Genomic DNA, 121,896 nt, shown 5'->3' with positions numbered 1-121,896 from the left:
CCTCATAGATATGAACATGCAATAAGTCTTTGTTCGTGTGGACGGATGGGGGTGCCTTGAGTTCTCCCCACGACTAAAAAAAAAGAAAAAAAAAAATAGAAAAAAAAAATGACAAAAAAATAATAAAGTTTTGGAAAAAAAAAATCGTGTTCGCAGGCCTATGCGCTCGGCGCTGGTGGATATGGGGGGGGCTGGGGTTTACGACCCAGAAGAGGCGCCGATTGGCTGCCTTCTGGGGACGTAACCTGGGCGCAGGAAAAAGCGCTGAGCCACCCCCACCTTCGTGATATCCTGGCTGTGATTGGTCCAGTCTCCAGCCTGGACCAATCATCATCCAGGACATCGCTGACTCGCAATGGGGGCGGTGCCGGTGCGTGCGTCAGTCACGCACCGTCACCGCCTGATCTCCTTCCCGCCGCCCGGACCGGAAGACAGAAGACTGAAGAGGAGGACGTCCACGGCGCTGCTCGTCTCGGTTCCCGGAATCCCGCCATCCCGCCGCCGTCAGAAGGTAAGTGATTGAAGCCGACCTGTGCCCTCACCTGTGCCATGCCTGTACCATCACCTGTGCCATGCCTATGCCATCACCTGTGCCATGTCTATGCCATCACCTGTGTCATCACCTGTGCCATGCCTATGCCATCACCTGTGCCATGCCTATGCCATCACCTGTGCCATCACCTGTGCCATGCCTATGCCATCACCTGTGCCATGTCTATGCCATCACCTGTGCCATGCCTATGCCATCACCTGTGCCATCACCTGTGCCATGCCTATGCCATCACCTGCGCCATGCCTTTGCCATCACCTGTGCCATCACCTGTGCCATGCCTATGCCATCACCTGTGCCATGCCTATGCCATCACCTGTGTCATCACCTGTGCCATGCCTATGCCATCACCTGTGCCATGCTTATGCCATCACCTGTGCCATGCCTATGCCATCACCTGTGCCATCACCTGTGCCATGTCTATGCCATCACCTGTGCCATGCCTATGCCATCACCTGTGCCATCACCTGTGCCATGTCTATGCAATCACCTGTGCCATGCCTATGCCATCACCTGTGCCATGTCTATGCCATCACCTGTGCCATGCCTATGCCATCACCTGTGCCATGCCTGTGCCATGCCTATGCCATCACCTATGCCATAACCTGTGCCATGCCTATGCCATCACCTGTGCCATGCCTATGCCATCACCTATGCCATCACCTGTGCCATGCCTATGCCATCACCTGTGCCATGCCTATACCATCACCTGTGCCATCACCTGTGCCATGCCTATGCCATCACCTGTGCCATCACCTGTGCCATGCCTATGCCATCACCTGTGCCATGCCTATACCATCACATGTGCCATGCCTATGCCATCACCTGTGCCATGCCTGTACCATGACCTCAAAGTCATGCGATTTTTTTACCGCGTTTTTGCCGCGAAGCAATACCTATTACATTTTTCTTTTTGCGCCCCCCCAAAAATTTTGAGCACCAGCCGCCACTGGTCTTACCCCCCCCCCTCCTTCCCCTTCTCACTTGTGCCTATCATCAACATGGATACTTCTGCATCTACATCAGCTTCCAAGCGCCTTAAAATTGTATCACTTAACACTAAAGGTCTGAACATCCCAGAAAAAAGATCCAAGTTAATCCTCTACCTTCACTCTCTTAAAGCAGATATAGTGTTTCTACAAGAGACACATTTCAAGACTGACCGTATTCCTGGATGGCAAGTCAGAGAATTCCCTTCAATGTTCCATGCAACAAACAGCCTGGCCAAAACCAAGGGCGCATCAATCCTGATAGCGAAACACATCCCTTTTGAGGTCACAAATACCCTGATTGACAAAGATGGAAGGAACGTGTGCGTTAAAGGCTCTTTGTGGAATATCCCTCTGACTCTGGCCAATATTTATGCACCCAACGCAGCACAAGTAACCTTCTTCAGGGAGATGTCCGCAATTCTCACATCCTTCCAAGAGGGATGTCTCCTCCTCGGAGGAGATTTAAATCTTACGCTTAATCCCGTGGAAGACCCCTCCACTGGGACCCCATCATTGCCTTATAAAGCACTAAAACAGGTCAAGATTCAGCTACAAGATCTGTCCCTACACGATACTTGGCGCCTATTAAACCCATCCGTCAGGGACTATTCATTCTTTTCCCCTCCACATAACAGGTACTCGAGGTTGGATTACCTCCTCATCACGCAAAAAGATATCCATCTAATTAAAAAAGCGACCATTGAACCGATGTGTATATCGGATCATTGAGCCATCTCTGTCACACTTGTGATCCCCCAAATCAATAGACACGAAAAAATCTGGCGACTAGATCAGTCAATTATTATGCAACCCAAAAATGCGGAAATGATCAGAACTCAATTATCAGAATATTTCCAGATAAACGATACCCATGAAGTGGAGACTTCCACTGTTTGGGAGGCTCATAAGTGTGTTATCAGGGGTACACTACTTAAAATGGCGGCACACAGGAAAAAGGCAGCCCAAAAAAACATCTCTGAGCTCTTCTCGCAAGCTAAGAAACTTAAACTCACGCATAAACGTTCACATGCCCTACAACACTTGGAGGAATTAGAACAGGTCAGGAACAAGATCAGAGAGCTATTCAATACTAAAGTCAAGAAGGGCTTCATTCTTTCACAAAAGCTATTCTACGAATTCAGCAATAAAAGCAGCAAATGCCTTGCTAGGGCCCTGGCGGCGAAAAGAGCTCAGAATACCATCCACTTTATAACAGATTCCACAGGTAAAAAGAGGCACTCTAATTCAGACATAGCTCAAGCCTTTACACAATACTATACGTCTCTTTACAACTTACCCCCTGAACACAAACCTCAGGCAACTCCCGGCTCAAGAATTGAAATTATTAGGGAATACCTGCAACAAAATGGTTTCACACCACTCACTAAACAGCAGTCCTCTAACATTGATGACCCACTTATGGGAGATGAATTCAGTCTTGTTCTAAAGCAAATGAAACCAGGGAAAAGCCCAGGACCTGACGGCTTCTCTCTAGCTTACTATAGGTCATTCGCAGATATCCGCATATGGCCGCACCTTTTTTAAAAACATTTAATAGTCTCTCCAACCCAAACTCCAGCCACTCCAGACTTCTGTAAGTGCATACAGTATATCTGTTATACCAAAAGCAGGGAAGGACCCAACACAAGTCCAAAACTACCGTCCAATCTCATTACTCAACGTAGATTTAAAAAATATTTGCCAAGATACTGGCTAACCGCCTCCTCTCTTTTCTTTCATTCCATCCCTGATTGACTCAGAGCAAGTAGGTTTCGTACCCGGTAGGGAAGCAAGGGACAACACACTTAATGCCCTTAATATACACCACATCCTCTCCTCCACTTCACAGACCGGTCTCCTGCTGTCTCTTGATGCCGAGAAGGCATTCAATAGGCTGGCACGGGACTACTTGGGGGCGGTCCTCCATTCAATTGGTCTGGGCCCCAGACTAATGGCCTTTATTCTTGCACTATACCACAGCCCATCAGCCAAGGTACGTGTCAACGGTTCGCTATTGAATGCCTTCTCCATCAGTCTTGCTATTCCTCTCCAACCCCCTAATTTCATTACCCAACTTACAAAAAGAGTTGAAATTATTTCAATACATTGCAAATTTTAAAATAAACAGATCCAAATCTGAGGCACTTAATATATCCCTACCTGGCCCGATTCTTGATCAATATAAACAATCCTTCCCTTACGAATGGAAAACTGACACCATCACATATTTGGGTATTGAAATTCCCACTGACCTAGGTGACATTTTCAAAAAAAATTATCTTCCCATCTCCCAGGCAATCTTCCAGGATCTTAAGAAGTGGAATAAGGCTCACTTCTCCTGGTTCGGCCGAGCTGCAATTGTTAAAATGAACGTTCTTCCACGTATCCTTTACTTATTACAAACAGTTCCCATTCAACTGCCACTGCACTTCTTCTCCTCCTTAAAAAAGGCCATCAGGTCCTTTATCTGGCATCACAAAGCCCCGCGCATTAAATTCTCGATACTCTCGAGACCCAAATCCAAAGGCGGTATGGGAATCCCGGATATATACTTATACTATCAAGCCTCCCACCTACTACGTATAGCAGACTGGCACTCCCAGAAACACAAAAAGGATTGGGTCGAATTAGAGGATTCCTTCTCACCAATCCCCATACAAAGCATCCCTTGGCTAACTTATTCTTCCTTACAGAACTCCCTTAAAAGACATCCTCTAATCGGTCCCACTATTCGCTGTTTTCATACAGCCAACGCCAAACACCAACTAATCCGAAAACATAGCCTCCTCACCCCATTGCTTAACAACCCACAATTCCCACCAGGTCAATCCCCTCACTCTTTGCGCTCTGTCCCAATGAGATACGTATGATACGTATTCTTTACCTCCTACAGAATGGGAAATTCCCTAACTTTGAAGACCTGAAAACAGCAACACTAAATCCTTCAATGACCGTTTGGGAATACACACAACTTCATTATTTTATCTCCGCACACCTGAAAAAAAATTCCAAGGATACACCACTTTCCAAATTAGAACAAATTTGTGCGCTTCAACAACCGCAACGACACCTGCTTTCCACAATGCACTCCTTATTGTGGGAATCATGCCCTATTCAGATGGACAAATTGTGCGACAATTGATGCTCTGATTCTGACATGTCCTTAACGGAAACCACATTGGGAAAAAATATATTGCAACATCTTAAAAGGATCAGTGAATGTTTCCATCCAGGAAAATAACTATAAGATACTTACTAAATAGTACCGCACTCCCTTTTTGCTTAATAAATTCAACAAACAGGCACCTGATGAATGTTGGAGGTGCAAACAACCTCACGCTGACATGCTGCATATATTGGTGGTCCTGCCCCCTGACACAACCATTCTGGAATACGGTCAAATCCTATATACACAAAATAACCTCCCAAGACTTACAATTACACCCAGCCCAATTTCTTCTACATTTTCACCCCAATTCCCCACCGAGGTACTTCAAATCCCTCCCTATGATTATGATCAACGCAGCTAAACTCTGCCTTCCTAGACTGTGGGGCACTACGAAAGCCCCATCCCTCCTTAATTGGCTCACCCAGATTAACAAAATCTCCGAGATGGAAGAGCTCATATCCACAGCTCATGACTCTCCAAATAGATATATTAAAATTTGGAAAGACTGGATAATTTTCCGCTATTCACAAGAATATGACCAGCTCACTAACAAGCCTGCCAACTAGTTGATCTACTATCTCTGCAATATCAATTGATATTACAATGCACTTTAGCAAGACCTCGACACACAAGATGCTTCACTCCGCCCCCCTCCTACCCTCCTCCCATTCTCCTAATCTTCCCTTTCCCCTTATCCCTCTCTTCCCCTTTCCCCCTCTTTACCTCTCTTCCCTTCCCCCCCATCCAAGCGTGCCCTGTGCTGGTCATAGGGTCCGCTTACCCGCTCTCTTTTTCTCTTCTGATATTCCCCTTCTATATTGCTAATTTAGCTTTATCAAGCTTAAACAGATGATAGCCCTTACTTGTTCTATAACATATGTTGTTCTGTTTGGTACATAACTATATACCCCAAAAGGACAAAACACTTTTGTCTTTTCCTTCCTTTTTAGCCCGTGATACATTGTCTGTTTATCTTGATGTTGGATCATTTATTTTGCCTAGTTTCAGCTGTTATTATTTTTTTTGTAATTCGAATGAATCAAATATGCCTTTTACTTTCCACACAATTGTTACTTTACATATAATGTGAACCATGTAATTTCACGTTTGTTACTTTCATTATTCTTCAATAAACTTTTTGTAAAAAAAAAAAATCCTAATTTTAAAGGCTTATATGCAAGCTATTGCCATAAAAAGTGTATGGGGACCCGGGTACTGCCCTGAGGACATGTATCGATGCAAAAAAAAATGTTTTAAAGTGATTGTTTTTACAGAAGTGATTTTAAAATGCTTAAAGTTAAACAATAAAAATATAAAAAGGCCTTTAAATATCCTGCCTGGGGGGCCCTTAACCACTTACCCACTGGGCAATTAAACCCCCTTCGTAACCAGACCAATTGTCAGCTTTCAGTGCTCTCACATTTTGAATGACAATTACTGTACTCTGTCATGCAACACTGTACCCATATGAAATTTTCATCCTTTTTTTTTCACACAAACAGAGCTTTCTTTTAGTGGTATTTAATCATAATTGGGTTTTTAATTTTTTGCGCTATAAATGAAAAAATATTGAACATTTTTTTTAAAAAAATGCATTTTTCTTCATTTTTGGTTTTAAAATTTTGCAAATTTAGTCATTTTTCTTCATAAATGGTGGCCAAAATTTATACTGCTACACATCTTTAGTAAAAATAACCCAAATAAGTATACATTTTTTGGTCTTTGTGAAGGTTATAAAGTCTACAAGCTATGGTGCCAATCATTGAAAATTGATCACACCTGATGTACTAACAGCCTAAAATCTAAATTCTTGAGAACCTAACAAGCCAGTAAAGTACAAATACCCCCCAAATGACCCCTTTTTGGAAAGTAGACATTCCAAGGTATTTAGTAAGACGCATGGTGAGTTTTTTGAAGTTGTAATTTTTTTTCCACAATTCTTTGCAAAATAAAGATTTTTTTTTTCACAAAATTATCATATTATCAAGTTATTTCTCACATACTGTATAGGCATACTTGCAACTACACCCCAAAATACATTCTGCCACTCCTGAGTATGGCGATATCACATGTGTGGGACTTTTCCACAGTCTGACCACATACGGGGGCCCAACATCCATGTAGCACCTCCAGGTGTTCTAGGAGCAAAAATTACACATAGGTTGTCAGGAAATTACAGTATATCATACTTTTGAAGGGCCTGAAGCACCAGGACAATGGAAACGCCCACATAATGACCCTATTTTGGAAAGAAAACACCCCAATGTATATTCTACGAGGCATAATGAGTCTTTTGAAAATGTTTTTCCACAAGTTTTTGGAAAATGTGGAAAGAAAATGAATACACATTTATTTTTACACAAAGTTGTCCATTTATAAGATATTTCTAACACATAGCATGTACATAGCAAAAATGACACCCCAAAATACATTCTACTACTCCTCCTGAGTATGGCGATACCACATGTGTGAGACTTTTCCCCAGCCTGGCCACATACAGAGGCCCAACATGCAGGGAGCACCGTCCCTTCCTGACTTCCCATTGCAATTTTGTGAGGCACTGTAGGGCACTGATCAGCACTGTAGTGCCACTGATGTGGCATGGATGTGGCACGGATGAGCACTGACGTGGCATGGATGAGCACTGACGTGGCATGGATGTAGCATGGATGAGCACTGACGTAGCTCTAAAATGCCAGAACAGTAGAAATACCCCCAAACGACCCCTTTTTTGGAAAGTAGACATTCCAAGGTATTTAGTACGAGGCATGGTGTTTTTTTTTTAAGTTGTAATATTTTGTCATAATATTTGGAAAATTAATAAATAAATAAAAAAATGTTCACAATTTCTTTTTTTTTTTTTCATACTTTCACCAGTGCACTACGGTATCATCATATACAGCAGCCGTCACTAAATGGCAGCCCGCGGTCCATTGGCGGACCGCACGATGCTTTCGCCCGGACCGCGAGGCCGCCTCCTGTATTCAGTCATTGGTTTGCTGGGACCGCAGGTGTCCCAGCACCCAGTGACGTGCTGTGTGTGCGCCACGCCCCCATCTCCTTACTGCGGCTCCCAGCCGGTGTCTTGTCGGGCCGCGAGCAGGGGCGTGAAGTCACGCACGCGACCCACCCCCTGCTTCTGACTGCGGCTCCCATTCAGCCAGGCAGCGATTTGGGGCGTGACATTATGTGTGCGCCCCGCCCCCCTGCTCGCGGCTTCTGGCTCGGCTCCTGGCTCCAGGTATGTGGAGCACATTTTTAAGGGGGGAAAGCAATGTGGTCCCCAATGTAATAGCTGCTCCTAAAAAAAAACGCTCATAAGCTTTAACAAGTGTGCAGACAGATGGGCATATTTTGTTGTGCTCATTAGAGTGCCCCATAACCCATAAAAGAAAAAGAATGTGCTCATTAGAGTGCCCCTTAACATAAAATGCGCCCATCAGTGTGCCCCTTATTTTATGCTAAGGGACACGCTGATGGGCATATTTTACGTTAAGGGGCACTCTAATGGGCATATTTTATGTTAAGCGCAACGCTGATTTACACGTTTTGTTTTGCCCACCAGAGTGCCCCCTAACATAAAATGTGCCTATCAGCGTGCCCCCTAACATAAAATGTGCCCATCAGAGTGCCCCCTAACATAAAATGTGCCCATCAGCGTGACCCTTATTTTAATTTTAAGGGTCACGTTGATGGGCAAATGTTATGCTAAGGGGCACGCTGATGGGCATATTTTATGTTAAGGGTCTCGCTGATGGGCATATTTTATGTTAAGGGGCACTCTAATTGGCATATTTTATGTTAAGGGTCATGCTGATGGGCACATTTTTTGTTAAGGGGCAATCTAATGGGCATATTTTATGTTAAGAGCAACGCTGATGGACACGTTTGGTTTTGTCCATCATTAGCGTGCCCCCTAAGATAAAATGTGCCCATCAGAGTGCCCCCTAACATAAAATATGCCCATCAGAGTGCCCACTAACATAAAATATGCCCATCAGAGTGCCCCCTAACATAAAATGTGCCCACCAGCATGCCCCCTTATTTTATGTTAAGGGTCACGCTGATGGGCAAATTTTATGCTAAGGGTCACGCTGATGGGCACATTTTATGTTAAGGGGCACTCTAATGGGCATATTTTATGTTAAGGGGCACTCTGATGGGCATATTTTATGTTAGGGGGCACTCTGATGGGCATATTTTATGTTAAGAGCAACGCTGATGGACAGGTTTAGTTTTGCCCATCTTTCTGAGTCATAGCACAGACTTCAGTTTGGACCTCGGCCCAAAGAAAATTTTAGCTACCGGACCTCCTTTAATTTTAATTAATTACCCCTGATATACAGTAACTGGTGTGGTGGTGATCAGGGACACTGACTGATGACATTTTTTTTTCTTTTTTACCATACTGTGAGCACAGCAATATAATGTTACCATAGTAACATTGTACTGCTCGGGGAAAGTTATCAGTATTTTTTTTTATTTTTTACACATTATGTTTCCTTATAGCAGTGCATGACATTGCTATAAGCAAGCATTTTACTGAATTAAACTGATTTATTCAGTCTGTTTTGTTGTAATTAGATGTGATTGGTAAAAGCTGATCGCATGGTACAGATAAGCTGTGATTGGCCCTGTTTTTGTACCAAGTGATCAAATTGACCAATCACAGCTACAACACAATTGTACACATTGGATGGCATTAGAGAAAGTCATCCATTGTGTAAAACTGTCATGTGACCTGCTGTGATTCGTTACAGCAGTTGCATGGTACCGGCAGCGAGCTGGTACTCTGATCAGTCGTCAGCCAGTGACAGATCGCACCGATGAGTGGCCTCGCGGTCGCACGATCTGCGCTTCCTGAGAGGATGTCATATGACGTCCACTCAGGATAACAAAACCACCAAATGGCCATCATTTGTCTATAGGCCAGACGTTAAGTGGTTAAAGCGGAGTTCCAGCCATTTACTCACCTGTCCAACGGTCCAGCGATGCGGCCGCCGGAAGCCTCGATCCTCTCCCTCGGCGCCGGCATCACTGCTGTGGGCACCCGGCTGTTACAGTTTGCGGCTTCACAGCCGGGTACCCACTGCGCATGCGCGAGTCGCGCTGCGCGTCGTGATTGGCCGGCAATCTTCTGGGACCTCTGACGTGTCCCAGAAGATTGCAGGGAGGGAGGGGGAGAGGAGAACTTCCGCTCAGGGCGCCGCGGCGCTCCGAGCGGAAGTGGGAGCGGGTACCTGTCAAAACTAGGTACCCGCTCCCCCCCCCCCAAAAAATGACATGCCAAATGTGGCATGTCGGGGGGTCAGGACTCCCTAAAGCGGAAGTTCCACTTTTGGGTGGAACTCCGCTTTAAGTTGACATTGTCACCCTGCCCATGTAAGAAAAAGTGACAAAAGGCTTTTTAAAGCGGAGTTCCGGCCACGAAAATGTTTTTTCAATAAAAGACAGTCAGAGCTAGTACATTCCACAATGGATAGCCTCTGTATTGTCCCGGGTCGCACTTACCTTTTAGAAGAAATACTTACCTTGAAAATTTCTTCTCCAGCGCTGCCATCTCGGATGTGGGCAGCTGAAGCCAGCGCGTCCTCTTCTGCGTCCTCTTCCTCTTCTCCCAGAATGCGTCTGCACTGGCCCCGATCGTCACTTCCGGTGCGGGCGCGTCATCCCTCCATAGCTTCTGGGCATGCCCAGAAGCTGTTTAGCAGGGAATGACGCGCCCGCACCGGAACTGACGTCGGGGCCGGTGCAGGCGCATTGTTTCCTGGGAGCGATGACGTTCACCTCCCAGGAATCATTGCAAAGAGGAAGTGACGACGCAGGCCGCGGCCGCAGAGGGAGGAAGTGGAAGAAAGGTGAGTATGTTTTTCTTCAATAACAAGGTAAGTAAACAAGAAAAAAATCATAACTATCCATTTATTTTTCAGGTGACCAAAAGCAAGCGGATGGCCTGCTTTAATTATTCTATTGTAGCATGTGATCATAAAGAAAAATGTATAATTAGGAAAACTCTTTTTGAAGGAGGATCTGCTGACTACCATGAAACACTTTCACACCCCAAGCTCGTCCTCAGACCCTTTGATGTATTCTGTTACCTGTCTTTGGTAAAAAAAAAATCCCAATAAAAATTGGTTTGCGAAAGTTAGTGTCTACAAACTATAGTATATGTAGCACTACCCCGCAGGGCCTGCTGGTGACTGGTTCCCCTACTCCTGCACAGCCAGGCAACACACATTCTCTGCCTACATCCTAACACAAGAACTCAGTCCCTTGGCTTTGTTTTGATGTTTTATTAGGGGTAACAAATTGGATGGGATGAAGGGATTTATGGAATGCCCAACTTGAAGCAAAGAACACCAAGAAAAAGGGGGCATCCTCCTTCATCTGTACTAAAAGATCTTAAACTGCCTTTGTTCCTTTCTTCACACAGTCCTTAGTAGATTAGTAGCAAAAGTCCATTACAGACTTGGAGATAGCACAAACATTGAGGCTGAGGCGTAACTAGAACCTTCAGGGCCCCGGTGAAAGAAACCATGAAGGGCCCCCTGGACCCCTGGCCAGGACCCTTCCTTTCAAGCCTGGGGCTCTTCCCACTGATCCTGGGGCCCTTTACTCTCGTTGCAGGGCTCTTTATTATGGTTCTGCAGTGGGACCCTTTCACAAATTCTGCAGTGGGCCCCCTTCCTGCCTTCTTGGGGCCTCCCCACAGTGGTGGAATGCCAGGGCCTGGTCACAAGTGTGACCTTTGCGATCCTGGAAGTTCACCCACTGGTGTCAGTAGTTTTTATTTTTTGGTATTTTAATTGTATTATTTTTTATCATTTTATTTTATTTTTTACAATGTCACTGACTATGACTCTGTCCATTCAGAAAAGGAAGGAGCTGGTAAATTACATATTCACCGACCCCTTCCTGGTTCTCTATTGTGACACATCCCCTGCAGCAGCCAGCAGGAGAGGGAAGGGAGCCTGGGGGGAACCAGAGGAGCACACAAGGGCCCAGAGACAGCAGAACACAAGGTAACAGGATAGGAGGAGTGGCGGGGGCAGCATAAAGAGGAACCAATCTCCTCCATTTTCCTCCTGCAGCTACAGGAAGAAAAAGGAGGACAGCGATTTCTCTACATGCTGCCCCCACCACCCCTCCTATCCAGGTGTACAGGGGATCGGCACAGGCCCCCTGGAGCATGGGGCCCGGTTGCAATTGCAACCCCTGTAGTTACGCCCCTGCATTGAGGCAAACTGCATGCAGGAGTCTCTCCTCTCCTTGTGTAGAGTTTCTCCAACCTATACTTGCAGGCACTACCAGCCCTCCTGGCTGCTCTGTAGATCTCCTAGGGCAAGGATAAAGAGGTTAAGCACAGCGCTGTCATTTAGAAAGCCTTCTGAAGATGGTGGATGAAGCGGACGAGGTGGTCGTGACATCACTGATGATGCAGTGTAGGCGGCGCCTACAACACGTTATTAGTGATATCACATCTGCCCTCCTCTGCTGTCCCCGGAAAGGCTTTAATTCCCAGCAGGGGCCGCTACATAGGAACCTCAGATGTTTGTTTCACAGTATTGCTCTGCTGCTGCCTCTATAGACAAGAAGACTGAAGAATGTGTGTCGCCTCCATGATGTTTATAAATCATTGACAGACTCTGGACTCTATGGGCATTCAGAAATCTGTGGACTAGGTTACTTCTGTCATGCGCTATACATTTTATTCCTCTTTGCTCTTCTTACTGTCACTTGACTGGCCTATCAAGCTCCTCTCTTCCTCCCAAGTACCCGCCTACAGTACCAACACTCAAGGGAGGAGGCTTCGACCACGCCTCCTCTTCTCTCACTGATTGACAGCCAGGAGCGACCAAAAGCAAGCGCATTTTTTTACGCAAGGGCGGGACGGCAAGCGCGGCCGACCGGTGGCGTACAATGAGATGGGCCAGAGGTGGTGCCAGCATGAGGTGTTCACTGGCAACGGTTCCTGTACAGAGCAGAGAATGGAGAGGCAGTGAATGGATTCTTCCCGGTGTGTGCTGGCCTGTGCATGCCTGTGCATGGGGGGTTGCAAGTAGCTGGACTTGCCTAGGCACAAAATATTCCAGTACCGACCCTGGCTGTTGATCAATCACTGCATCACTATTGGAAACAGCTGTTATGAATTAAATTAATTGATAACAGCTTTTTTGACATTGTGATCATGTGATCGCATAGCACACAGTGGTCGTGGGAGTGGCATATAGTGTGGCTAAACCAAAAAAGGAATGATGAAGTATATGTACATGATCCTGCTGCCCTGCCGCTGTAAATGCACTGTAGTCGGGCAGCAATCGGTTAAACGAAATATTTAGAATTTTTATGCCTGAGCTCTAATGCTCCAAACAAGAACTACAGGAATCACTGATATATTTTACCTTGAGTCAAATTCCTTTCTGGCATATATGACACGTTTCTTTAAGGTCAGAATTGCTATAGCCGATGCTGTGAAAGCATTGTGGCAGCAGCCATCCCTTTTTGGGGCTTCTAAAACAAGATTTCTTGGCTGATGGGGGTATTATATAATCAAATGACTAGTGACCCATCCATTAACATACATCTCTGGTTTCCCATTCAGCTGCTGTAATGGATATGGAGGCTCCATCGCTGGCAATGTTTTTAAATCCTTTACTTGGCTGATAAGTACTATACTGTATGTCACCCACTCTAATCTATCTCCAGCCGCTGATAAAGAACTTGCTTTCGAAACGCGTTGGGTTGATTGGTTGATTGCTGTTATTATGTCTTTGTGGATAAGGCAATATGGGGGAACAGAGATAAGTAGTGACATGAAGAAATAATGTAACAGTCAGAGACTTTTATGTAAAATCGTTTAATCACAAAATACAACCAATAAAATTGGAGTTGATTTTTTAAACAAAACATGGTTTATAGGAGTTGGAATGCCTATAAAGTCCCAGTTTTTGTTTGTTGATATGGTGTATGCAGTATAACCGCTTGCTGACCACATAATTTACATAGATGGTGGCAAAGCGGCTCCTCTGCGCTGGATCACATACCTACCACGTGATCAGAGCTTCTGGATAGGGGTCACACGCCTGCTCACCCATCTGTGCTGTAATTCGTTACCACACAAGCCAATCAGCAGGTCCTGCCCAATGACTGACTGCTGGGACCCGGTGATTGACTCATTATTTGACGGACAGAGCTCTGTGATCATAAACATCATAGAGCTTTGTATAGTGACTGGTGATCTTGTTTTTTCGTTCCTTTCTAAGCAGGGAAAAAACAAGATCCCTTAGTAAAATTGGTACACAGTACCCAGTGTCATTAGTACAGTGTCAGTGCATATTATTAGCACTGATCACTGTATTAGTGTCATTGGTGGTGTGAGTGGCAGTTAGTCAGTTCCCACTCAGTGGCAGTTAGTGTCAGATTGCCCTATCACAGTCCTGCTAAAAGTTGCTGATCGCCGCCATTGCTAGTAAATAAAAAGAAAAATACAGTATATATACCGTCAATTGTACAGCCGTAGCCAAAAGTTTTGAGAATGATACAAATATTCATTTTCACAAAGTCTGCTGCTTCAGTGATTTTAGATCTTTTGGTCAGATTTTAATATGGAATACTGAAGTATAATTACAAGCATTTCAGAAGTGTCAAAGGATTTTATTGACAATTACATTAAGTTTATGAAAAGAGTCAATATTTGAAGTGTTGACCCTTCGTTTTCAAGACTTCTGCAATTCGCCCTGGCATGCTGTCTATCAACTTCTTGACCACAGTCAGTGATGATTTGAGGAGCCATGTCATCTGCTGGTGTTGGTCTACTGTGCTTTATCAATTCCAAAGTCAGTGCAGCCCTCTACCAGGAAATTCTAGAGTACTTCATGCTTCCCTCTACTTTTTTTTTCTTTCAAGTAGGACTTTGCACCTGCCCACACTGCCAAAAGTACCAATACCTGGTTTATTGATCATGGTATCTGTCAGGGTTTGGACTGGTAGCAGGAGCGGTGCAGGGAGTGGATCCGCTGTGTCAGTGAGGGATTGGCGTGGACCGTACCAGAGGATCGGTTCTAAGTAGATACTGGTTTTCACCAGAGCCCGCCGCAAGGCGGGATGGGCTTGCTGCGGCGGTAACTACCAGGTCGTGTCCTCTGGTAGCGGCTCAACCTCACCGACTGCTGATATAGGCGTAGTACAAGAGGGACAGGCAGAGGCGTAGTCAGACATAGCAAAGGTCAGGGCAGGCAGCACAGGTTCAGAGGCGGTAGTCGTTAGCAAAGGGTTCGGCAACAGGCAAAGGATAACACAGGTAACGCTTTCACTAAGGCAACAAAGATCCGGCAAGGGCAAGAAGGGGCAGGTCACTTATATATGAAACAGGAAACAGAGAACAGGAAACAGAGAACAGGAAACAGAGAACAGGAAACAGGAAGGGAGGTTTGGACTAGGCACCAATTACTGGTGCACTGGCCCTTTATATTTCAAACAGCCGGTGCAGGGACGTGCACGCCGGGAACCACGTGAGCGGGGAGCGGAGGAGAGAGCCGAAGCGGGCACAGGTGAGTGGATCTGGGACGAACGCCGCGAGCGCTCCGGTCCAGGAGCAGGGATCGGATCGCTCAGCGTTACAGTATCACTGTGTTTGATTGGCCAGCAAACTCGTCTGACCTAAATTCCATAGAGAATCTGTGGGGTATTTTTAGGAGGAAGATGAGAGACACCAGACCCAACAATACAGATGGGCAGAAAGCCACTAGCAAAGAAACCTGGTCTTCCATAACACCTCAGCAGTGCCACAGGCTGATCACCTCCATGACACGCCGCATTGATGCAGTAATTCATGCAAAAGGAGCCCCGACCAAGTATTGAATGCATCCTATACTGTACATGGACATACTTTTCAGTAAGCCAACATTTCTGTATTAAATATCCTTTTTTATTATTGGTCTCATGTAATACTCTAGTTTTCTGAGATTCTGAATTTTGGGTTTTCACGAGCTGTAAGTCTAATCATCAAAATTAAAAGAAAGAAATGCTTGAAATATATCACTCTGTGTGTAACTCATCTATAAAAAAATATATGAGTTTCACTTTTTGAATTGAATTACTGAAATAAGTTAAAGCGGAGTTCCGGGCACAAAAACATTTTTTCAATGAACATACCCCCGGGACAGTCAGGGCTAGTACATTCCACAATGGCTAGCCTCTGATCTGTCCCGGTTCGCACTTACCTGCAAGAAGAAATACTCACTTATAAAATTTCTTCCACAGCGTTGCCATCTCTGTTGTGGGCAGCTGAAGCCAGCGCGATCCTCTTCTGCGTCCTCTTCCGCGTCATCTTCTCCCAGAATGCGCCTGCACCGGCCCCTCTCGTCACTTCCGGCGCGGCGCCGCATTCCTACACAGCTTCTGGGCATGCCCAGAAGCTGTTCAGCAGGGAATGCCTCGTTGCACCAGAAGTGACGAGCCGGGCCGGTGCAGGCGCATTCTGGGAGAAGATGACGCGGAAGAGGACGCAGAAGAGGATCGCGCTGGCTTCAGCTGCCCACAACAGAGATGGCAACGCTGTGGAAGAAATTTTATAAGTGAGTATAGTGGATCGTCGGAGGTGAATGGATCGTCGTAGGTGAGTGGATAGTCGGAGGTGAATGGATAGTCGGAGGTGAATGGATAGTCGGAGGTGAATGGATAGTTGTAGGTGAGTGGAGTATTGTCGCTGTGACTGTGATGTTGGCGGTAACTTCCTCTTACAGACATGTGATTACATTGGTGGTGTGCAGGGGAGGGGGGATCGGTTTTCATCTTTTTTGCTATTTTTATTGTTTTGTATTTTATTTTTTTCTTTATTGTTATTATGAAGGGACTAACAAGCTCCCTGTGTGATGGTATTGGGCAGTGACAGGTCCTCATTATTGAGATATCACATATCAGGGTGTCTATGAGCCCCCCGATGTCTCTCCTGCACATAACCGGACACAGCCCGTTACACCGGGGACTATCTCTGCTCCCATATTTATAACATCCGGGGAATTACAGATGAGGAGCCGGAAACACTCCGGGATCTCCGGATTCATACACAGTGACAGGCGGCTGTCTGATCAGCATGAAGGACTCTGCAGTAACACCTCCTATATGGGCGGGGTTAGGTGAGTGGCTCACCCTTACATCCAATAGCACGTTCAACAGGAGCGGCCAATCAGAGCTGGGTATTGGGGCCAATCCTCAAACCTTTCCCGGAAGAACACCGGACAGGTGCGGAGAATCATCTGTGTGAGAGGAGCTCCGTGTGTTCTGTCCATAGGGGGCCCTTCCTCTCCGGGGCCACAGTCTGAGCTGTATGGAGGGCTGGAGGTAAGGAGCCGCTCTCAGCGTGACACAGGGAGACTCATAGCCGGGAGAGCGGGCTGTGCTATTCCATGTACAGGGGGCCCCGGGGACCCCCCCCCCCCTCACCACACCCCCCCCCCCCTACATTACCCGGATCAGGGCTGTCACTCTTCTCTCATCATTCTGTCCTATGGAGGAGGGGGAGACTCACACCGACCGTGCAGGGATCATCACCCCCATCAACATCCTCTCCAATAATAACTATAATAATATTAATATTGCTAATAGTATTCTTTATATTTTTATTATTTTGAGTATACTATTATTCCTGTTATTATTGCTAATATTATTATTACTTGTTTTTATTCCTACTCCATTTTTTTCTATTATTATTCCTAATTTTATTATCTATTATTCCTAATATAATTGCTAGAATTCTTACTAATATATTTATTAATCCTAATATTATATATATATATATATGATACAATCATTTTTAAATGTAATGCACAATTCTGGTTAACTTTTACTTTAAATGGAATTGTAATGCCTTATATTACCTCCAGTTTATCAAAAACACCTGAAAATGATACGCTCAGGTGTGAATGCAGCCTTAAAATTTACTTCCTTCTCTTGCCCAGGGCTACATGTCCCATGATGCATTGCACCTCTCACATTCCATTCACAAGTCCTCAGGCACTTACTGACATGTATTAGCGTTGTGCTGCACTGTATACTGACATGTATGGGCCGTGTACTGAGCTGTACTTGTGCTGCACTGTGTATACTGACATGTATGGAGGGTGTACTGAGCTGTATGTATGCTGCACTGTGTATACTGACATGTATGGAGAGGGTGTACTGATCTGTATGTATGCTGCACTGTGTATACTGACATGTATGGAGAGGGTGTACTGATCTGTATGTGTGCTGCACTGTGTATACTGACAGGTATGGAGAGGGTGTACTGATCTGTATGTGTGCTGCACTGTGTATACTGACAGGTATGGAGAGGGTGTACTGATCTGTATGTGTGCTGCACTGTGTATACTGACAGGTATGGAGAGGGTGTACTGATCTGTATGTGTGCTGCACTGTGTATACTGACAGGTATGGAGAGGGTGTACTGATCTGTATGTGTGCTGCACTGTGTATACTGACAGGTATGGAGAGGGTGTACTGATCTGTATGTGTGCTGCACTGTGTATACTGACAGGTATGGAGAGGGTGTACTGATCTGTATGTGTGCTGCACTGTGTATACTGACAGGTATGGAGAGGGTGTACTGATCTGTATGTGTGCTGCACTGTGTATACTGACAGGTATGGAGAGGGTGTACTGATCTGTATGTGTGCTGCACTGTGTATACTGACAGGTATGGACGGTGTACTGAGCTGTATGTGTGCTGCACTGTGTATACTGACAGGTATGGACGGTGTACTGAGCTGTATGTGTGCTGCACTGTGTATACTGACATGTATGGAGAGGGTGTACTGAGCTGTATGTGTGCTGCACTGTGTATACTGACATGTATGGATGGTGTACTGAGCTGTGTGTGTGCGGCACTGTGTATACTGACATGTATGGATGGTGTACTAAGCTGTATGTGTGCGGCACTGTGTATACTGACATCTATGACATCTATGGAGAGGGTGTACATGTATGGAGAGGGTGTACTGAGCTGTATGTGTGCTGCACTGTGTATACTGACATGTATGGAGAGGGTGTACTGAGCTGTATGTGTGCTGCACTATGTATACTGATATGTATGGTCAGTGTACTGAGCTGTATGTGTGCTGCACTGTGTATACTGACATGTATGGACAGTGTACTGAGCTGTATGTGTGCTGCACTGTGTATACTGACATGTATGAAGGGTGTACTGAGCTGTATGTGTGCTGCACTGTGTATACTGACATGTATGGACGGTGTACTGAGCTGTATGTGTGCTGCACTGTGTATACTGACATGTATGGACGGTGTACTGAGCTGTATTTGTGCTGCACTGTGTATGCTGACATGTATGAAGGGTGTACTGGGCTGTATGTGTGCTGCACTGTGTATACTGACATGTATGTAGAGGGTGTACTGAGCTGTATGTGTGCTGCACTGTGTATACTGACATGTATGGAGGGTGTACTGGGCTGTATGTGTGCTGCACTGTGTATACTGACATGTATGGAGGGTGTACTGGGCTGTATGTGTGCTGCACTGTGTATACTGACATGTATGAAGGGTGTACTGAGCTGTATGTGTGCTGCACTGTGTATACTGACATGTATGGAGGGTGTACTGGGCTGTATGTGTGCTGCACTGTGTATACTGACATGTATGGAGGGTGTACTGGGCTGTATGTGTGCTGCACTGTGTATACTGACATGTATGTAGAGGGTGTACTGAGCTGTATGTGTGCTGCACTGTGCATACTGACATGGATGGTGTACTGAGCTGTATTTGTGCTGCACTATGTATACTGATATGTATGGTCAGTGTACTGAGCTGTATGTGTGCTGCACTGTGTATACTGACATGTATGGACGGTGTACTGAGCTGTATTTGTGCTGCACTGTGTATACTGACATGTATGGAGAGGGTGTACTGAGCTGTGTGTGTGCGGCACTGTGTATACTGACATGTATGGAGAGGGTGTACTGAGCTGTATTTGTGCTGCACTATGTATACTGATATGTATGGTCAGTGTACTGAGCTGTATGTGTGCTGCACTGTGTATACTGACATGTATGGACGGTGTACTGAGCTGTATGTGTGCTGCACTGTGTATACTGACATGTATGGACGTTGTACTGAGCTGTATGTGTGCTGCACTGTGTATACTGACATGTATGGAGGGTGTACTGAGCTGTGTGTGTGCTGCACTGTGTATACAGACATGTATGGAGAGGGTGTACTGATCTGTAAACAAATAATGCATTCTGTATGCAGGCCAACTAATCAGCTGAGCAACTACCGATTAATCTATTATGAACGTAGTTGACAACTATATTCATAATTGATTGTGTTGATTTGGCTCGGTTCATGCATGTCCGGGTGCGGTTTTGTTCAGGTGCGAGATTCAGGTGCTAATTTTTACTTGAATTTACACCTAAACTGGATCCAGAATCGCACAGGACCCTTTTCAGAAACGGACTGTGGCCGCCCCGGACATGTGTGAGCCGGCTCCATTGACAGCCGGTCCGATTTACATGTTATGTGAATCAGTTGTGGAGATCACTGCTGTTCAGATACTTTCCATGCTTTACTCTTTATACCCACAGGTGCGATCACTACTTCCCTCATTCAACCCCACCACTATAGACGAGGTTGCTAAACTACTTGATAACTTCCACTAAACTACCTGCCCTCTGGATCCTGTTCCCTCGCAAATGCTACCTTCACCCTCTGGCCCTATTCTACGCTCTCTAACCCACATCTTCAATCTCCCCCTCTCTTCTGGCATCTCCCCCAACTCTCTAAAACAGGGGTGGGGAACCTTTTTTCTGCCAAGGGCCATTTGGGTATTTATAAAATCCTTCGGGGGGCCGTACAAAATTATCAACTTAAAAATGTGCCTGTTATATTTGGTCAAACATTTAATTAACTCACCCCTAATGTAATAGGCTGCAACTGCTTCTGTTTGGTGAGGTGTGTGATGTTAGCTGGTATTGATGATGTTGCTACTTGCAACTGGTTTTCCAGGTTTGTGTTGGTCACTCTGGAGCGCAGTTGACTCTTTGTGGTGGTAAGTTTTGAAAAGAACTGCTGGTTGGTACTGCTGGTGGGTAAAGCTGGCTGGTAGTGCTGGTGAGTACAGCTGGCTGGTACTGCTGTGGGTACTGCTGGCTCTGGCTGGTACTGCTGTGTGTGTGCTGCTGGCGGGAAATGCTGGCTAGGAGAAGCGTAGCGTGCAGTGGCGCTGCACTGGAGGAAGAGGCGATGTTTCCTGTATTGGTCACAGGCGGAGTGCATTTGATATCACTCCGCCTGTGACTCACTCAGACTGTCAGAACGGAGCCGGAACTATACAGGAAGCATCGGCTCCGTTCTGACAGATCAGCTGAGACACAGACTCAGCTGCACGGGGGGCCGGACCAGATGTCTTTGCGGGCCGCATACGGCCCTCGGGCCTTAGGTTCCCCACCCCTGCTCTAAAACATGCACTAGTCAGCCCCATACTTAAAAAGCCCTCACTGGACCCAACCGATCTGAACAACCTACGCCCTATTTCCTTGCTCCCCTTTTCATCCAAACTCCTTGAACGTCTGCTCTACAACCGACTCTGCGACCACCTTGCCGAGAATAGCCTCCTTGATCCCCTTCAGTCTGGATTTCGGCCTCAACACTCCACTGAAACTGCTCTCCTAAAACTGACAAACGATCTGCTAACTGTCAAAACCAATGGACACTATTCTATACTCCTACTCCTGGACTTTTCTGCGGCCTTTGATACGGTTGACCACCCCCTCCTCCTCAAAAAAACTCCTCCACGCCTTTGGTCTCCGTGACTGTACTCTTCACTGGTTCTCTTCCTTCTTATCCAATCGCACCTTCAGCATTACTTACAATTCTACCTCCTCCTCCTCTTCCTTTCTCTGTTGAGGTCCCCCAAGGCTCTGTTCTTGGACCCCTCCTATTTTCAATCTACACCTCCTCTCTGGGTCAGCTGATAGCCTCCCATGACTTCCAATACCGTCTCTATGCTGAAGATACCCAAATCTATCTATCCACCCCTCAGCTCTCTCCCTCAGTCTCCTCACTTATCACTAATTTACTATCCGCTATATCAGTCTGGATGTCGCACCACTTCCTCTATCTCAATCCATCCAAAACTCAACTTAGTTTTTCCTCCACCACGTGCCTCTTCCCCAAATCTCTCTGTCAATATCGATGGCACAACAATCGGCCCTTCCCCCGCATGCCCAGGTCCTAGGTGTTGTCCTGGACTCTGAACTCTCCTTCAAGTCCCACATCCAATCACTGTCCAAATCTTGCCGCCTCAACCTCTGCAACATCTCCAAAATACGCCCCTTTCTAACCAAAGACACAACAAAGCTCTTAGTTCACTCCCTGGTCATCTCGCTCCTCGACTACTGCAATTCCCTTCTCATTGGCTTACCTTTACACAGGCTATCCCCCCTTCAATCCATCATGAATGCTGCCAGACTCATCCACCTCACCAATCGCTCAGTGTCCGCTGATCCTCTCTGTCAATCCCTCCACTGGCTTCCGCTCACCCAACGAATTAAATTCAAAATACTAACAACACCCCTCTCTCTCTCCGCTGGTTCTCGGCACACCGGATCCCTTCAGCTCAACTCGGCACTCTCTGGATTTCTCAGGCGATACATCCTCTTCCTCAGACAGGAGGAGAGACAGCCGCACTCTCCCTCCTGGGACTCTGCTTCCCACCAAAGACCACAAGTCTCGTGCCCCCTTCAGACTTATACCCCTCCCCAGAATCCTCTGCGTCAAAATCTGCCTTCCGGGGTAGATGCAAGTCCGAATGTATCTCTGGTTGGGTTTCTTCCACTGCCCTATCAGAAGCATCTAATAGAGCCAGTGGGGAGACTCCCCTCTCAGGAGACACACTTGGAAACCATGACAACCTACCTAGCAAAAGAAACCTGGCCCTGCTGTTAGGCAGAGAAGGCACCTACCTGTAGGGTGTTTACCTAGCACCTACCTGTAGGGTGCTACAGTTACATAGTTAGACTTACTTGCTGGTCTCGGGAGGCAAATCTGGTCCTGTATTCCGGCTGGATCAGAAAGTGGTAGCAGCCTGTGTACTGAATGTGGTCAAACTTGTTTTTCACGAGCGTCTTTGGAGGTTTTTATTTTCCTGTGTGTGTTCCTTTTTTTTGCAGTGCAATGCTATTTGCATTTAAAGTGACCACATAACTTGAACCCCTGTGCCATTCCAGCTAAGCAACCCTGTTTAGAGAAATGGAATCTTCCTTTAGTTAATCACTTGCCCACTGGAACACTCCCTCCCCCCCCCCCCCCCCCAATGACAGGCTATTTATTGCTTTTTGGCGCTGTCACCTTAACTGACAATTGCGCAGTCATGCAACGCTGTACCCAAATTAAATTTGTATCCCTATTTCACACACACAGAGCTTTCTTTGGGTGGTATTTGATCACCACTGGGCTTTCATTTTTTGTCTTATCACAGCACAGCCGACACGTGCGGTCTCCCAACCCAGAAGAGCTGGATCACGTATTAAAAAAGTGAGCCAGCGCAGGAGAGCCGTTCTGCCACCATACTGAGCCAGCGCAGGAGAGCCGTTCTGCCACCATACTGAGCCAGCGCAGGAGAGCCGTTCTGCCACCATACTGAGCCAGCGCAGGAGAGCCGTTCTGCCACCATACTGAGCCAGCGCAGGAGAGCCGTTCTCCCGCCATACTGAGCCAGCGCAGGAGAGCCGTTCTCCCGCCATACTGAGCCAGCGCAGGAGAGCCGTTCTCCCGCCATACTGAGCCAGCGCAGGAGAGCCGTTCTCCCGCCATACTGAGCCAGCGCAGGAGAGCCGTTCTCCCGCCATACTGAGCCAGCGCAGGAGAGCCGTTCTCCCGCCATACTGAGCCAGCGCAGGAGAGCCGTTCTCCCGCCATACTGAGCCAGCGCAGGAGAGCCGTTCTGCCACCATACTGAGCCAGCGCAGGAGAGCCGTTCTGCCACCATACTGAGCCAGCGCAGGAGAGCCGTTCTGCCACCATACTGAGCCAGCGCAGGAGAGCCGTTCTCCTGCCATATTCCTAATGCATGCGGTGGTTGGCAAGTGGTTAATAAGTTCTAAAACTGTTAACATGCAGTAACTAACAGAAAGCTACTGTAGTAAGGATGGAAAATATGAAAACTAGATGCTTGGCATGTGATATTGGCTTTAGTAGTAATATTATAAAGGATTTATTTAGCACAAACAGTTTACACAGCATTTTACAACGTTAGGGCAAATTCTAAATGGGAGTCTCAAGTGATACAAGAGGTAATAACTGTGGAGGATGAGCTGATAAAGAAAATGAAAGAACAGTTTTTAGGTGGAGCCAGGATAGTCTTCTCTGAAGAAGTTTTTTCAGGGATTGCGTAAAAGTGGATAGAGTAGGAGATAGTCGGACAGATTTGAGTAGGGAGTTCCAAAGGATAGGGGAGGCTCGGGAGAAGTCCTGGAGGAGAGAATGGGAGGAGGTAACGAGGGAACTAGAGAGCAGGAGGTCTTTGGAGGAACAAAGAACAGTTTGGTTGGAATTTTGAGACAAAATTAGTGATGTAGTTGGGGGCAGAGTTGTGGATGGCTTTGTAAGGTATTGTTAGTATCTTGAATTTAATTTGTTGGGTGAGTGGCAGCCAATGGAGGGATTGGCAGAGAGGTAGCAGATGCTGAGCGGTTTGTAAGGTGGATGAGTCTGGCAGCAGCATTCATGATAGACTGAATGTGGGATAGCTTATTTTAAAGGTAAGCCAATGAGGAGTTACAGTAGTCGAGAGGTAACCAGGGAGTGGTTTAGGAGCTTTGTGGTGTCATTGGTTAGGAAGAGATGTACCGGTCTTGGTTTCAGCTCCAGATTGACGTATCTGCCAGCCTCGCCGTGACCGAGAGTAATCCCTCAGGTGTGATCCTCTTTACTGAGGAACCCTGAGCAGTAACGGGTGTGGGCATTCCCCAGAATAATGTCCATGTATAATACTGCACACAATCCGAACAAAGAAAATAAACCACTACTGGGCTTTAACCACTTCAGGCCCGGAGGGTTCGCCCCCCCCCCTCTTCGTGACCAGGCCTTTTTTTGCGATATGGCACTGCTTTACTTTGGCTGACAGTTGCGCTGTCGTGCAGCGCTGTACCCAAGCAAAATTTATGTTCTTTTTTTTTCCCCACAAATGGAGCTTTCTTTTGGTGGTAGTTGATCACTTCTGTGGTTTTATTTTTTGTGCTGTAAACAAAAAAAAAAAAAAGGCCAACAATTTTGTGGGGGGGGGGGGGGGGAGAATATAACATTTTTACATTGCGTATAAAACTTACCCAATAAATGTAAAAAAAGCTAATTTGTTCATCGATTTAGGCCAGTATGCATTCTGCTACATGTTTTTTGGTTAAAAAAAAAAAATCCTAATAAGTGTATAATGATACACTTGGGCAAAAATGATTTATGGAATTTCTATTTATTTTTTAGTGTTTTTACTAGTAATGGTGGCGATCAGTGATATTTTTAGCGGGACTGCGACATTGCAGTGGACAAATCTGACACGAAGTGACACTTTTTGGGAAGAAAAAAAAAAAGGAAGGGATGTATTTTGGAAATGTTGCGGTGGTGACAAGCTTTGAACACTGATTGGATGTGGCGCTGAAAGGGAGAGTTCAGAATCCAGGATAACGCCTAACTCCCTGGCATGCGGGGATGGGTTATTGGTTGTGCCATGCCATTGATCTTGACAGAGAAGTCTGTAGCCATGTTGGGCGTAGGGTCGCCTCCTCATCCCTTTAACCTCCCTGGCGGTATTTCCGAGTGTGGCTCGGGGTGGGATTTCACTGCCATAAGCGGTAACCCTGAGCCACACCGCCTGGGAGCATCGCTGGATCCTTGTAGAGCAGGGGCGGGGAACCTTTTTTCTGCCAAGGGCCATTTGGGTATTTATAAAATCATTCGGGGGCCGTACAAAATTATCAACTTAAAAATGTGCCTGTTATATTTGGTCAACATTTAATTAACTCGCCCCTAATGTGATGGCCGCAACTGCTTCTCTTTGGTGAGGTGTGTGATGTTAGCTAGTATTGATGATGTTGCTACTCGCAACTGGTTTTCCAGGTTTGCATCGGTCAGTCTGGAGCGCAGTCGAATTTGTGGTGGTAAGTTTTGAAAAGAACTGCTGGCTGGTACTGCTGGTGGGTACAGCTGGCTGGTACTGCTGGTGGGTACAGCTGGCTGGTACTGCTGGCTCAGGCTGGTACTGCTGGCTTGTGCTGTGGGTACTGCTGGCTGGTACTGCTGGCTCAGGCTGGTACTGCTGTGGGTATTGCTGATTCAGGCTGGTACTGCTGTCTGGTACTGCCTTGGGTACTGCTGGCTGATACTGCTGGTACTGCTATGGGTACTGCTGGCTGGAACTGCTGACTCTGGCCGGTACTGCTGTGAGTACTACTGGCTCTGGCTGGTACTGCTGTGGTTACTGCTGGCTCTGGCTGGTACTGCTGGCTCTGGCTGGTACTGCTGGCTCTGGCTGGTACTGCTGGCTCTGGCTGGTACTGCTGTGAGTACTGCTGGCTCTGGCTGGTACTGCTGTGAGTACTGCTGGCTCTGGCTGGTACTGCTGTGAGTACTGCTGGCTCTGGCTGGTACTGCTGTGTGTGCTGCTGGTGGGAAATGCTGGATAGCAGCGGTGCCGCGCTGGAGGCAGAGGCGATGTTTCCTGTATTGGTCACAGGCGGAGTGCATTTGATATCACTCCGCCTTTGACTCACTCAGACTGTCATAACGGAGCCGGAACTATACAGGAAGCATTGGCTTAATTCTGACAGATCAGCTGAGAATCAGACTCAGCTGCATGGGGGAGTCGGACCAAATGACTTCGAGGGCCGCATACGGCCCCCGGGACATAGGTTCCCCACCCCTGTTGTAGAGGGTTACTTACCTTGTCGCCGGGATCCCTCGATGTGTCCCTTCGGCATACGGCAGCCGGATCTTCCGCCTGATGCTTGTGAGCCCCGACTCCTGTCTCCTGTGACGCGACGCTCGCAGGGGGGTGGAACCAGCGGCAAATTTGAAAAATAAAAAAAAACAAACACACTAATTTCATTACAAAATAAATTGATATTAGTTTGCCCCCCCATTGCCCTTTCCTGCAGTTTTACTTGTGTGTGTGTGTGTGTGTGTGTGTGTGTGTGTGTGTGTGTGTGTGTGTGTATTTTACACACCCATCATTCCTCAGTTGGTTTTCCTGCACGTATCACTTTATTTTAAATTGATTTGTTTGGATCTTTTTCACTTATGGACATTGTTGTTCACGTATTAGCGCACTTTTGTAACCTATTTCATATGTTACCTATTTTTTATATATATATATATATATATATATATATATATATATATATATATATATATACTTTAACTTGTTTATTATATTATAATTTTTGTGTTTCAAACTGTATCATACCCGAGATGTTATAAAGAAGAACGCACAGTAAAAAAAAAAATAATTGGTTTGGGCTGCTCGTCCTTAAAGCGGAGTTCCACCCATTTTTAATAGTTTGGAATACATAGATCTATGTAATCCCCTTTTAAAACGGCTTTTACCAATGGAAACTTTTTTTTTTTATTTTTTGCTAGTAAATATCTTAATTTCTGCTTTATTCCTCCTCTCCTCACTTCCGGGTCCGGTCGGCGATGACGTCATTCGGCGATTCGCAGTGATTGCTGGGATGTATTCCATTCCAGAAGTCTCGCAGGAGCTGAGCTGTACTGAGCTGTACCTGCCCCGCCTCCGCCCCGCCTCCTCTCATTGAGTTGTATTGCATGCAATGTATTCAGGCCGTTCTCTGCCCAGCCTCCGCCCCGCCCCCTCTCAGTGAGCTCAGTAAGGATATAATGATTTCAGTCCTCATTCACTGAGAGGAGGCGGGGCGGAGGCGGGGCAGAGAACGGCCTGAATACATTGCATATAATACAACTCAATAAGAGGGGGCGGAGGCGGGGCAGAGAACGGCCTGAATACATTGCATACAATACAACTCAATGAGAGGAGGCGGGGTGGAGGCGGGGCAGAGAATGGCCTGAATACATTGCATACAATACAACTCAATGAGAGGAGGCGGGGCGGAGGCGGGGCAGGCACGGCTCACTACAGCTCAGCTCCTGCGAGATTTCTGGAATGTAATACATCCCAGCACACACTGCGAATCGCCGAATGACGTCATCGCCGATCGGACCCGGAAGTGAGGAGAGGAGGAATAAAGCAGAAATTAAGGTATTTACTAGCAAAAAAAAAAAAGTTTCCATTGGTAAAAGCCATTTTAAAGGGGATTACATAGATCTAAAGTTCCAAAAATGGGTGGAACTCCACTTTAAGAATTACATGCAAAATAATGGTACCGCTTTCAGCGCCTAAAATTGGAAAGAATCATACCGCCAGGGAGGTTAAACCAGGACACGCATTAATTACACAGGTTTTGTGGCTGATTAAGGTGGTAATTAAACTCGGTGCCTGATGTGCATTATATCTGCTTCAGAACCTGTGTGATTAGGATGTGTCCTGGATTAAAGGGATGAGGTGGCAACCCTAGTTGGGCGCCACTTTTTCTTTAGTACATACCTGTTTGACCTTGATATGTCCCCGTACTTCCCTATTGAGGCGCAATGCTGTTGCATTTTCTGTCTAGCTCAAGTATCTGTGACTTCTCTAGTTCTTTCCCTGTTGAAAGATGTTCACTTCCTTTATTCTCTGGAAGCTGCCCCAAGTTTTTTTATTTTTTTTTTCTAAATGCATTTTTATATGAATTGGTATTATTTCACCTGACTTTCACCCTGTCTCCTAGATTGCAGCCCCCCCGCAAGTGAGGATTTTTGTTTCCCCCAAAGTTTAGCTTTAAAGTCTTAGTTCACCTTCTTCTTGTGAAAAAAAAAAAAAATAATAATAATAAATGCACATCTATTTGCAGGTTAAAAAAAATAAAAATGTGCATTTATTATCTTTTTTTACTCTGCAGCCTGTAAAGCTGATCACAGGTGCAATGCCATGATCCTGGAGATTCTCAGTTGGCAGTCTTATAACTCCTGTACCTCCATGCCCCCTATACGGGCAGACAGTTGCTAAAGTCTAGGAAGAATTGGTGAACTACAAGAGCGTGCTCACCAGCCTCCTCACAATTCATTGAGAACTACAGGCCATCTGCCACAATGGTAGTTGTAGTTCATTCATTCACAGGAAACTGAATGATGTGGCCGTATGGGCAGAGCCCAGTATGGCCATGCTGTTTTTGTACTGTGACAGCGGGTGCAGGGAGAGATTCCCCCCTTTAGGTGTCACAATGAAGGAATCAGAGGAGTGCATGCAGGTGCTGATTGGTAACATGTTACATGTTAAACCCTAAATACAGGTGTAACTTGTTACCGGAAGTGAACGTATCCTTTGATAACATCTGATGAAATTCCTAACTAGACTATGTTTCCTACATTTGCCTGAAGTTCCACTTTAATACAAAAAGGTTATATAACAGATAGCATGCAAGAGGTTTCCTAAAGCAGAGAGAGGATTTACATTAGCCGTAATATTAATGGACAGGCAGAGGACTGTAGCATTAATTACATTCTATACCAGGATGATGAGGGAAATGGATGGGAGCAGAGAGCAATAAAATAGAAGAAAACAAGGCCGTGTCTTCTGTCTGTAATTCAAGGTCATTAATAGGAGAAGAATGTAGGATAGATCAGTGGGCACCTGAGTCACTGTGCGGCTAATTAAATGGAGTGCCGGAAATCGTGTATTACAGCTGCACTGCCCTCATTTACCAGCTTGATATATCCCCGCAGTGATTAATGGGTTTATACAGCCACCCTCCATATCCTGGGCAATGAATATTCATTTCTAGAACTCCACTCATCTCATATGTTAAATGATCCATTTTGTAATTTAATGTTATTAAACAGAGCCTCTTCATTCTCCATCAAGCTGTGTGTTTTCTAAAAGAGAGCCTGCGTACATTTCACTACTTACAGTAGCTCACCTTTCTGCTAAGCACAGTGATGCACTGTATATGTTCTTAATTGCACGCTATTGCAAATCACAATGCACGGCTGCTCTGCTCTGTGTTGTAGAAAATACATTTCCATGTTTCGTGCATTGCACACATGAACGCATGCACTGCATCCCTGGTGATAGATTTTATGGTTATCTGTGTATTATATACACAGTTTGAGGAGACAGCCTGGCCATTGAGAATACTAGCTCAGTCCCTCCTCCTATAACGTGCTATTTTTCTCTGAGGTCCTATGTATTTCATTGTGAATGGCAGTCCAGTGTCATGTAAAGTAGAGCCCAACACATGCTATATGCATTGTGGTGTGCTACATTGCTAAAAAAAACAAAAAAAAAGTCACGTACTTCTTCTTCTTCTTCCTTTTTTTTTTTTTTTTTTTTTTTTTTAATATCCCATTTGGGGGTGTTTTGGCAGCCTGCTCATAATAAATAGGCTGCCTTGATGGGCGTTATGGCACATGTTAATAAGAACTGTGTTAACTTTTGCATTTATACAATGGAATGTTTAAAGTAGAATTCCTGCCTAACATTAACTATACTTAAAAACCGAGAACGCATTAAGGTAAAAAAAATAAAAAAGTAGACTTTAGAACAACTTTCAAAAAGTCAGACTTCTGATTTTGGATGGTATATAAACTGCATATAGGTTGCTTTATTCTATCTGCCCCTATTTAAAAATAAATAATTGATAACAGGCATATCAAACTGGTGCTTTTTAGTCTCCATCCCTTTCACCTTCCCTTCCTGGGTGGATAAGCTCACTGACCACTAGGAATCCTCTCCCCTTCCTGGGTGGATAAGCTCACTGACCACTAGGAAGCCCCTCCCCTTCCTGGGTGGATAAGCTCACTGACCACTAGGAATTCCCTCCCCTTCCTGGGTGGATAAGCTCACTGACCACTAGGAAGCCCCTCCCCTTCCTGGGTGGATAAGCTCACTGACCACTAGGAATTCCCTCCCCTTCCTGGGTGGATAATCTCACTGACCACTAGGAAGCTCCTCCCCTTCCTGGGTGGATAAGCTCACTGACCACTAGGAAGCCCCTCCCCTTCCTGGGTGGATAAGCTCACTGACCACTAGGAGGCCTTGGGATGGACAGGGGGCAAGCTTGGCTTTTTCAGAGAAGGTTGCGATTTGCTCCTAACCTCAGCTACCTGTATCTGACTGTTGGGATGTGCTGTGTATGCAACCCCCTACCTTTTTTTTAATCCTATGTTCTACCCAGACAAATGTTCAATTTAAACTGAATAGAACTATGGGCTGTTCTAGATTTTGTAATCGTGCAGCTGGATACTGGAAAACATTTTCTGGCTTCATTCTCGGGGGATTTTATGTAAGTGGCAGTTATTAAATTAATTACGGAAGCACAGTAGTACTGTTGGGTGGATGATTCCCTCTGCACATCTAATGAGCTGCTTTTGTTCTATTCAACAATTTGCTTTTTTTTTTTTTTTTTGCGCTATAAACAAAAAAAGAGCAACAATTCTGGAAAAAATTTTTTTTTTCTTTCTGCTATAAAACATTCCCAATAAAATATGAAATCAATTTTTTTCATCATTTTAGGCCAATTTGTATTCTGCTACATATTTTTGGTAAAAAAAAAAAAAAAATCCCAATACAGTAAGCATATTTTGATTGGTTTGTGTGCAAAAGTTATCACGTCTACAAACTAGGGGGAAGTTTGTTTGTCATTTTTATTTTATACTAGTAATGGCGGCGATCAGCGATTTGTAGTGGGACTGTGACATTGCGGTGGACAGATCGGACCCCTAACTGACATTTTTGGGGGGACCAGTAACATTACTACAGTAATTAACACTAAAAATATGCACTTACTGTAATGAAACTGGCATGGAAGGGGTTAACTCGGGGGCGATCAAAAGGTTAAGTGTATGCCTAGGGGATGTTTTCTAACTGTGAGGGGGATGGGCTTATGGAATCAACATGGAGACCTGTGATCCTAAATAGGAGGATCACAGGTGCTCTGTGCTGATTCTCCTTTAAGGGGGTGTGTCCTATGCCTACATACTTTTTTCTAATAGGTGTCCCTCGTTCCCATCTCAAAGTTGGGAGGTATGCATACACAATTCATTTTCCTTTGTTCAAATTGCATGTTGATCAAAAGAAAATTAATATTTCCCCCATCCATCCACACATTTTAGGTGGATTTGGGAATCCCTCCCCTGGAGCTATTGTATTCTGACAGCTAGGAGGCTTCCCCGCCCTCAGAATACTCATTAGCACTGCTGGCTATAGCCCGCAGCACTGATTAACCGCTTGCCGACCGCCGCACGACTATTTACTGCGGCGGTCAGCCCATCACAGGCAGAGCGACGTAGTACTACCCCACCCCCCCCCCGCGTGACCAGCGGACCCGATGTCCGCTGGTCACTCGGTGATCGTCGGTGCAGAGGGAGAAAGGCAAGCGACTAGTGTAAACAAGCCGCCTGTCATTCTCCCCTGTGTATGAATGGTGATCATACGGTTCTGCTATGTAGGACCATTGATCATTGTTCATACACCTCAAGCCACAGCCAATCGCAGTTAGAATCACGCCCCTAGGGACACACAACCCCTCCCTCTCAAAGTTAACCCCTTCACTGCCAGTGTCATTTTGCAGTAACAGTGCATATATATATAGCACTGATTACTGTAGAAATGTCACTGGTAATCCCAAAAGTGTCAATGTCAGTCAAGGGTCCGATCTGTCCGCCCCAATGTCGCAGTCCCGCCAAAAAAATTGCAGATCGCCGCCATTACGCGTTAAAAAAAAAAAACAACAAAAATGACAAATCTTTCCCTTTTGTTAGTAAACACGATAACTTTTGCGCAAACCAATCAAAATACGCTTTATGCGTTTTTTTTTCCCCCCCCAAACATATGTAGCATAAAACAAATTGGCCGAAAATGTTAAATTTTGATTTTTACTTTTTTTTTTTTTCGGGGAATTTCATATAAAAAAATGTGAAAAATATTGTTATTTTTGCAAAATTGACGCTCTTTCTTTGTTTATAGCGCATGATCAAAAAATCGCACAGGTGATCAAATACCACCAAAAGAAAGCTCTGTTTGTGGGGAAAAAAAGGACATCAAATTAGTTTAGGTGCAGCATCGCACGACCGCGCAATTGTCAGTTAAAGTCACGCAGTGCCGAATCGCAAAATAGGCCCTGGTCAGGAAGGGGGTAAAATCTTCCGGGGCTTAAGTGGTTAAATGAAAAGTTTCCAACAGGCTGGTTATACAGAAGTCGACCAAAAGCTGTACAATCAGCCGGCCCATTGATGGATCGAAATTCGTCCAGTCCCTGCTGAACCGGCCAAATTTCAATCCTCCTATGGCTGGCTCCAATGTGTCAGTTATGAGCGGCGGGAGCAAACTGGTGACATAGCGGCTGCAGGTGAGCTGCGCATATTTAATGCACCGGAAAGATACTACTAGCTATTGAAGAGTGAAGATCATCTGAATGGGAGATGGTACTGCTATGTATTGTTTCTTCTCCCATTTTATATTTTCATTTTTTTTTTTTAATTAACCTGTACTCCTGGAGATGTTTTTTCTTTTCAAAGGTTTCAAATTGGCTCATGGTTTCCTGTGTTTTTCAGAATGAATCACTGTTGAGATGGGCTGGTGGCGACCCGGAGATTTAGTGCCTTCATCGTTGCAATGGCTTCAGAGGTGGAGAAGGCAGACGCCCTCCTCCAGACGTTCAGCGCTGCCTCTGTGGTCTCCAGCTTAGGCCTGGGAATTTTCTGCTTTCTGGCAGACAAAGTGCAGCAAACCTCTTTAATCCAACAAAATGACTGGCTGAGAGCCATGTCTGACAATGCCACCCATGGGGTGATAGGCCTGTGGTCATGGGCCATTGTGATTGGCCTCCGAAAGAGAAGTGACTTCTGTGAAGTTATTCTTGCCGGATTCTTTGCTTGCATCATTGACCTGGATCACTTCTTCCTGGCTGGGTCTCTGTCATTACAGGTAGGTGACTATTTTTTGATTTTTTTTTTTTTTTTTTTTTTTTTTTTTTGTCAAATCTGAACAAAGAATTTTTCAGTCATTATTGTAAAAATTATGTCATCAGCTACAAAAACTGTAGCTGCTGACTTTAAATAAACAGACACTTGCCTGTCCCAGGATCCAGTGCTGTGCTTACCCGTGCCACTTTCTCAACCCGTCTTCGGTCCCCGGCATCCGAACTGTGGACACCCAGCTGTGACAGTTTGCAGCTTCACAGCCAGGTGCCCACTGTGCATGTGTGAGCCACACTGCTCATTGTGAATGTTCTGCAAGTCTACTGGGACCTGTGACAGGTAGGTAGGGGAAGAGGCAATCCAAGCGGGAGTGAGTACCTGTGGGGGAGAAAAAAAAATGCCATTTTCTGAGAGGGGGGGGGGGGCTTAAAGGAGAATTTACCCTTTTAGGTGAAGCTCAACCTTAAAGTGATTGTAAAGGCAGAAGGAGGCATAAGATAACAAAAACCTTCTGTGTGCAGCAGCCCTTCTAATGCCTACCTTAGCCCATCTTTATGCAGCAATGTTGCAAGAGTGTCTATGCTGCTCGAGGCTTCCCTCGCCATTGGCTGAGACAGCAGTGCAGTGCAATAGGCTCCCGCTGCTGTCTCAGTCAGTCAGCCAATCAGGAGAGAGAAGGGGCCAGGCCACAGCTCCATGGCTGAATGGACCCAGGGAGCTGTGACTCGGCTCTGGTGCCCCTATAGCAAGCTGCTTGCTGTGGGCACTCACAGGAGGGAGGGGCCAGAAGCACAGAAGAGAGATCCGAGAAGAGGAGGATCGGGGCTACTCTGTACAAAACTGCACAGAGCAGGTAAGTAAAACACGTGATGTGTGTGTATGTGTATATATATATATATATATATATATATATATATATATATATATATATATATATATATATATATATATATATATATATATATATATATATATATATATATATATATATATATATATATATATATAAATATAAACTTTACAATCACTTTAAAGAAACTCACTCGATTAAAAGAAAAAGGGTGGGGAAAAAAGCTGAATTGGTTTTGGTGTTTTTTTTGCTCCTCTTCAAAACTGGTCATGCATGGAGCGAAATTTGCCAGTTTTTAGCCGGGATCGGACAAATTTAAATCCATGTATGGGCAGGCTGATCTACTGATCCACTTACCCGGAAAGATTCCCCCATCCATATCAAGTGTGTGGATGAAGAAATTGGGTTCTATAGTCCTTCTTCTTTTTTTTTTTTTGTTTGTTTGTTTGTTCAGTTAGTCTGTTTTTGAAATGTGGTGGCAGGGCTTGCATTGCCTCCAGAGTAGAAAATGGTCATTGCTGAATTGGTGGGTTGAGTGTCTAGCCCCACCTCTTTACATCTCCTAACCTTTACCAATGGCCCGTTACTCTGATGGTACCCAATGCATTTACACATATAGAAAGGACCTTTTTATGTTTGGGCAGAATACAAAAAACATTCAGCACTTCTTTGGAATGCATTCACATTTCATTTTTAACCCTTTTGCTGCCAGGTCAGTATGGCATATGGACCCACAGCATTGCTCCCAGCTGACCAGATACGGCCCTGCTATCCCTTCTCCTGCTATAAGTAGTAATGTGCTATTATCTCTGCCACCAAAAATTATTGGCCTAAAAATAGGGTTATGGACATTTTGGCATAGAAAAAAAGGTGGCGATACTGGTCACAGAAAAACGCATGCGATTTTGCCTTGTTTTTGGTGAGTTTTTTTTTTATAGATCATGTGACTCGAAAACAACGCTGGTGCAACAACAGAAGCGCAATGGAGCAGTGTGAAGACATACATAGAATTTAAAGGGATGCATTTTTTTTTTTATTTTTTTTTAGCTTTTCTTGTACTTTTGCATCAGAAAAAAAAAAAAATTCTTCAAAACTGCTTAGTGTGAAAGCAGCCTGTCTGCTGAAAAGGTGCAGGTTATTTGCTGAAAATTTAATTCCTATTCATTTAAATTCATTATATTAAAAATAATATATAATATTATTTTAAACTGCTGATTTTGGTTTTCTGGCAAGTGCATCCTGAATTTCCAGTTTCAGTCTAGAATTTTCATTTCGGTGCACCACCAGCCCCCTTCCTTACCCGAATGAACACCACCATTGGAACCAATTTGCTCCTGTGGTCATTTATGACTGCAGCATAGTAAACATGCGTAGACGGCGCGTACGAATCACGCTCCAAAGGCTACTGACAGGCGGTAATGCCTCTTTACCGCCTGTTTTTTTTAACCTCATTTTTGCCAACAAACACATCGCAACCACGTGCTTTGCACACAGTTGTGAGGTGTTTTCAGCACATTCCTATTGACTTACATGGTGTAACATTGTAACAATTATTTTTGCCGGGCTTGCCGGTGCTGATTGCTACAAGTTGGGTCAACTTTGCCCTGGGCACAAAGCATTCATTATTGGGACGCTCTTAGGTCCAACTCCAAATGCATACACTGATATGCATACTTGCATCTTGTTTCAAGCCAGACCAATGTAAGTATGCAGTAAAGATCATACCTAGAGTTCCACTTTAATGCAGAATGCAAGAGGCATTCTGAGATGAGGGTTACAGTATATGCTTTGGATACTAATCATGGCAGCTGTGTGACATGCGTACAAACGTGTTGGTAATGATGAGGATTAATTATTATTGTATGTATGCTGATTATCCTGAGCAGTATATTGAATGTATACCCTTCTATTCTCATTGTAAAAAGGCTGGGAGAGTTTAGAATGAGATTTTCAAGCTGGAAGTGATTATAATTTCTTAGATTAGTTTTCCTGTATGTGATTGCTGTAGCTTAGCCTGCCAAGGTGTAACATCTGCATGCAGTATAGTGAAGTCTGCTGGGAGAAAGCGTCAGGACTCGGTGATTGGGATCTGCAGGATTCACATAAATTCACATCCAGATAAACAATTCGCTCTGCTTGTGACATTCAAAGAATCCGACATACTAAGATTAGGAGCAACATTGGGGAAGCAGTGTGTAGGAAGGAATGAAAATAGATATCTGATGAGAGGAAAACAGATTGACAGAATGATTGTTGGTTGATATCCATTTACACATCTGTGTAGGTATGTTTTAAAGTGAAGATCCTAGCATACATAGTCCTCCCACACATTTTCCCATTAACAAAAAAAACCCTCCTGACATCTTTTTGTTTTTTTACAACATTCTGATTCCTCCACCTGTATACCTCACTTGCTACCACATTAACCACCTCCATGCCTGAGGGTAAAACAAATGTTCATGCTGAAGCACAATTTTGCTACTAATGCAATTAGTAAAAAAATAGAAATAAAACTAGAGCTATGAGTATGTGTATATATTACACACATGCATATTGTGTGTGAAAAAAAAAGTGTGTGTGTATGTGTATATATATATATATATATATATATATATATATATATATATATATACACACAATCACGGTATATATTATAAATTTTTTTTTTTTTTTTTTTAAATTGTGTGTATGTATGTTCAGGCAGGAAATCTAGGGGACAGTAGAAATTGGGAGGATCATTATGAACTGAGATGCCGAGACATCCAGCAAACCTTTTATTTTGGGCAAAGTACGATTTCACTTTAAAGCGGATGTTGTCTTTCAAAATAAAATTCCATACATGTATTGTGTTAAACACATACTGAGGAATTGACTAATGCCTCGTACACACGCTTCGATAATTGGATGTGAATTTTCGGCCAACGTCCGATCGGCCGATTGTCGGCTTGTTAGTATGATGCTTTCGACAACCGACTCCGACTTTTCGGCCGAATAAAATCTGGTGTGCAGGCTATAAAATTTTTGTTGGCCGTCACCAGAACTGATTGTTCATCAGTCAGTACAGATTTCGGCAGACAAAAATCTGATGAGCAAGACTGGGCATACTCAGAGAAGAAAAAACACACGGAAAGTAAACCAGCGCATGACATCACTTCTGAAGTAGATTTTTGTTGGCCGAGAAAATTTGTGTGCAGTCTAGGCACATTCCAACCAACAAAACACCACTCTGAACAAAAGTCGGACGATCCGTCGGCCGATAATCGTTGCGTGTGTACGAGGCATTTGTTTCTTGCCTACTGCTGGCCCTGCGATGGGCAGGCAGAGAGATCCTCCAGGTCTCCTGTTCTCTGTGCTCTGCTTTTCATGGCCATGGCAGAACAGATCTGATTTCTTCTAATTAAAGTGAACTAAACTGTCAACATTAACTATTATTCCTTATGCTGCTAGCATTAGTAAATAGATAGGATTTTATTTACCTGTTTTGAACATTTTTTTTTTTTTTTTGTTACATTTCTTAAGTTGCTCAGTGTTTTTGGCCTAGGCCAAAATTATGTCTTGCATCCCACGAGTCTTCATGGTAACTTTTTTTTTTTTTTTTTTTCTTTTTTCTTCGACCTGGAGTTGGGGTTTCCTCAAAAAAGAGCGCATCTTCTTGCCTGAGCTAAGGGTAGATGGATTCCAGCAAGCAAATGCTACACAAATCATCTGCCCTTACTTAAGATGGCCCCTGAGTAGAAATGTTAGGGGGTTGTTTTTCAATGTGATTTCTTCGCAAAATAACACATGGAGACATGGATAGATTGCACAGAATGTCCATGAATTAAATAGCCTTTTTAGTTTGTGGTGTTTGGATAGTTTAGTTCGGCTTTAACAAATGGTTTTGCAATTTTTTTTTTTTATGTTTAAAAGTGTGGTGCAAGCTTTATGCTTGCACCACTCCCTTTTAACACCACACATAGCAAATAAAACTTTACAAACTACATTTAATAGAAGCTATGTTTTTTTCTGAGTACCTGGTGATCTTGCCAGTTCCCTTTGGTTTCTGTTTCAAACTGACCATGTTGGTTACCAGAGCAGAGGTTCATCCTGATGTGGTCAGTTTTCTGTCCCCTATTCTGACTTGGGAGCTACAGGACATGGTTCTCCCCCTCTGAGCAGCAGGATTTTCTATTGAGCTCCTATGTCTGCAGAAGCTGTTGATTGCTGAGGGGAAGGGGGGGGGGGGGTGAACTGCCATGTGACCACATCAGAAAAACCTGAAAAAGATATCTAAATATGGTGTTTTTTTTTTTTTTTTTGTTCTTTTTTTTTTTTCTATTGAATGTGTGGCTTTGTGATGTCAGCAGTGTCCTTGTGTGTTTTTGTGTATCCTTCACCTTCACATATTCATTATTTTTATTTTTTTGCCTGCTTCACTCCGTTTTATTATTGGAAAATGATCAGTGCTGCAATCTAAGAATGGTGTACTTATGTCACATCTTTAGCCTACGCAATGTAACCATATATAATCAGCCTGTAATTGGTTAGCAGTCAGAGTTTCTTGACTGGCTGTCCTGGTGATGAATCTCTTTTCTCCCAGTGCATTAGTCTTCTTTATATGGTTTTATAGACTTGAAGATATATAGTAGTTCTTAAAGTGGAGTTCTACCTCCCCCCCCCCCCCCCCCACTTGCCTGTCCTGGAATCCAGTGATGTCGGCACCGCAGCCTATGTTTCCATCGGCTGTTGGGTGCTGCTGCCAATATTGCTGGTAAGGTAACCCGGCAGTAAGTCTTGCGGCTTCACGGCCAGGCCCCTACTGCATATGTGCGAAGCACGCTGCCCTTCGTAACTGGCCTGGAAGCAAAGGGAGGAGGGGGGGGGACTTCTGACGTACCTCACCGTGTCAAGGTCCAATGGAAGTGGGGACAGGGTACCTGAGGGGGAGAGGAGATGGATAAGCAGAAGTTCCACTTTAATTACTGATCGGTCACTCTGGTTCCCACTGCTTTCAGTGACGGTTTAGCTTCTGTCCAGAGTGGTAGAAATGCCTGTTGTTGATCATTGAAAGCCTATGATTACATCCAAGTTATTTTTTTTTTTTTAGTAAAAAAAAAAAAAAAACTTTTGATATTGAAATGGGTATATTTATTGATATTGAAGTGGATAAAGTAACATAAATGCTGGCAAAGACATGCACCCTTTGTTGTGTATATTTAGTCAGTCAAGAAATAAATATCCACCTCAGCCTGGGAAGGTTTTACCCTCTACCCCCCCCCCCCTTCATGCCCAGCCCATTTTTTTTGCTTTTCAGCAGGGTGCTACTTTAACTGGCAATTGCAATTTTATTTCTGCAAATAGAGCTTTCTTTTAGTGGTATTTGTTCACCACTTGGTTTTTTATTTTTCACGCTCTAAACAAAAAAAATAGTATGCATTATTAAAAAAATAAATATTTTTTACTTTGTTATAAAACGTATTCAATACATTTTAGAAATCAAATTTCCTCATAAATTTAGGCCAAAATGTATTCTGCTACATGGTTTTTGGTAGAAATGATCCCAATAAGTGTATATTGATTGGTTTGCATGAAAGTTGGATGTATACAAATTTTTTTTTAATTTTTTTTTTTTATCTCTTTCATCTCCAAGTATACATAGTGCATAGTATACATAGTGCATCCAGCAAGGACCAGCCGAGGTTCGATCTGTGTATGGATAGGCTGATTTTACGCCTATCACTAGCAGTATTCCTTGCGTTCTGCCGGCCGATGAGACTCCCCACACCGGCAGAACACCATAGCCCTGAGTGATGCGTTCCCCCATCAACATGGGCTGTGATGGGGGAATTGGAGTGATTTTTTTTCTTTCCTTTCACCTGTGGTGGAAAGAGGAAAATCAAATCATCTAAGCCAGGAGTTCCCAAACTGTGGTGGGTCACGAGCTGTGTTTGAGTGGGTCGCCCTGAGCCAGAAACCACTGAGCTGCCCTCTTAAATTGTGCTGTGTGAGCCCGCACAAATTACAGAGAGCCAGAGCAGTCAAATCGCCATGGATTCAGGACCCCGTCCATTCAGTTTACGGAGGCTGGTCTGCATTTCCCACAAGCAGGATACTTGCATCAGTGAGAACGTATGTGGGCTGTTATGTAGGATATGTTCATGGGGTGCAGAGCCAGCTCCTTGGTCCTTCTGGCAGCAGTGGTGGCTAGACTGGCGGCAGGATTCTCTGTTATAGCGGGCAGAGACGGCAGCCTCAGTGTCATAGGAGGACCAGGTGGCCCGGCTGTGTCAGGAGTTTATGGCAGCTTCTGTGACCCCAGTAAAGGAGAAGAGTCAGGACACCAAGACCAGCATAGAGCTCCTCATCATGGAGACTCTGGGTGAGGTGTGCTGGGCCCTGGAGAGGGCAAACAGGGGCTTAACCTTCACTGTGGACCGCTGGGAGAGGAAGGAGGGTGAGTGCCATATAGCCTGCTGATCGCTGTCCTGGGGTGGTTAATTTCTGTCCTCTGCCTGCCTTATACTGTCTATGAGGGTGCTGATTACTTACAACTCCGCGTATATATCACACATGCCACAGGTTTCTGACCCCTCACTTAGAACATCTGGCAAGTGTATTCAATAATAAATTGAAAAGTAGTAAATTGATATTATTAATTTAACATCCCCCTCCCTTTAACATATGCATTAATATTATTATTATTTGCATTTATATAGCGCCAACAAATTCTGTAGCACTTTACAATATTCAATTACAAGCAAGTGGGTCCCAAAAAATAACTGTATTCAGAAGTGGGTCTCGGCCCAAAAAAGTTTGGGAAGCCCTGATCTAAGTAATAATGGTGACTAGTCCTTTATGCTCTTCCTTTTTTTAAATGGTGGTGTTCTCTATTTATCTGCTCTTTTTTTCACTTCTTGTTGATCTGGAACAAACACATGCACCTGTCCGGTCCATATCCCTGTATATTTGCACAGTCCCTGTAAGGATATAAATATGGGATTGCGGACTTTGGTTTAAAGATGCAGGATCAGCTTTCATCTTGGTGTTTGCCTCACAGATCTGGAACAAGCACATGCCCAGCAATGTCTGAAGGGTCACGTACTTCCATGTCACATCCATGTTTCAGGTTGGTGAATGGCTGGTGGTAGTGAAGACAGACGGATGGTGACCGCTCTGGAGCCTGTTCCCTCCTAAAAAAAGAAAAAGCTGGCAATATATGTGCCAATATTTCTTTATACTGTTATTTACAAGGAATCGGTACCAGTTATTTACTTTTTTATTGCTGTAAACTCACTTGGCTTTCTTTAGTGTGAAATGCTGGTTAAAGTATTGTTCCCATTGCTACAGGTAATTGAGCCTGTAATATCGGAGCTTGTTTGTGTCCTGTTCCTCAGGGAAATGTTTCACTGCAAAGTTTAAATGAAAAGCGGAAAGAGCGCCATCTGAGCACTGAGAAGTGTGATCCATGTGTCTGCTGGCTGGTTATCTGTGTGCCCAGGGAATGTTTATTATCGGCTTGTTGGAGTGAACAATCTGTACATTAAAGAATGGGATACAGTTACGCCAGTGGCTTTGCTTTGAACAGGATGTTGTCTAGTACCCGTCTGTTATGTTTCATTTCACTGGTTTGTAGTTTACTTTCTAGTAAGCTTGTATGAGCCCAAAAGTCAGATTATTCCTTAAGCCTCGTACACACGTACCGATCGTCGGCCGAACGATCGGCCGTCTTTTGTCCAGGGCTGTCATGTCTGTTGAAAACTGCAAAAGACTGCACACAAATTTTGTCGGCCAACAACAAGTGATGTCATGTGAGGGTTAACTTTCCTTGTCTTTTTTCTTTTCTGAGCATGCCCAGTCTTGCAAATCTGTTGTCTGTCGGCCGAAATCTGTACTGACTGGCGAACAATTGGCCGTTCTGGTGTTGGCCAACAAAAATTTTAATGCTTGCACGACAGATTCTGTTCGGCCGAAAATGCGCTGTCGGAAGCATCATACTAACAAGCCTACAATCGGTCGTCGGCCGAATATTTATGCCCGACAATCGGTACGTGTGTATGGGGCTTTACTCCTGGACAATTGGCACTTGTGGTATGGCGCCAAACTGCGGTACTTAAAAATCTGCATAGACAATGCTTTAAAAAGGTTTACAAGTTACCAGTTTAGAGTTATAGAGGCAGTCTAGTGCTAGAGTACTTGCTCTTGCTGAAATGTTTGCGGTGATACCCCACGGGCGGTGCGAACACTGTTTTTGCATATGTGGGCATGACCTACTTATGTGTTTGCCACTGCGCTAGCACGGGGGAAGGGGAGTGCTTTAAATTTTTTTAATTTTACACTGTCCATTTTTTTTTTTTAATCACTTTTATTGCGGTCACGAGAAATGTAAACCTCTCTTCTGACAAAGCATGACAGGTCCTCTTTATGGAGAGATCTGGGGTCAATAGGACCCCACATCTTTCCTCCTACAATAGAAAGCATCAGATAAAAAAAAAAAAAAAAAAAAAAAAAAAAAAAAAAAAAAATTGATCTAATGCTTTCCAAAAAAAGGAAAATGGCCTTATTTACATCGGTTGTGAACCGGAAGTGACGTAGCTTCGGACCTCCTAGGTAGGGGGACCAAGTCTGTCCCCGTGTGTTTTTTTTTTTTTTTTTTCCCCCTGGATTCAGGGCGGGATTAATGTAGACAGGGCATCCCATGGTGGCTGAGAAACAGCCTGGTGGCTCAGATGCAGACAATCTCACTGCCACTTCTGCTGCTGTTCAGTGGAGGACAGGCAAAGCCAAAAATTTACACTGGAGGGCTGGGACCAGCAGGTGAGCAGATGGGGGGGGGGGCGCATGCGCAGGGGTTTGAGTTGACGCAGGTGGGGGGAGCAGGGGTCTGAGTTGATGCAGCTGCATGGAGTGATGGAGGGTTTAGCTGCTGTGGGGGAGGAGCTAAGAGGTGGCTGCAGAGATAATTTGTGAGAAGGGTGCAGAGGTGAGCTATGGTTGTGGGGGCAGAAGTGTCTCTGTGCATGGCAAACCTCTGAAACCTGCATTCTATGCCCAACACCCTCCTGTATATTATGCCGCCCCGTGCCCGGCCCTCTGTGTAACATGCCGCCCGGGGCCCGGCCCTCTGTAACATGCAGTCCCGTGCCATTTGCCAATGAAAAAGTGTCCCTGGATTTCATTTTAAAAATCCGATAACCTTACTACTAAGGCCATAGATATGAGCGGAGGTCATCTTTTCCACCACCGGATCGGTTCTCAAACTTACCCTGGGACTAATCATCTGCATCCTTTTGTGTTTGACTCCATTTGCTTTCACTTTAACTGTTGCGTTGTGCAGAAACGTGTTCTATCATCAAAAAGGAAGAACAACAAGATGGACTATTAGTCGGTTCACACTGGGGCGACACGACTCTGTACTACTTCGGGGGCGACTGGTGCATTCCCATGCATCCTGACTTCGGAGCGATTTGCATGGACTTCACATAATGGAAGTCTATGCAAGTCGCTCCGTGGTCGCCCCGAAGTAGTACAGGACCCTTTTTCTAAGTCGGAGCGACTTGTCTCGCTCCTCTTAGAACGGGTCCTGTAGCAGTCAATGGACTGCGAGGGAGCAAGACTTGTCAGGCTGACAAGTCGCGCTAGTGTGGACCGGGTCTTAAGGTGCCAGCAAGAACACACGAATAAAGTGAATACATTTTATTATTCCAAACATGTATAAAAACCTCTTAGTAAAAGATTAAGCCAATATTATAAAATGGATCTTCCTCAGGTACCTCCCACAGAATATAGACACCAGATATATCAAAATTGATAAACCATTCACAACTGAGAATAGAAAAGCATGTAAAATGTTTTCCATGGGTAGGTGGTCTTGCTCAACCTCAACATGTTTCACAGGAGTACCCCGCTTCTTCAGGAGGTGAGGGGAGCTAAAAAGCAGAACATACACTAAACAAAATTATAAACACAACCCTTTTTTTTTTTTTTTTTTGCCCCCATTTTTCATGAGCTGAACTCAAAGATCTAAGACTTTTTCAATGTACCCAAAAGGCCTATTTCTCTCAAATAGTCACAAATCTGTCTAAAAGTCAGTGAGCACTTCTCCTTTGCCAAGATAATCCATTCACTTCACAGGTGTGGAATATCAGGATGCTGATTAGACAGCATGATTATTACACAGGTGTGCCTTGGGCTGGCCACAATAAAAAGCCACACTAAAATGTGCAGTTTTCACACAGCACAATGCCACAGATGTCGCAAGTTTTGAGGGAGTGTGTAATTGGCATGCTTACTGCAGGAATGTCCACCTGAGCTGTTGCCCGTGAACTGAATGTTCATTTCTCCAATAAGCCATCTCCAAACGCTTTCCAGAGAATTTGGTAGTGCATCCAACCGGCCATCCAACCGCAGACCATGTGTAACCACATCCAGCATCTTTACCTCCAAGATCGTCTGAGACCGGACAGCTGCTGCACAATTGGTTTGCATAACCAAAGAATTTTTGCACAAACTGTCAGAAATCGTCTCTGAAGCTCATCTACATGCTCGTTGTCCTCATCGGGGGTTTGACCTGACTGCAGTTTGTCGCGCAACTGACTTGAGTGGGCAAATGCTCACATTCGATGGCAACTGGCACTTTGGAGAGGTGTTCTCTTCATGGATGAATCCTGGTTTTCACTGTACAGGGTAGATGGCAGACATGTATGGAGTCGTGTGGGTGAGTGATTTGCTGATGTCAACGTTGTGGATCGAGTGGCCCATGGTGGTGATGGGGTTATGGTATGGGGAGGTGTATGTTATGGACAATGAACACAGGTGCATTTTATTGATGACATTTGGAATGCACAGCGATACCGATCCTGAGGCCCATTATTGTGTCTATCATCCCCGACCATCACCTCATGTTGCAGCATGAATGTTGCAGCATAATGCACAGCCCCATGTTGCAAATATCTGTACACAATTCCTGGAAGCTGAAAACATCTTGCATGGCCAGCATACCCACTGGACATGCCACCCATTGAGCATGTTTGGGATGCTCTGGATCGGCGTATACGACAGCATGTTCCAGCAACTTTGCACAGCCATTAAAGAGGAACGGACCAAAATTACACTGGCTACAAACAACAACCAGATCAACTCTATGCCAAGGAGATGTGTTGCACTGCATGAGGCAAATGGTGACCACACCATATACTAACTGGTTTTTGGACCCCCAATACAGTAAAACTGCACATTTTATAGTGACCTTTTATTGTGGCCAGCCCAAAGCACACCTGTGCAATATTCATGCTGTCTAATCAGCATTTTGATGTGCCACACCTGTGAGGTGGATGGATTATCTTGGCAAAGAAGTGCTCACCAAGGGCTCTTTCACACGGTCCGCCTCCGTAGGCGGATCCGTGCTGCTCAGCGGGGATCGATCCGCCGATCCCCGCTGAGCCGGCAGATGACAGCTCCGTCTCCGCTTGCAGTGCGGAGAGGGAGGTGTCACAGCTCCCGCTGCTCTCTATGGGCGATCGGATGAGAGCGTACCGCCTGTCCGCTCTCATCCGACCGATCCGTGAACGGATGGAAAAATAGGGTTTCCATCCGTCCAGATTTCACGGACAGGATCGGATACGGATGGCAGCGGGTGTCAGCGGAGGTGTCTCCGCTGACATCCGCTGCCCCATAGAGCTGCATGGAGGATCTGATCAGATCTGCCTAAAAAACGGACAGGCGGATCTGATCGGATCGCCAGTGTGAAAGAGCCCTAACACAGATTTAAAGAGATTTGTGAATAATTGAGAGAAATAGGCCTTTTGTGTACATAGAAAAAGTCTTAGATCTTTGAGTTCAGCTCATGAAAAATGGGGGCAAAAACAAAAGTAGTGCGGGTTTAATTTTGTTCAGTGTAATAATTCACAATAAATAATTTTGATTGAAAGTAATGCCAAACAAATATATAGCCACTTCAGCTCCAGCATTTTTTTGACACACTTGTTTACATGTAAAAATCTGTATTTTTTTTTTTTTTTTTTTTTTTTTTATAGAAAATTAGCTGAAACCCTCAAATATATATATATTTTTTTAAACGCAGAGGCCCTAGAGATTACATTGGTGGGTGTTGCAATTTTTTTTCTTTGTCACGGTTTTTGCGCAGCTGTTTTTCAAACACAATTTTTTTTTTTTTCTTTTTTTTTTTTTCATGTTAATGCAGAAAAATGCAATGCATAACCCAATTTTGTAAAATACAAAAGATGTTATAAAGCGTAAATAGATGTCATGCTTTAAAATTGCGCATGTCTGTGCAACGGCGACAAACGACATATAATTTACTATCCATAGGTGATGCTTTAAAAGCCTTTTACAGATTACCAATTTAGATTTACAGAGTGGGTCTGTTGCTAAAATTACTGCCTATAATCTGACTTTCGTGGCAATATCTCCCATGTGAGATGATTGCTGTTTGTGTACCTGCAGGACCAACACACGCGTTTGCCTTTTGCCCACTTTTATTGCTGTCGCAAGGAATGTAAGCATCCTTCTGACAGCAATAGGCATGTGACCGGTACCCTTTAGGGAAGTATCTGGGGTCTATAATACCCCAAACCCCCTCTGCGCTTTTTAAAAGCATTCAAAACCCCAAGGTCGGTGTTTTTGAATACTTTTGATTATTAACCACTTGACCCCCTGGAAGGCCCCCCCCCCCCCCCCCCAATGACCAGGCTGTTTTTTGCAATACGGCACTGCTTTTAACTGACAATTGCGTGGTCGTGCAGCACTGTACCCAAATAAAATTTCTTTTTTTTTATCTTTTCACAAATTGGAGCTTTCTTTTGGTGGTATTTAAATATTTTTTACTTTCTGCTATAAAACGCATCCAAAAAAAAAAAAGTGAGAAATCAAATTTCTTCATCAGTTTAAGGCAATATGTATTCTGCTATATAGTTTTGTTTTGAAAAAAAAAATCCCAATAAGCATATATTGATTGGTTTGCACAAAAGTTATAGCATTAACAAACTATGGGCTATTTATATTTATTTTTTACTAGTAATGGCAGCAATCCACGACTTTTATAGTGTGACTGGGATATTGCGGCAGACAAATCAGACACTGACACTTTTGGGGAACCAGTGACACTAATACAGCGATCAGTGCTAAAAATATGCACAAAATATGCACTGTCACTGTACTAATGACACTGGCTGGGAAGGGAATAACATTAGGGGCGATCAAAACTGTGGGGAGGTGCTTTAAATAGGGGAAGGCAAAGATCCATGTTCCTGCTTTGCAGAAACACAGGATCGATACATTCTGAGGGAATGACAATCTGATTGATCTGCCTGTGTCCTGTGTAATTTGTGTGTGCCAGCAGACAAAGAGCCTGTGGCACCTGGCGCTGGGCTCCTTCTGTGTGTGATCACAGTGAGCGGATCGCAGGCAGCGCATGCCCCAGATCCGAATGTTTCAGATTACATACTAGGTACGTGATCTGGCACAGAGCGGCCGCCCTGCTGCGGTAAATGTATGGTGGGTGGTCTGCAAGTGGTTAGAAAATGGTGCCGTTGACATCTGGGTACACCGGAAGTAATGTCATGTCATCACTTCCCGGTTACCATCACAAACAGCTGATCCCGGAGTTGCTTGGCTGTCCGGCCAGCTGGTGGATGCACCAACTGATCACTCGGGTCTCCCATATAAGGGGAGAGCCCAAGCAAGCCGTGGGAGGGAGGGGATGTTCCCTCCCGCTGCTTGTCATAGCATTCGAGCAGCTAGTTAACGGCTCCACTTTTACAAGAGTTGACTGCCGGCTCTAAAAAAACTGTACCGGGATGCTTTCAGCTGCAGGCATTATCCAAGAAAAAAAACACAAAGTCCAGCAATGTACAGGTACACCACTGCTCATTAACCACTTACCGCAAAGTGACGTATATTTATGTCGGCTGACTTTGCGGGGTTATACCGGGATGCTAGAGGCACCATCCCGGTACTGTGGTTTAGTGCCGACGGTCAGCTTTCAGTCGGTAACGGCCGATGGGGCTTGGAAGCCGCTCGATCGTTACCCGGGTGAGCGGGAGGGGACATTCCCCCCCCCCCCCTTCCCGCCGCCTTCCGTGACTTTGCCCGAGCCTCCTGTCCCACCGGGAGACCCGAGCACCCAGCTGGCGCGTTCGCCGGCTGGATGGAGTCCCGATCTAAGCCGGAAGCGGTTTCGATCGGGTCTCCGATGACGTAACCCGGAGGCGGCGTCCATGACCTCACTTCCGGGTTACTCTGCTGCAAAAGGCGGCAGATTTAAAAAATGACTGTATTCAAAAATGCCGTTTGCAGCGTTTTTGAACACATGGAAGTGCAGTGGGAGGGGTCTAGGGTCGATCCCTCCATAAAGAGTACCTGTCACTGCATATTGGTGTCACAAGGGATGTTTACATTGCTTGTGACAGCAATAAAAGTGATCAGATTTTTTTTTTTTTTTTTTTTTAAAAACCTGTAATAAAATTAAATAACATAAATAGAAAAAAAAAAAAAATTAGCCGTCACCGTTAGCTTGCGCACGAAAGAAAACATATACGGAAGTCGAGCCACGAATGAAATTGCTGTTCAAACCACACATGTGAGGTATCGCTGCGATCGCCAGAGCGTAAGCAATAATTAAAAAAAAAAAAAAGAGCTACTCTCTAACTCTAAACTGGTAATCGTTAAAGCGTCGCCTATTGAGATTTCTATTGACCGTAGTTTGTCGCCATTCCACGGGACAAAAAATATTGCAATGACCGCCATTTTATTCTCCAGAGTTTTTGCTAAAAAAAAAAATATAATGTTTGGGGGTTTTAAGTAGTTTTCTAGGAAAAAATACTGATTTTAACTTGTAAACAAAGTGTCCGAAATAGGGCTGGTGCTTAAGTGGTTAAGTGGATAATAGTCTCCCCAAGCTAAATGGGTCCAACAGCAAACAAGAGAAGATGTAGCATGGTCAGAGGCGTGCGCTATCTCTCTAGGGGCAGGCGTGGGGAGGCAGAGCAAGACGGCAAAACTCTTCCTACCACAACGAAAGAAAATTCCAATAACGGAAAGAAAAACAAACATTATAAACAAACAAAAGCAATCCGACTGGTAAGAAAATGCCCTACGCACCTGATAAGTTGCATACATCTAGCCATGTGATCAGTCCAAAAATGGATGAGACTAAGGTTTTTAGTAAACATGAAAGCATGGATCCATTCTGCCTTGTATCAACGGTTCAGGTTGGTGATGTAATGGTTTGGGGGATATTTTCTTCTTGGCACACTTTTGGCCCCTTAGTACCAATTGAGCATCGTTTAAACGCCACAGCCAAAAACAAATTTCCAAAGACATCCATGCTAAATCTGTGAAAAAAAAAAAAAAAATGGATAACAATACTGAAAAAAACACAATAGCTGCTAGGCAATAGACCAAAACCCTAAAGAATAAAATGCATATAGTGCAGCGCTATAAATTGATATGAAATGTGCATATAAAAAAAACACATATAATACATTTCATGAAAACAATGAATCACTAGTCCATAAATGTCCAAAAAACAGAAATGAAGTGTGAATAGGATTCCAGTGGCATAGAATAACTGATTCCATAGGAGAAAGAGGACCCCAAATCCCAGCATGCGTATGAAGGTAACTCTTCCATCAACACTAAAACACACCGAAGACAGAATGCCTGCTTACCAGAGACAATTGGTCTCCAACCTAATGGAAATGGCCTACAGTACTTTAGGAAGTTGATTTTCCCAAATATAGCAAAACACCCTGGATGTAATAAGCTCTGGCATGCTCCCATTCAAATCCCAGATGATACTCTCGAAATGTGCAAAATAGATAAAAAGGATCATAATGGAATCGTGCTAATTTTATTAAAAGTAAAATAGGTGCACTAATATTTTAACTGTAAGTAATAGACATATCAAGGATCCATACGCCACAGCCTACCTGAGTATTGTTGCTGACCAAGTCCATCCCTTTATGACTACAGTGTCCCCATCTTCTGATGGCTCCTTCCAGCAGGATAATGCACCATGTCACACAGCTCAAATCATCTCACCACTGGTTTGTTGAACATGACAATGAGGTCACTGTACTCCCAGTGGCCACCACAGTCACCAGATCTCAATCCATTAAAGCACCTTTGGCCTTTTGGCTAAGATCAAGTGTAGTATCTGTTCTTATCAGTTGGTATGGGCCTTAGCTAGTACCAGTATGACCGAAACCCGGAGCGCTCTTAGTTGGTGAGGCACGGGGAGTAGGTCATCTGGGAAAGCATGTGGGGCCCGCCGCCTTCTGATTCGAATGGGTTGAACTGTCCTAACCAGTTTGAAGGGGGCAGGAAAGCCAGTCTGACTGGGTGGCCGGTGGAACTGCTCCTGGATGTAATGGGCTGAGGAACAGGATGGCGAGGGGAGGGCTTTCTCTCCTGGGTTTTGATCTGGCCTTGCAAAAGGCCTGTCCCCAGTGGTAGGTAAGCTCTCTCTAAGCTGTCCAGGTTCTGATGTCTGCTGGTGGGGATAGGCTACACTCGGTCTGGCTGGGGGCTGAGATTGAAAAAGCCCGTAGTGTAAATGCCCCTGGGGTGGCAGCCCAGGGGTGCCTTAATTTCTCACTGGTGAGGGGCAGCTCGCTGTGAGTTTTTTCGGCACCTTGGTCACTGCACTATGCACACCTTTTTCACACCTGCCTCTTGGGACAGGCCTTTTGGCTTGCACCAGAGGAATTTTTTATTCCGGCTGGAAGGCCTGCCTTGGTTCCTCACATGGCACCATAGCACTTTCCCCACTTCCCCTTTCCCCACTTCTTTGTTTGTTTGTCTTTTTCTTTGGAGTTTGTCACTGCACTTTCACCTTTTTTTTTCTTTATTTGCACGACTGGAGTGTGTGGGTCCTCGGGCCCAGCCTTGAGTCTTGGGAGGGGGTGGATATGGCCTTTTGGCTTAGTCCGCCCTCTCTCATGGGGTCTCCCTTCGGGGGAGCTCCACTTAGTACTTGGGGTGGGCTGTTTCGGCAGTCCCCCTGAAGAATGGGGTCAGTTTGGTTTCGGCCGACTGACCACAAGTACCTTAAATCCCTGTCAGGAGTCTTGCGCCCCGGGGGATCGAGGTTTTGGGTCCTACCTCTTCGGAGGGAAGACCATACGTTTTCGCACACCCTGTGCTTTTTTGTGTTCTCACTGTGTGTGTGTACTTTTTTATGTACCGGGTGGAGTCTTTTGAGTGTGTTGCACACGCTACGGGCTTAAAAAAAAAAAAAAAAAAAAGGTGGTGGAATGGGAGATTTGCATCATGGACGTGCAGCCGACAAATCTGCAACACATGCGTGTTGCTATCATGTCAATATGGACCAAAATCTGAGGAATATTTCCAACCTCTTGTTAAATCTATGTCCTGAAGAATGAAGGCAGTCCTGAAGGCAAAAGGGGGTCCAACCCGGTACTAGCCAGGTGTGCCTAATAAAGTGGTTGGTGAGTGTATACTCCAAGTTATGGCTTTATCCTGATGAAATTCAGCTTTACAAGGCCCTAGGCACAGACCGAATGAAGATGCTGATCTGTACAATATGGAGTATTGGCTGTAATGCATCACTTGCACAAAATGTTTTTCTTTCGTTCATTGATGGACACAGCTCCTGATCTTCATAACCATTGGGTTAAACTGCCCCCTACAGGAGTAGGACACTAGGCAGAAAAAGAATCTGGCTACGGCTATGGGCAGTCCCAGGGGGTATACTCCCTATCCCTGCTATACAGTCATGTCCATAAATATTGGGACATCGACACAATTCTAATCTTTTTGGCTCTATACACCACCACAATGGAATTTGAAATGGAACAAACAAGATGTGATTTAACTGCAGACATTCAGCTTTAATTTGATGGTATTTAGATCCAAATCAGATGAAAGGTGTAGGAATTACAACAGTTTGTATATGTGCCTCCCACTTTTTAAGGGACCAAAAGTAATAGGACAATTGGCTGCTCAGCTGTTCTATGGCCAGGTGTGTTTATTCCCTCATTATCCCATTTACAAGGAGCAGATAAAAGGTCCAGAGTTCATTTCAAGTGTGCTATTTGCATTTGGAATCTGTTGCTGTCAACTCTCAATATGAGATCCAAAGAGCTGTCACTATCAGTGAAGCAAGCCATCATTAGGCTGAAAAAAACAAAACCAACCCATCAGAGATGGCAAAAACATTGTGTGGCCAAATCAACTGCTTGGAACATCCTTTAAAAAGAGAACGTGTGAGCACCGGTGAGCTCAGCAACACCAAAAGACCCGGAAGACCATGGAAAACAACTGTGGTGGATGACCGAAGAATTATTTTCCTGGTGAAGAAAACACCTACCGCTCCAGTAGGCGTCCAATGACGAAACGCATAGGGCGGATTTTCTTACGTCAACGTCACTTCCTGTTTTGAAGTCTCTAGCCGTGGAACGTGGAAGCATTCCGGCATCTTCACTGAATACTGAACTCGATCAGTCTGAATAGTAAGTCTATCTTACTTGCCTCTATTGTGGCTTTATATACTACACCATGGGGTTTTTATGTTTTGAGCACCCAGATCAGACCTACATACTCTTGAGGATCCACCTGAGCTCTGCTCACAACAACAGATTGGACCCCGTTAACTACTCTTTGCTTGATTTTGGAGATTATCCTTAACTTCAGTCAACACCCTATACTGAAGGGTGTAAAGGGTGAGTGCGATACTTGGTGGGCATCACAGGTTTAGGCAATTAATTCTCTAGCCTCATTCATCTCACCAACCTTTTCATTTTCACGGCCACCGTCCCCAGCACTGTATTAAAGGGGTCCTCTCCTTTTTTATTTTTTATTTATTTATTTCATTTGATTTATATAGGTTTTGTGGTCGTTCACTAAAAGTCCATTCATTATATTGATTTATCCACATTCCCGCACTGGATATTGCACTACCAACACTGTATGAATTCATTACCTTTGCACCTTGTTTTATTTAAGGTTTCTAACACTCATTTTTCAGCACTGAGCGCTTTATAAGGGCATAGACATTTCAGCCCAAATATAGATCCTATTATTTGCACTTTATCATCACTTGTGGATCATTCATTTATTTTATGTTTGTTCATTTTATGATGAGTATATACCTATAGGATCTAGGCCAATATATATTTATAACGGGTAGCGCCGGTACCAACCTTTCCAACCTTCACAACAGTTGGCCAGATCAAGAACATTCTGCAGGAGGTAGGTGTATGTGTCAAAATCAACAATCAAGAGAAGACTTCACCAGAGTGAATACAGAGGGTTCTCCACAAGATGTAAACCATTGGTGAGCCTCAAAAACAGAAAGGCCAGATTAGAGTTTGCCAAACAACATCTATTAAAGCCTTCACAGTTCTGGAACAACATCCTATGGACAGATTAGATCAAGATCAACGTGTACCAGAGTGATGGGAAGAGAAGAGTATGGAGAAGGAAAGGCACTGCTCATGATCCAAAGCATACCACCTCATCATTGAAGCATGGTGATGGTAGTGTCATGGCGTGGGCATGTATGGCTGCTAATGGAACTCTTGTATTTATTGATGATGTGACTGCTGACAAAAGCAGCAGGATGAATTCTGAAGTGTTTCGGGCAATATTATCTGCTCATATTCAGCCAAATGCTTCAGAACTCATTGGACGGCGCTTCACAGTGCAGATGGACAATGACCCGAAGCATACTGCGAAAGCAACCAAAGAGTTTAAGGGAAAGAAGTGGAATGTTATGCAATGGTCAAGTCAATCACCTGACCTGAATCCGATTTGAGCATGCATTTCACTTGCTGAAGACAAAACTGAAGGGAAAATCTCCAAGAACAAACAGGAACTGAAGACAGTTGCAGTAGAGGCCTGGCAGAGCATCACCAGGGATGAAACCCAGTGTCTGGTGATGTCTATGCGCTCCAGACTTCAGGCTGTAATTGACTGCAAAGGATTTGCAACCAAGTATTAAAAAGTGAGTTTGATTTATGATTGTTAATCTGTCCTATTACTTTTGGTCCCTTTTAAAAAGTGGGAGGCACATATACAAACTGTTGTAATTCCTACACCCTTCACCTGATTTGGATGTAAATACCCTCAAATTAAAGTTGAAAAGTCTGCAGTTAAAGCACATCTTGTTAGTTTTATTTCAAATCTATTGTGGTGGTGTATAGAGCCAAAAAAATTAGAATTGTCAATGTCCTAATATTTATGGACCTGACTGTGTAGGTACTAGGTTTTTGTTTTGTTTTTTTTGTTTTTTCTGCTTAGTCAGAAGAAAGGACCAAGTTCCTTGCTGGGATATCTGGTCCTGGCAAATTTTTTCTTGTTTCTTTTCTCCTGGATTTTTATTGTGAGATCTACAATCAACTGCTGGAATGGGCGACGGGCTGTTTAATCTAGATCCAGTGGTCTTGCCTGCGAGCGCGTGCAGGCCTCAGCTCCGAACTAGGTCGGCCATGACATAGCCCTACTGGACGGGGGTCTGGCTGATCTCAGCCTGAGTCACAGCATTCCTCCTGACCGACAACCCCCCATTTCGATGGAGAGAGGTTCTGTCTGGAGCGGCACCCACCCAGTTCCTAGTATGGTGAGTACCTTCCCCCCCCCCCCCTCCCCCTGTATGGTTTTGGGGTGGACGTGGGACCCTCCTTGGGACGATCGTACCCCCAGGTTCCCCTCTTTCCCGTCAGGCACCTCCCCTTTCATCTGCCCCCCTCATCCTACCATCCTACCCCCCACTCATGCTGATTGGATGGTCTGGTCCACCACCTGTGGTGGGGGCAGGATGCTATACTGGCGATGGGGGGGGGGGGGGCTGTGCCGCTGGTGACTGGACGATTGGCTGGGGGGGGTTGTACCTGGTGGGGTCCCCTGCCAGGGCCCCCCGTCCTACCTGGGTCTGTTCTTGAGGCCTATGGATCCCTCCTGGGTCCCTGGAAGCCTTGTGGTGCCACATGGGGCTGCCATTTTGTTGTAGCCTGTGTGTGTTTCTATGCACGGTGGCCATGTTTGTGTAGTCTGGCGGTCATTTTGCGACGGTTTGCCATTGAAAATAGCGATGACCATGACCGTGGAGCCCTGTGGGAAGTGATTTTGGGGGTGGGAGCCCCCCCCCCCCCACATCACCTGGTGCTGGCTCCTGAATCTTTTTACTTCCTGATCCCCGTGCATGCAGTGCAGATTATCCTGGTGGCTGCATGTGCCTGTTTCTGCTGGGTGGTGAGTCTGGTGGGGTTCTCTCCCTCTCCGCTTGGCGCTTCAGTGCCTGGCGACCGGGTGGTGTTGCCAGCATGGTAGGGGTTGTCCCTTGCAGTGGTTTACACATTTTTTTTGTGGGGTCCCCCTGGTGACTAATGGAGTCTTTGGAGCACATCTCCCCACCTGATCCCCCCTCTCTGAGGCTGTGGGGCCCTCCGGGTCCCAACCATCCATCGATGCACTGACAGCGGTCCTGGAGTCTTTTGGGTCTTGGATGGAGGTGGCTTTGGGGTGATGGGCAAGTGAAAAGCTACCCCCCACCCCCACTTTCCCTGCCTCATCGGTCTAATCAGATCCTGAATCTGATTCGGCCGCCGCAAATGTGGATCACCCTGCTGGGTCTGCAACCACGTGCCCGGAATCCTCTGCTAGTGAGGATGATTCCTCCACATCTGCAACTGCGCATGAATAGGTGTTGGTGGATGCACTGATTGTATCTGTGTGTGAGACCTTAAAGATGGAGGACGCAGCTGTCACAGAGGAGCAGGTTCCCTTTGGCACTCAAGCCATCCAGAGCAGCAGGGTTTCTTTCCCTGCCTATTTTGACAAAATTGTTGCTAAAGCGTGGGGACTATCAAAGTTTCCCCTTGGGGTCCCTAAGGCATTACCCTTATGAGTCGTCCCTTTGATCAAGAAGTGGACTGTTCCACTGGGGGTGGACCCTCTGGTTTCCAGATTTAACAAGGGTCCCTGGCCTTTAAAGATCCGGCTGACAGGAAGGCGGAGGCTGTGGCCCGCAATATGTACACTCTGGCTGGTTCTGCACTGAGGCTGATATTCATCATTGCCCTGGTGTCGTGAGCTCTGACCGAGTGGAATAAGCTGGTCCAGGTGCTGCAGTTTCTGTGGTGGCTCACCTCTCTGTTTCTGCAGTGGTCCTTGGGCTTGTCTTTTGGCTCAAATGCTGGTCTGCAGACCAGATTTCTCAATAGGTCTTGACTGATCTACCCTTTCAAGGAGATCGCCTGTTTGGAGATACCCCTACATGACATCATTAAAGGTCTCACAGGGGGATAGAGTACCTTTCTTCTGCAAGCTACTAAGAGCAAGGAACCTTGTCGCAGACGTGGGACTTTCTTTGCTCATAGGTAATGTTTTCGTCCCTCAGGGTTGACTGACAAGGGCTCATAGCCCTTCAGGGCCTGCTCTGGCAAGCCGAGAGCCGGCTTCTCCAGACCCGCAAACTAGGCTCCTTCAGCAAGAAGGTGTGCCCTCACCTGTATCGGGGGTAGGGGGACGTCTCTTCCCGAACCGATGACTCACAACCCCCCCCCCCGGGCAAGGGTCTTTTCTTCCAACTTTCGCCACCCCCGGACCGCTTATAGGGCCTGTTTGGGGCAGTACCAATGTAGTGCTTGTATTTAAAGGATCAAAGTCTTTGCCAAGTAACTATAGACCTGTTAGTTTAACTTTTATAGTTGGGAAGATACTGGAGAGTTTAATAAAAGACCACATAGATAAGTTCTTGCTGGAAAAAAATATTTTAGGCAACGGACAGCATGGATTCATGAAAGACAGAAGTTGTCAAACCTGATTTTCTTTTTGTGTGCGGGTAAGTAAAACCTTGGACAGAGGGGTGGCTGTGAATGTAGTATACTTGGATTTTGCTAAAGCATTTGACAGTTTCCCACACACTAATGTGTAAGGTAAAGTCTACAGGCTTGGAAAGATCAGTTTGTGAATGGCTAGAAAATTGGCTAAAAGAATTCAGAGTAGTGGGTAATGATTATTACTCTGGATGGTCTAAGGTAATCAGTGGTGTACCCCAAGGTTCAATGTTGGGACCCTTACTTTTAAATATATTTATAAATGATATAGGGTCTTGGATTAAAAGTACCATTTCAGTCTTTGCAGAGGACACCAAGCTTTGCAGTGGAATAACTTCCTTACAGGATGTCTCTAACTTACAAGCTGACCTCAATGCACTGTTTCATTGTGCAACTATGTGGCAAATGGGGTTTAATGTTGATAAATGTAACGTTAAGCACTTGGGGGCTAAGAATATGCATGCATCATAGATACTAGGGGGAGGAGAACTGGGCGAATCCATAGCGGAGAAGGGTCTTGGTGTTCTGGTAGATCCTAAGCCTAATAATAGCATGCAATGCCAAGCTGTGGTTTCCAAAGCAAGCAAAGTCCTTTCTTGTATTAACAGAGGCATGGACTCCAGAGAGAGAGAGAGAGAATTTTCCCCTTGTACAAATCATTAGGAAGACCTCACCTGGAATGTGCAATTCAGTTTTGGGCACCAGTTCTTAAAAAGGATATCGGGGAACTGGATAAAGTGCAGAGAAGGGCTACCAAACTGATAAAAGGCATGGAGGAGCTCAGCTATGAGAAAAGATTAGAGGAACTGAATTTATTCTCTCTTGAGAAGAGGAGATTAGGGGGGATATGATCAACATGTATAAATACATAAGGGGACCATATAGTGCACTTGGTGTTAAGTTGTTCACTTTAAGGTCATCACAGAAGACAAGTGGGCACTCTTTACGTCTAGAGGAAAACAGATTTAGTCTCTAAATACGGAAAGGTTTCTTCACCATAAAGAGCTGTAAAAAAAAATGTGGAATAGACTCCCTCCAGAGGTGGTTCTGGCTAGCTCACTAGATTGCTTTTAAAAAAAAGTCCTAGATTCTTTCCTGGGTGTACATAATATAAATGGGTACTAATATTTTATAGGTAAAGTTGATCCAGGGAATACCAGATTGCCTCTCTGGGGATCAAGAAGGAATTTTTCCCCTGCTGTAGCAAATTGGATCATGCTTTGCTGGGGTTTTTTCACCTTCATCTGAATCAACTGCGGATATAGGATTGTGTATATGGGATTGTATGGTTGGGTTTTCTTTACTGTTTTTTTTTTTTTTTTTTTTTTTTTTTTTTTTTTTATTGGTTGAGCCAGATGGACTTGTGTTTTTTCAACCTGACAAACTATGTAACCATTCCCAGGAAGGAAGGCATGGTGCATCCAATCCTGGACCTCAAGGCGTTGAAGTGCTTTGTGTGGGTGCAGAAGTTCAGAATGGTGTCTATTCTGCACGGTGGTGGCATCACTGCTTCAGGGGGATTTTCTTGCCTCGATCAACATCAAGGATGCTTACCTTCACATTCCAAAATGTGCCGGTCACCAGTGCTTCCTTCGCTTTGCCGTGGGAGAGGAGCATTATCAGTTTGTGGCGTTACTCTTTTGGTCTCGTCTCTTCTCTTCAGGTCTTCACAAAAGTGTTAGCACCTGTGCTAGCTTTTACGCCAATGGGGGGATTGCGGTACTGGGCAACTTGGACGACCTCCTTCTGCGAGCGGAGTCTCCTAATGCTCTGGTGGAAAACCTGGAGATCCCCATACGAACTCTGCGAGAGTTCGGCTGGATTCAGATTTTTCAGTCTGCTTTGGGTCTGACTCTGGACTCGGCCTTTAGCCAGAGTGCTCCTTCCTCTAGAGCAGTGGTCCTCAACCCTGGTCCTCAGGGCCCACTAACAGGCCAGGTTTGTAAGATAACTGAAATACATCCCAGGTGATATCATTTGCTGCTCAGTGATTGCAGTATTCTAGTCTGCATCTCCCCAAGGTAATACTTAAAATCTGGCCTGTTAGTGGGCCCTGAGGACCGGAGTTGAGGACCACTGCTCTAGACAAACTCCAGAAATTGCAGGCTGCAATTCGTCTCCTGCTTTACAGCAGATGGTCATCCCTCCAAACTTGCATGCGGTTGCTGGGCCTGATGGAGGTTCCGTTTGCACAGTTCCATATGAGGTCCCTGCAAAGAGATTCTGGCCAAATGGGACAAGACTCCGCAGTCTCTGGACAATCTGATCTGGCTGAGTCGGGGGGAACGAAGGAGTCCCTGATATGGTGGCTTCGTTCTCCGGTGCTTTGCCTGGGTAAATCCTTTCTCCCCTTGTATTGGGACAGTGGTCACCATGGGTAGGTGTCCTCAGCAAACAATCTGCTCAATGTCTTGGAACTCCAAACGATCAGACTGTGTCTGGACCATTGGATGGATCGTCTTCATGGATGCCTAGTGCCCATTCACTTGGACAATGCCGTGGCTTATGTCAACCACCGGGGGGGGGGGGGGGCACAAGAAGTGTCCTGGTGGCTCTGGAGGTAGCCGGCAGTCTAAGGTGGGCAAAACAGTTCGTTCCAGCCCTCTCCGCTGTACACATTCCAGGGGTGGAAAACTGACAGTTGGATTACCTCAGTCGGGAGGCGTTGGACCAAGGGGAGTGGTCCCTTCATCCAGAGGTGTTTTCATCAGTTGTCTCTGGTGGGGCATCCCTGAGGTGGATCTGTTGGCGTCTCGGCTCAACAGAAAGGTGCAGAGGTCTCTGGTGGACGCCACAGATGCACTGGTGGCCCCATGGGATCAGTATTGTCTGATTTTCCGCCTACCCTCTCAAGCTTTGGCCAAGACTTCTAAGCAGGATTGAGGCTGAAGGGATTCCAGGCATCTTAGTGGCTCCGGACTGGCCTCGTCGGGCTTGGTAAGCAGATCTGGTGCAGCTGCTCGCCGACATTCCTTGGAAGCTTCTGCTCAGGCAGGATCTGCTGTCCCAAGGATCAATTTTCCATCCTGCTTTACAGGCACTGGCTTTGACGGCTTGGCTGTTAAACACCAGGTACTGATGGCTAGAGGTTTATCTGGGTCGGTGATTCCAACACTGTTAAAAGCTAGGAAATCTACTTCTGGGAAGATCTACTATCGTACGTGGAAGACGTATATTGCATTGTGTGAGTCTCTTGAGGTTCTCGGTGGCTCGGATCATGACTTTCCTTCAATGGGGGCTTGAACAGAAATTGGCCTTAAGTACCATCAAGGGCCAATTGTCAGCTTTGGCGGTCTTCTTCCAACAACCTTTTGGCCACTTTTTCCCTGGTGCGTATCTTTCTTCAGGGTGTCCGACATTTTGGTTTCTCCAGTGCAGTCTCCGTTGCCACCTTGGGACCTCAATTTGGTGCTTTCGGTCCTCCAGAAGCCTCCCTTTGAGAATGTGTTTGGGAGATTCCCTTGCTTACGTTGTCTCAGAAGGTTGCTTTTTTGGTGGATATTACCTCTGCGCGCAGGGAGTTTGAACTGGCGGCGTTTATCCTGTTCACCTTACCTGGTGATTCACAGAGATAGAGGTGGTTCTTCGCCCCTGTCCGTCGTTCCTCCCAAAGGTTGTCTCTGATTTCATTTGAATGAAGACATTGTGTTGCCTTCCCTGTGTCCCAGGCCTAAACATCTGAAGGAAATTGCTTTGCATGTCTGGATGTGGTCCGGGCAATTAGGGCGTACCTGGCAGCTACAGTCGTCTTACAGGAAGTCGGACTTACTATTTGTGTTCAGGGATGGGCCTTTGAAAGGGTTGCCTGCTTCCTCTGCAACCATTTCCAGATAGATTAGGCAGATGGTGATTTTCAGGCCTATTCCATCAAGGGTCAGGTTCCTCCTTTCCCTGTTAAGGGGCACTCTACTCGAGCGCTTAGGCCCTCTGTCATCAGGCGTCAGTGACGCAGGCTTGCAAGGCGGCCACCTGGTCGTCGGTGCACACTTTCACAAAGTTGTATAAAGTGGATGTGTTGGCATCTGCGGATGCTTCTTTTTTCTGCAAGGTTTTGCAAGCTGCTTTTTAGAGGACCTGATCCTTTGAGGGTGTATTTATTTTTTTAAGGTGGGCTCCAGTTGTTTTGGTTGAGCGCCTGTTGCCTGGTTGGCTACTGTTTAGCCTTGGGAATTTTTTTTGCTGTTCCACCCCTCATGTTTAACACTGCTTAGGGACGTCCCTCCCAATGGTTATGAAGATCAGGAGCTGTGTTTGTCAATGAACGAAAGAGAAAATGGGATTTTTGACTTGCCTTAAAATCCATTTCTCTGATGTTCATTGACAGACACCGCACCCAACCCTCTGTGGAGTTGTATTCTTCTGACACTGCTTGTAACAAAACTGAGTACCTGTAGCAGGGAGAGGGAGTATACCCCCTGGGACTGCCCATAGGCGTAGCCAGATTCTTTTTCTGCCTAGTGTCCTACTCCTGTAGGGGGCTGTGTAACCCAATGGTTATGAAGATCAGGAGATGCGTCCATCAATGAACATCAGAGAAATTGATTTTACGGTAAGTCAAAAATCCCATTTCCTCCTGTGACCTGCAACGCAATGATGGTAAATTGTAAAAGGCCGTACATTAAGTGTAAACCTGCCATTCACAGCAGGTCAGGAAGATGCGAGGTTAAATGATAATTGGGTATTTGCAGCACAATGAAAACACTCAGCCTTTCTGATGTGGGTGGTTTCCATAGGAACAGCACAAGTTCAGGGAACACACACGTATGTTTAGCCTTCTGGAACGGATATCAGATTATCTCTAGCTCAGTAGATGCATCAGAGAGTCAGAATCTTTAAATATTCTAGTGATGGGAGGAGGGGGCTCTGATTCTCTTAAGTCAGAACAAAGGCCTGGGAACTGCCCTCTTGTTTATTTCCATACCCAAGTGGTCACAACTTTGACCAGTGCCGAATTAACTTTTAGTTTAAACCACTTACTAACCCAGCAGTTTTCTGACGTTTGTTGTTTACAAGGATTTTTTGCTAGAAAATGACTTCGCACTCCCCATACACACATACACACATTCTATTTTTAGCAGAGACCCTAGAGAATAAAAATTTCTCATGTCACACTGTATTTGAGCAGCGGTCTTTCAAACGCATTTCTATTTCTTCAACAAAATACACTAATGATTTAAAAAACAAAAAACAAAGTTATCCCAATTTTTTGTGTAATGTGAAAGATGTTACATCGAGTAAATGGATAGCTATCATGTCATGCTTTAAAATTGCGCAAGCTCGTGGAATGGCAACAAACTACGGTACTTAAAAATATCAATAGGGGGACATTTTAAAAATGTTTACAGGATACCTGTTTAGAGTTACAGATAAGGTATTGTGCTAGAACTGTTGCTCTTGCTCGAATGATCGCGGCTATACTTCATATGTGTGGTTTGAACATTGTTTACATACACAAGCGCGACTTGTGTGTGTTCGCTTCTGCATGTGAGCACGGAGGGATGGGGCGCTTTGAATTTTTTTTTTTATTTTACTTTTTTTTTTCTTTTGTTTTTTTTTTACACTGTATTTTTTTTTTTTTTTTACACTGTATTTTTTTTTTTTTTTTATTTTATCACTTTTATCGCTATTATAAGGAATGTAAACATCCTTTGTAATAGAAATAAGCATGTGAGAAAGTGAACTCATGGTTGCTCCGGTCCTCCAAGGGCATAGAGCCCAAGTGAGGGCCATCTTGCCCTCACTTGACTTCCTGCCCAGCCATTGACCAGATATCTTCCAGGTTTACCAATTTTGGCTCTGATAAACCTGGAAAACGACTGGTAAGCGGTGGGAGGGGCACCTCTCCTGCCGCCTGTAAAAGTGTCCCCCATGACGAATCCAACACTGGGACCACTTTTATTGGAATGCCGGCCTCCTGCTGTAAATAAAGATACCGGGGTTAAGGCAGCTAGCTGTTGCCATAAGCCCGGAGTGTAACGTAAAAAACCTGATGTATATTTAGGGTTAGGCGGTCAGTAAGTGTTTAAAGGATATGTTCACCTTCAAGAACATGTTCCACCCTCACAGCTGCATCATTCATTCAGAGTTTAGTGAATGGACTACAAGTATCGACAGCCTCTCAAAGAACTAACAGGGCGATGGTGAGCATCCTCAAAGTTTGATTCTTACGGGACTAAAGTAACTGCCTGCCTGTATAGGAGGTATGACAGTCTGCAGTAGCCTGGCATTGCACCTGTGATCTGCTGATGGCAGGTACAATGCTTTTTAGGGTCCAAAAAAAAAAAACTGATAAGTGCACATTTTTTTTTTTTTTTTCCCCTGCAACTGCCAAGTTCAGGAAATCTAAAAAATCCTCCCTTCTGTGAAGCTGTGCCCATAATGCACGGATTAACTGCTCAGTTAGGGTCTACGGGAGAGTAAAAACATTATTTCAGGGACTTCAATAGCACCGTCAGATTACACAGCGCTTTGCAAATATATAATGTTCACACATCAGTCCCTGTCCCCAAAGCGCTTACAGTCTAAGGTCCCTAACTCTCATTAATACATATACATACTAGGGCCAATTGATACAGGAGCCAATTAACCTCCCAGCATGTCTTTGGGGAGTGGAAGGAAACGTGAATACCTGGAGGAAACTGACCCCAGCACAGGGAGAACATGCAAACTCCAGGCAGGTAGTGTTGTGGTTGGGTTTTGAGCCGATGACCCTTGTGCTGCTAGGTGGAAGTGCTAACCACTAAGCCACTGTGCTTTTATGTACCCAATCCTCTGTTCCCCTGGCAGAGGGTGCCCCCCAGTGCTCCAGCTGTGAACTTTCCCACTGTGTCCTCAGGATGCAGAGCTAGGGACCCTGAATTGGTCCTGATGCTGTCAGGACTGCTGGAGCATGGGGGAGAAGATGCTGCGAGACCAAGTCTAGCAGTGTGGAAGATATATATTGGGATCAAAACAACTAATCAATTATGAAAATAGTTGTCCACTATTTTCATAATCGATTAGTTGGCCTGCATACAGAATGCATTATTTGTTTACATATCAGGAAATACAGTGCAGCACACATACAGCTCAGTACACCATCCATACATGGCAGTAAGTGCCTGAGAGGTTGTGAATGTGTGAGGAGCAATGCCTCTTGGGACATGTAGTCCCTGGTGGTTCAAAAGGCAGAAGTTTTTTTTTTTTTTTTTTTTGCCTTGCTATAGGGGCACTCTATACTATACTTTGCAGCTTGCTATTGGGGTACTCTGACAGCAGGAGGAGCCAGAAGGGTCAGTGGGGGACCCCAGAAAAGGAGAATCAGAACACAGAGCAGGTAAGTATGACATTGTTTGTTTAACCACTTCAGGACTGCCCGCCGCAGTTTTACGTCGGTATTTTGACGTTAAATACAGGGGTTATGGCAGTAGATAGTTGCCATAACCCCCAGTATTTTCCTACTCGGCCGTCAGTTCTCTTTCACATAAGTGGTCCCAATGGCGGATTCGCCGCAGCATCACTTTTTTGATCCCCCCCCCCCCTCCCGCCACTTTCTGGTAGTTTTCCTCGCTTACCGGAGCCGTCGGTAGCGGGGAAAACTATCCGGTCCTCTAAGGTGCTGTGCAGGAAGTCGAATGAGGGAAAGATGGCCCCCACTCGACTCTATGGCCTTGGAGGACCAGAGTAACGTCATACATCGCTTCTGCCCAAAGGCTTTAAAGGGCCCATTTTTATTTTCTTCTTAAGTATAGATATGAGATTTGAGGTCTTTTTGACCCCAGGTCTCACATTTAACAACTTAAGCCCCGGAAGATTTTACCCCCTTCCTGACCAGGGCCTATTTTGCGATTCGGCACTGCGTGACTTTAACGGACAATTGCACGGTCGTGCGACGCTGTACCTACGAATTTGACATACTTTTTTTTCCCACAAACAGAGCTTTTGGTGGTATTTGATCACCTGTGCGATTTTTACTTTTTGCGCTGTAAACAAAAAAAGAGCATCAATTTTGCAAAAATAACAATTTTTCACATTTTTTATATGAAATTCCCAAAAATAAAAGTAAAAATCAAAATTTTTAACATTTTAGGCCAATTTGTTTTATGCTACATATGTTTGGTAAAAAAAAATCACAAAAAGCGTATTTTGATTGGTTTGCGCATAAGTTATTGCGTTTACTAAGGGAAAGATTTTTGTTGTGTTTTTTTAACACGTAACGGCGGCGATCTGCGTTTTTTTTTTTTTTTTTTTTTCCGGTACTGCGACATTGCGGCAGACAGATCGGACCCTTTACTGACATTTTTGACACTTTTGGGGTAAAATGACACTTGCAGTGAAGGGGTTCACTTTTTTTTTTAGATGGAGGGGTTAAGTGTGTCCCTAGGGGCGTGATTCTAACTGTGATTGGCTGTGGCTTGAGGTGTAGGAACAGTGACCAACGGTCCTACATAGTAGAACCGTATGATCACTATTCTTACAAAGGGGAGAATGACAGGCGGCTTGTTTACATTAGCCGCCTGCCTTTCTCCTGCTCTGAGATCGCGAGTGACCGGTGGACATCGGGTCCGCGGGGCACATGCGCGGGGGGTCCGTGACCGCGCCTCCGGCGGAGCGCACTCGCTCCCTAGACCCTCACAGGCTAGCGATGTAGCCCTACGTCGCTTTGCCTGTGAGGGGCTGACTGCTGACGTAAATAGTCGTGCGGCAGTTGGCAAGCGGTTAAAGAGGACCTTATTTCTATTAAAAGGGATATTTACATTCCTTGTAATAGGAATATGACCCGGTTCACACTGCCACGACTTGTCAGGCGACTTGGTCCCCTGACAAGTCACGCTTCATTTTGTGCAATGGAACCGTTCTAATCAGAGTGACTCAAGTCGCTCCGACTTAGAAAAAGGCTCCTGCACTACTTGGGGGCGACTTCGGAGCGGCTTGCATTGACTTCTATTAGAGAAGTCGTTTGTAAGCCGCAATGAAGTCGCGCTGCATGGGGCGACTGAGTCCCTGTGTGAAAATTAAAGCGCCTCGTCCCTCAGAGCTCGCGCACAGAAGCAAACGCATACGCAAGTCGAACACATATGTAAACCGTGTTCAAACCACACCTGAGGTATTGCCATGACCGTTAGAGCGAGAGCAATAATTCTAGCACTAGACCTCCCCTGTAACTCTAAATGGTAACCTGTAGACGTTTTTAAAGTGTCGCACCAATGTTTGTCGCCATTCAACAAGCGTGCCCAAATTTGAAGCATGCCATGTTTGGTATCTACTCAACGTAACATCTTTCACATTATAGAAAAAAAATTGGGCTAACTTTTTACTGTTTTTTTCTTTTTTTATTTTTTCCAAAAGATTGCGTTTGTAAGACCGCTAAGCAAATAGTTTGACGTAAAGTCTTGCAACAATCTCCATTTCATTCTCTAGGGTCTTTGATTAAAAAAAAAAAAAAATAATGTTTGGGGGTTCGAAGTAATTTTTCTAGCTAAAAAATGATTTTAACTTGTAAACAACAAATGTCAGAAATAGGCCTGGTCCTTAAAGTTGTTAAAGATCAGCATCTGAACCCAGAGAAGGTGGAAGCTGATAGACTGGAGGTAATATAAGGCATTGAAATTCCATTTAAAGTAAACTTTTGCCATTTTACCATATTTAAAATGATCATATTCATGAAAAAAAGTCTTAGCTTTTATTATTTATTATAAAAGATTTCTGTCTCCCTTCACCCTTCATGTAGTTTTTCTGACTCCCATAAATCCTACTTCTTTCTGGGTGTATTTATTATTGTATATAGAAGTAATATAAAATATTACTTTCACTGTTTCACAGTATAAATAAACCCATTATAGTAGCTGTAACGAAACCGCGACCCACACTGTGTTTGTGGGCTTTCATCAGTATTTGGCTTCCTCCAGTCCTGACCATAGATATCCAATATTCCAGCACCTTACAAACAAAACTAGCCGACAACTTAGCTTGTATGTATCTGAAAACATCAACTACTTTTATTAAATAGTCTCACGCAATATATATATACACACGAGGACATCCCCCTCCGGATCAGATTACCCCACCAGGTCATGTGCCTGATTACAGATGCAGATGAATTAGAATTAACCTGAACTAATTATCTAGCCATCTTGACAGAAACAATATGTGAGTTCATTAACAATGGGACAGACAGGCTAACAGAAAACACATCACACCTTAATACACAGAAAATAGGAAGAGACCAGCAGTGAAAGCCTGTTTATGACATTGAAGAACATGGAACAGAGGCCAATGTGATTAGCTCTTTTAATGAACATGTATAGAATCAAACGGGCCAGGAATAGTCTTCATATATTTCTTGAGATATATGGTTGATAAATACTACTCTCCCATTTGAAGTAATTCAAACCATATTCTCAGTGTCCGTTAATTATCTGTCCATTTCCTTGGTCAGTCTGTGTCCCTAATAGACACAGGGTGACTTACACATAAGAGGGGCCTAGGGAGACAGGGATTTTCCAACCTCTCTAAGGTAAGCTGTGTTCCACGGGCCCCCCAACCAAAGTGACCCCCGTCATCGTAGCGATTATCTGCTCTTTGTACTTGTAAAGGGCTAATTTTTATTTTTTTTAATACCATTATAACAGGTGATCCCAAAAGAAGCCTATTGCTGCTAAACCTCTCAGGCCTGGTTCACACCAGTGCGTTTTTTGGTGCTTTTTGCAGAAACGCACTACAGTTCATTTACCATGGTTTCCTATGGGACACATTTCACATCTATGCTTTTCAGCCAGCCGCTGCGTATTTGGAAAGGGTCAGGGACTTTTATCAATGCAAAACAGTACTTTTTTTTTTTTTTTTTTTGGTTCAATAGACTTCAATGAAGAAGCTGCAGAAAAGCATGTAGTGCATTTTTGCCACAATTTGCATTTTTTGATCTGGCCAACAACAAATTGGCCAAAAAAAAAATGCAAAACGCAAATCTCAGCAAAAACTCACTGCAAAAAGCACTGCAGAAACGGATCAAAAGTAAACTGCATAGGTTTGAATTGAGCCTTATTCTGGCAATACACCTTTCAATTTCCAGATGAGAATAAAAAATCTTTGTACATTCACTGAATGAAAGAATGTTTTCTATACTGCTCCTTTATTTTTTCCCATTACTGCGAAAACGAACGTCGATTTGACCCCACTAACGATTAGGAAATCGAACAAACTTTTTACAATGAATCTTTTTTTTTTTTTGAAGGAATACATTGTTTTTGTATGGCCAGCATATGTGACAGCAGGCTCGGGGAGCTTTTATCAAGCCACCTGCCTATGACAGCAGAGTCTGTCATACATAATATATTACACTTCTGTCTGAAAATCGGCAAAACAGTCTCATTTTTTTTTTCTTTAAATAAAAAATTTGATGTCTGATTTTTACCAGATTCAATCTTATAGTATATACTGTGTATGTGTGTGTGTGTATATATATATATATATATATATATGTGTATGTGTATATATATATATATATGTATGTATGTATGTATGTATGTATGTATGTATGTATGTATGTATGTATGTATGTATGTATGTATGTATGTGTGTGTGTGTGTGTATAGGTGTGTGTGTATATGTATGTATGTGTGTGTGTGTGTGTATATATATATATATATATATATATATATATATATATATATATATATATATAATCTATATCCTGTCTGTTATTCTTGGAGTGGATTGGAGATTTTGCTCCCTACCCATATAGTTGGTTATTTTATATTTACCACTGCATATAGGTATTTAAGAATATGTGGCCTTTTTTTTTAACTTTACATATTAACTTAATTATACACCACACTTTTTTAAGGTGATTATCCGGTTAATTGAAACACTAATCTGCCAACTAATCAATTATGAAAATTATCGTTAGTTGCAGCCCTAATATATATATATATATATATATATATATATATACAGAGGATATAAAGACTACATACCCCTGTTAAAATGTCAGGTATCTGTGATGTAAAAAAATAAGATGGATAAATAATTTCAAAATTTTTTCCACCTGTAATGTGATCTACAAACTATATACAATGCAATTGAAAAACAAACTAAAATCTTTGGGGGGGGGGGGGTAAAAAAAAAAAAACGAAAGTGTGCACCCCTTCTTATAACTGGGGATGTAGCTGTGTTCATAATTAAGCAACCACATTCAAACTCAGGTTAAATAGGAGTCAATACACACCTGCCATCATTTTAAAGTGCCTTTGATGAACCCCAAGTAAAGTTCAGCTGTTCTAGTAGGTCTTTCCTGACCTTTTTTCGTCGCATCCTACAGCAAATGCCATGGTCCGCAGAGAGCTTCCAAATCATCAGAGGCATCTCATTGTTAAAAGGTATCAGTCACGAGAAGGGTACAAAAGAATTTCTCTGTCGCTCATTGACAGACGTAGTCTTCTTGATTCACAAGAACTGGGTTATGCTGCCCTCTACAGGAGTAGGACTAGGCAGAAAGAAAAAACGTTCTGGCTCCACCCTAGGGGCAGTCCCAGAGGGTATATCCTCTTCCTGTCTGCTACAGAGAATCAGTTTTTTTCTGTCTAGTCAGGAGTAAGGACCTAAGTTCCTTGCTGGGATCTTTTTGGTCCTGGCAAGATTTTTTCTTTAGAAAGAATATTTTTTAGGTAGTTTTCTCCTGTGTTTTTTTCCTGTGAGATCTTCAAGCAAAAACGCCGGACTGGGCGACACTAGTGGTCACCCCAGCCGGCCTACGAGCGCGCGCAGACCATTGCATTGCGCTTGGTCAGCCGCGACACATTCAAGTAAGTATGCGGGGCCGGGCGACGAGCTGGATGTTGAGATCCAGTGGTCACCCCGGTTTCTGCCTACGAGCGCGTGCAGACCAGAGCTCCGCGCTGGGTCGGCCGCGACGGAGTCCCATTGGAGGGACTGACCTTGCGAGTTAAAAGTCTCGCTTGGACGCCAGGAACCACAGAGTCGAGGCGTCCGGAGTGGTCCACAACCCCCCACCCCGGTGGAGAGGGTATTGTGAAGAGAGGGTGCCTGTCGGTTCGGTATGGTGAGTAAACGTTCCCTTTTTTCCTCGTTATGAGGCAGTATGAATTATGGGCCCCTCCATACATGGTCAGTATATATCTGACACTAAAAGTCCCCCTTGTAAATACAGTATGTGTTTGGTGGGAAGTGGACTTGGTTTGAGAGCTAACACTCTACCCAGCAGACTGTAGTATTACAGCAGACATAGGAGGTATAATCCTACCTTAATTGTAGTGTACCTCCTGCAGATCGATAAACCGCCACTTAGCAGAGATGCAGGTGGATTTGCTGGGAAAAACGATTTCGGCGGTCCGCCGCCATTTTGCCGTAGACCAGGTGCATGTATGTCCTCAGGTCACGCCGGCCGCCATGTTTTTGGAGTCTATTGTCTCCTGTATGGGGGCGGCCATGTTTGATGAGCCCAGCTACCTCGTGGAGAGCTGGGAACGCCGGAAGGCGTACACAGGGGGCGGAGCCACGTCCTTCTACCCGGGAAAACGAACACAGCTCTTTCCAGTCTGTAAAAGACAGACGCTGACTGCAGTTGGTTGGAAACTTCTCTGCATCGGGTGGTGAGCCTTGGGGGTCCCTCTCTCTCTCTGTGGGGATCGAGAAGCAGGTACTCTGAGGGGCGCTATTGCGCTAGGGGGAGACACATAAAAAAAAAAAAAAAAAGAAAAAAAAAAAGTTTTTTCTGGCAGAGGTGTCCTGAATTAACATGGACCCTGCCACTCATGTATCTCCACCGGATCCCCTCGAGGTGTCTGCAGGATCCTCCAGCACCCCACTGATGGTTGAATCATTGTCAGCTATTATGGAAACTTTTGTGTCCCGGGTGGAAGTGGCTTGTCATTGACAGGGCGCAAGAAAGCGACCCCCGCCTAACCCCTTATTATCTGAAACTTCGGATTCAGACTCTGAGCCTATTTCTGCAGTTGCAGGTACTTCATCTGGGATTGGTGTCTCGGGTACTGTCTCTTCAGACAGTGAGGAGGATGTTTCGGCATCAGCCATAGCCCGAGAGGAAGCGTTGGTAAACGCACTCATTGTATCTGTTCAAGAAACCTTAAGATTACAGGGTATTCCGTCGGAAATAGCTGAAACTGAAATCCCTTTTGGGACTAAAAAACGCATGAAAATGGCGAAGGTTTTTCCATTGCCCAAATGTTTTTGGCAATCCAATCAAAGAGGAATGGAGTCTGCCAAAACGCACCTCTGCTATTTCTAAACTCATTAACTGGCGTTATCCGTTGAGGAAACCCTCATTAAGAAATGGACAGAACCACCTGTGGTGGATTCACCAATTGCTAGATTGAATAAAGCCACGGTTATTCCTTTAGAAGACGCTCCGTCTTTTAAAGATCCAGTGGATCGCAAGATAGAAGCTATGTCTCGCACCTTGTTTTCCTTGATTGGATCAGCTTTCAGACCAATAATTGCTATTGGTCTGGTTTCGCAGACTGTAACTGAATGGACCAAGTGGTTATGCCGGGACTTAGAAGAGGTCCCTCAGGCGGTATCAGATTTGTTGGAACAAATGATACAGGGGTTACAGTTTGTGTGTGATGCGGCGTTAGACGCCACTCCATTATTGGCGCGAGCATCAGTTTCAGCAGTGGTTCTCAGGCGTACACTGTGGCTAAAAGGTTGGTTAGCCGACCAAGGTTCCAAAAAAGCATTAGCTAATATCCCCTTTTTAGGAGAGCGTCTATTTGGAGCCAACTTAGATGAGATCATTAAGGATCTCACGGGTGGAAAGAGCACCTTTTTACCGCAAGATGTTAAGGGTAAAGGAACTCGTCAAAGACGAGGGCCTTCTTTCTCTGCTCACAAAAAAGTTTTTTCGTCCCGCGGGTGAAAAAATTAAGTCCTCCAAAGCTCCTTCAGGAGGCTTCAGGGGACGTTGGTCGGGCAAGCAAAAGCCCGCCCCCTCCAGACCTGAAGATAAATCGTCCAAAGCCTGAAGGTGCGCCCCCACCCATAATTGGGGTGGGGGGACGTCTTCGCCGGTTCCCGGATCCATGGCTTTCCAGAATCCCGGACAAGTGGGTTTGCGAAGTCATAAGGTCAGGGTACAAGATCGAGTTTCGATCCCTCCCACCGGCGCGATTCTTCCCTTCCAATATCCGACTATCCCCGGATCGTTTAGAAGATCTGCGGAGAGCAGTCACGGATTTACTACAACAAGGAGTGGTAGTCCACGTTCCTTGGACAGAACGTTTTCAAGGGTTTTATTCAAACCTATTTACAATACCCAGGAAAGAGGGCAAAGTGCGTCCAATTCTGGACTTAAGGGCACTCAATTCCTTTCTCGACATAAGGAAATTCAAGATGGAATCCATTCGCACAGTAGCAGCTTTCCTGCATCCAGGGGATGTCCTAGCGTCCATAGACATCAAGGACGCCTATCTTCACATTCCCATTTTTCGCAGGATATCAGCGGTTTCTACGCTTTTCCGTAGAAGAGAACCACTATCAGTTTGTGGCGTTACCTTTCGGTTTCGCCACGGCTCCTCGGGTCTTCACGAAGGTGTTGGCCCCAATGTTGGCACTACTGCGCCAAAGAGGCATATCGATTCTAGGTTACCTAGACTATCTCCTGCTTCATGCAGAGTCTCCTCAGACCCTGCTACAAAACATAGAAATTACTATAATTTCTTTACAGGAATTCGGGTGGCTGGTGAACCAGCAAAAGTCATTTCTGGTTCCCACCCAGAGGCTCGAATATCTGGGTCTAATTCTAGACACAGTCAGGACAAGAGTTTTCCTTCCGGTAGGGAAACTCCGAAAGATTCAATCTGCAGTCCAGTTGTTACTATCCAACAGCTGGTCTTCCCTTCGGACTTGCATGAGGGTTCTGGGGTTGATGGTGGCTTCCTTCGAAGCAGTCCCATTTGCCCAGTCCCATACCCGAATTCTTCAGCAAGAGATTCTTCTCAGATGGAATCGGAATCCGGAGTCCCTGGACTATCGGATCCAATTGAGCAAACAGACCAGAGAGTCTCTGGTCTGGTGGCTTCGGTCTCCGATGCTCAGCCAGGGAAAGTCATTTCTGCCAATATATTGGACGATAGTGACCACGGATGCCAGCCTATCCGGATGGGGAGGAATTCTCGGTCAGTTATCCGTTCAGGGACTTTGATCCCCGGAAGAATCCAGGTTACCGATAAATGTATTGGAACTGAGAGCGATCAGACTTTGTCTGATTCACTGGACCGAGCAGCTCCAGGGCAGCCCGGTTCGGATCCAGTTGGACAACGCCACGGCCGTGGCTTATGTCAATCACCAGGGGGGCACCAAGAGTGTCCGAGCGGCCAAAGAAGTGGCTTGCATTCTTCGCTGGGCGGAACGATTTGTTCCAGCTATCTCTGCGGTGTTCATTCCGGGGGTGGAAAATTGGCAGGCAGATTATCTCAGCCGTCAGAATCCGGATCAGGGGGAATGGTCCCTCCATCCAGAAGTTTTCCACCAGTTGTGCCTACGTTGGGGCACCCCGGATGTGGATCTGTTGGCATCACGATTCAACAGAAAAGTACAGAGATTCGTGGCTCGCTCCCGCGATCCTCTAGCAGAGACCGCAGACGCACTGGTCACCCCGTGGGGGCAATACCAGCTAATGTATGCCTTCCCTCCTCTTGGATTACTGCCAAGACTTCTTCGCAGGATAGAGGAGGAAGGAATTCCAGTAATCCTGGCAGCTCCGGACTGTCCTCGTCAAGCTTGATACGCCGACTTGGTCAGACTGGTGGCGGACGTCCCGTGGAGACTTCCTCTCAGGGAGGATCTACTGTCTCAGGGACCGATCTTCCATCCTGCTTTACGATCGCTGGTTTTAAACGGCCTGGTTATTGAGACCCAGGTGCTGAAGGACAAGGGATTGTCAGCTTCAGTTATTCCTACTCTAGTTAAAACAAGGAAAGCAACTTCCATGTACGATGATAATCTTTCTGGAAGTCTTATATTGTGTGGTGTGAATCCCTTGGGTTCCATCTACATCTTTATTCGGTAGCCCGAATATTGGCTTTTCTGCAACAGGGAGTTGAGCAGAAGCTGGCCTTGAGTGTTATCAAGGGTCTGGTTTCAGCATTTGCTATCTTCTTTCAGAAGCCTTTGTCTACTCATTCCTTGGTGCGGAATTTCACCCAGGGGGTGCGACACCTGGCTCCGCCAGTGCACGCGCCGTTACCATCCTGGGATCTTAATTTGGTGCTGTCGGTTCTTCAGACACCTCCCTTTGAAAATATCAGGGAGATTCCCTTGCTTACTTTATCCCAGAAGGTGGTCTTCTTGGTGGCTATCACTTCTGCACGCAGGGTGTCAGAACTGGCTGCATTATCCTGTTGTTCCCCAGATCTGGTGGTTCATAGGGATAAGGTTGTTCTTCATCCGAATCCATCCTTCCTTCCTAAGGTGGTTTCAAAGTTTCATTGAATGAGGACAGTGTATTGTCCTTCCTATGTCCTTAGCCCAATCATCCTCGAGAATTTGCATGGCATTCCTTGGATGTAGTTCGGGCGATCAGGATATATTTGAATACTACGGATTCAATTTGTAAGACGGATTCACAGTTTGTGATCACGGATGGCCCTAAGAAGGGGTTGCCTGTTCTGCTGCGACCATCTTTAGATGGATCAGACAGACGGTGGTATAGGCTTATTTTATCTAAGGGTCGGGATCCCCCGTTCCCTGTTAAGGCGCATTCTACTCGGGCGCTTAGAGTTTCCTGGACCCTCCGCCATCAGGCGTCAGTGGTTCAGGTTTTCAAGGCGACTGTTTAGTCGTCGGTTCATACCTTTACAATATTGTATAAGGTTTATGTGATGGCATCGTCAGATGCCTCTTCTGGCCGCAAGGTTCCTGCAGGCCACTGTTTGAGGAGACTGTTGGTCTACCTCGAGGATTTGTGGGGTAGGTCTCATCTGTTTACTCGATGAGTCCTTTGATACTTCTGGTTGGCTCCGGTTGGGCCTTCTAGTTTGGATTTTGATTTCGGTCAATCCCACCCCTCATTTGTGGCACTGCTTCTGGATGTCCCAGTTCTTGTGAATCAAGAAGACTACGTCTGTCAATGAGCGACAGAGAAAATCGGATTTTTGTAAGATCTTACCGTAAAATCCTTTTCTCTTAAGCTCATTGACAGACGTAGTACCCGCCCCTCTATCATTGAGTTGGGTTGGGTTAAATTCTCTGTTGCTGCTTTGGGACAGAACTGATTCTCTGTAGCAGACAGGAAGAGGATATACCCTCTGGGACTGCCCCTAGGGTGGAGCCAGAACGTTTTTTCTTTCTGCCTAGTCCTACTCCTGTAGAGGGCAGCATAACCCAGTTCTTGTGAATCAAGAAGACTACGTCTGTCAATGAGCTTAAGAGAAAAGGATTTTACGGTAAGATCTTACAAAAATCAGATTTTCCAAGACATTAGATATACAGTGAATATTCGTCATCTATTTGAGAAAAAATGGCACAACAGTGACATTACTAAGAACTGGACGACCCTCCAAAGTTGATGAAAAGACGAGAAGAAAGCTGGTCAGGAAGGCTGCTAAGAGGCCTACAGCAACATTGAAGGAGCTGCAGGAATATCTGACAAGTACTGGCTGTGTGGTACATGTGACAACAACCTCCCGTGTTCTTTATATGTCTGGGCTATGGGGTAGAGTGGCAAGACAGAAGCTTTTTCTTACGAAGGAAAACATCCAAGCCCAGTTAAATTTTGCAAAAAATGCATCTGAAGTCTCCCAAAAACATGTGGGAAAATGTTAGCCTGCAGAAACCAAGGTTGAACTTGTTGGCCATAATTCCAAAAGATATGTTTGCCGCAAAAACACTGCACATCACCAAGAGAACACCATACTCAGTGAAGCATGGTGGTGGCAGTATCCTACTTTGGGGTTGTTTTTTTTTCAGCTGGAATAGGGGGCCTTAGTCAAGGTAGAGGGAATTATGAACAGTTCCAAATACCAGTCAATATTGTCACAAAACCTTCAGGCTTCTGCTAGAAAGCTGAATATGAACAACTTCATCTTTCAGCATGACAACAACCCAAAGCAGAGATCGAAATCAACAAAGGAATGGTTTCACTAGAAGATGATTAAGTTTTTTTTTTTTTGAATGACCCAGCCAGAGCCCAGACCTGAATCCGATTGGAAATCTGTGGAATGATCTAAAGAGGGCTGTGCACAAAAGATGCCCTCACAATCTGACAGATTTGGAGTGCTATTGAAAAGCAGAGTGAGCAAATATTGCCAAGTCAAGATGTGCCATGCTGATAGACTCCTACCCAAAAAGACTGAATGCTGTAATAAAATTAAAGGGTGCTTTAACAAAGTATAGAAGGGTGTGCATACTTATGCAACCATATTATTTTAGGTTTTTTTTATTTTTATTTCCCTCAACCTAAAAAAATTTCAGTTTGTTGTTCAACTGCGTTGTACAATTTATAGGTCCCAATAAAGGTGTAAACAGTTCTGAAATTATTTATCTTTGTCTCATTTATTTTTTTTACATCACACAAACCTGACATTTTAACAGGGGTGTGTAGACTTCTTCTATCCACTGTTTGTGTGTGTATGTGTTTTTATATTCATTGTCCCCTATGCCCTTGTCAGAATATTTTATACTGCTCTGAATATAACAGTGTCTCCATTTATGTAAATAAGCAAAGATCTGTAAGGTAGGAGAGTCTACTTCTTTCCATAAATCAATATGTAACCAGTTCTTTTTTAATCGATTAATTTCTTTTTAAAATCATATACCAATCTTAGTGAAAACAGTCTACAGCAGGGAATATATAAGAATATTTATTCACAAGACATGTATTCACAATAATTGATCAGACTTAAGTGACGCAAAGAGAACTCTACATAAAATAAAAACTTAAAACGATAAATGCAATATGATGTGTAGCTCAATAATGAAAGTAAAAATAAAGCAAGATTACATTTTCCCCAGGTATAGTAGAAACCATATTTAAATGTTCTATATAATCAGACCACAATTGTCTGCGAATTGTGCAGCCGAAAGTCACTCCACTGCAGATATAGCGAGAATAAGCTATGCAAAACGGGAGACTAGATCGCTAATATTGCTCTAAATCTGATATTAATAATGTATGAAAAGCAAAAATCAGCTCTTAGAGAAAAATCTACATATGGTTAATACGGCTGGGACTGTAATCTCGTTACCCTTAAATATGAAATATAAAACGTATAAGGAAGGAAATAAACAATATTCATAATCAAACCGCAAGGTATATTTACCACATTTAAAATGGCTGCTAGCTTAAATGGTCGTTACCAGAGTCCTTAAGATGGCTGCCTTCCCAAAATGGGGGCCAGTTAGGGAGGAGTTTTGTTTGGCGTCCTTCAAAGATTCAGAGACATGATGAAGCAAAATGGAGTATGTATAGATGAGTATATGTATGGATGTAGTAGCGTGTGTGTTGTAAGTGTAATGAGTGTTGTCAGTAATGTGTCTCTCACATCTGGGTTCTCCTTTTTTTATATTGTATTGAACAAAGGGGCTATAAAATTATCATAAGTCAAACCCAGAAGGAGGAACATTATCCCCATTGGTGGGGATATTCTACCCATTAACTGGTGATGTCATTGGGTGACACCTCCTGGTTGACCAATATATTGGATATTTAAAACTATATGATTTCTCAATTTAAGAATATCATAAAAACAACATAATATATCCATACTCTCATCTATTACATGTCCATTTAATATCTCCATCATGCATTTGGGTAAGGAATGAATCTGGTAACACCATAATATTATTAATATATATATCTATATATATATATATATTGGAAATGACTGTCTGAACCAAAGACTTCACTTAGCATCAGTCACCAAAGATGGCATTATTGTGTTGCTCTTAGATTCAATATATAGCAATATAACAAATAAACTTTGAACCTTATATTGACAAAGAGCCTATTATCCCAGACCTTCTAGACTAGACATCTGGCAAGGTCAGAAAAGTTTTATGGCAAATTTACCACTTACAAAAGTTTACTCGCTAAACATGAGATCATGAGTCATCAATATCAGTTAAAGCTAGAATTTAGCAAGAATGAAACAACTATAATATATGTTTTCCTACATATCTATGTATGTTATTCATATATATATTTAATTGTTAATATTCTTTTACACATAATATTATAATGTATCTGTAAATCTTATTTTTAAATGGGTCTAAACACAGAAAATACTGACTAGTGTTCTATGGACACACACAGAGATAAGATTACCTTGGTATAGCGTCAGCTAGACTTTATCTAAAGAAAGTCAACAGGCTATCTATTTATTTATTACCTTAAGTCAACACAGCCTGTTTGGGTAAACCTTTTAAAGATCTCCTGAATAGACACTTTTCGTTAAAGGAGATTTAACCTATCAGAAACCTTAACAAAAATCGATGTCACTGCTTAATATTTCTATATAGAACAAAATATGACATATTTCTATATTTCTTTTATTTAATCTCCCCCAATAATCCTGACACCCTACAGATTTAAACAAGCAGACATCCCTTACAGTGTGGGCTCAGCCCTACTGCAAGGGGGATTTATGGTGTTTCCGGAGTTGGGCTTTAAGCCTTGTTTACACTTGCAGTTAAGGTGCAGGAAATCCCTGCAGTTGAGCTACGTTTTTACTGCACCGCTTTTAGCTGCAGCAGCCAGTGTTGTACACTTGCTGCAATGCTTTGCGGAAGGCATTCTATCCCCGGTCTTACTCGATGGGTGCAGCGCCCACTGAGCGCAATACATTCAAGTGTATAGAGCTGCTTTGCAAGCTAGTGCTGCGACTAAGGGGTTAAAGGAGGCAATACAATGCCTCCTCACCACCTGTCAAATGATCTTTTGAAGAGTGATCTGAACATGGAACGTTCTTCAGAGTCCAAAGCAAGTGTAAGCAAGCCCTTGGGCACGCAAAGCCTTTTTTTTTTTTTAAAATAAATATAGATCGAGCCATAAATCTCTGGGATGCCAAAAGCTAGCTGTACACGTGGCAGTTTTCAGTGAATTTAAACCATTTTTCCATTGACTGTGAATCACACACATGATCAAGTAATTGCCAGAAAGCAATTTACCATCCACAAGTTCAAGAGTAAATCAAAAAAATGCTGAACAAACCTTATTCCATTTAAAAGGGATCAGAAATGTATTTTTATGGTAATTCAAAACCTTCACCTTGAGGTCTACTGCTTTTTTGGTATTTTGACAGAAAACGGAATAGAAGGTTGGATTGCTCTATTTGCCACTTGTATGGCCAGCTTTACTCTTGTGAACGGAACAGAGTTTTCATGTCGTCTTTGGAGGTTCTGTGATCTCAAGCATTTTCCTATGGTTTTCTATGTAGAAATGTAGCTGTTTGACTCGTGTGTCAGAATTGACTCAAGTGCTATTTCTTGGCCATGCTTTTTTACTTGACATTAGCATGTAAGCTCCTCTGGTACAGAGACTGATATGACTGGCTCGGTGTTCTTGTTTTTTTTACAAAAAACATCTCTGAAAAGTGTGGTATGCATTGGTATTCAGCCCCCTTTACTCTGATACCCCTAACTAAAATCTAGTGGAACCAATTGCCTTCAGAAGTCACCTAATTAGTAAATAGAGTCCATCTATGTGTCATTTAATCTCAGTATAAATACAGATGTTCTGTGAAGCCCTTAGTGGTTTGTTAGAGAACCATAGTGAACAAGCAGCATCATGAAGGCCAAAGAACTCGCCAGACAGGTCAGGGATAAAGTTGTGGAGAAATTTTAAAGCGAGGTGGGTTATATACAAGAAAAAAAAAAAATCCCAAGCTTTGGACCTCTTACGAAGCATTGTTAAATCCATCATCTGAAAATTGAAAGAGTGTGGCACAACTACAAACCTACCAAGACATGGCCGTCCGCCTAAACTGACAGCCCGGGTAAGGAGAGCATTATTCAGAGAAGCAGCCAAAAGGCCCATGGTAACTCTGGAGGAGCTGCAGAGATTCACAGCTCAGGTGTGAGAATCTGTCCACAGGACAACTATTAGTTGTGCACTCAACAAATCTGTTCTTTATGGAAGAGTGGCAAGAAGAAAGCCATAAGAAGTACTGTTTGCAGTTTGTGAGAAGCTATGTGGGGGACACAACAAACCTGTGGAAGAAGGTGCTCTAATCAGATGAGACCAAAATTGAACTTTTTTGCCTAAAAACAAAACTCCATGTCTGGCGGAAAACTAACACTGCACATCCTTCTGAACACACCATGCTTAATTCAGCATGGACAGGGAAGCTGGTCGTAGGATGGAGCCAAATACAGGCAATCTTTGAAGAAAACCTGTTAGTCTGCAAAAGACTTGAGACTGGTGCAGAGGTTTACTTGCCAGCAGGACAACGACCCTCAACATACAGCCAGAGCTACAATGGATAGGTTTAGATCAAAATATATTCATGGGTTAGAATGGCTCAGTCAAAGTCCATACCTAATATCCAAATGAGAATCTGTAGCAAGGCTTGAAAATTGCTGTTGACAGATGCTCTCCATCCAATCTGACAGAGCTTGAGCTATTTTGCAAAGAACGGACAAAAATGTAATTCTCTAGGTGTGCAAAGCTGGTACAGACACCCTCAAAAAGACTTGCAGCTGTAATTGCAGTGAAAGGTGGTTTACAAAATATTGACTCGGGGGCTGAATACAAATGCACACCACACTTTTAAGGTGTTTGTAAAAAAAAATGTAAAAACTATTTATCATTTTCCTTCCACTTCACAATTATGTGCCACTTTGTGTTGGTCTATCACATAAAATCCCAAAATAATAGATTTACGTTTTTGGTTGTAACATGACAAATTGTGGAAAATTGCAAGGGGTATTAATACTTTTTCAAGGCACTGTATGTCAGAGCTATATAAATGTATAATAGTGTGTAGGGGTGAATCGATTCAGTCTTGAACGATTCAGCATTAATGCTGAGATTGGCTGCATCGATTGCCAAGGATGATGTCATCCCTGCTCCCCCCCCCCCCCCCCCCGCCTTCCTGGGACAGCCCTGCCAGTGCACTCTAAAGTTAAAACAAATCAGTGCCAGTCCCTCTGTTTCATGGATTCATTCCTAAAGTGTGTAAGGGTTAATGTAAACAGATGCCTCTACCTCCATTATCTCCAATCCTTCATCACGGGTCACGTGCCCTCCGGCCAGCTGTTCTCCTCCCCGGCCAGCCGTTCTCCTCCCGGCCGGAGGGCATGTGACTGGCCTGCGATGAGGCATCAGTTTACATTAACCCTTACACACTGTAGGAAGGAAACCGAGGGACTAACTGATTTGTTTTAACTTTAGAGTGCACTGGCAGGGCTGTCCTAGGAGAGGCAGGGGATCTCCTGGGAGTACAGGAGGGCTGTGTCATGTAAATAGGCGGGCTGTGTAATGTAAGCAGGGGGCTATTTAATGTAAATGGGCTGTGTAATGTAAATGGACTGTAGAATGTAAATAGGGCTATGCCATTTAGTCTAAACTGTTCAAAAAAAATACTGTTCTTGTCTGTTGTGTTCAGGATTTGCTACATGCAGAGTTTCTTTCTTTCTTTCTTTCTTTCTTTCTTTCTTTTCTTTCTTTTCTTTCTTTCTTTCTTTCTTTCTTTCTTTCTTTCTTTCTTTCTTTCTTTCTTTCTTTCTTTCTTTCTTTCTTTCTTTCTTTCTTTCTTTCTTTCTTTCTTTCTTTCTTTCTTTCTTTCTTTCTTTCTTTCTTTCTTTCTTTCTTTCTTTCTTTCTTTCTTTCTTTCTTTCTTTCTTTCTTTCTTTCTTTCTTTCTTTCTTTCTTTCTTTCTTTCTTTCTTTCTTTCTTTCCAGAACTCAGAAGTCAAAGCTAAGCTGTGCTGATAAAGAGCATTTAGCTTCAAGATTACCCTTTTTAATATTCATGAAATCTTTTATTATCTAAACTCCTATTTAATTCGTTATTATCATTGTAATATAACATATTGGCTACAGCAGAAAAGTTTGGTAGTAATTAACTTTTTTTCATTTTTTTTTTTTTTCTTCTCAGGCTGCTCTCAATCTTCCTCATCGTCCTCCTTTGCATTGTTCTACACTCATCCCCATTATGGCTCTTGCCCTGAAGTTCCTCATGCAACTCCTAAGGTTGAAGGACTCTTGGTGTTTCCTTCCTTGGATGTTATTCATCTCATGGACTTCCCACCACGTGCGGGATGGTATCCGGCATGGGCTTTGGCTCTGTCCGTTTGGAAAGACTGCTCCCCTTCCTTACTGGCTGTATGTGGCCATCACTGCCTCTTTGCCCAATCTGTGCTCACTCATCATGTACCTCACTGGCACAAGAGAAATGATGACCAAAAAACATGGAATACACATTGATGTCTAAGTGTGAGAAGACCGCTAAAGTCTTATGGGTTTAGGTGTTTAAAGAGAACCTGTTGGCCTGGTACATTTTTATATTGGGCCTAATGCACTAGGCACATGAAGAAAGCTTGTTGTTTTTTTTTTTTTTTTTGCCTCGGTTCATGAGCCCTAGTAAAACTTAGTGGTGTATATATAGAGATATGTAGAACAATATACTGTAAGCCCTGGTTCACACCAGTTCGGTTTTGAAGTTGCACGATTTCATGTGCAGCTTGCTAACATTTGTGCGGCTTTATTTAACAGATGTCCATGCAAGGCACCCTGAAATCACACAGAAATGGTGCAGGAACCTTTTTCAAAGTTGCTGCGACTTGAATGGCTCCTTTGCCGCCAATGGGGCTCAACTTGTCATGTGACTTTGAACTGTCAAGTTGCACTGGTGTGAACTAGGGCTTAGGTGCATATATACACACTGTAGTACAGAGTAGTGGTACAGGACAATAAAAAACAGGAAGAATCCTTAATGGCTTTACTCCCTAAAGTATTAAAATTGTAATATTTCCACAATTATTACTAAGGATGTAGGAAGTGGAAACACTAACCAAAGGACATCATAACCTGGAAAACCAGACCAAATTTAGCAGTGTCACTATGCGTGACGAATGCTATAATTTGTCTACATATCTTCTTTTCATCCCTGTACCTTAATTTATGTTTTGGTCATCTCGATGTCATCTCGATGCCAGCATGATTCTTCAATTCCTAAAAATTGTGACAAAAAATAAAATCACCTTGAGGTTTTGCTATGAAGGAATTAAAAAAACAAACAAACAAAAAAACAAAAAAAAAGTTTCCCTTTTTTGTATAGGAATAAAATCATAGGTAATCTCTCCAAAATAATGCTCTATCTTTTTTTTTTTTTTTAATATTTAAAATTATCTAGTGTACAAGGTTGCATGACCAAGTAATTGTCAGACAATCACAGTACTAAAAATTAAAAATGACCTGGACAGGAAAGTGGTGTAACAATGAGCCCCGGAAGTGGCTAAGCACATATAACATTTTAATATAATTTATATTACTTAAATTTGTGTAGGCGAAAAAATAATCCAAAAATGCATTTTTGATCACAATAATAATAATTACATTTTTTTTTTTAAACTTTGTTTTTTGCTTTGTAACTTACAAAGATGAATACAGTGCCACGGTTTCTTTGCGTACGGGACAGTGACAGCTAAAGTGATCAGGTTTGTTTCCAAACAAGCCTCATATTATAATCGTGATTGGAGTCAGTGCAATCACATGATTGAAGATAGATCCCACTGATGGGTAAGATGTTTGCATTGGGTGAATAAGTATGACGGAGAATGACATTTTCCTTTTTATGCTTTCCACCTACCTAAAATTGTAAGCAGATCTAAGTCTACTGAGAGACTTGTGTGTTTTCTGAGCCCATAGTTAGGGACTCATGAGCTAAGTTGTCATGGAAGCTAGAATCAATTGTTTATAATGTGTTTCCCAAAATTGCTAGAGCGAAGGGACTAAAAAAAAAAAATTGGATCTACTTAAAATATCTAACCCAAAACCAAAACACATATTGTGAGTACATTACTAGCTTACTCTTATGAAGTTTTATATTGCCATTGTCCCTAGCTAGCTATAGCCGCTTGCAGTAATGATTGTATTTTGCAAGCTGGTAAAGCTCCCTGCACTCCCCCGCTGGATGAACACTGTGTTGCCGGGGATCTCAAGTGAAGTCTCTATGAAAAAAAGCCAAGTCCTCTATGCCCGGCTTGACATTCAAACTCTAGAAGCCTGAAACCTCCATGCCACCCACAGCGTCACAGGTTGGATCCTATAGATTGTTGTGTGCACACCTTGTTTTGAACCAGTGTGTCACCTAACAGTAAGCATTTTATAATTATCACAGGTATTTATATAGTGCTGTCAATTTGTGCAGTGCTTTACATGTATACTGTAATGTACATTCACATCAGTCACTGACCTCAAAGTCCTTAACATGCATTCATACATACTGTACACATACTAGAGCCAATTTAGATTCTTCCCAATCCTTAAATGTTTTGATATTCGGTCAGTTTCCGAAGAAGAAGAAACGGACATTTACTTACAAAGAAAGGTCAATTTTAAAGTATTTAATAAAAAAAAATAATATTGTGCTAATAAGGATATTATGTATTAGGAAATTAGTCCTTAATTATACATAGAATACATGTCCATCATGGAAAATTTCCGTTTGTCTAGTCTAGCTGACATAGGCTAGCTATTTAGTGGTTCTGACATTCAGCTTCTGCATATACCGTCTAGCTACTTCAGTATTGTGAAAATGTAAATCTTTAAGTACCCCTTTCTCCAAGTCCACTCCTGCCTTGCCCATGCACACTAGAGCGTGCGATTGACCCACACAGAAGCCATTTGAATAGTCCTTACTGCAAGGACTTCAGTGTAAATTCAATGGTCTTACTGATAGCACAGCAGCAGTTTCCTGGATACGGTAAGCCGTACTATATAAGGGACCAGAGGTACCAAGCTGACCAGTTCTCTTTTAAGCAAATATCATTTGTTTCAATGTGCAGTTTGATGGATTGTGGAAAGGACACAATGGGGTTGATTGATTTACTAAAACTGGAGAGTGTAGATGTGCATGGTCAGCCTTCAGTTGTTCATTTAAGCTTTTGACAATAAACCCTGGGAGCTGATTGGTTTCTGTGCACAGCTTCAACAGTTTGAACTCTCCAGCTTTAGTACATCAACCCCACTGGCATTACATTACTGTATATAAATTTGCACAGTGAAAGATCTATTGAAGGTTTGCAATTGCTATGCTACTGTTACTAAAGTGTATAGTCTATTTATTTTTTACTAGAAATGTACATTTAATTTTGCAGTACTGTTCTTCTGTAAATAACACTTGTACGGCTGTGTAGATGTTTACAGGGCCTGGCTGGCCCACACCAGGGTTATTGTTGTACAGTCATACACCATAAGCTTCAAGAAACAACGGTCAGTTGACCATCTTTATCAGTGTGTAGCAAAAAGCTTATGTAAGCCAAGGGACAATCCCTTTCACTCTGCTCTACTACATAGAGGCAATACAGTCTGGGGCAGTTCCTGTCTTGGGCTTGCAGATAAATGGTGCCCAAAAGTTATAGAATACAGTCTATTTAAAGTTTTTTGCAGATCTTTTAATAGCTTTTGCAGGAAACCATGTGCTGGGTAGTTGGTGAGGCCATGTCACCATTCTTCATCTATGGTCATGATTTTTGGGTAATGACCAGACTAGGCAATCTGGCTCCTTTTTTGCTTATCTGTTTACTCACCTGAATTGTGTGAAGTCTCAGATCTGGAGGACCTTTGTGGACTTCCACTACCCTTGATGGCATGTAATACTGTAACTACTGGGCATGGCCATTTTAAAGAGTATTCAAAGCCCTGCCCCCCAGGCTACTAGGACATAGGGTCCCACCAATACAGATCTTTATCAAAATGGAGATCCTATTCATTGAAAAATTACAAGGTGTTTTGTGCACGGTGGCTTTACCAAGCAACCTCCTTCTGCGGTTCCGTTTCAGAAGGGCAGCTGCTCAGCACTAGACCCAGAAATTGCTGCTATCATTGTAGTAGTGGCAACTACTACAGTGATTTGTAGGTTCCACAGAGATTGCTCAGGTATCCAATATGCATACTTGCATTGGTCCAACTGGAGCAATGTAGTTTGCCATAAAGTCTATACTTAAACTTTTAAGGCTACATGGTTTTGGGAGGAAAATTAGTTCTTGCTTCAAGGGCACATTTAAATTTTTTTGGGACATAATCGCACATGTGTTAAGGCAGCCCAATAATTTGATTGGCCTTTCTAATGCACCTAAAAAGATGCCTAGTGTGTTTTTGTTCTGGTTGGCTGCAAATACAGGTGCATTGATTGACCCTGCAGTACGCCAACCATTATCGCCTCTCCGCTATGCTCTGGAATGTTACTCTGCATAACCACCATTTTACAGGGCCTGTGTGTTAATGTTGCAGGGAGAACTCTGTGATTGGTCACATGCCTTTGATAGGTCATGTGACACAATCTGCCCCCCCCCCCCCTCTTTCTTCACTTTAATTGTGCTCTGCTTACTGTTCGGTGCATGTTTGGAGGGATCTGTGTTCCTGTGCTTTTGTTTCAAGAGGGTTTTGCATTCTCATACATGTCTATGGGAATGCAAAATGCAGTTCAGAAGGAGGTCAGATGCACCTGACAATGATTTCTGAATGATCTCAGAACCCCTTCAAACTGTCATTAACATAAGTCCAAGGTCAGTTAACATGGGCCTAAAAGTATATTGCTGTGTATTTTTTAATCATGCATATTTCAGTGCATTTTCTTTGTGTCCTTTTAGATGTTTTTGAGGTGTTATGCTTCACGAGGGAAGGAGACTGGTTGTTAAACATAAACCCCTGATAAAAATGCACGTACATGCGTTTTTCAAGCACTCACATTGCAGTCTAGGGGCCGAAAACATAACCTGCTACACCAAAAGAAGTGCCTGCAGCTTTTTGAAAGATCACATTAGACCATGTTGCATTGATGTGAATGATCACCATAGAGAATAATGTGATTTTACTTGTGCATTGCAACGTGACTGCAGACGCAGGAGAAATCACGCTAGTTTAGGAACGTAAACTCCCAGGCACATGTGTGAATGAAATGTAACGCAATCTAATGACAATGGTAGGTTACAATGAAAGAGACCCTTTCCCTATGGCCACTGCTGCTTACCAGACTTATGCCTCGAACACACTGCAGAGCTGAATGAAAAAAAACTGACCGCTCAGGTTGTCAGGTTGGAGCTGCTGTACTAAGGGATCTCCCCCAAACCCCCCCACCCCACCCCCGCTGTGCTATTGTGTAATGACAGGGGCACAGCCCACCCCCAGAACACTCCAGCCAGCGCTCCTGACCATTGGCTGAGAGTGCTGATCAGGCATCTGTCCGACCGGCTGATTCCTCCCAACATTCGGCTCATATGTACGGGCTTTACAGAAAACAGTGGAAGTACTGTATAACCCCAAAGGGTCTTGGGGACCGATTTTTTTTTTTTTAATCCTCACAAAAAGTAGACACCCAACTCTGTTCAGATCACCAAGACTTTCTTGGGTCAGGAGGCTGAAAGATGAGGGAAATGTATACAGAAGGCACTTCCACTGTTGATAGACCAAATTATACCTAGAAGAGTATATAGGAACTCACCCAAGCTCAAACCGCTGATGAAACAATACAGAGCTGGGTGTCGGTGCTCAGGCTAGAACGTCCAGAAACATTTTTAAGTAGAAGAAAAAAAGCCTGCACACGAAAACTTCTTCTTAATGCAATTTATTCCAGCAAAGTCAGCAATACCTACAATGAAATGCTAACTAATTTCGGCCGTAGCCGTACTCCTAGCGTATACAGATAATAAAATCCGACTTTTATAAAACCGCCTTTAAACAAATAGGGGCTGTACATTCTTAAATACAATTAAGATGAAGTGTTGACACATGGGGATGGGTGGACCAGATCAAATGAAAAAGAAGATACACATAGTGGAAACCAATTGGCTTTAACCATTTAAATGCCAAACATATTATTTAAAGGGTTAATGTCCATTCTGCTATTCATTCCATTAGGTGGTCTAGTATTTATCTGGTGTATCCACCCCACCTCACGTTGCAGTAAGATGCGATGTGTCACCTCCTCTAGGTGTTTTTTTTAACCTGTTCCAAACCAAATAAAGAAAAAGATTTAAGGTTCCCTCCATGTATCTCTCCAAAATGCCTAGACACATTGGAGATATTCTTGGCATTAACATTAGAGGTGTCATTATAATGTTCTGATATTCTCACTCTTAAATTGCGAATGGTACAACCAATGAATTGCAGTTTACAAATATCCCATTCAATTACATAAAAAAACATCCTGGAATTGTCAACAAAGAGGTGACATTCTTACTTTTCCTATGCCTTACACTGTTTGCATATGTAAAAAAAACACATAGGTATGATCCCACAGCTCACAACCATGAGTTGGACACCTGAGGGCTGTGGGAACGGAAAAGAGATGGGGCCAGTAAAGTACCTAGAGTAGGAGACTTTTTACTAGGGAAGAAACAACCCTGTTGTAGGATCTCCTAAAGAGCTCTATCCGTATAGAGTATGGGAAGACAACATTTAATCTTCACCACTTCATCATATCGTGTTAATGTGGTGACAAAATGCATACCTCTACCATTCCTGCATGAGCGCCGCTTCTATCTCTAGAAGTAAGGGAATCGCTAATCAGTATGTTATGATCTTTTCTATTGGCCACCAGTTTGCCTTTGTTTGAGATGTTCACTATAATTACCCTCGGTCTATTTGAAACCATGTTAAATTGCTGTATATAATCATTTTGTACAGAACAATTTTCTTTTCGCCCTGACAAACTCTCCTATAGGTAATGGCTGAACTGTATGTGGTGGATGGCAGCTGGAGGTTAAGTGCAAGGTATTTCCAGCACATGGTTTTCTATATGTTTTTGTGCAAAATCAACCATCCTCCACGCTGTCTGTTAGGATCACACAAACATAAATTGCATTAGGAGAAGTTTTCGTTTGCCAGCTTTTTTCTTCTCCTCAAAAATTATATCTATAGTAACCTCCCCACATAAAAGGTTTCAATCAATTAGCTGATCATTGTGATGAGTCAAAGCCCTGTAAATGCAGAGAGCCGCTTTCATCTTGCAGTCGGAAGTCAGAATTGTCTGGACATGATGATTATTCCTAGATGTCTCACGGCACCTCCGAGCTCCTCACAGGCGATGTGCACCTTATAACACACACTGGATGCAGAAGTTGTTCCTTGCCTTGTGTATTTTAGATTTTAACGATTTTATTTGCTATTATGTAAACCACTTCTACAGCACCTGGATATTCCCTCTAGATCACAACCTGCACATCAAAGACTTCCACAAATTATAGACACTAAGGGGGTTGATTTATTAAAACCAGAGAGTGCAAGATCTAGTGCAGCTCTGCATGAAAACAATTTGGCTTCCAAATTTTTATTTTTTAATTTTTTTGTCAAAGCTAAATTGAACTAGCTAAAGTTAGAAGCTGATTGGCTACCATGCAGAGCTGTACCAAATTTTGCACTCATCGGTATTAGAAAATCTTCTTCTGGGATTCTTCTACAGGCTGTGATGAGTGGTCACAATTTATGTTGTATGAATAAATTAATATAAAAATAAATGGTGGTACATTTTTTCTTTTTTGGCAAGATCATTTTTTGTTATGGTCATTTAATCCTACCTTGCTTTACATGGATGTTTTACATTTGGAAGAAAAATGTCCTCCCGAGGATATCTGTGTGTCGCCAAAGGTACATTTAAGCTGCTAAATCATCTTGTAAGTTAAAGTGTAATCCTAAGCTTCCTTTTTTTTTTTTTTTTTTTTTTTTTTATAGTAGGTCTAATGCTAGGTTTACACCTGTGCGGCCTTCGGGTTGTGTGGTCACGAGAGCTCATTTATTTGAATGGGTTGCCATGTCCTGTGACACACAGGAAATAGCAACCTGCACTATTTTAGAAATCGCAGCCCACTCCGAGGTTCCTAGTACAGGTGCGATTTCCAGTGCAGGAGGCATGCCATTAGGAATAAAGGCATCTGCCCTTCTCTGTGTGGGTGGTTGCGGCTGCCGATATTTGTGTGGTTCCCGCAGCAGCACCAGCCGCACAAATGTGAACCAGTACACAAACCCTGTCAGTTTTTTTTTCCCCCCCCCTTTTTTTTTTTTCTTTTTGCAGTCTGTCTTTCACTGGGGAGATTTGATTTCCTTTACTTCCTGCCCCATAGCCAAAACAGGAAGTTGGAGGAGTGAGTGAATCTCTGGCTGTCATCAGTTCTAGTGTCTATGTGGGAAGATTTCCTCTCTATTTCATATCTGAGGACAACCCAAAATTTGGGATTTCTCTTTTGTTCATTGACACACAGCTCCTGATATTCCTAACTATTGGGTTATACTGACCCTACAGGAGTAGGAAACTAGTATATAGAAAGAAAGATTGGGACTTTAAATGAGGCTACAAAGTCTATTGTACCTCCATCCCTGTATTTGAGAAAAAAAAAAAGGAAGGTTTGGGACTTTGTGTGAGGCGTGTGACCAAAACTTATTATATAACAAATAACATAAAATGTGCGTACAAAAAAAGAAAATATGAGATAAAATCAAAATATGTAATTTTTTTTAATTTAATGCAGCAATTAGTAGCAATATTAAATTATGGTTGAGATAATAAATTACATACATTCATAGTACATATAACCAGGACATGCTTAAAGGTATATACTACATCAGTAACCTTGATGTTGTAAATCCACGATGGAAATGGAATAATTGTGAAGACAGGCATATTTATATTTATATATATATATATATATATATATATATATATATATATATAAATAAATAATGATAGCAAACCTCATGGAGATTGCATCCTAATGTGCTCTGCGCGTTTCGTGAAAATCACTTCTTCAGGAGCAGGTACAATGCATATATCTACAAAATATATATATATATATATATATATATATATATATACAGTGGAACCTTGGTTTACGAGTATAATTGGTTCCAGCAGCTTGCTTGTAATCCAAAACACTCGTATATCAAAGCAAGTTTTCCCATAGGAAAGCATTGAAACTCAGATGATTCGTTCCACAAGCATTTAATGTTATAAATAAAAAGATATGCTGTATTTTATATATAAAGTACATAACTGTACAGTATAAGTATGCCATATCCTCTGTTAGATAACATTATGTGCCCCTGTGTCTGTATTGTATATAACAGCCGATTTATACTGTATTAGAGCGTGTCTGGCTCTGTGTGACTCATCAGCCCTGCTCTGTTGCTCTCCTCCCCCTCCTCCTCAGATGACGTCAGGAGGAGTGATCGGCCCCTCCCGCCGGGGAGAACAGACAGGACGGAGAGCAGAGAGTGACAGAGGGACAGGAATCATACAAAGTAAGTGCAGGGAAACACTCTAAAACAGTATATAGGCATCTTTATATACAGTAGAAGCACTGGGACACATAATGTTATGTGACAGAGGGGCATTAACAGAGGGGATGGCATGCTTTTAGTGGATAAAACTGCTCGTATATCAAGACAGTGCTCGTAAACCAAGACAGATTTTTAAAAAAAATGTTGCTCGTCTTTCAAAATGCTCGTAAACAAAGGCACTCATAAACCAAGGTTCCACTGTGTGTGTATATATATATATATATATATATATATATATATATATATATAAATGTATCTAAAAATTCAATGTCCACTAGGGGCAATGCCTATCACAATTAGTTCATTACCTACAAGTTAGTTCAAACTATTGCCACATGGGGCTATGAGTGGAGGTAGAGAAGCAAGGATGCGGAACAAGTGCCAATCTCCATTGAGAGAATGCTATTTCCTCAGCTAGCCATCCAATGTTGTTTCTAAAAACCTAGTTAGATTTATATGTAATACAACAATATATGTAGTATATGGAATATTGTAGTAAAATCTGTGTTGTGAGACTATGATAGAGTCCCAAAGCCAGGAGAAAGGAAAAAGTGCAAGTGCTAGAAAATGTGTACGTGCATGCACTAGAGCAGGGGTACTGAATTAAAATTCACGGAGGTCCGCTTGGTAAAATGATCTTCCAGCGGAGGCTGAATCACATGTTTGTGATTTGATTCAGATCCTTTACATTACAGCACCCTCTCCTAGGCATTCCCATCTCTGCAGCTGGGGAATGCAGGTGAAATTGCACATGTTCCCTCCCGGCCCGCAGAGGAGCACGCCACACTTCAGCACAGCTTGGTGCTGCGCAATTTAAAGAAAGGGCCAGGGACTTGTTTCCCTGCATTTCTCATGGGTAGTGCAGCCCATTAAAATGAATGGGCTGACCTACCTGTGACATGCGCAAGCACAGATCGGAACTGAGCCCCATATCACAATCCCATCCTTATATCAGTTCCACAGTGTCCACTGCACATCACAGTTCCCTTCACATCAAGCTCCCCTCTTGTATTCTCATACCCCTTTACATCAACACCCTTCTTTGCCCCCTCATTACAGTACTCATATCCCCCACATTGTCCTCAGCTCCCCATTACAGTCCCCAGCTCCCCCACATTACAGTCCTCAGCCCCCTCCATTACAGTACCCAACTCCCCTACATTACTATCCTCAGCCCCCCATCACAGTACTCAGCCCCCAATACGGTATTCAGTTCCCCCACATTACTGTCCCCAGCCCCCCATTACAGTACTCAGCCTTTACCCCCATTCCCCCAACATCACGAGTCCTCAGCCCCCAGACACATTACGAGTCCTCAGCCCCCAGATACATCACGAGTCCTCAGCCCCCAGACACATCACGAGTGTAGGTGTGATATATAGACCACCTGGTCAAGTCAAAGAACTAGATGATCTACTAGTTGAAGAAATAGCTAAAATGACAATGAAAGGAGAAGTTATCATTATGAGAGATTTCAATCTTCCAGATATAAACTGGAAAACCAAAATAGCAAGTTCTACCAGGAGTACAGATATTCTAAATTCCCTACTGGGGTTGTCTCTGCAACAAGTGGTTGAGGAGCCAACCCGGAGGGAGGCCATTTTGGATTTGGTATTCACAAATGGGGATTCGGTATATTACATAGTTACATAGTAGGTGAGGTTGAATAAAGACAATAGTCCATCCAGTTCAACCTGTGTAGGTGTGTGTGACTGTAATCATCTAACATAGCCCTCAATCTCCTGATCCTTGAGATGTAAGTCTAAGAGTCTTTTGAAAGTCACCATACTACCCGCAGAAACCACCTCTTGTGGTAGACAATTCCACAATCTTGTAGCCCTAACAGTAAAGAACCCCCCACGTTGCCTGAGGTTAAAACGCTTCTCCTCTAATCGCATTGTATGTCCTCGAGTCCTCATGCAATTCCTTCGAATGAACAGCTTTTCTTCTAAGCTGAGATCCCCATTAAGATATTTATAAATTGCTATCATGTCCCCTCTCAGACGTCTCTTCTCCAGGGAAAATAAATCGAGCGATTGCAGCCGCTCTTCATAGGTAAGGTCCTCCAACCCCCTAATCAGTTTAGTTGCCCTTCTCTGGACTTTCTCCAGCTCCAACACATCCCTCCTGAGGACTGGCGACCAGAACTGGACAGAATACTCCAGATGCGGTCGGACCAGAGTTTTATAAAGTGGAAGGATTATAGTCTTATCTCTGGAATACATCCCTTTCTTTATGCATGCTAATATTCTGTTGGCTTTGGAAGCTGCCGCTTGGCATTGCATGCTGTTGCCTAATCTATCATCAACCAAGACTCCCAGATCTTTCTCCATTTTTGATTCCCCCAAGGGTTCCCCTCCTAACGTGTATTGTGTTTTTATGTTTTTGGTCCCCAAGTGCAAAACCTTACACTTCTCCACATTAAACCTCATTTGCCATGTCGTTGCCCACTCCGTAATTTTGTCCAGGTCATTCTGTAGGATATCTGCTTCATGCTGTGCAGTTATTGCCCTGGCCAATTTTGTGTCATCTGCAAAAACTGATAACGAACTACTGATCCCTTCCTCAATGCTGTTTATGAATAAATTGAACAAGGTTGGTCCCAGGACTGAGCCCTGGGGCACCCCGCTTACTACCTCAGACCAGTCTGAGTATGCGCTGTTTATTACCACCCTTTGGACACGGCCTTTTAGCCAATTCCGTATCCAAGAGCAAACCCTGCTGTCGATACCTGCAGACCTTATTTTATAAATTAAGCGCTTGTGGGGAACTGTATCAAACGCCTTAGCGAAATCCAAGTACACCACATCCACTGGTCTCCCCCTATCTAGCTCACAGCTCACTTCCTCGTAGAATGCTAAGAGATTGGTTTGACAAGAACGCCCATTTGTAAACCCGTGCTGGTTACTACTGATGATGTTGTTGTCTTTAGCATACTCTACGATATAGTCCCTTATCATCCCCTCCAAAAGTTTACATATTATTGATGTCAGACTGACAGGCCTATAATTTCCCAGGATATGTCTCTGGCCCTTTTTGAATATCGGAATCACGTTAGCCTTCCTCCAATCCCCTGGTACATCTCCTGTCCTAATACTGTCAGCAAAGATCAGGAACAGTGGTCTAGATATAACCATACTGAGTTCCTTGAGCACTCTCGGATGTACGCCATCCGGGCCTGGTGATTTGTTTGTGTTAAGTTTATCCAGTCTTTCCCTGATTTCCCCCTCTGTTAGCCATAGTGGCAAGTCCTGTGTATTACTACTAACCATACAGTCATGGTAAGTGTACCCTTCCTTTTCCTGCGTAAAGACTGACGAGAAAAAAGAATTCAGCACGGTTGCTTTTTCAGTGTCCTCTGTAACCATCCTCCCATCATCGTTAATTATGTGTGCAATATGCTCTGCCCTAGTTTTTTTGCTGTTGATATATTTAAAGAATTTCTTTGGGTTTTTTTTACTATCCTCCGCTATTTGTCTCTCAAAGTTGATTTTAGCCATCTTGATTTCGTGTTTACACTTCTTATTTTCCTCCTTGTATTGCTGGAAGGCCGATACTGTGCCCTCTGATTTATATTTCTTGAAGGCCAATTTTTTTCCCCTAATAAGTTTTTTAACGCTACGGTTTAGCCAGCCAGGTTTGGCTTTGTCTCTTCTAAATTTATTCCCCATAGGAATGCACTGCAAGATGCCTTTGCTTAATATTGTTCTAAAGCATTCCCATTTTTCCTCTGTGGTCAGTGATCCCAGGGTTTGGTCCCAGTTTACTCTTTCCATCAATGAGTACAATTTTGGAAAGTCTGCCCTTCTGAAGTTTAGGGTTCTTATGTTCCCCACTTGCCTTTTTATATTGTTATTTATACTAAATGTGATCATCCTGTGATCGCTAGAGCCCAGGTTGTCCTGGACTCCTACCTCCGAGATTATGTCTGGGTCATTAGTGATCAATAGATCCAGGATAGCATTCTCTCTAGTAGGGGAATCCACCAACTGCGACATGTAGTTATCCTGTAAGGTTTCCGTGAATAGCCGGGCCTTATGCGAGTGTGCAGTCCCCTCTTCCCAGTCAATGTCGGGATAATTGAAGTCCCCCAATATGATGACTGATCCTAGTTTTGCCGCTTTACCTATTAGTGCTAAAAATTCCAGCTCTACCTCCTCCCCTTGGTTAGGTGGCCTATAGCAAACCCCCACAACTACTTTTCCCTTATCTTCTTCCCTATCGAGTTCAACCCACACAGATTCTAAATCCATGCTCATCCCATCCGTAATGTCACTCCTTTCTAGCACCTTTATATTGTTCTTGACATAGAGACATACCCCTCCCCCTCTTTTACCAACCCTGTCCTTCCGGTACACCGAATACCCTTGGATATTTGCCAGCCAGTCATGTGAGGGGTCGAACCAAGTCTCCGTTATTCCCACAAGGTCTATGTCCTCCTCATGTACTAACATGTCCAACTCATCCATCTTATTAGCTAGGCTCCTGGCATTAGCATATACCCCTCTTAGTTTTACGGAAGTTAAACGTGATTGGCGGTTTTGTTTATTTCTGTTTGGTCTGCTGTTCTCCCGCACAGACCCGCCAATTGATGTTGTTGACCTACTGTCGCTGTTGACCCTACAACTGCCTTCAGTCCTCTGCTCCCTCCTGACTGATTCTACTTCTGAGCCCTCCCCCCCATCTCCTAGTTTAAAAGCCCCTCCAACTCGGTGGCCATCTTTCTCCCCAAAAGAGCTGTACCGTCCCCATTAAGGTGCAGCCCATCCTTACTAAAGAGCCGGTAGCCGACTGAGAAGTCAGCCCAGTTCTCCAGGAACCCAAACCCCTCCTTCCTACACCAATTCCTCAGCCACTTGTTAACTTCCCTAAGCTCCTTCTGCCTCTCCTGTGTGGCTCGAGGTACCGGCAGTATTTCAGAGAAAACCACCTTGGAGGTCCTTTTCCTCAATCTATTACCTAAGTCCCTGAAATCGTTCTTAAGGATCCTCCACCTACCTTTAAATGATGTCATTGTAGGCGAAACCTTGGGATCTAGTGATCACCAGTCAGTGTGGTTTAATATAAGAACTGTGAAAGAGTCACACCACACAAAAACAAAAGTTTTAGATTTTAGAAAAACAGACTTTTCAAAAATGAAATTAGTCATAAATGAGTCCTTATCAGACTGGAATGGATTACATGGAGTCCAGGAGAAATGGGACTACTTAAAAGGTGCATTATTGAAGGCAACAGAAAATTGCATTAGACTTGTCAGTAAAAGCAAAAAAAGGAAGAGACCACTGTGGTACTCAGCAGAAGTGGCCCAAATCATTAAAAATAAAAAGCTAGCATTTTGTAATTATAAAAAAACCCAGAGCAATGAAGATAAGGAAATCTACAAGATTAGGCAGAAAGAGGCCAAGCAAGTTATAAGAACTTCTAAAGCGCAGGCAGAAGAAAAACTAGCTGTCTATGAAAAAGGGGGATAAGACATTCTTCAGATATATAAATGAAAAAAGGAAATTAAAACAAGGAATAACTAAATTAAAAACAAAGGACGGAAGGTATGTAGAAGAGAATAAAGGGCTAGCCGACTGCCTTAATGAATACTTCTGTTCAGTTTTTACAGAAGAAAAAGAAGGAGAAGGACCTCCACTCGAAAGGATGACTAATGAATCATTTGATGCATGTGTCTTTACAGAGGAAGAGGTTCTAAGATTGCTGTCTAAAGTGAAGACAAATAAGTCACAGGGTCCTGATGAGATACACCCAAAATTATTAAAAGAGCTTAGTGGTGAGCTGGCAAAACCATTAACAGATTTATTTAACCAATCATTAGTAACAGGAGTCGTCCCGGAAGATTGGAAATTGGCAAATGTCGTGCCCATTCACAAGAAAGGTAGTAGGGAGGAATCGAGCAACTATAGACCAGTGAGTCTGACATCAATAGTAGGCAAATTAATGGAAACCCTATTAAAGGATAGGATTGTGGAACATCTTAAATCCCATGGATTGCAAGATGAAAAACAACATGGGTTTACTTCAGGGAGATCATGTCAAACAAATCTTATAGATTTTTTTGACTGGGTGACTAAAATAATAGACGGTGGAGGTGCAGTAGACATTGCATATCTAGATTTTAGTAAGGCTTTTGACACTGTCCCACATAGAAGACTTATCAATAAACTGCAGTCATTGAGCATGGACTCCCATATTGTTGAGTGGATTAGGCAGTGGCTGAGTGACAGACAACAGAGGGTTGTAGTCAATGGAGAACATTCAGAACAAGGTCATGTTACCAGTGGGGTACCTCAGGGATCTGTACTGGGACCAATTTTGTTTAATATCTTCAGAAGTGATATTGCAAAAGGCCTCGATGGTAAGGTTTGTCTTTTTGCTGATGACACAAAGATATGTAACAGGGTTGATGTTCCTGGAGGGAAACGCCAAATGGAAAAGGATTTAGGAAAACTAGAAGAATGGTCAAAACTCTGGCAACTGAAATTTAATGTGGATAAGTGCAAGATAATGCACCTGGGGCGTAAAAATCCAAGGGCAGAATATAGAATATTTGATACAGTCCTGACCTCAGTATCTGAGGAAAGGGATTTAGGAGTAATTATTTCAGAAGACTTAAAGGTGGGAAGACAATGTAATAGAGCAGCACGAAATGCCAGCAGAATGCTTGGATGTATAGGGAGAGGTATAAGCAGTAGAAAGAGAGAAGTGCTTATGCCGCTGTACAGAACACTGGTGAGACCTCACTTGGAGTATTGTGCGCAGTACTGGAGGCCATATCTCCAGAAGAATATAGATACTCTAGAGAGAGTCCAGAGAAGAGCTACTAAACTAGTACATGGATTGCAGGAAAAAACTTACCAGTAAAGGTTAAAGGACCTTAACATGTATAGCTTGGAAGAAAGAAGAGACAGAGGGGATATGATAGAAACTTTTAAATACATAAAGGGAATCAACTCGGTAAAGGAGGAGAGCATATTTAAAAGAAGAAAAACTACCACAAGAGGACACAGTTTTAAATTAGAGGGGCAAAGGTTTAAAAGTAATATGAGGAAGTATTACTTTACTGAGAGAGTAGTGGATGCATGGAATAACCTTCCTGCAGAAGTGGTAGCTGCAAATACAGTGAAGGAGTTTAAGCATGCATGGGATAGGCATAAGGCTATCCTTCATACAAGATAGGGCCAGGGACTATTCATAGGATTCAGATATATTGGGCAGACTAGATGGGCCAAATGGTTCTTATCTGCCGACACATTCTATGAGTCCTCAGCCCCCAGACACATCACGAGTCCTCAGCCCCCAGACACATCACGAGTCCTCAGCCCCCAGACACATCAGAGTCCTCTTCTTTGCAGTACTCAGTGTCTCTCCCCCCTTCCTACAGTATGTCTCCCCTACCTTGCACAGATAGGAGGATTTGAGGCATAGCAGGTCTGAATGGAGGAAGAAAGCTGCAAGATAGTGATTGGTTGCTTAGACTGCCATTCATCTTGGCAACCAATCAATGGCTTATTTACCTCGGGCAGTTCCCGCCCTCCCTCCAGAACTGTCCTGCCTCACACTGTCAGCTCTGCAAAGAAAGCATGACAGGTGAAAGGAAAACAGGCTCCTAAATGGCACGACCACTGCGGTCCGGGAGGGAGAGTGATGGGGGCCGGACTCTGACCGCGGGCTGCCATTTAGTGATGCCTGCACTAGAGTAATGGTAGGATGCAAAATCTAAGGTAAAGTGTAATGGGCACAAATGATCTGAAAAGAAAGAAGTGAAGGAAGATTAACACTGCGTCTATCTAAGGTGAAAAAAAGCCAGAAAGGTGATGAAAACATTAGTGGCCTGCACAAATAGCAAACCACTAAGAAGGGAGGTGAAAGAAGGAAAACTTATGTATGATCACCATTATAAGTGAGATGACTGATCGCCATTGAGTAATTACCTTGTGTAGGCAGGTAGTTCCATATTGAGGGTAGGGTATCAGATATGCCCAGGAAAAGTGCAAAGTGTTTGTCCTCAAATGAGGAGGTAAATATATACCCCCTCAAACGTGTACCGGAAAAGCTTCCAGCGTCATGCAGCTGTTCAAGAGGGGGGAAGTGCGTCCTAATCCTGTCGGTCTAGTAGGAAACTAGGCAGAAAAAAAAGTATGGCTACACCTATGGGCAGTCCCTCTCTCTCTCTCTATAGGTACTCTTTTTTTTTTTTTGCCTTGTCAAGAGTAAGTAGTTACTAGTTTCTTGCTGGGATCTTTGGCCCTAGCAATTTTTTTTCTTTTTAGATAGAAATTATTTTTCTCCTGAATATTTCCTGTGAGATCTACAATCAACTGTCGGACTGGGCGATGGGCTGGATAATCTAGATCCAGTGGTCACCCCAGCCTGGCCAGTGAGCATACGCAGACCTTAGCTCCGTGCTAGGTCGGCTGCGACATAGGCTCACTGGATGGGGGCTGGCCTGCGAGTTAAACGCCTCACGAGGTCACATACAACCGGGTCTTGGCCCGAGTCGCAGTGTTCCTCCTGGCAGACAGCCCCCCCATTGCGATGGAGAAGAGTTCTGTATGGAGCGGTGCCCACCTGGATCCTGGTATGGTGAGTAGCTGTTCCCCCCTCTCCCCCTGGAGGATTTTTGGGTGGACCTGGGCCCCTCCTTGTAATGGTCAGACCCCTGGGTTCCTCTCCTTCCCATCAGGCACCCCCCTTTTATCTGTCCCCCCCATCCTACCCCCCCCCCACTTATGCTGGGGCTGTTTGGGTGGTCTGGTCCACCTCCTGGGCTGGGGGCAGGGCGCTATACTGGTGATGGGGGCTTGGGGGGGGGGTGCACGACCAGATGATCGGTTGTGTGGGGGGGCTGTACCTGGTGGGAGCTCCTGCCAGGACCCCCTGTCCTGCCTGGGTCTGTCCCTGAGGCCTAGGGATCGCTCCTGGCTCCCTGGAAGCCTCATGGTGCCCCCATTTTGTTGTAGCCTGTGTGTTACTATGCCCGGCGGCCATGTTTGTGTAGTCCGGTACGAAGCCAGGCTTAAGCGAAGCAGAGGAATCGTTGATGACCCTGGCAAACAGGAACATGGAGATGGGCATCCTTGATGTCGGCCAAGAATGTCAGTTAGCCAATAAGGAGAGAAAGGGGGCAGGGCCAAATGGCAGCTCCGTGTTTGATCAGTAATATTTTGAGCACAAGTACCGTTACTGTGGGGCAAACATATGCATTTTATTCTGCTGCTTGTTCTACTTACAGCAACATGGAAGTAGGAAACTAGGCAGAAAAAAAAGTTCTGGCTACGCCTGTGGGGCAGTCCCAAGGCGTATACCCTCTCTCCCTGCTATAGGATGTCAGTTTTAATGTGCCTAGTCAGGAGTGAGGACCTAGTTCCTTGCTGGGATCTCTGGTCCTTGCAAGTTTTTTTTTTTTTTTCTAGATAAGTTTTTCACCGGATTTTTTTTAACTGTGAGATCTACAAGCAACTATGCCGTATCGGGGCAATGGGCCAGATATATAGATCCAGTGGTCACCCCCAGCCGGCCAGCAAGCGCACGCAGATCCCAGCTTTGCTCTGTCGGTCGCGACATAGTCACACCGGACGGGGAATGGCCCTGCGAGTTAAACTTCTCGCCAGGTCGGGTCTAGTCCCGAGTCGCAGTGTTCCTATTGGCCAACAGTTCCCCCACTTCGGCAGAGAGGGGTTCTGTCAGAAGATGTGCTGAGGAAGTGTGGCGGCCATCTTGGTACACCCGAGCAGCCATTTTATGGGGAATTCCCATTGAAGTTCAATGGTGGCCATATTCTTGGAGTCCCTAGAGGCGTTTTTTGTGGTGGTGGAGCCCCTCCCTATACCCTAGTGCTGACACTCAGGTTTTTCTCTGCTGATTAAGATTGCTGCAGACACGTGCTGTGCAGACGTTCTGGGCCTTCCTGGTGCATCTTTGGTGTGGGTGGTGAGTCTGGGGGGGCTTCTCTCTCTCTTTTGGGGGTCTCTGTGCATTCTGCCTGACCTCTTGGGAGCGCTATAGTGCAGTGGGACTTTTTTCTTTTAAACTTTTTGCTGCAGGGTTCCCCTGGTGCAACATGGACCCTACGGAACATTCTTCCCCCATTTGACCCCCTCAAGGAGGCCCTCTGGATCCCAGCTATCCATAGATCGGCAGTCTTGGAATCCTTTGTGTTTCGTGTGGAGGTGGCCTGTAAAGGACAAGGTGCCAAAAAACGCCCCCCACCTACCCCTGCCTCATCTGATTTGTCAGATTCTGAATCTGATTCAGCCACCGTAGACATGGGTCTCCCTGCCGGGTCTATCTCCTTGTGCCCTGTCTCTTCTGATAGTGAGGATGACACCTCTTCCTCTGCCACCGCACAAGAAAAGTCACTGGTGGACGCACTGGTTGTATCTGTGCGTGAGACCTGAAGCGTCCCCCTGGGGTACCTAAGCAGATTGCTAGGTGCTACCCCTTTGAGGAGTCCCTTATTAAAAAGTGGACTGTGCCACCTATGGTGGACCCTCCGATCTCCAGACTGAATAAAGCTACCACGATCCCAGTGGAGGATTCCCCGTCCTTCAAGGATCCGGCAGATAGAGAGACCGGTGTTTACTATTGCCCTTGTGTTACAAACTTTGACTGAATGGGCTAAGTTACTATGCTGTGACCTGGAGGGGGTACAACTTCCCTCTGCCTTTGCGGAGCTGACGGACCAGTTGATTCAGGGGCTGCACTTTGTTTGTGATGCCTCGCTGGATGTGGCTCCACTATTGGCCCGACTTGGTTTCAGCAGTGGTCCTCCGGCCTATACTCTGGCTAAACTGCTGGTCTGCGGATCAGACTTCTAAGAAGGCTTTGACTGATCTACCTTTTCAGGGTGATTGTGATTAAATAATACACATTGCGATAAACATTTAAGGTGTAACACACATAGGTGAAAGTGCAACGTGCCAGATGGTTGCAACAAACTTGTGTGAAAGATACAATGGTGACAAAAACAACCATATATAGTGAAATACTTAAAACCTAAATATTTCATGTGAAAGTCCAGAAATATCAATAAGTATAAATATAAAGTGCATTCAGCAAGTGATCAGTGAAAAAAAAAAAAATATATATATATATATATATATATAGTCCACATAAAGATAAAAATAAAATGAGTATAAAGTGCATTCAGCAAGCAGCCAGTTTATCGCAATGTGTATTATTTAATCACTACCTTTTTGCGCTGTGTAATATTCACTCCATATTCCAAAAATATTTTTATATTTTTTTTGAACAGCAGCATTTAGGTTTTTTCTATTTATTTATACATACATATATTCTTCATACCCATAGCGCAGTGCAATTTTTCTCTTCAGGGTGATTGGCTGTTTGGGGCTACCCTTGATGGCATTATCAAAGGTCTTACAGGGGTTAAGAGTACTTTTCTCCCATAGGCTAACAAGGGTAAGGACCCTCGTCATAGACGGGGTCCCTCCTTTTCAGCACACAAGAAGTTTTTTCGTCCCTCAGGGGCGAGTGTTAAAGGATCAAAGTCCTTCAAGGCCTCCCCGGGTGGCTCCAAGTGACCCTGGTCTTGAAAATATAAGTCCGGTTTCTCCAGACCTGCAGATAAGGCCCCTTTCGGCCTGAAGGTGCGCCCTCACCCATATATGGGGTGGGGGACGTCTTTGCCGGTTTCTGGACCTGTGGATATCCCGGCTACAAGACAAGTGGATCCAGGAGGTCATACGGTCCGGCTACAAGATCGAGTTTCCATCTGCCTCTCCGGTAAGGTTTTTCCCTTCCAATGTGCGACTGTCCCCGGATTGCTTACAAGCTCTTTTTTGGGGCGGTGCCGGACATGTTAAAACATGGAGTAATAGTTCCGGTTCCGAATTCGGAACGTTTTCAGGGCTTTTACTCAAACCTGTTTACGGTCCCCGGTAAAGAGGGCAAGGTGCGTTCAATTCTGGACCTAAAAGCGCTGAATTGCTTGGTGCGAGTTCAAAAATTCAAGATGGAATCCGTTCGCACGGTGGTGGCTTCCCTACACCAGGGGGTATTTCATGGCCTCTATAGACATCAAAGATGCCTACCTTCACATCCTAATATGTGCAGGACATCAAAGGTTTCTGCATTTTGCTGTGGGAGAGGAGTCCTGGGTTACCTGGATGCTCTGCTTCTCCTTGCGAAGTCTCCCACAGTGCTGGTGACAAACTTGGAGATCAACGTGAGAACTCTGGAGGAGTTTGGGTGGATTGTGAACCTCCAGAAGTCGTCCCTGGTTCCTTTAATGAGACTGGACTATCTGGGCCTGACTTTGGATTCGTCCTCAGCCAGGGTGTTTCTTCCTCTGGAAAAACTTCAAAAGCTCCAGAGTGCGATTCAGCTATTGCTGTCCAGCAAATGGTCGTCCCTTCTGACTTGTACCGCCTTGAATGATGACACCATCAGTCCCAGAGCTCTCATACCTTCCGCTCAATTCCACACAAGAATACTCCAAAAGGAAATCCTTTTTAAATGGAACACATTCCCTGGACAATCAGGGGATCCCTGATATGGTGGCTTCGGTACCTGACGCTCAAACAAGGAAAATCCTTCCTCCCCATATATTGGACAGTGATCATTACGGATGCCAGTCTGTCTGGGAGGGGAGGTGTTCTAGGCAAGCTTTCTGCTCAAGGGGTCTGGTCACTGGAGGAATCCCGGTCACCAATTAATGTTCTGGAGCTGAGAGCGATCAGACTTTGCCTATTTCCCTGGATGGAATACCTTCGGAGCTATCCAGTGCGCATTCAATCGGACAATGCCAATGCTGTGGCTTATGCCAATCACCAAGGGGGCACCAGGAGTGTCCTGGTGGCCTTAGAGGTGGCGAGCATCCTTTATTGGGCGGAACGCTTTGTTCCAGCTCTTTCCGCCGTTCACATTCCAGGAGTGGAAAATTGGCAGGCGGATTACCTCAGTCGGCAGGCCTTGGCTCATGGGTAATGATCTCTCCATCTGGAGGTGTTCCAGCAGCTGTGGCTTTGTTCGGGCACTCCAGATGTAGATCTGTTGGCATCTTGGATCAACAGGAAAATGCAGAGGTTTGTGGCCCACTCTCGGGACCCTCTGGCAGACGCCACAGACGCTCTGGTAGCTTTGTGGGGTCAGTATCAGCTGATGTAGGCTTTTCCCCTTCTCATGTTGCTGCCAAGACTTCTTCGCAGGATCGAGGTGGAAGGGATTCTGGTCATCCTTGTGGCTCCGGACTGACCTCGCCGAGCTTGGTACGCCGACCTGGTCAGGCTAGTCGCAGACGTTCCTTGGAGACTTCCTCGCAGGGAAGATCTACTATCTAAAGGGCCGATCTTCCATCCTGCTTTACTGTCGCAGGCTTTGACTGCTTGGCTGTTGAAATCCATGTGCTGCGGGACAGGGGATTGTCTGCTTCAGTGATTCCCACTCTGCTTAAAGTGAGAAAATTGACTTCTAGAAGGATCTCTCATCGTACGTAGAAATCATATAGTGCGTGGTGTGAGGCTCTTGCGGTTCTGCCTTGCTCTTACTCGGTGACTCAGATATTGGCCTTCCTTCAACGCGGCGTTGATCAAAAATTTGGCCTTGAGTACTATCAAGTGTCAGATTTCGGCCTTGGCAATTTTCTTCCAGAGGCCATTAGCCACCCATTCCCTGGTACGTAACGGTGTCCAGGGGGGTGCAACACTTGGCTCCTCCGGTGCGACATCTGTTGCCACCTTGGGATCTTAATTTGGTGTTGTCGGTTCTCCAGAAACCTCCCTTTGAAAATATTTGGGAGATTCCCCAACTTACCTTATCCCAGAAGGTGGCTTTTTTGGTGACGATTACTTCTGCACTCAGGGTGTTGGAACTGGTGGTGTTGTCCTTTCGTTCTCCCTATCTGGTGGTTCATAGGGGTAAAGTGGTGCTTCGTCCGGATTTGGTTTCCAGTTCCCATTTAAATGAGGACATTGTGTTGCCTTCCTTGTGTCCTAAGCCTAAGCATCCTAAGGGATTTGCACTGCATACTTTGGATGTGGTTCTGGCAATCAGGGTTGTGCAGGCTTATTCAATTAAGGGTCAGGTTCCACCTTTCCCTGTTAAGGTGCTCACTACTTAGGCACTTAGTGCTTCCTGGGCTTTTTGCCATCAGGCATCTGTGGTTCAGGTTTGCAAGGCTACCTGGTCATTTGTTCATACCTTCACAAAATGTTATAAGGTGGATGTGCTGGCATCTGCGAATGTCTCTTTTGGCCGCAAAGTTTTGCAGGCCGATGTTTAAGGGTGTTTTATGTTTTTTTTTTTTCAGGTGGGTCTCATCTTCTGATGAGTCCTATGTTGCCTGGTTGGCTGTGGTTCAGCCTTGGGGAATTATCTTCTGCTGTTCCCACCCTTCATCTTTAAGGCACTGCTTTGGGGCGTCCCTACTGTTATGAAGAACAAAGACTGCGTCCATCAATGAACGATAGAGAAAATTTGATTAAAGTCTTAAGCCCCGTACACACGTACCGATTGTCGGCCGTAAATATTCGGCCGATGACTGATCGGCCGATTGTAGGCTTGTTAGTACGATGCTTCCGACAGCCGACAGCGCATTTTCGGCCAAACAGAATCTGTTGTGCAGGCATTAAAATTTTTGTTGGCCAACACCAGAACGGCCGATTGTTCCTCAGTCAGTACAGAATTCGGCCGACAATCAGCAGATTTGCAAGACTGGGCATGCTCAGAAAAGAAAAAAGACAAGGAAAGTTAACCATCACATGACATCACTTCTGCAGTCGGCTGTTGTTGGCCGACAAAATTCGTGTGCAGTCTTTTGCAGTTTTCAACAGACACGACAGCCCTGCACAAAAGACGGCCGATCGTTCGGCCGACGATCGGTACGTGTGTACGAGGCTTTACCATAAAATCCTTTTCTCTGAAGTCCATTGATGGACGCAGTACCCGCCCTTCTATTTAGAGTTGGGTTGGTATTGTTTTCTCTGACACTGCTTTGATACAAAACTGACATCCTAAGGGCCCTTTCACACGGGCGCTCCGTATGTCCGCAAATCATCCTATTTTTTTGCGGATGATTTGCGGACATAATGTAAGTCTATGGCATTGCGGATGTCAGTGGAATACCATCCACTGACATCCGATTTTCTTCCTGTCAGTTCTGTTCCGTTTTTTTTGAACTGAACAAAACCCTATTTTTGTTCCGTTCAAAAAATGGAAAGGAAGGAAAATCGGATGTCAGCGGTGTCATCCGCTGACATCCGCAAACCCCCATAGACTTACATTATGTCCGCATATCATCCGCAAACGGATGGGATGATATGCGGGCATACGGAGCGGATGACAGAAATGTCATCCACTCCGTGGAAAAAAAAGGGACCGCAGCGGAGCTCTCACACGGAGCGGCCGTGTGAAAGAGCCCTTAAGCAGGGAGAGAGGGTATACCTCCTGGGACTGCCCATAGGCGTAGCCAGAACTTTTTATCTGCCTAGTGTCCTACTCGTGTAGGGCACAGTATAACCCTAATGTTATGAAGAACAGAGACTGCGTCCGTCAATGAACTTCAGAGAAATGGATTTTACAAAAATCCAATTTTTATGGCACAAAGCATTTTAAAGTTATTTACAAAAAAAATTTAAATAGTTATAAGAAAAAATATATGCAAAAAAAAATAATACATCACTAATTTAAAGTTCTTAAAGATTTAAAAAATAAAATAAATATACTCTAAACCAGTGGTCCTCAGGGCCCACTAACAGGCCAGGTTTGCAAGATAACTGAAATACATCCCAGGTGATATAATTTGCTGCTCAGTAATTGCAGTACTCTAGTCTGCATCTCCCCAAGGTAAAACTTAAAATCTGGCCTGTTAGTGGGCCCTGAGGACCGGAGTTGAGGACCACTGCTCTAAACCACATAAGTAAATCCTTAAGTGTGTGTTTTTATAATTTTGTTTCCCCCCCCAACAAATAATTTAATAGAAACATGGAATAGCAGATGAAACTGTTAAATGGTGCTTATACAGGGTTAAATAGTTAAGAGCTTGTCCTGGTTAATTAAGATGTATCTAACTCCCTGTGCACACTATAGACCAGTGGTTCCCAACTCCGGTCCTCGGGACCCACCAACAGGCCAGGTTTGCAAGATAACTAAATTACATCACAGGTGATCTAATTTGCTGCTCAGTGATTGCAGTATTCTAGTCTGCATCCCCCAAGGTAATACTTAAAATCTGGCCTGTTAGTGGGTCCCGAGGACCGGAATTGAGAACCACTGCTATAGACATTCTTCTGTGTCCACTGCAGCTCTCTCACTCACAGATTGCTGACAGGGAATGGAGGAGATAAGCCAGCTAGTGTTTTACTTTTGTTTTGGTTTACAAATGTTACACTGAATGCTCACTGTGATTGGCTGTCAGAGTGATCATTCAATGCGGAAAGCTTCTGACTGGCTCCCATCAAAGGGTTAGGAGCTCATCATTCTACAGAGACTCATGGCTGTGCACAGGAGGGAGAAGGGGAGATAAGAAACTGTAGGCAGTCTAATGGATGTATAGGAAATGCCTTGTGTACAGAGGAGGAAGTTTTAGGCTTCATTCACATGTCAGCGATGCGATCGCGGGCAGAATCACCGCGATTCTGCTCGCGATCCGGAAATCATTGCAAATCGCGGGACGCCTGTGCATTGCCCGTGATTTGCAATAGCACCCCAAACGCTGTGCGATGTTGCCACGATTTGCACCTGCCGAATTGCGGTAACATCGCGCAAAAAAAATTACCGGACGCATGATGCCCAAAAAGGTACAAGAGCTTCTTTGGGGCGTCATGCGTCCCGCAATTTTTTTGCGCGATGTGCTGGCGCAAATCGTGGCAACATCGCATAGCGTTTGGGGTGCTATTGCAATGCACAGGCGTCCCGCGATTTGCAATAATTTCCGGATCGCAGGCAGAATCGCGGTGATTCTGCCCGCGATTGCAACGCTGACATGTGAATGAAGCCTTACGGATTTTTTTCATGAAATGTCTCTGCTTATGTATTTGTATGATCATACATGCTAAAATGGTCGCATTATATGCCTAAGATGTTCTCAGTTACAATGTGGAAATCAAAGAAATCGATAATTATGTAATACTATGCAATATTGTTACTTTATGTATTAAATCTAATATTATTTATATCACTGCAGAGGGGCCTCTGTCTGCTCATCAATCATTAGGGATCCCTATCTCACGTATAGGTATGATTAAACAATCTGTACCTCTCATGCAGCTCACTGTGCAGCCCTATGCATCTACATTATTCATATTGTTTATGTATCTTTATCTCCTTTTTCTTTTTATGCTCCACGGCATACCAGCTATGCTGAAATGTCACTTGATACGGCCTTCCCTCCTCGCTTTGGCCTGTTCCCATTGGTGTTCCACGGCACGCCCAGGCCCCTGCAATGCATGCTGGGGCCTGTCGTTTGCGCAGCGATCCAGGGGAGGTGTCGGTATCATGGCGACTCTGGACGCCATGTATCCTTCACTGACACCCCGTCTGCGAGATCCATCGATCATCTCGCGAGAGCTGCGCATTAACGTGCCGGCGGTCATGTGACGCCGGACGCCGCCGCGTCACAGGTACGCGGCGGCCCTCGGCGCCGCTTAGACCGGGGGAGCGCAGCCCTGGATGTCACCCACGCCCTTCCTCTTCCTCTCGATCTCCCTTCCTGCTTGGAATGGTAGGATAGAGAGGGATAATGTACCATCAGTGGAGACACCTAATAAAAGGAAAACTTGAAATCCAACATATGGGGACAACTAGCTCAGAACCACCCACCTGCTCTTTACCCGCCCCTCATCATCCAACCAGGTGTATACACTCCTCCTAATTCAGGTAAGAACTCTCAGGTGGAGCATATAAATGCTTCAAGCTTAGTGGGACTCAGTACCTTTGGGTCACCACAGAGAGATCGGTTATCTGCATTTCACATAGGATTTCTGACAAGGTATGTGGATTTTGAATTCCCCTTTCCTAATCACACTTTTTTATATGGGAAATCGGTCATTATGGCTAAATATTTTCTTCCCCCACTTGTGCATTTTGATAGGTGTGGACTCATCCGCCCTATGTGCTCCTCGTGAACACAATGTGCATATGGCCGTTGGGGATTTGAGTGAACCGCCGGTACTAACATCAATACCCTGACAACGTGTGGAGGGACTTGTATTCTCTCAAGTCCATATACTTGTTGCACATTCAAACTACAGAGCTGCACAGTCAGACTGCATGAATATAAGGTATCCTTTGCCATACAAACAGCCACCTTTGCAGTATACCTTCTGTGAGGAGACAACTAAAAGGACGCTTTTTGCTCCATACTCCCTCTAGGGGTAAGTTGATATCTTCATAGTTACTGTTTATTCTTAAGGATATACTTGTGTATACAGACACATACCTATTATGGGTATTCCCTATCCTTATGGGACTTGGGGATCCCTCATTGATGATAAGATATATTGTTTGCCTCTATGCTTATGTATTTGTTCTAAATAATATTGCTTACATTCTATACATCCGTAGATACACAGGTGGTGAATGCACGGTTATGTGTATATAAACTTCCCTGAAGAAGGAATTAGATGAACAAAAATTCCGAAACATGTTGGAGGATACACTCCCCTGCTTCATGAACCCCTAATGTATTATCCCTATCAGGATATGTATATGGAATGTTATTTTAAAGTCTAAATATGTTATTTTTTGTATTTTGTTGAATTTTAATATAAATCAATAAATGTTGAAATTTTATATATTCTTTTCTATACCTTTCATTACTACACTTACCATCTCCAGCCCTTCCACTCAAATTCCCCAGGGACACCTATAGTTGTTTCTTTCATGAATGAAGCCTTACGGATGTGTGTAAAACGCCAAAGGTAGGCAACTGCATAATGTTTGGCCAGCTTAAGCCTACTACTTTCTTGTGATTTTTTTTTTTTTTTCTCCCCTCCAGGAGAATGTTGGAGGCATCTAGTGTTCAAAGTAGAGTATTACTCCCACAAATTTTATCTCTACATTTTATTACCTAGACTTGATCTATTTTTCAGAGACAAACTGGTTTGAATGAACTCTGGCACAGCCACTTTGTTGAAATTTTGTTTGGGGAAAACTAGGAAAATTCCCCACAAGTTTTGACTAGTAAATCAGTTCACCTATTGTCTCTATTTGCCACGGATTCTAAAACTGTCTCCTAAGTAGGAAGGTCTGCCTTTACAAATCCACTACATTACCAAAAGTATTGGGGTGCCTGCCTTTACACGCACATAAACTTTAATGGCATCCCATTCTTAGCGCATAGGGTTCAATATTGATTTGGCCCACCCTTTGCAGCTATAACAGCTTCAACTGTTCTGGGAAGGCTGTCCACAAGGTTTAGGAGTGTGTCTATAGGAATGTTTGACCATTCTTCCAGAAGCGCATTTGTGAGGTCAGGCACTGATGTTGGAGAGAAGGCCTGGTGCAGTCTGTGCTCTAAATCATCCCAAAGGTGTTCCATCAGGTCGAGGTCAGGACTCTGTGCAGGTCAGTCAAGTTCCTCCATCCTAAACTCACTCATCCACGTCTTTATGGACCTTTCTCTGGGCACTGGTCCAAATCATTTGTTAAAAAAGGGATTATGGTGTGAGGTTGTTTTTTAGGGGGTTGGGCTTGGCTCCTTAGATCCAATGAAGGGAACTCCTAAAGTGTCAGCATACCAAGACATTTTCGACAATTTCTTGCTCCCAACATTGTGGGAACAGTTTGGGGTTGGCTCCTTCCTGTTCCAACATCAAAACATTGATGAGCGAGTTTTAGGGTGGAGGAACTTGACTGGCCTTTACCTCTACCCGATAGAACACCTTTGGGATGAATTAGAGTGGAGACTGCAAACCAGACCTTCTCTCAATCATCCAGTATCTGACCTCACAAATGCACTTCTGTAAGAATTGTCAAACGTTCTCATAGACACACTCATGGAAGCCCTGACATGGCTGCAACCTGTGTTTTTCCCTTTTATGCCCCTTATATCCACCCACTGTCTGCCAGCTTACACCAACTGTAGGGAAGGAGAGGAAGGAAAATTTCGAAAAAAGTGACTATGGAATGCTGCTAGATTTGCTGGGAATGCAATTATGTTTATGTGGATGTAACAACAAAAAAGGTAAGGAGGAATTTGAAGGATAAAAACAAACTGCAACGCTAGAACTCCAAGAATAAATAAACTGTCCTCCAATAAAGAATCGGATGTTGCTACGTTGTAAATAATGGGTTATATATGTTGTATGGTGAATATAAGGGGGGACAGCGCTCAAAGGTGTATAAGTGTCTAAAGCTGCACCATCAAAAACACATTGTGAATAACATAACATAAAAATATATAAAATTACACTAAAAAAGAGGTCATATGAAAAGTGAACCCCAACTGGTTCTTCAAAGTGCCAAGTCTTAAAGTGTCTGTGCTAAACAATAAATGATGCAATAAAAAGTGCTGGTGCAAAATGTGCAATTATAATTAAATGATTCCAAAGTGCTGCATGCTCAGTGCAAGGGATGGTCCACATGCAGGATCAAACACTGGGGGGGATCCGTCACCGAGTTGTGCACCCACTTACCAGATGACCCCTTGGGGTCTAGCTCAGGTAAGTGGTCTTTGGAATGGTTCCTAATCTTCCCACAGGCCGTTCCTTATGCAGATCCCACTGGAGTGTGTATACCGTCCCGCTATTCCGGAGGAGCCGAATGATGCGTCCACTGTCTATCCTCTCGTGGGTATGGTAGTCTCATAGGGGGCACAAGGAGGTGGGGAGACTCATGGTATAGTATGCATAAACTTTTAATCCAAAAATAGTAGTCGCATGTCAGTTTGGAAAAAACGGCTTTCAAACCAGGAAATGCTGCAATCGCCGGTATGCGTTCCTTCATGTGTTCCAATAACCGGAAGTGACGTGGGCGTAGTGCGTGATCCGATGCATTTTGTCATCAAACGTATATATATGTGGTATATTTACCAGTAGCGCCTGAAAAGTTCCACTGTCCTCTTTTTTTGGTGTTCATATTATAGACTTATGGATGTGGTGCAATCACATTGTAGGCTGGCCACCTACTGTATGTAGCAAGGATTTACTGTTCTTCAGTTTTGGGCTGGCATTTTTCTAAATCAACCCTATCTTTTAAGAATAATTCCAGGTATGGATGTTTAATATATAGTTACATTAATCCAGCTTTGTTACCATACCTGGATAATTCCCCCTGGAAGCTGAAAACGACAAAAGTAGAAACAGCCACTCCAGTGATCTCCACTTGCTTGTGGGTCAAGCATCAAGCGGATGTTCTCCTGCATTCTGAACACAGAAGGTCAGCCACTCTGCCTTGGTGGCATTCAGAGGATGCTTTGCATTGTCTAAATCAGTGCAAAAATTTCTGATTGGATGAGGTGGGATGGTGATGTCATGCACTTCACCTTGTGAAATCGGAGAATGCTTTGCATTAATTCTGAAAATGCAACGCATTCTCTGAATGGTGCCCATGCCAAGCAGGCGACCTCTTGTGTTCAGAATGAAGCAGGGCAGCCTCTTGGCACAAGACCTGGAAGCAAGTGAAAATCACTGGGGTAGCAGTGTCTACTTCAGTAGTTTCCAGCTTCCAGAGGGATTGGCAAGGTATGCTATATGCATAGTTACATTGGTAAAAGTCGGATCAATGTAACTATGTATAAAATATCTATACCTGGAATTCATCTTTAATGTGAAAAAATATATAATCTGAAACAATCCACTTATGCCTTCCGCTCTCTACTGCTGAATCATGTATAGTCCACTAGGTGGTTAGTGCAATTCTCCTTCGGTTCCTAAGGTAGGGAACCTCTCTGGATAGCAGATTCATGAATGCTTGCAGAAATGGAAAATAAAAAGAAGAGAGCACAACAATCTTGAAATGATAAAACGTAACATTTAATAAATAAATAAATAAATAAAAAGAACGAATGCAATCACCACAAGTACACAACAAAGAAGGCCCCAATAAGCACAGTCAGATAGTCAGGATGTGGAAGCCAGTGCTCATGTCCTCATTCTGCTAACTTCCTGGTAGCCACTGCAATTGCGTGGAGCGCTGCACAAAGGTTCATCGCTTAAGCTGTTCAGCGTGGCTGCCAGGAATTTAGCAGGACTTGAGCACCTGCACTGCCTTACACATCCTGATCATCTATATATGCAATTGTACCAGTGGCAGCCGGTGCATTGGGGTGCAGGGGCGCCGCCCCCCCATCCATGCCTCCGGCCCCCTAATCTAAATGCGGGGCACCGGACGCATGGAGTTCAATGGGGTTTTTTTTTTCTTAGTCACCAGATTAGAGCCAGAGGCTCTAATAGGCTTTAGAAAAGGGAGGACCTGGGGCGCAGAGCAATGCGCCCCGAGCCCACCCATTGTGTGACAATAGCGAATGAAAATTCGCTATTGTCACTCGGATCCTCCTCCTGGCCAATCAGGAAGCGGGTCCAAGGACCCGCTTCCTGCTTGGCCAAAAGGCAAGAACCATGCCATTGGCCGAGGAGGAGGCAGGAGGACTCGAGGAGACGCCGGGGGGACTGAGGAGAAGCCGCTGCTGCATCAGGTAAGTGCACTGGTCTGGGGTGGGCACGCTATGCTGGTCCCTCTGCATAGAATGGGGGCACACTGATTTCTCTGCATTGAAGGGGGCACACGGATCTCTCTGCATTGAAAGGGGGCACGCTGGTCATTCTGCATTGAATGGGGGCACGCTGGTCACTCTGCATTGAATGGGGGCACGCTGGTCTCTCTGCATTGAAAGGGGGCACGCTGGTCACTCTGCATTGAAAGGGGGCACGTTGGTCTCTCTGCATTGAAAGGGGGTACGCTGGTCACTCTGCATTGAAGGGAGCACACTATTCCTTGATTACTGAAGGCCCCTTTCACACTTTTGTGACCTCAAAGTCACGCAATTTTTACAGCGTTTTTTGCCGCAAAGCAATGCCTATTACATTTTTCTGTTTGCGCCCCCCCCAAAAATTTTGAACCCCAGCCACCACTGAATTGTACCCTCCTCATCTGGGTGCTTGTGAGGGCATTAGCTGTTTTTATTTATTAAAAATTCAATTTTGTTGCACAAAATTGTTATGCTTTCTTCATCTCCTTCCACACCACAGCAAAGAAAAAAAAAAACTGGAAAGCTTTCATGTTTTCTGATCACTTTCCAGTTTTTTTTCCCTTTGCTGTGGTGGGGATTGTTTAGATCAGTGTTTCTCAACCTTTTTTCAGTTTAAAATTATAGACAATCTCAAGGCACCCTTCAAAATGATAGACAGTCTTTCGGCAACCCATTCTAAAATGTAAAAAACTATTCGTTTTACATAATGCAGCAACATCCACACAAGTAGGACACCCAATGTTCAAAGGGATTTATTGTTCCAAGGCTAATACACTTTTCCACACTGGTACTGACTAGTATTCCTATGTTTCTCTTCTCCCTCAATTTCTCTCCATCAGTCAGCTAATGTGACCCCAGTGCTGAAGGAGAGGGGCAGAGGAGGACGAAACAAGGATGCTGTGGAGGCAACAGACCTCCTTATCAACTGATGACATCATTCATTGTTAGGATGCCAGTGTCTAGAAAGTCATAATTGTGCATATTAAAAACCTGTGGCTTTGGTTACCTAAAAGGTTGGCGTGATCCATCTGCTGGCTTGTATACAATTTTGATCAGTTTATAGGCATTTTGCTAAGGCACCCCAGAAGAGACCTTAAGACACCCTGGTTGAAAAAGGCTGGTTTAGATGTCTTGTGGATGAACAATTACATCTTCAGGTGGCATTGCATGGTTGCTCAGTTTTATTATCTGATTGATAATAAATCCACAAACAATTAAATATCCATGCTTTCAATTTAGATGTGATTTGATCTGTGTCAATCAAGCAAGGAGGAAATCTACAGATTCTGGTCTGCCACACATAGTATTGTTAAATAGCCTCCATCCCTAATGTATATAGAAAAAAGAGAGAACCAAAGTAATTGGACTTTAAATGAGGTATTTCAATAAGAAAAGGGGAATTTTATTTTATTTTATGAATCAAATAAATATATATAGAAATATCATTGGAATCATTCATATAAACATAAACAAATACCAAAAGGCAACATATAGCACAGTATACAATTCATATTGAAAACATAGGTACAATATAGTGGGATCTCAAATTAGATCTCTAGAAATAATAATTTCAATATAAAATGTTTGTTTGTCAATTGATAATTAGCTAGAATCCAATGAGATAGAATAAAACATCTGAGTTTAATATTGGCTTGACGTGTTTCTTGGACCTCCATCCATTCATTAGGAGCATTGGATACAAATCATGTATCTAAAGAAGGGGAAAGGGGTTTATACATTATTGCACCAGATAATCTAAATTGATAAGGAAATATCTATATATCAGGTTGGATCTGTGCACAGATCTTTACCTTAACTGTCTCAAAGGTCAATTTATCAAGGAAAAAATCCCGAACTTGGGGGGGGGGGGGGGGGGGGGAATGTGAAGGCATCGTCTCCCCCGGGGCTGAGGCGCATATAATCGTCCCGGCACAAATGGGATAATGGGACCTCAGTCAAGGCAGAAAGCGGATCTCCTAAATTACATTCCTGAAAGTGACAATGAAATAGATTTGGAACAGAACGGGTCTGTAAAAGTATTAAGTATGGGTCAGTTATAAAGTCTGTATGTTAAAGAAATACATTGAGATATATATACTGATCCAAAAGGGTGCCCAAAGAGTGTGAGTAAAATTAAATCAAATGAGGTTATGGTGGGAAAGAGAAACGGGAGAAGAAAAACCCAAAAATAATTATTGAATCAAAAGCATCAGCCACAGAGTGCACTAGGTGAAAGAGTGAAGAGGAATGGATAAAGAACATACCCTGATTAAAGATATCACAAGGAAAGAGGTAAAGGAAAATAGAAAAAAGCCCCCTAACCTCACTATATTCCCACTCCAGATGGATAATAAGTATATTAATGGTGGATCAATTATATGGCAAAAGGAAGGTGATAAACCATCATAAAATGTATGTATAAATGGATAAAAACAATGTTCTGATGCAAAATGAGCAAAAGCCTTTGTTAAAATGTAAGGGGTGTCAGATCATGAGGACCGGGTTGTCTTCCACCCAATATTGCAAAAAACTGATTCTGGTCTGCCACACATAGTATTGTTAAATAGCCTCCATCCCTAATGTATATAGAAAAAAGAGAGAACCAACGTAATGGGACTTTAAATGAGGCATTTCAATAAGAAAAAGGGAATTTTATATTATTTTATGAATAAAATAAATATATATAAAAATATCATTGGAATCATTCATATAAACATAAAAAAATACAAAAAGACAACATATAGCAAAGTATACAATTCATATTGAAAACATAGGTACAATATAGTGGGATCTCAAATAAGATCTCTAGAAATAATAATTTCAATATAAAATGTTTGTTTGTCAATTCATAATTAGCTAGAATCCAATGAGATAGGGGGAGACTATGCCCGTGATGCCTTCACATCCCCCCCCCCCCCCCCAGGTTTGGGGTTTTTTCCTTGATAAATTTACCTTTGAGACAGTTAAGGTAAAGATCTGTGTACAGATCCAACCTGATATATAGATATTTCTTAATCATTTCAGATGTTCTGGTGCAATAATGTATAAACCCCTTTCCCCTTCTTTAGATACATGATTTGTATCCAATGCTCCTGATGAATGGACGGAGGAACAAGAAACGCGTCGAGCCTATATTAAACTCAGATGTTTTATTCTATCTCATGAATTCTAGCTAATTATGAATTGACAAACAAACATTTTATATTGAAATTATTATTTCTAGAGATCTTATTTGAGATCCCACTATATTGTACCTATGTTTTCAATATGAATTGTATACTGTGCTATATGTTGTCTTTTTGTATTTGTTTATGTTTATATGAATGATTCCAATGATATTTCTATATATATTTATTTGATTCATAAAATAAAATAAAATACCCCTTTTCTTATTGAAATGCCTCATTTAAAGTCCCATTGCTTTGGTTCTCTCTTTTTTCCAAGGAGGAAATCTATCAATCGTTTTACATCAATAGGCAGCACCAAGATAATTTGTTCATAAATATGATCGCCCTTCGAGGGCTCGGTGTATGAGATTGCGTGGCCGAAACTGAGATGTGATCAATTTTTTATGATCATAAGTTACAATTATTTTTTTAACGATTGTCTGAAATCCACTTCCTTTATGTATCTGCTATAGATCTGAGCGGAAGAGAATGATTGGATAGGAAATTGATAATTTATTGAATCCTTTATGGCCATCATAAGCCCCTATATATATATATATATATATATATATATATATATATATATATACATACATACATACATACATACATAGCCTTTTTGGAAAATTGAACATGCCCCACTTTGTATGGTGCTTTTGGTTTAAAGAGAATATGTGCAGCATTTCTTTTGGGATATATGTCAAGAGAACTGATATATATCTCTTATGAGATTTACAGCTAACTACAGTCTGCTATGCTTCAAGCTTTCGTCTATCCATGGTTGGGTACATGTTCTCCGGGTATCATGTGGATTTACGCTCAGATGAGCATTCATCCTGCGTGAGACAATTTGAAAGTTTGTCTTATTTATTTGAAATTCCAATTTGATATATAAGCCATATGCCTACCAACCAAAGCTTTTGATGATATATTTATTTTGAGGCTGAACAACAGGGGTGAAAATTCCTTCAAAAGACATCTGCTATAAGAATAACGTCATCATATCTTTTAGTCTGATAATTCTTCGACCCTTCCAAGTGCACAGAAAGAAACCTGTAGGATTTAACCAGCGTTTTATTGTTTTCCCTCAAGGCAGAACATTTGCATGTGGGGTGTCCAGAAGATCAAGATCAAGTTCATGGCTGTGGCTGAAAATCAGCTTGTGCACATAATAAAGTCCATGGTCTAATACACAGGGGTACAGCAATGCGCACTTGTGCACACCTGTTCTCACACTACTACACCTTAGTGTGTATGAGCATGCGTGTCTGACCCTGTCTTTGGTACCTATTAGCCTATTTAAAACACAGCACACTGAGGAGAAGTTGCTGAGTGGTCATCAGCTCCTATGACTTGTGACCAGACCTTTATCCTGCTATCCGGTGTTTCACCTGTTTCATCTCCTGATGTCTGCTGCATCCAGATCCCCTGTTGATGAACTTGTGTCCTGTTGCCTCTGCTTCTCGTTGGTTATAGACTCCGGCCTGGCTTCTGACTCTGCTCCTGCCTTCTGATTTGGTTCTTTTGCTACCTGGTGGATTCTAACTCTTGACTATGGATTTGCTTTCTGCCCCTGTGAGTTCTATGTCCCAACTGTATACTACCATTCTGCACAAGTGTCAGTCCAAGCATCCACATCATTCCAGCAGTATCCCAACTGTAGTCTGACCACCCGCACTGTCAGGACCTACCGCAGGAACCTGTTCCTCTCCTTTTCCTGATACACCATTGCACCAACTCTAGGTGGTGTTGGACAGGAGGCGTAAGGGAAGCCCTCTCGTCGGCTTGGCCTCTACAAAGTATGTGACATGGAGACATGAGAAATATGTATAGTGTAGGGAAATTGTAACATTTTTTTAGATGTGTTTCCTAGTATTTACAATGTACAGGGGTAAGGATAATAGTAGTGATGTGCATACAAGTTGAACTGGTTGGACAGATGTCTTTATTTAACCTTAACAAATATGTAACCATGTAATATCTTTATATGAAAAGTTATAATATTTTTGTGTTTTCCTTTCGATCTATGGACCTATTCAGATTGTCTTCAGGTAAATAAGGGGCCTTTGGGAAGTGTGACTGATTGCTATTAATCATTTTTAATTATTCTGGCAGAATTTTGGCTAAAAGGATTATAGAAATGCATTAATTACTTATAGCTATTCTATGGTTCTACTTAGAGAACGCTATTCCAATCTATTACAAGCATGTGGCTCCTGAAGAAGAAGACTACATCCTAGAAACATGTTGAGCCTTCAGAGGAAAATAATATCCAATGTTGGACACTTGTTGCTATTCAGGTGTAATGGTGCATCAGGGTTATTTTGTTCTATTTTATTTAAAGTGACTTTTTGTTCTGTTTGGTATCGTATACATACTAGCACTTTTATACTTAAAATTTTTGAATTTTTGAACAGCAGCACTTTGGGTTTGATTATTATATCCATAGCGCAAAGCACCTTTCTTTATTTATATCGTATACATTGTAAATGTATAAATTGGTGTCTTAATACCCTTGAATAGACAGTATAATAAAGAAATATATAATGGTTTTTCAAAAAAGTGTTGTGCCTCAAGAATCCCATTTTGTTCTCATAATTTTATGTTTAAATTTTGTCTAAAAATGTTAATATACAGTATCTCACAAAAGTGAATACACCTCTCACATTTTTGTAAATATTTTATTCTATCTTTTCATGTGAAAACACTGAAGAAATGACACTTTGCTACAATGTAAAGTAGTGAGTGTACAGCTTGTATAACAGTGTAAATTTGCTGTCCCCTCAAAATAACTCAACACACAGCCATTAACGTCTAAACCGCTGACAATAAAAGTGAGTACACACCTAAGTGAAAATGTCCAAATTGGGCCCAATTAGCCATTTTTCCCTCTCTGGGGTCATGTGACTCGTTGGTGTTACAAGATCTCAGGTGTGAATAGGGAGCAGGTGTGGTAAATTTGGTATTATTGCTCTCACTCATACTGGTCACTGGAAGTTCAACATGGCACCTCATGGCAAAGAAGGAGGATCTGAAAAAAATAATAATTACTCTACATAAAGATGGCCTAGGCTAGAAGAAGATTGCCAAGACCTTGAAACTGAGCTGCAGCAAGGTGGCCAAGACCATACAGCAGTTTAACAGGATAGGTTCCAGTCAGAACCAGCCTCGCCATGGTCGACCAAAGAAATTGCACGTGCTCAGCATCATATCCAGAAGTTGTATTTAGGAAATAGACATATGAGTGCTGCCAGCATTGCTGCAGAGGTTAAAGGGGTGGGGGGCAGTCTTTCAGTGCTCAGACCATAAGCCGAACACTTCCTCAAATTGGTCTGCATGGCTGTCGCCCTCTTATAAAGATGATGCACAAGAAAGCCCGCAAACAGTTTGCTGAAGACAAGCAGACTAAGGACATGGACTGCTGGAACCATGTCCTGTGGTTTGATGAGACCAAGATGGTTCAGATGGTGTCAAGTGTGTGTGGCGGCAACCAGGTGAGGAGTACAAAGACAAGTGTGTCTTGCCTACAGTCGAGCATGGTGGTGGGAGTGTCATGGTCTGGGGCTGCAGGAGTGTGGCCAGCATTTGGAGCTACAGTTCATTGATGGAACAATGAATGCCAACATGTACTGTGACATACTGAAGCAGAGCATGATCCCCTTGCATGAGAGACTGGGCCACAGGGCAGTATTCCAAAATTGTAACAACCCCAAACACACCTCCAAGACGACCACTACCTTGCTAAAGAAGCTGAAGGTAAAGGTGATTAACTGGCCAAGCATGTCTCCAGACCTAAACCCTATTGAGCATCTGTGGGGCATTCTCAAACGGAGATGGAGGAGCGCAAGGTCTCTAACATCTGTGATGTCGTCATGGAGGAGTGGAAGAGGACTCCAGTGGCAACCTGTGAAGCTCTGGTGAACTTCATGCCCAAAAGGGTTAAGGCAGTGCTGGAAATTAATGGTGACCACACAAAATATTGACACTTTGGGTCAATTTGGACATTTTCACTTTAGGAGTGTACTCCCTTTTTTTGCCAGCGATTTAGACATTAATGGCTGTGTGTTGAGTTATTTTGAGGGGACAGCAAATTTACACTGTTATACAAGATGTACACTCACTACTTTACATTGTAGCAAAGTGTCATTTCTTCAGTGTTGTCACATGAAAATATATAATAAAATATTTACAAAAATGTGAGGGTGTACTTACTTTTGTAAGATACTGTATGTCACCCA

General features: G+C 43.8%; 1 protein-coding gene across 1 annotated transcript; it reads left to right on the top strand.

Annotated features, from left to right (window-relative positions):
- The first annotated feature begins 16,922 nt into the window (after positions 1–16,922).
- Positions 16,923–82,929, top strand: TMEM267 (transmembrane protein 267). The gene is made up of 3 exons (XM_082270001.1): positions 16,923–17,053; positions 33,377–33,749; positions 82,440–82,929. The coding sequence occupies exons 2-3, from the start codon at positions 33,438–33,440 to the stop codon at positions 82,773–82,775; spliced, it is 648 nt and encodes a 215-aa protein (XP_082126127.1). The 5' UTR covers positions 16,923–17,053; positions 33,377–33,437; the 3' UTR covers positions 82,776–82,929.
- The last annotated feature ends 38,967 nt before the right edge of the window (positions 82,930–121,896 follow it).

The sequence above is a fragment of the Pelophylax lessonae genome, assembly GCF_965119305.1.
Source record: "Pelophylax lessonae genome assembly, chromosome: 1".
Lineage (NCBI taxonomy): Eukaryota > Metazoa > Chordata > Amphibia > Anura > Ranidae > Pelophylax > Pelophylax lessonae.
This window is presented reverse-complemented; position numbering and strand designations above follow the sequence as displayed.

What these genes read in the sequence shown, in the direction of transcription:
- TMEM267 (XM_082270001.1), top strand. Translation starts at nt 33,438, where the DNA reads ATGGCTTCAGAGGTGGAGAAGGCAGACGCCCTCCTCCAGACGTTCAGC. An exon ending in CTGGGTCTCTGTCATTACAG is followed by an intron (nt 33,750 to 82,439) that starts GTAGGTGACTAT and finishes TTTTCTTCTCAG; the next exon opens with GCTGCTCTCAATCTTCCTCA.